Here is a 141,237-nt window from a genome sequence, read left to right as displayed (position 1 = left end):
AGTCCCTACCCTTAACCTCAATCTGTTCTTCCATGGGGGAAACGGATGTATCTATGACTTTCTAGTTCACAAAGTATTTTTGTATCCAGTATCTCATTTGTTCCTTTCAATGACCTCAAGAAGTACTTAGATCCTATCATCCCCTTTCTGCTCATTAAAAACTTAGGACTCAGAAAGGTCATGGTTAAGTAACTGGTGCTCGGTTCACAGGGTGCTATCATGGATGATAACACCTCTAGTTGCCATCATGAAGCAGAATTCTGGGCTCTTTACACCATTACCTCGAATCCTCTCAACAACAGCCCAGAGAGGAATTTATAATCCCCATTCTATAGCCGAAGAAACTGAGGATAAGAGGCCTCAGTTTCAATCACTACAAAAAAAAAAAAAAAAAAAAAAAACACACACACACACAACAAAATCTAATTAATTAATAAGCCAAAAACCAGAGCTAGGACTGGAACCCCATGCTGTCTTCTAACTTCAAATCTGTCGCCTGAACTCACCCTCCATGTTCCTCAAACTCCCACTAATACCTTAGGAGGAAAGCTAAAGGGGCTACGATATGACAAAGAAGTCAATCAACCCTCCTACAAATTTCATCTCTTTCAAAGTCCAAATGAGAACAGTGAAGCAAAAAGAGCTGAAATCAAAAGACAGGAAAGACCTCCCAACTGTCAAGTAGCTGGGTGACACTGGCGTAACAAGCTCATAATTCTTTGTTTTCAGGACCAAAGATGGGAGGTCAAGCAGAGTGGAGACAGGGGATTGGCCAGCATGACTCTAATAATAATACTTATATTATTAATTATATAATATTGATAGCTAATACGTGATGAGGTACATTACACCAGACCCTTTACTAAATGCTAAGTATTTACATTAGGTTAAATCTTCACAATATCCATGCGATGGGCGTTTTACAGAGAAGAAAAGTCAGGCCGGAGAGACTGTCACATGATTAGTAAGCAGTAGCTGGGATTTAAACAGGCAGGTTGACTCCTGAGCGCTCCTGTCCCCATTAGGGTCAGGTTCCTGCACCCACCTTGGGAGAGGTGATCTTGATGTAAACAATGATGGGGGCCAGTGAGGTCTTGGAAAGCTGGGCAGGGTGGTTGATGGTGTCAGCGTCCAAAGCAACCAACTGAAGGGTCCGTGCCAGCTCGAAGATTCGCTCGATCTCACTCTGAACCTCAGCTAGGGGACATGGAGTCATAGGGAAGGGGGAATGTAAGGGAGTCCCTCCAGGACCCAGTGGGTAGAGAGAATACTTCTGGAGATGCCCTCCCCACCCTCTCTCCCCTCCCACATCTGGCCCCAGAGAGGGGGTGTGAGGGGTGAGCTCACCCAGGCTGGAGCGTGTGTTGGAGCGCTCGATGATGATGTGTTTGCTGGGGTTGTTGAGGACTGAACGCTTAGCCAGGGAAATGTCTGCTGTAACACGAGTGATGGAGATCCTGGGGACGGGGCAAAGGGATTCAGGGGTCAGGGTGGGTGAGGATGTCCTGCCCACTCCCCAGGCTCCAAGACTGCCTCCTATCCCTCAGTCCCAAGTGTCCCAAGATCCTGCCCATCCCAGCAGCAGAGGACCACAGTGGGAGTGGGAAGCTAGCTCCCAGGGTCTTACCTGCCATCAAACCGATGCTTCAAGAAGTCAAATAAAGCTTTCTGCATCATGTCTGTAACCTGAGGGTGGTGGTTGGCGTGGAGGAGGAAAAGTCAGACATTTAAAGCCACTCAGAAAGAGTGGGCTGATGGGTATTTGCACCCTCACGTTCCATTTTTTTCTTAAATTCCTGAGATAAATGGGCCCCTGGCCAGGAAGGGGAGGTGCTTCTGAGTCTGAGGGACCTCCAATGGGCTCTCTGATTCCAAAGGTCCTTCTTTCTAGGTGGTATCTCTGGGAGGACTCTTATAGGGGGTAGGGTTGGGAGGGACTAGACCCTTCTGAGTAGGTCTCCCTGTGGGTTGGACCCTTTGGGGAATTTCTCTGAAGGTCTGTAGCCTTCCAAGGAAGACACCCTGGGAACCTGGGTCCTTCTAGGGGACCACTCTGGCATCTGAACCCCTTTTTGGAGCCTCCCTGGAGACCTGGGTCCCTCTGGGTCCTCTCCCTTCTAGGGGCACCTACCTCATAGCCCTTGAGCGATGGTCCCACCAGGATGATGGGCCTCATGGAAGGCACCACGTCATAGGGGGGCACATGCTCTGTCTGGAGGGGAAGCAGGGAGGGGAAACCCCAAAGTGGAGATGGCATTAGCCCCTCTCTCCCAGCCTCCAGGCTCCCCCATGCATCCTTTCCTCCCCCTGGTCCCAGAGCCCAGATGTGGGGATCAGGGTGGGGGTGGGGAGGGATGGCCAGGGAGAACCAGGAAAGGTGGGGGGGGAAATAAGGGCAGATATGGAATGATAGGTGTTAGAGGAGTCCCCTTAAGCTGTCCCAGAGGGGTGGAGAGGAGACACAGAAAAGCTGTGATACTCACGACTTTGCTTCTGTTTGGCTGGAGTCCAGAGGGTTGCCAGAGGGGAGGGAGGGGAGAAGGAGGAAGGAAGCACCCAGGCAGGGGCAGAAGGCAAGGAAAGAGCCAGGACAAGAGAGGGAGGGAAAGCGGGCAGACGAGGAGAGATAACAGGGCATGCGTGTTAGTGACAGACAGAGCCAGAGAGGGGGTGGGACCCCATGCCAAGGGGGAGTCAGAGATGGCCCCGGATCAGGGCTGGGAGCAGGACTGATAGTCTAGTGAACTTGGGAATATTCGGACATACTAAGACCCCCTTTCTTTGTCTTGAAAAAGAGCTGAGAAGGGTGACAGCCCCTAATTTGGTGCCTATCTCCTGCCCCCAGTACAGGCCAACCAGTCCATTTTAAGGGTTCCCTTAACTATCCTGCTCTGCAGCCAGTAGATCCCCACATGCCCACCCTAGTCCCATGGAATCCGAAAAGGGCAAAGAAAGGTCACCATTTCACTCTCCCCTTCACATGCAGGGGTAGAGGACAAATGTGGAATATTCTACCGGGTAGCAAGGGGAAAGGTCAGTTTTCATTATCACCAGACCCCGCTTCCAGTGTGTGTGTGTGACGGGGGAGGCAGCCTTCCAAGGGAAGGGGTGCTTCGACTGCAAGCACCATTCCTTCCTGCAGAGTGGGCCAGGGTGGGGTTATGTGTAGAAATGGATGTGCCTGTCCTCTGTGCCATCCTACCCCTCCCTCCTCCTCAGCAGGAAGCCTTAATCTCCACGGAATCAGGCTGGTACCACATCTGAACCCATTCCAGCCCTCTCCCCTACCAAAAAGCTGGGCCCTGACCCCCTCCCCTCTTTTAAGAACCCAGTAAGAATTACCTTCTTAAAGAAGGGGATGCGTTTGCCATGGGGTGGCGGGGTGGTGACACTGCTAACACTAGTCTTGGCAGAGCCGCAGTGCTCCCCAAGCTCTGCCTCCTCATCCTCTAACTCTAGGGGGTCTAGTTCAAATGCTAAGTTAGTCATTTCATTACCTGGACCGGAGAGTCAGAAGAGAGGGAGGAGAGAGGCGAGGTGGGGAGGAGTGAGATGGACGTGGAGACACAAATACAAAACGCAGGGATGGGATGGGGAAAAAAGAAAGAAGAGGTGAATGGAACAGGGCTGGGAGAAATGAATGGGGGGTACGGGTAGGGGAGTCAGGCAGAGAGATGGAGCTACTGAAGAAATGGGAGAGGAGAGACATGAGAGGATGGGCGCTCACAGGCCCAGTTGTGGGGTGTCCTACTCTTCATGGAGAGAGGACCACAGGATGTGTTGGGAAGACTCAAGATTGGGGTGCTCCCTACTTCAGGGAAAGGAGAGGAAAGGCAGTGGGGAGACTACCCCACCCAGGAGCTCCCCCCCACTCTCTGGGGAGGTGGCAGCTCTTACCACTGGCAGGGGGCGTGGGGCGGCGGGTGCCAGTCACCACGTCTCCCAGACTGGAACTGGAGTTATCACCTGATTTGCTGTGTGGGAAGAGAGGCAAATGGAGCTGTGAGCAAAGGGGTGGGTGTGAAGGTGGGGGAATCTTGTTCTCTCACATGCTGCCCTGCCCCAAGATTCTCCAGCCCCAACTGGTGATGCCACAGGCAAATCTGTGCCCTCTAGGTAATAGGTCAACCCCTGAGGCCTAGTCCTGGCTAGGATGGCCTTTCCCAGGGTTGGCAGTGCCCCGCCCCCAGCCAGACACCTGGAGCTGAGGCGGTTCTGGCGCAGCTTCTGTTCCTGCAGCAGACGCAGGCTGTCCAGTTTGACAGGGCTAGGGATGAAGCCAACCTCACAGCCCTCCTTCACCAGTCGCCCGATCCACCAGTCATTATTGTATTTCTGCAAACAACAACGGCAGGTGGGTGGGAGAGACCAAGAGGGAAATCGGAGGTGCAAGCCAGCAGCCACTTTCCAGGGGAAACCACTCCCAGACTTGCCTATCCTGCCCAGGGGATGGCACCCTCAAAGAGCCCAGTCCCTGGCTCCAGCCTCTGAGTACAGCCCCCAATTCTCAGGACAACTCCAGGACCAGCATTCTCTTGGGCCACGGAGCCCCACGCCCAGCACATCCCTGTTCCAAGTCCTTCCTCTCTACACGTGTCCACCCTGCCCTGGAATGGCAGGGAGAGAAGTAAATGCTGGTACCTACATGAGCCTGGAAAACTGTCACTCCACTTAAGAGGCCTCATCAGCATGTATAGCTTCCTGGAGAAGTCAAATTCACCAAATCATACTAATTTTTTAATGTCGTTTTACAAATAAATGTATATATATACTTAACATAAAAAAAAAAAGAGGCCTCATCATAACCCTGCCCAACTACCTTGTGACCTAGACATTACCACCCCATTTTTACCAATGAAAAATTAGAGGCTCGGAGAGGTGGAGAGATTTGTCTAAGGTCGCACAGCAGACTCAGCCCAGATTGGCTCAAAAGTCTTTTTCCCACTACAGCTTGGCTGCCCCTCTGCTGGCACCCATTACCCTGCCCTCCCTCCAGATGCCAAGCACTCTCTCCACCTCTTTGATGTGCAGGAAGTCCTTGGGCTCGAAGGTGATGGCCACTCCCTGCACAGGCACCTCATCCCCTGGAGACGGGTTGTAGCCGACATTTGTCCGCACAGCAAATGCCACCGGCTTGGTCTAGAGGAGGCACACAGGGAGGATGACAATCAGAGGATTAAATGATAGTGTAATGCACAACTTCCTGATTGGGGTGGTGATTACGTGGAGGTTTGTTTTGTAAATTATTCATTAAAAGTTACATCGAATGGTTTATGCAGTTTTTTGCTATGTATGCTAAATTACACAATAAAAAATAAAAAATTTAGCCCTCTCGGGGTGGAGAGTACACTGGGGAATGATTAGTATTAGTGGTGGGGTACCCAGAATGACACCCAGAGGAATAATAATAACAACAACAACATTAATAATAATAATGATGATGATGATGATGATAGAAGCCACTGTTTAGTGTGCCAAATACTGTGTACATGTTTCACATGCATTATCTCATTTACTTATCAGAAAAACTCTATGAAATATTCTTCTCTTCATTTTAATGAATGAAGAGATTAAATTCAGAAAGGTTAAGTGACTTGCCTAGGATCACACAGCTAGTAAGAGTCAGCCTAGGAAGCTTGACTCCAGTAAGAAACGTAAATTTTTAGCATTTCTCAAGCTCCTATTATGTGTGAAAACAGTATTAGACACTGATTATACTGTATAAGGAGGCAGGTGCTATAGCCCACATTTTACAGGTGAAAGACAGGCATATTGAGGCCCAGGGGTACACCAGCTAGGAACTGGCTGGGCCAGGACTTGACCCTGGGTCTGTCCAGGCTGTCTCTAAGGCCTGGGGTGGGGAAAATAGGCCAGCACAGCCCCCTCTTTTTTCTCACCTTGGCTTTCTCGAGCTGGGCTAATGCCTGGCGCTCTGCCTCCTTCCTTAAGGCTTCCCGGTCCTCTTCCAGAGACACATCAGAGTCCGATGGACGGCTAGTGTAGGACTCCGCTGAGCCCTGAAAACAGACAGGGCCAGCTCAGGGCCAATGCTGCTTCCTCAGCTCCTGGGCCTCAGAAGGCATGTAGGTGCCACCCATCATGGATGCCTCAAGCCCAGCCAGGCCAGCATGATGCCACAGGGCTAGGAGAAGGTGATATTAAATGAGAAGAAGTATAGACGGAGGTTTGTAGGCCCCCAGGAAGAGTGTGGCCCTATGAAGGGTGATAGCAGCAAGCCAGGGGTTAAGGCAGGTCCAAGGACAGCTGCTTGGGGCCCAGGGAGGGGTGGGAACCTGATAGGGGCAAAGCTCAGGAGAGAAGTGCCAGGGACAAGTCTCCACTTCCTGCTCCTCCTTCCCTCTCCTGCCCCCGACACCGGCTGAGATAGACTCAGCAGAAGCCCAGTGGGTCCCTCCAGGGACCGTAGCCACCAGCATAGCCCTGAGCTTTCTGCACTGTTGGCAGTGGGCAGCCCGCTCGGTATGATGGGATCATCAAAAATTATGCTATCTTCTGCTCAAGGGTAAGGAAAGAGAGAATCCTACCTCCTCTGCCAGAATCAGGGGAGTACCAACCTTCGGACTCTCATAAGGCACAAAAGAGAGTCCAAGATTCCTGGGGCGGTACAGGCAGAAGAGGCAAGTTAAGAGCAGAACATGGGGCAGGCCCTTCCCCAGTTCTAGGGCTACCGGTGCCAGGGTTAAGGCCAGCTCAGAAGTCTGAGTGTACCAGGAAGCTAGCCTTGACCACACTGACCATCTCAGAGCACAATTCCTTCAGGGATGCAGGCACATGTGCGAGACACACAGCCTGTCTAGACCCGAAGTGTGAATGAACATGCTTACTCATGGGTGTGCTTGGATGTGCAACTTCAAGTGTGTTTAGGAGGGTGCGTTTCATGGTATGTGCTGGATATGCATAATTGAATACAGACAGATACACATGAGAGCACACAAGGGGCACCCTGGGTGTCAGTGTCCCTGAGGGTGTGCAACACTTGAGGGCACGAGCCAGTAAATGTGGATTTGTGTCACTGTGCAGCAGTGCTGTTGCTATGAGGGGAGGGTGGTGACGTATGAAAGAACAGGACTGCAGAGATGGGGGGGTTCTTTTCTGAGGGCATGAAATGGTCATTTAGCCAGAAATGCCCATTAACTTGGTATGGAGGGGACCTGAGATAGAAAACAATGTCCCACCTTCCCTGGAGGGCCCTGGTCATTAACTAGGGCAGTTGCCCATCCTTTTTCCAGCCAAATCATGAAAATAGGAGACTCTTAAGAGAAAAGACTGGAGGTGGGGGTGAGGTCAATTGAAGCTGGAGGAGAGACAAAGAGACATAAAGGAAGGAGAGTGAAAACCAGCTAACCTATCACTTTTTTACCCCTCCTGATAGGAGCACCCAGCATCAGGGAAACAGACGTGTAGAGAGCCAACGAAACAGGCCCAGAGATAGTGTGGCAGAGATGCACTTACTAACCCAACATACACATGCACACATACGCACACGCACACGCATACACACGCATGCATGCACACAGACATATCAGGAATGGTGAGAGGCAGGGAAACAGTGAGAAGGCAAGGAGACAAGCTGGAATGAAGGTCCCCCCCACCAGCTTTCCTGAGGGGTTGTTCCCACCCACCCCTCCCCATCCCCAGCTCACCACCACGAGGGTCCGGCTGAGCGCCTCCATCCCAGCGCCCTCAGTGCCTGGTCCTGCTGGCCTAGGAGGTGGCCCAAACTGCCTGTTCCCCGAGGGGGCTCAGGTTACAAGCAGAGTTGCTACATGTGCAAACTGCTGGGTATATTTAGCTCAGAGATGTGGCAAGGACTGCACCCCCCTCACTCCCCACCGCCTACTGGGGGTAGTCAGAGCTAGGGAGTTGAGATGAGGAAGGATTGGAGGCTGGGGTCTGACACTTGCACTGCCAAACACTAAGGGAACCAAGGCCCTTTTCTGTCAAGAGGGGTTACCCTAAGTACAGCATCATTCTTCCTAACGCCGGCCCTGGCCCAGTCCTGCAACAGGAGGGATGAGGGATAGATTGAAAAGAGGACTTCCTGTTTGTACACTTAGGAGACACTGGGATAAAAGGTTCCTTTCCTGACCCTCTTAAGTCAGGCCTGTGGTTTGTCAAGTGCTTTGGATATAGAGGAATCAAAAAGAAGGGCCTCACTCCAATCTGTGGTGGATCTGCCTGGCACCACTCTCTCTCTCCTGGCCCAAGGGGGGCTTAACCTCCATGGGGCTCCTCCTCGCTACTGTCTCTGCCCTCATGTGCCCTGCCCATTTTTCTCTTCAACATACTTCTTTTCCTTGTCTGATCCCAAGCCCTTCATGCCTTTTTTGGGTACCAGGCTTTGTTGAGATGCTCTGTAGTCATAGCAACCACATGCCTCTCTCACTGCCTCTCCCTGAGCCTGAGATGGCCTGGGGTTGAGAATTAGAATAGAGATGAGAATGGCATCTTCCTGACTGAGCACAGAAGACCCCAGAAAGCTATTCAGTAACACCCCCCACCCCCGCCTTCAGTCAGGGCTTCTGGGCTAAAGTTCTCTTTAAAGTCAACTCCCTCCTGTCTCTACCCTGCCTCCCTCAACTCGCTTGCTCTGTGCATACTAAAGAACAGTCATATCTGGATGTGAGGAGGACATTTCCCTGACCCATGCCTAACTAGGGCTCCAGGGACTCAAATGTCCTGGCTCCTCATTTCTTAGGACCTGCCTTTACCCCATGCTGTCACAGATTCTGGGGGAGGACATGGAAGCAGACAGCCGGCAGGGGGAGTGGGTGACAGCCTGAAGCAAGCTAGAAGGAGGCAGGCCAGGCTGTCCCTGAATGAGATGACGCAGGCAGGCAGCAGGGGCTGGTGCCTGGTGCTGGGGGAGGGGCTGGGCAAGGGCTGAGGGAGTGGGTGCAGCTGGCATGATATGTAGGACAGGTCATGGGGTGTCAAGGTGATGTGTGGTTTCGGGCAAATGACAAATGACATGGAGGAAGGTGTCTGGAGAAAGCCTCAGACCCAGCTTCCCAGTGCTGGGGTCCATCAACCAGCCACCTCCCTCCTCTCAGCCTCCCCATTACCTGGCGGACAAAGCTGTTGGATGTTGTATCTGAGGATGTGCTCCCATCCGACCTTTTGAACCGCCCTTTCCTCTTGCTGTATTTGCCCTGGAGAAGCCAGGAAGGAACAAGAGTGAAATCAGAAAGGCCCTTTCCCAACCTTCATCCATCCCATCAAGCCCAGAACTATAGCCAAGCCTTGGCAATATCATTCCCTGATCCTGATCTGAACAGACCCCCCATCTTCTTCCTGATATGGTACAGCCTCAAGAGGAGGGAAGGCCCGGACCACAGCCATGGAGTGGGGGACAGTGCAAGAGAGCCCTAGAAAGTACACACAGAAACCCCCAAACCAAGCCAGAGAAGCTGGTAAGGGGTGAGGGGAAGGCGCTTAGTAGCTGGAGGCTCATTAGACAGCAAAGCTAATTAAGATGCTGGGCAGGCTGCAGAGGCCTGGGGGAAGGGAGAGGCTGCCTGCAGTGCTGGGTGGGGGGGCAGACGGAGAGAGCTGGGGAAAGTTCCCCCTTCCCCCACAGCTGGAGCAGAGGGGGCGCTGAATGTGCCCGTGGCCCCCAGGGAGAAGAGGAATCACCAACTGCCAAGGGGGCCCAGTTTGGCTTTTCTCATGCCCAACTCTTGCTTTCCTTTTTCTCAGAGTGGGGAGGGTAGTGGCAGCTCTCAGCACTTGGAGACCCAAAACTAGATTTCCAGGGAGGGGGTGTGGAAAGGTATTTGGAAAGTAAACATCTAACCCCAATCCCGGCGCACTGCCATGGGGCAGATTTAGCTACTGGAGAGGGGGGTGAGAAAAAGCAGGACTTTTTCTCGGCCCCCTCCTCACAGTCACTGTGATCATACTCCTCCCCAAGGGGGCAAGAGAGATCAAGAACCTACCCTCTAACCCGCAGCTGCCACTGCCTACATCCTGTTCCCATGGTACCTTCCAGGCTGCATCAATCTAAATGCCCCTTGGCTGTGCCCCAAGACATGGCCTAGAACACAGCCCCCAGAGATCCCTGGGGTAGGCTGGCTCAGTCTCACTGGCTAGGCTCCTGATTTGGCTGGAATGGACACTGCCTGACCACTCAAGCAGCCACACATTCAGGTATTTCCAGGACGTCTATAAAGGGGGCTGTTTCTTTGCCCTCCCCAACTCACATACACACATTGGCCCAGGACAGTCCAGAGAAGCGGGTGATGAGTGAGGCTTCAGGCTCTCCAAGCCCCTGCCCTAGCCTGCATCCTAGAGTTTCTTTACCAAAGAAGGTAGATAAGCAACCACCAGACTAGGGGCTCTGGTTCCTTGAACCTGAGTGCAAGAAGGATGGGTAGATGGGAGAGAAGGGCACCCGGGAACCCCAGAATCCTCCTTCTCATTCCCCTCTTCAAACTAGACATATACCCAAACTCTAGGATTAAGGATCCCCATGAACTTGAGGATTCTCCACTGAGTTCCAGACTCTCACACCACCACCACCACAACCACCACCCCAGGCTGAGAAAAGGGAGTGGCAACCAGAGGGACAAGGAACAGCTGAAAGAAAGGCCCCAGTCAGCTGCCTCCCAGGCTCCAAGGGGCCTGGGGTGGAGAAGGAAGGTATTTTTAGGTCTGACCTGACCTCCCCCAAGCCATGCACACACATTCCCTTGAACCACATTATCATGGTGGTTACAGTTGCTCCAGGCTGGCCACGGCAAGAAAATAGTTAATGTTATCCCAGCCCTGGGGTGTTGCCAGATGAGAGAACATATCCCACAGAAATCCCCTGGCAGGACCACCCTAGATCCTGCTGATCAATCTAAGGGCACCCACGACACCCAAGAAAAACCCTTTCTGGGGGTAATCCATGGGCACAGGAAAAGTGTGAGGAGGGGTGAGGCGGCAGACCTCCTCTCCCAGGTAACACAGCTTCTTCCCCTCCAGAACCGTGAGTTGGCATCCATCCAACTTTCCAAACTTTGGAGGCGTTTTTCCGAGGCTGGGGGTAAGGGGTGGGGAGAGATAACATGGGTGTTGGGGCAGAGGAGTTGGTCCAATATAGGGGTGTAGCCGAGGTGGCTGGAATGGAGGCCTGGCCCCTTCCCCACTCCAGGACCAGAATCTGCGGCTCTGAAGGCCTGCTGGCGCCGCCCTCTGACTATCGCTTCGGCCATCTCCCAGTGCCACCCCCGCCCCACCCACCCCCGCCCTGCGCCCCTGAGCGTGCTCTGCGTCGCCCCCTTAGCCTGAGCTCGCTCTCTAGCCTCCCTCAACCCCGGGATACCCCCACTCTCAACCCAAAGGAGCCGGTATCTAAGCATCAGGAACCCTGAACGCGGGGGAAACGAGGAGCCGAGGGTGACAAGCGGCCCGAGCTCCCCCTCCCCACTCCGCAAAACCGCAGCCTAACTCCAGGCCAAGCGCCCATCAATCATGAACCTGCAGGGACGGGGGTGCACAGACGCCCTCTTCCCTCCGTACCGGGCGCATAACCCCTTCCTCCCCAGCGCCCACAAAGCCAACCCCACAAGGTCCGCAGGAGGAGCCCCCTTCCCTTGGCCCGGCCACCACACCTCACCTGTGGGCTGGGGTCGAAGACCTCCATAGGAATCTCTTGGGAGGGTGGGTAAGGGCCCCGGGACATGCTGGTCTTCTGGACCATGGAGAGGAGCCTCCCCTCCGGCCGCTGGCCCGGCCCAGCCGGGCGCCCTTAGCGCCTAAGAGGCCGTCGGAACTGAGAGCAGAGCGGCGCAGCCAACACCGGATCCAGCCACCTGGCCCGGCCTGCGGTTGCCCTCTTCCTGCCTTCCCTCCCTTCTCCAGCTCTCTCTTCTGCTGCCGCCGCCTCCTCCTCCGCCCCTGAAGGCTCAGCATCTCCCCCCGCCTGCTCCGCTCCCCTCCAACCCCTCCTTCCTCCCTCCCTCCGCCCGCCCCGGCCCCGCCCCCCGCAGCCCCTCCGCTGGCTCCGCACAGACAATGGGAGGGTGGCCGAAGGAAGTCACGCCCCTCCTGGCTCTGGAGCCCGGCACGCGCTAGCCTCCGACTGTCCTGCGGTGAGGGCGGCCCACTCTGCCAGGGCGGGGGTGGGAAGTAGAAACTCTCCTTGGGACTGGGGGCGGTTGACCAGGGTATGCCAAGCGCTAATGGAGGTGTATCTCAGACTAGCATGACTGGCACCGCGCCCCCTTTCCGTCCCAAAGCGTTCTTCCTAACGGGTCTCCGTTCCATTCCAGCTTGGCCCATCAGAACTTCCCGGACCTGGTGATCTTGGGACCCAGTTTTAACTCCTTTCTCCCCTGTGTGATCCCAGGCCTTCTTGAACCAAACAGAAAGGCCCCTTCCCCTTTAACTTCGTGTCGAAGGGCAGGAGGCCGAGGCTGGGATGGGAAGTGTGTCCAAAGGAATTCCCAGCCAGAGACTGCAACAAGAAATCCCAGGGACTCAAGAATCCTTTTGCCTTAGTCACTAGTATCCCTCAGGCCTTTCCAAAAGGCCAGGAGTGAAGCTGGGTGAGGTCCTTGTACCTTGGAAGAGAGAAAAAAGAGGAGGAAGAAATGCGGAGCTGAGATAGGCGAGACTGACTAAAATCAAATCTAATGACCTTTGACCTAGAATTGCTCCTTCATCCTTGATTTGGGGACAGATATCCAAGACCTGGACCTAAAGTGATCTGTGGAGAGAAAAGAAGTAGGGGATTATGCCAATTTGGGGTGGATGAGAGAGAAGGGCTCTCTCTGGTCAGGTGACCCTGGACAAATCACTAAATCTTTTGTATAAAATAGGGTGTAGCGTGTCTTTGTCACTGGGATTATTGGGAGGATGAGGGAGAATGAAATTAAATAATGGACTGCTGGGGCTTTTGGTGATGTTGTAAGGTGCTGTGCAAGGGTCAGTCATGACAGGAGGTCCTGTTACCTCCCTCCTCTAGCCCTTCCCTTGCTTCACAAAGAGGAGAGGTAAGGAGTAGAATGAATATTTGCCCAGGTTCATTGATCCTAATATAAGGCCAGCCTGTTGTGTTGTGCTAGAAGGGAGACTAGAATAGACTTAGTCTTCTTCCTCACCTTAGGTTCTTCAAAAAATGGATAGCCAGCCTGTTTCTCTGATCACATCACTGTGAGAGAAAGTGTGGATGAAGCCCAATAGTGCTGCTCCATGAACAGATCCAACCTTGAACAGTGGTCCCATCTGCCTCTTGGGCACAAGGGAGCCTGGATGAGAGAGAGAGCATGAATTTTGCAGTCAGAAAAATCTGGGTTTTCAGTTTCTGCTACCTCACTTAGCTGCAAATTGAGGATGACACTAATTGTGTTGTGAGGAAGTGGCATAAATTGTGTTCTTCTTTTTCTCTTTTTGATCTTTTGAGCTCTCTTTAGCAGCCAAGAAAATTCAGACAGAGATGGGGTGATCAGCTGGAGCCAACCAAGCAAGGAGTTGGAGGCAGAACTCAGAATATTCTCCTTGGGTTTTTGCATTGGGTACTCCAGACCGGGAAGAAAGAACAAGGGGTTGTCCCATCATTAGAACTTTTTAACTTTCACAACTATGCATTCACCCAACCAATGTACTATTTCTCAAGTGCTTACTATGTGTAAAGCTCAGAGTATGCAGTAGTGTGAGCAAAAGACTGGTTCCCGCCATCAACGAACTTGTTGTCTTAATGCTGTCCTTAGCAAGTTGCAAACATTAATTCATGTGATTTTCACAACTGGATGATGGCATTATTAGGATTAGGTACACTTTACAGAGGACATACTAAGATTAAGGATAGCACTGGTGCAAAAACAAACTAATATCTTTGGTGATCTATTCTGCACTCCAGAGGCTGCCAATCTACTGAGAGCGTGAATATAAGATTGTTTTTGTCTGATATCTGCCTCATTATTTTCACTCTAATTTTTTGTTGGCCAATAAAACACCCTTCCAGAAAATACCCGACGCCTGCAAGGAGTAGGCCACTCTAGCAAAATCCACTCATCCCGCCTGCGCAATACAGCGTGCTTCCGGCTTCCACTACCCACGTGATCAGGCACCCTCGCTGCGCGTGCCTAGTAGGAAGTAGGACTATACCACTTTGCCTTACCAAAGGGGTATAGTTCCTATGTTTTTAAGTTTAAAAACTATTCCCGCTATTAGGCTTTCTATTATCTCGAGTCTTTACACGGGATAAGTAAGTTTAAGGGTGGCAAAAGATGAAAGGACCAGAGGGAATACGGGCGAAAGCAGAGCGAGGGTTGGCCTCTCCCCTTCACAAATAATGGGAGGAGCCTGGCAAGAGGGAGTTCTTTCCTTTCGCCGCTGCGGTCGCAGCCATGAGGTGAGTTACGGCGGGTCTCCGAGCTGGTTTAATACCGGCCACCGCGAGACGGCGGGGCTCGGTACCGTGGCCCCTGGTGGGGGAGATGAGGTGGAGGCAATCCTGAAGCGGCCGGTCCCAGAGCTTGTGGTAGGCCGGAGCACACTAGGCCCCAGCCTTGGGAGAATGGGGGTGGGGGAGCGTCTCGGGAACTCTTAAGTCAGGGGCCGGACAGGCCCCGCGCCGCACACATGGCGGGGGCTACCCACGCGGGCAGAGGAAAGGCAGCAGTGGGGACTGGGCCGTCGCCCCCTTACTTGGATGGCGGCCCTGGATCTAAGCTAATCTCTGCTTCCATATGACGTAGGCCCCAGGCTTCTGACTGACGAAAGTGAGGCGATCCCGGGCACCCCCGTAGACCGCTCATAAGAAAACTAATGCTAGCTGATAGTAGTTTATTACTGTGATATGACGAAGAAAACGAGCCCAGGAAGCAAAGGACTAAACTAGCAAATCAGACCTACTAGCCTCCGATTCCTCACGCTAAACACTTGTGTTTAGAGCTGAATATCAGAATGGGCAAGTCTACGGCCATGCTACCCTAAACAAGCCCTATCCCCTCTGATCTCAGAAGCTAAGCAGGGTCGGGCTTGGTTAGTACGTGGATGGGAGACCACCTAGGAAGACCAAGTGATGTAGGCGTAAAAAATAAAAAAAAACCATAAGGGATTGTAAGCTGACAAGGTCCTTGCAATCTGTGAGGTGAACCAAGGGTTACCTCGCCTAAAAAAAAATACATCAGAATGGGCATAAGCTCCTCGCTTTATCCTAATTTTGTCCATTATCTTCATTTTCCACAGGAGAAAGATCTTGTTACAGGAAAGATTAATCTGGGAGTTGAACAACATTAGAAGACTTTGAAAGGGGAGATCTGGCTAAGGATGTTCATTCTTGCCCAGGAATAGCTTCCAGGGCCTGACAATGTTTTCTGTTTGTTACAGTATGCTCAGGCTTCAGAAGAGGCTTGCCTCCAGTGTTCTGCGCTGTGGCAAAAAGAAGGTCTGGTTGGACCCCAATGAGACCAATGAAATTGCCAATGCCAACTCTCGTGAGTTTTATGCCCCTTCTTCACCCTACCTCTTCATCCTCTTTAATGAGATGAAAGGTCACAATTGTGTTGATTTTAACAAACCTAGGAAAGTTCATTGGCCAGGTGTGTGTGGTGGGGGTGGGGGGCGGTGTCTTATAAAATGGTGGAGCCACAGATACATGGAGATGCCAGAGGTTCTTTTCCTGACATTTGCCAGAATGACAGGATAGAAGTTAATGGAACTACCCAGTGTTACATTAATGACTTACTAAAGTAAATATTTTGTTTTTTTGTGAAGTATTGATGAAGGGACGGTACAGGGACTAGGCAGTAGAGATGGCCAAGAAAATGGTGAAGTGGGAAGACCTGGCCTCAGACTTAAGTGGAGCCTGTTGGTATATTCATTCTGTTCAGGACCATTGCAGTAGATCTAGGGACCACTGCAATGGGATTTTACAGTGGAGGAGAGAGATTATGAAGGGTTCTTATTAAAACTAGAATTTGTAAGGAAATGCATAGATAGGCCTAGAAGAAGGTTCAAGAGTGACAAAAGTTTGGTTAAGCAAAAGAATCTTTGTCAATATCAGGGAAGTTTTTAACCTTTGTGGTGGTAAAATACGTGCTCAAAAAATCCTAATCTTGTTTTAGAACAGTAGCTAATAAGTGAGACAGGTGGGACCTAAAGGACTAAGCTACATCTATACACTATTTTGATTATCTGTCCTCAAATATATATAGAGAGACAGTATGTTATAAAACATTCAAAAGGGTAGGAAAAAATTTTAATGAGAAATAAAGTTTGAGTATTGCCACCATTTTTGAGACAACTAGGCCAGGGATGTGAGCAATGTCTCCAGCTGTCTTATTTGGATTCTGGGTTGTGGCTGGTGTTCTTGGGGCTGGGCCCCAGCTGACCGACCAGGTGCATTATGTTTTTCCAGGTCAGCAGATTCGGAAGCTGATCAAAGATGGGCTGATCATCCGGAAGCCTGTGACTGTCCATTCCCGAGCACGATGCCGGAAAAACACCTTGGCCCGCAGAAAGGGCAGGCATATGGGCATAGGTAAGTGCAGTCTTCTTTCTCTAAGACTTAAGAAATAATAGATGCTTAAGTTAAGACAGATATATTCCAGATCTTTTTCTTCCTATTCTGTCTCATATTGAACCCTTTGCTTACTCCGTGATTTTTGATGTGTTTTCTCTGCAAATTGGAAAATTGGTACTACTACTGAAGTTGAAAGTATTGGTAGAAAGGGGTCACATTTATTGAGCACCTCCACTATGCCAAGGATTCTACTAGGTACTTAAAAATGTTATCCAATAAATCCTAAAATCACTTTCTAAAGTCAGGATGACTTAGGGAGGTGAAAGTCGCACCACCTTTAAAGCTCCTTCCAGCTTATTGTACTGCCTTGGTGCATGCCCAGTCATATCCACATTGTGTATGAAGTGAATGGAGAAGAATTGCCTTGTTTGTTGTATTTCTTTAAAATTTGAGTAAATGAAAGAACTATATGGGATCATCACCTGCTAAAAACTGACTTGAGACCTAAATACGCTACAGTGGACCTAACTCATCTTCCCTGCAGGTAAGCGAAAGGGTACTGCCAATGCTCGAATGCCTGAGAAGGTAACCTGGATGAGGAGGATGAGAATCCTTCGCCGACTGCTCAGAAGATACCGTGAATCTAAGAAGATTGACCGCCACATGTAAGCACACCCTCCTCTTGGGCCCACCAAGACCCATGTGCTGTGTTGATGGATTGTTTTTTGCATAGATACAAGCTCTCTCATTGGTCTAGTAGTATATCAATAGTCTTTGGAGACAAATGACAACTTTCTATTCTTAACATTCTGTTTCTTGTATTTCCATTTACAAAATATAGTCTCGATGGCTGAAAATGTCAAATTCTAGAAAATATAGCATTCCTACACTTGATGTTAAATTAATATTGTTCTTGAACAGTTAGCCAAAAATTCAATTGATGAATCCAATTTATACTTTTTTGTTACATTAGTATTAGAGACAAGTTCTGTTTAGAAATAATTCTAAGAAGAGTTTTTATAATATTTTCACATTGAAAACGAGTCGGATTTGCTTCAGTCTCAGAACATGTTTATATAAAATTGTCTATTCAGTCCTGTTTTTTTCCCCCCATACATCATCAGGATAATGTAAGAATTTATCTGCCAGACAAGCTCTTCTGTCTAGAAATTGCACAGAAAGTCTGGGGGAAAGTAGTTCCTGCAGCAGTAGAAGAGAGAAAGGAACCCTATACATTAAGGGACCATGTGTGGAAGGGCCAACCTCTGATCCCATCACTGACCAGAACCTCTGCTTCTTATACCCTACAGGTATCACAGCCTGTACCTGAAAGTGAAGGGTAATGTGTTCAAAAACAAGCGGATTCTCATGGAACATATCCACAAGCTGAAGGCAGACAAGGCTCGCAAGAAACTTTTGGCGTGAGTTTCTTCAAGAATGGGTCTCTGTCATGGGGGCAGATTCTTTGACTTTTGTTACAGGGGTTCTTCTGAGACATTTCAAATGTGCCTAATACCTAATTTTCATTAGCATGCAGTCTGTTAGAGGTGTATGCTCTTCTCTCCTGTATATACCACCACACAATCTACTGTCATTGGCAGGGTAGGGACTGTAGGTTAGTTGAAACAAGAGCTCTTGGTGGCCACTCCAACTCATTCCTCAAGCTGACTAGGCTCAAAGGGAAAGGTCTGTGTGTGTGCTTTCATATCATTTCATAGCAGTTCATCTCTTTTCAGAAAACTGACCCATCTTTTCTGTTTCTCAGTGACCAAGCTGAGGCCCGTAGATCTAAGACCAAGGAAGCACGCAAGCGCCGTGAAGAGCGGCTCCAGGCCAAGAAAGAGGAGATCATCAAGACTCTGTCCAAGGAAGAAGAGACCAAGAAATAAAGCACCACCTCTCTTACCTGTACATAGTGGCCTTGGCAATTATATAGATCAATCCTTCAATAAAATAGCTTTCATCTGCCTACCTCTCTGTTCTTCCAAAGTTTCTGGCTGTTTGATGAGTCTTCACTATTTAGAGGGCCAGAACTGAGCACACTGAGTTCTGAGATGCAGACCCTCTCCGGAGTGCCAGTTTTCATTCTTTCCTTGGCTCCTGGCCTCTGATAAGGCTCATGACCCCTCTGTCCATGGAAGAGACGGTTTTTTTACCTTGTTTTAGTGGGACGTGGGGCTTACTTTGAAGGGAGGGAAGGAATGACTTCTACTCAACTTCCGAAGTGCTGTGCTTTAAACTGCCTTTTACAGTAGAGCGTGAGTGGCATTTCAGAAGTGGTCTCAGATATTGGGTGGGAACCAATAGTTGTGACATCAGTTGTCATTGTTTTAAAAACAAAAAACAGAATGCTTACACTTTTCAACTGGGCACTGGGGTCCAAGGTTGAAATCTGCCGTAGAACTCAAAGACAGTGAGAGTTCCAACCACCTCCAGTCAAGAAGCTAATGACACCTGGACTTCACTGACTGCTACCTATGCTTTCTCTAAACAACTTTATTGAAGCTGTCATTTTGAACATTCCAGTTTCTAAACCTTTATGTCCTATCAGGGTTTTGTTCTTTGTTTTCTGTTTTACACTGGTAGATTACAAAGAGAAAGGCTTTTCTCAGAAATTGGAATAAAGGCATGCAACAAAAACTGGTCAGCCATTGTGAGTTGCTTAATGAATTCATATTCTTTTACCAGATAGGAAGGTTTTATTTTGCCACTTAGCAATAATAAGTGCCAATAAATTTTACAATAATGTATCTGCTCTGAGCCAAGTACTTCACATTGATACACTGATTCTAGTCTTAATAACTGTAAAGTAAGGTTTTACCATCTCCATTTTGCAGAAGAGAAAAGTGGTGTGTTGGATTTACACAATTTGAGCTAATGTTGCACTGTTAGGGTGGGAAAAATGGATTCAAGTTATTTAGGAAGTAAGATAAGACTTGGTAGACATTGATTGTAGGGACTGAGGAAGAAGTCTGGCTTGGTCCCCAGGCCTTGAGCTTTGGAGGACTGGGTAGGAGATGCCTTTAGTGATGAGAACCAGTTGTGGGGAGAATGGCTATGTTGAGTGGGTAGCAGTTTGAAGGACGTCCAGGTGGAAGGGGTTGTTTAAATACAGGAGTGTCAACTCGGGTGAGAGGTCTGGGTTGAGAGGAAAGTTGGATAAGAGGGGTCACCTCTATATTAGGCACAGCTAGGACTGGTGTGCCCATCTTGGTTTCCTCCTTGCCCTCTACCCTTCTGAGGAATTTTTGTTTTAGAAACAATGCAAAGGCCAGTTGTGGGCCTTCAGGGGATGTACTGGGCAGATGTTCCCATCTACACTTGCATGGGAAAGGCAGGGCTCAGGTCTTGGGGGCAGCAGACCCATCTCTAGCTCTGCCTCAGTTGTCATCAAGTATGGACAGGGTTGGGGTGGTATGTGTGGTTCAAGGCCGGGAAGCCCAGACTCAGAAATCTCTAGAGGACCTCCACCACCCATGTGAATCAGAGCCTGGGATGAAAGGACACTGGTGAGTTTCCTGTTGCCACTGTAGCAGCCTGTGTGCACTTAATCCTTTAGTTCTTGTTCTAATCATCCTTTGCCATCCCAAGTGGGGGAGCTGTGGCCTAGAATGGGGAAGGGCTTTGGCCAGGCTCCCAGCTTAGAGCATGGGACAGACACCTTCCCAGGCCTGACCAGAGGAGAAAGGGCATTGAAGGCTGCTCCACCTCCAGGGAGCAGAATTAGGTAAGTAAGAAGAATGGGACCTGCAGTGGAGCTCCTGAGCGTGCAGCACGGAAACCAGTTTCCACCCTGGGCCAGAAGATGGTGCTGTTCTCTTCACAGGTTTGCTGCAGGTGTAGGAAACTGCCCACTTTTTTTTTTGTTGGGGGTCGGGGGAGCAGCTTATGGATTGTAGGAGCCTATCTCTTGGGAAGCTTTGGGTTTAGTCATTTCTTTAGTCATTCACCTCAGGCCTGGAAGTTACCTCTTTCCACCACAGGGCTTCAACCCCTTCCCAGAACAATGCCTGGGAAGGCCCCTCACAAGCAGATAATCAAAAGTAACTGCTGCTAGATCTCTTCCAGGTCTTGGAAACTTACAAAATTTTAATGAAAAGATATGTCCATTCTCTCAAAAGCATACAACTGCTCCCATTACATAATTTTGCATACCCTTTAAAGTAGGTCATAGTGCCCGGGTAAAGTCACCCTGAGCAAGTCCAACTCCATTTTCAGAGGAGGAAACTAAGGCCTGGAGGGGCCAAGGACTCCCCAGAATTGCAGCGTTGCATGAACACTAGCACCCACCTTTGACCTCCCCAGACGTGGGAGGGTGTGATTCAGAGTGGGCTGCAGCACAGGCACTGCATATAGTGGCTGCTGCAGGGCCATGAGCTGGAGAAGAGGTATAGGGTCCCCTACCTCCTTCCCCGTGCTCTCGCTGAGGCTAAGAGAGGGCCCACCTAGGCTGGCTCCCTGCAAGCACAGGGAGGGCTGTGGCTGGAAGTACATGGCTGCTTTCCTTGCATTCCTCAGCAGATGTCCCCAGCCTGTCCCACGCATGAGAGAGGGCCATGAATGGGGGTGAAGAAGGTTGAAAGGGCCAAAGGGAGTAACTGGCACTAGTAGGATGGGTGGGATTGCACAGAGCTCACTCTGAGTCCCCCGCCCCACCTCTGGTATCCATCTCTACCCTTTTAGGCCTCCTGTCGCTGGTTCCCAGACTACCCCTATTCTTGCATTTCCCCTAAGCCTAGGTAACCTTTATCCCCACACAGTTAAACTCAGGCTCAGGTGGGGGATGGAGGGCACATGTGAGTCAGACAACAGAGCCAAATGGTGGGTTGGCATCAACCACCAGTAGGTTCCTGGGCATCCTCTGCCCCAGGCCAATGATATTGCTGGTCCAGCCCCACCCCCCGAGAGTGAACACAGAGGAGGGCAGAGGCTACAGTGGGAGCACCAGCTGTTCCCAGCCCCCAGGCTGTGAGCATGCTGTCAGTGGTTCAGCCACCCGAAAAAGCTGCTGTGCTCAGCAGTGCGGCAAATGGGCTAGGGAGGAGGGCGGGGGTCCAGGCCAGCTGCCGGCTGGTGGCAGACACAAGCAGGGTGTGCAGAAGGTTTAACTGAAAGTCTCTGACTATCTCAAATGAGGTGGGATCTTGATCCCTGGAGCCCCTGGCTCAGCATCTCAGGGTGTCTTTTTCTATCTTGTTGGTTTAAGGTACTAAGGGACCCAAGGTCTAGTGGGGGAAGAGCTGGACTGGGAGGCAAGAGACATGATTTCTGAGACTGGCTTGACCACTATTTTGCCGGGTGAACTTGGGCAAGTTACTAGTCCATCTGGGCCTCGGTTACTTCATGTATAAAAGGGGTAAGGTTGTGCTGGATAACTTGTATGACCTTGGATAAGCCATCTAATATCCCTGGGCCTCAGTTTCTTCATCTGTGAAAAGGGATACCACTACTTTCTTCACTGGATTATTGAGAGGATTAAATAAAATTAAGTTCCTGGCTTGGTTCCCAGGGCACAGTAGGTACCTATTTACACATTTCCCTCTCTGCCTTTGGATTGGGTTTGTGACCTCTTTTTTCACCTCCACCACCAGGGGGTTTTGGAGGGAATCCTCCTTTTCCCTCACCAGTTCTAGGGCCTTCTCTGGTAAAGTGGCCCAAAGAAAGCTCAGGGTCTGGTCCCACCTGGCTTACCTTGCTTTGGTGCTGGCGGACTGGAAGACAGAACCGGAGAGTGCCTATCAGGTGGGGCGGGTCTCCCACCCCCACGCCGCATTTCGCAGCACCGCTTTGCCCTGGCACCCCCGCAGCCTGCCTCTCGCTCCCTCCTGGCTCCCCTCTGCCTATAAATAGCACAGGACGTGCTCACAGTGCCGCTGACGTGGCGGGGTGGCTGAGGGGAAGGAGGCAGCGCTGCCGGAGCAGGTGGGCGGCGGGCACAGCTGCGGGAGGGGTGCTGCCGCCGGCTTGCTTTGTGCCATGCTACCGATGACGGCTGTGATTGAGTCATCTAGGGGCCCCACTGTCCGCGACTGTCCTTGCTGCCAGCATTTCTGCCTCGGGCTTTGGGAGCTGAGGGGACTAGGCTGATCCTCGGATGGGTAGGAGCCCCTGAGTCCCAAGGCACAGCCGGTCTCAGAGGGCACTGCTGGGTGCGCAGGAACCGTCTTGACGCTGGAGGTGTGTGCCCGCCTCCTCACGACTGAGGTGTGCTTGGAACGTGAAAGTGACCAAAGCCCCTCCCTCTCTCCAGCCCCTTCTCTGAAACACTTCCCCAGATCCCCAAGTCTCAGGCTGCTCAGTGGAAGGGAGTGAGGAGGTTAAGGGTCCCAGCAATGTCAGCCCCAACACCTCTCCTCTGAGATGAACGACACTCTTCCGCCTTGAGGCTTGTCCCCTCTCAGTGCCCCCAGCCCTCACCCCACTCCTTACCACTTTTCTTCATCTATCCCAAGCAGATACACAGAACAGACAGGTTGGGACAAGAAACATTTAATTAAGAGTCTGGGGCCTCAGCAATGCTCCATCAGACCCATCATGCAGCCTCATGTACAGTGGGCATTTGGCCCGCCCCTGGGATATTGCTGAGGGGGCCTCATGGCAGCAAACAGGGCAGTGTGGCTTGAGCCCCCCCTTTTGGGAGGAGAATTGGGGCACAGGCCAATGGATAGGAGGATGTGTCCCTCGCATTGCATGGGAGGGCATGACTGTGCCCAGAATGGGGGGTCACATCGGCTGGCACAATCAAGGGCACAAGAGGAGACTCTGAGCTGGGGGGGCTGGGGAGGGAGGAGGATGGCACCAGAATAAAGCAACCTACAAGGGAGGGATCCTCTTTGCGTGTGCCCACTCTACCTACAGGGCACCTACTCCCTTTCCTGGTGGCCAAACAGAATGATCCACCCTCTTCCTCCCAAGACTCTGTGTCCAAGACCAGGGGGCAAATACAGCCGTAAAAGGGAGCCCTGCACCGGCAGCCTGGCAGCCCTGTTGCCTGCAGAGCCAGGAGAGGGGGATGAGGAAGGGCCATTTGGAGGTCAACGCTGAGGGTAGAGGCAGGCCTGGTGAGGATCCCCTGGCTGGTTGGTCCTGCTGCTGGGTGCTTTTAGAGTTCTGATAGTGAAATGGGGGTTGTTTTGACCAAGCATGGGGCAGTTTTTTGTTCTCATTTGGACTTCTGTGTTCTGGTTGCTCTTGGGTGTCCTTTTCCAGTGGACAAGGGTAGGATGAGGCTGCTCTCTGGTGACTGTTCAACTTGACGGTATAGTCTCTGATTTTCCACACCCTTCCCAGACCTCAGCCCTCCCCTCCTCTGTCCGCCCAGGTTTCAAGTAATGGGAGAGATTCCCGCAGAACTTTCCTGAGAATTGATGGAGTGACAGAGGTGGTGAGATCAGGAGGTGGACTCAGGATCTTCTGTAGCCAGGTCCCCTCCCAACCCAGGGCAGAGGGCTGAGGGACAAGGAAGGCACCTTCCCAAGGCCCCACTTCCAAAGCAGCAGCTGCATGGTCACACACACATAGACCCAAGCAGAAGCTCTGTGGGGAGACAGAGGTGTCAGTCATGCAAAGCTGGTGTGGGTACCAGAAGGCTCTCTGGGAGAAGCAGCAGGGAAGTTCCCCAAGAATGCTCCCCAGGGCTGGACTCAGCACAGCAACTGGACTGGGGGTGACTGGGCACTGGGTGGACCTACCTGGAGCTTCCCCATCCCCTCCCACTTTATCCTCCTCCCTCACCCCCAAGTTCCAGAGGAGCAGTCCCCTCAGGGCACCCTGGGATCCAAGAAATAAAATCTTCCTCAGTGCAGAAGGCTCCCAAGGCATGGTGAGTGGCTCCTAGGAGAGAGGCAAAGGGAGGAAATGTGGGCAGATGCCCACTCCCCCACTGGGGCCAGAAGCAAAGGCCAGGCATGGGCAGGGATGGCATCTGGGTTCTCTTGGCTCCACTCAGATCTCGGTCAGCACGTCGGCTGGCACCAGGCCCCGCTTCTTGCCACTGCTGACGCGGATGAATCCGTCAGTGTCCTTGCTCCTGCCCACGCCCACACAGATCTGAGACAGAGAGACATGGAGCTGAGGCCTGGCGCTGCCTACAGCCCTGGCCCCAAGTCCTGCTGATGGCTCCCAGTGGGCTCACTCTAGGGAATGATGAAACCAGCATCAGATGTAGTTTGAGCCCTCAGTTGAGGTGAGAGGAGCAGATCCCATGAAGGTACAGGGTGCAGCAGCGAGATCAGGACATCAGCAGACATTGAGCAGCACTTCGGGGCTGACTTTTGAGAACGGCTGGTCTAATGCAGCCCCCACTCCCATTTCATAAGGCAGGTAACAGAGGGAAAAGGACTTGCCAAGGTACAACAAGCCAAAGGCAGAGCCAGCATTCAAACCCTTCCTAATCCAATGCTCCTCCTCTCCCCCAAACTGCCTGTAATGTAATACAGTCCCCTGCCTGTGTTGGCCACCAGCCTCAAAACCCAACAGAGGAGGACAGGAGGGCACTGAGGTCCCACTGTTTCTAACCTGCCTTCCCCACCACTGCCAGGCTGCGAGCATCCTCCTCCAGGGCACTCGACCACTCCTGCTGCCCGTCTCCCATGCCCATCTCTCCAGCCACTCCAGGGCCCAGGCACTCACCTGGTTCTCCTTGAGACTCATGTAGCCTTGTTCCTTGTTCCCGGAGAAAGGTTGGCAGCAGCGCCAAACATTCTCGCCTGGCCTCACCCGCTGCACAAAATTAGCTGGGAAGAAGCCAACCCGGTCGCCAATCTTGCCCTGGGGATGAGGCTGGCATGAACATCAGTGAAACCCCCACCCCCCACTGTTTCTCTAGAGCCAATGCCAGATCCTGGGCTCTCTGTATTCGAGGCCCTAGTTGGGTGGCTTCTGGGTTGGGAGGGGCATGAGGTGGACAGAGAGACCAGGCTGAGCAGAGGGACAAGGGGTGGGGGTGAGGGTGGTGTCAAAGCGAGAGAGCGAGGCCTGAGGGTTGGTCCTAGGCTTGGCTAGGACCAGTGGCTGGAGGCGGGTAAGTCTTTGGGGCCTGGAGAGAAGATGGGGCAGCGCCCATTGAGAGCAGGGGCTGGATGAGGTGCTTACCAGGGGCCCTCCGCACCCCACCCTGCCAAGTCACCTTCCACCAGTCCTCATTAGAGTCATCCACCAGCATGATCCGATCTCCAGGCCTGGGAGAAGAAAGCTGGGCAGCATATGGGGCAGAAGGGACCTGCCCTCTCCACATCCCAACAGTCCTGGGCCCCCAGATCCTCTGCATCCCCCTCAGCTGGGGGAGAATTCTTGATGCCCTTGGAAGGAGGATACCACGTGACCACAGGTATAGCAGATACTCTCCAGGACAGAGCTGGGGCAGGAGCAGGAGCCATGCCATCAGCACCAATCTCTCTTGGATTCTGGGAAGCTCCACTCCTCTCAGGGCTCAGCAGCCTCAAGCATACCAGGAAAAGGTTCCTGAAGGCCCTTCTCATGTCCCAAGGTCTGGGAGCGCAGAGCCCTGAGGCTGGAGCCAGGCGGCCGCCCAGTATGGCTGACACAGACAAAACTTACTGCAGAGCCAGGTCGTTGTTCTCCTGGGGCAGAAACTTGTAGAGCGCGACGTAAGAGTACATGGGCCCCAAGTCCTTCCGCAGGGGCAGCCTGGGGGGCTGTGGAAGAGCTCTGGGTCAGCGATGGGAGTGCAACACCTTCCTCACTCCAGCCACTATCCCCTTGCCCAGACCTTGCTACCCGAGGGCTAGGAGGTGGGGCACAGTGCTCCTGGATCGAGGATAGGGTGAGGTCTGCCTCTCCTATCTGCTGTGCTCACACACCCCTGGAGGGACTGGGCCAGGGATGGCGAAGGCGGATATTCTGCTGCCTGCTGAACCCTGGAACTGCCCACCCTTAGGGTCAGTGGTGGGAGGGTAAGACCTGCCTCCCTTGCTCACTCACCCTGGCATTGCCCATCCCTGTAGACTGAGGATAAATGATGGAGTGGTGGTGGTCCCACTCAGCCTGCTCTCATCCACCTATGGATCAGTGGCAAGGAGAAGCTACATCCCCTTCCCACCTGGCCTGCCGGGGGCTCAGTGTCAGCATCACCTCACCTGCTGTCCGGGGCTTTTCTCCTCTGGTCCTGACCCTTCACTCTCAGCAGGGGCTGTGAATACTGGAGATGCCAGGGTGGGACGAGGGTGTGAGGCAGCAGGAAGTACCCGCACGGAGTTCCCTTCCTGCCCCTGGTCCCTACCCCCACTCACCACTGTCACCAGGACCCTCTTCTGAGCTGCGGATGCTGCTTTCCCCATCCTCAGTCAGCTCATCCCGCTCACTCTGGGGACAGAGACAGGGGAAGGTTCATCCCCTGGACCCTCATCCTCGAAGACCTCTGTCCCCAAGATTCCCCTTTGGTGCCCACATACCAGGCTCCGTGTGGGGGATTCAGACGTGCTGCTGAAGCTGGAGCGGTTCATCAGTGCCAAGGAGGTGCCATAGCGAAGGGTCTCGTAGATGGGGTCCACCTTCCCGCTGGCCCCTGCCAAGCATCCACCCTCAAGGCCAGGCATCCAGCTGCCAGCCTCACTCTGCCCTGAAGCCCTGTATCTCCACCCTGACTCCCCCACTAGCTCAGGCAGCGCATGCCTGAGGCCGAACTCCCTGTCTCCCCTCACCCACCCCGCCCAAGTCTCCCTCATTGCAGGGAGAGCTGCCCGTCCTCCCACGGAGCCCATGCAGGAACCCAGGGCGTCCTTGATCCCTCACTCTCTTCACTGCCCATATCACTTCATGACCTAGCCCGACCTCCCAAAGGTTTCTAGAATCTGCCCACTTCTCTCCATCTCTACTGCTACCAGCCTGCTCCAAGTTGCCAAACTCTGTTGTGGTCCTCCCAGCTACTCTCCCTGCTTCCCCTCCAGTGCCTCCAGTCCACACAGCAGCCAGAAGGCTCTTGTAAAAACATAAAAATTGCCCTTAAAATAAAGTCCAAAGAACAATCTTAAAATAGACCCCAAGGCCCTGCACCCACGATCCCGTCACACCCTCTCTCTCACTCCCTCAATCATAGTCGTGTTGTCTTTTCTTTAACTGCCTTTTCCTGCCTCAGGTCACTCTCTGCCCACACCAGATCCTCAGCACTAACTCCCCATCTTCAGGTATCCAGGCCGCCTTCCTGGTCTCTGTGGATGAGGACAGTGTCTGCTTTATCTTCTCTTTATTCCCTGTCCTCCTTTCAGGAATTCATTTGAATGATGATTAATTGATGACTGGTATGATTATCCATTTCATGTCTAGCTCCCTTACAGACCATGAACTTCACCTTCTTTAGTGCTATGTTCCTGTGTCCGGTACACTGCCTGGCACCAAGCAGGTGCTCAATAAAGTGTCTGTTGAAGGAGGAATGAATGAATGAATGAGTGAACCCTTCATTCAGTACAGGAGCATCCAGAGAAGGGAACTGGTAGCAGTGCCAAGAACTGGCAGTGCCAATGTGACTCAGGTGCCCGTCTATGGGATGCATGAGTTTCTCATTGCACCACAGAGGCAATGGGGGAGGGGGACACTTACCGGTGGGTGGGGACTCTCTGCTTGTGGCACAGGCTGGTGGCGGCTCATGCACCAGGAGGGGGGAGCTGAAGTTGCGGCGGAAGGAGGAGCACTGTGGCAAGAGGGGCCAGAGAGAGGGCACGGGGATGTCACAGCCCACCGAGCACTTGGCTTCTTCAAGCCCAAGAACCACCTTATGTAAGGAACCAGCCTGGAGGGGTACTCACTCCCCCACATGCCAGTCTGTGTGGTCCCCACTCACTGTCTTGATTGGGCATTGCTGGTGGGAGATCTCCTCGGAGCACCAGAGGTGGACGCTGACTTTGCATGTTTTACACCGCAAGCCCTGCTTGGAGTTTCCTGGGAAGAATTTGGGGTCAGCAAGAGGGGTTAGTACATCCATGGGCAAGGAGCAAAGGAGGCAGGTTAGGGAGTAAGAAGAGAGCAGGCGGTTGGGCAGCCTCACGCCAGCCTCAGGGCCTAACGCCTACCCCTCATATAGTCAGGGTGTGAACTGGCACTGAAGCCTGAGTTGTTAGTAAACAGAGCAACACTGGGCAACTGCCCATCCCCGAAAGTGCTCATTTGTCCATCCAGGATGAGGGGCACAGTTAGGACCGGGAGCCTGAATGGCAAGAGCCCAATATCGGGCACTTTCATGGGCCTACTCCCCACACCAGCACTGGCCCGTCCCCTTGCCCACCTACCCACAATAAGCTGATGGCACAGCTCACAAGAGCTGGCTCTCTTGAAGACATGTTCCTGGAAGCTGTGCAGCCTCACTGGTTTGAGTGGCGCCAGGGGGCGTGGAACTGGGCAGGGTGAGGGTGCTGGGGTGGTCAGGCCGCTATCTGTGGATGCTGGTGGTGGGGACGGAGGGGGCAGCGGAGTTGGGGGTGTCAGCAGCACCTCAGTGGGGCACTTGAGCTCAGAGCCTGAGCGAAGGAAGAAGTTCTCCACACTCTTACTTCGGAGGATGGTCTTGAGGGAAAGTGAGCGCTTGAACCGCTGGAGCTGAAAAAGAAAGAGGGTCTGTGAGTGGAAGCCCAAGAGGGCGCTGGCTCCTCTCCAGGATATTTCCTTGGGATGCCTAGAGGAGCCAGGCAGACAAAGTCCACGAGCGAAGGAGTTTTGGCTGGGGAGGCATATAATTAGGAGTAGTGGGGACTGTGGCCAACTGCACAGCCAGGGAGCAGCTGCTGGTCTCCTCTAGCCAACTGAGGTTAGTCCTTATGTCCAGCCCAGGGTTGACAGGTTTTCCAATTTTTCAAAAGAAATCTAGATTTTTTTTATGTGAAATTGGTAGAAACAAATTCAAGAGGTTTTATTTACCTTTTTCTTTGCAGAAATGGTAGCATACTATTTTTCTTGCACTTTGCTTTTCTCAGTTAACAGTAAAACTTGAAAATTATTTCATACCAATACATAGAGTTTCATCCTTCTTTTTTATGACTACACAGGATTTCATTGTATGGTTATACTTCGGGGGCCAAACAAAACACAACAGGTCCTGTTTTTTTACCTGTGTTCTTGAACAGGGTCAGAGTGGGAGAGTGGTCATCCTGGACCCGCATCCTCAAGGCTGATTTTTCCTCCAAAACGCTCTCCATCCAGCTCATCCTCTACAATCACCTCATCACCTGCACAGCCCTTCCTTAGTTCAGGTCCCAGCACCCACAGTCTGGTTCAGGGCCACAGCCCCTTGCCTCCACCTTGCTCATCCCCACCTGCTCTCCACACAGCAGCCAGGGAGGTGATCCCTGACTCTGCTGAAAACTTGTCATGGCTCCTCAGGACCCAGCCAAGGCCCTTGCCCCAGTAATGAGACTTCTCAACTCATCCAAACAGGCCTCTCCAACTCTTGCCTTCCACTTGCAGCCCAAACATGAGGACTTGAACTTAACCATGTTTCATGCCATGCCTCTGAGCTTTTGACTTACTTGTCCTCTTCTCTGCCATATTCAATTAATACTCTCTTTATTCTTCAGGGCTTCCAGTGGCTCTTCCTCTTCCCTGGGAAACTAACTGTCTTTTCTACAGGAATTCTATTTAGTGGAGCTACTCCCTCCTCCTCTGCACCCCCAGGGCTGACTTCCATTGTAGCTCCAATCAGGTTTATGTTTTCATTCAGTTCTCCCTCTCCCAGGAGCCTCTTGAGGGCAGAGATAGTTGCTTAAAATCCCCACACAAGGCCTCAACATGTAGTTGGTGTTCAGTCAGTGTTCGTTGAATAAATGTGAACAAGTGGCTGGAATCCTAAATGGAGTCCATGTTTTGCATTCTGCAGTGAGGCCAGAGTTATTCCCACTGCTCATGCAAACACACCCTTCTTGAGTCTGCCCAGAATGAGGCCTGGAAAACTCTCCACCCAGATACCTGCTCCACTCCTCTCCTCTTGAGATCCTCCTTACCCCCGCCCCCTCCTTTCCATCGGTGATAGAAAAAAGGGGGCAGAGGCCCAGCTTTAGGCTGTGAGCTTTGGCCAGGGTTCCAAGATGGCACAACAGGCAGCCTGGCAACTGTGCCGAGGGGATGGAACCGGTGGCCCCTCTAGTCCCAGGGGAGACCAGAGGCAGCAAAATGGAGGAGGATGCAGGTAGGGAGATGTTTGGGCACAAGGAAGGCCCCAGTGTGCCAGCTGGGAAGCCAGAGCCCTGGGGTGTCTGACACACTGAGTTGTCCAACTCCTTCCAAATGCAGCTTCCTGGACAGTACTGTGGGCTTCTTTGTGTGTCTATGAGAAGCAGGGCCCCAGGCTCCAGATGCCTGCCTGTTGGGGCAGAGACGGAGGGCCAGAGGGACAGTGAAAACACGAATGTGTTCTACGGGCTGAATGTGGCTCTGGGGGCTCTGACAGGCCCAGAGAGGCAGGTGAACCATCCAATGTTCTGCCCAGGGGCCATGGACATAGAGAACTTGAGGTCTGTGGAAGGATGTGTTGGAGGTGGGGGCAAACTAAACCCTATATCTGAAGGCGAGTCATTTCACTTCCTCTTTCTGAGTCTCAGTTTCCCCACATCCAAGTGGAAGGAGGCAGGACTACATGCTCTCTAGGCAATGCAAGGCTCAGGGTCCAAAAAGCAAAAACAAAACATAAATTTGTAGATGTAATGAGGGGCTGCCATTGTCAGAAGACTGAAAGTGAGCTAGCACTTCAGATGCAGCATCTCATTAATCCAGGCACTCCCCTCTGAGTGGTGACAATTATCGTCCCACTTTTCGGATGAGGAACTGAGGCTCATAGAAGTTGAGTCACTTACTCTTCACGAGTCCTCATTTGATAAGTAGCCAGGCCAGGACTTGAACCAGTGTTTTTGGCTGTTGAGCCCAAGTGACCAGGAGCATCCAGCTGCTCTGGGCCTTCCCTTGGCCCTCACCTCTGCCCCTCAGTTGCACCATGGGTTTGTCCACCAGGTCAATCATGAAATATAAGGTTAGAAGGGACTTGAAAGACTGGCCACCTAGAGCAGTTCCCACCTTATCACCCTGTGCAGCCCTCTGAATGGTTATCTGACTCTTTTGGTCACCTCTGTGACGGGACGCACACCCTCTTTTGGGACAATCATTCCATCTTTGGGCAGCTGCAATTGCTGGAAAGTGCTTCCCTATATAGAGCGGAAACCTGCCTCCCTGCGATTTTTGCCTGTCGGCCCTTGTTCCTCCCTTGGCTACAGGAAGAGCTACTCCCTCTTACACACATCAGTCTTTCAAATATTTGAAGACATCGATCATGTTCCCCCTCCCAAAGCCATTATTTCCATAGTAATCCTCACGGGATGAGATTTCATGTCTCCCTTACTCTCCAGCTTGTGCCCTTTCCTGGTGGTGCCCTGGCCTCAGCACCAAAAGCCACTTCTGCAGGGTTTCAGAGGCCTCTGGAACAGAATGTTCCCCAGCACCAGGGCAGCCCTGGCTCTGCCTGAGATTCCCTGGCCCCAGATGTGGTGGCTGGCGGATGTCAAGGGCTGTGGCTGGAGGGCAGGAAGGGGGCATCTCTGTCAAATGGCTTGATGCTTGCCTACTGCAGAGTATATCTGGCTTAGCTACCCAAACCTCATTTTGGCTCAGCCTGGCCAGGTATTCCCACTCATGGGACTCCTAATTCTCAGAGAGGACCTTTCCCCATCTCCCCACCAGCTATCTTTTCAGGTCCCCCACTGTCCCTGGACCCACTCTCTGGCATGGGGAGAAGTTGCCATGTACCCTGGCAGCTGGCCCACCTGGATCCTATACCCTCCCAATGCACCAGTAGCTTGTTTGGCTTGGAGCCTGAACCATTGGGCCTATTCTTCTGAATCTCCTCCTAGAGGCAAGGCCTAGCCTGCCCATCTCCTTCCCGCCTCCCCCCCACCTCCCCATTCCCTAGATGGTCTCTTCTTTCCTCAATTCCTCACGGCACCTTCTCACTTCCTGCCAGCTCCTGAAAAGGCACTAAGCAGCTGGTGGTGGGTGGTGGTGGACTTGGCACAAGCTGACTCAGATGGCAGAGCTGGCATGGCAGGGTCCAAAGAGGGTAATGGCAGGCCCTATGTGGTACTATGGGGACTTAGAAAAAGCGATACCAACACTAGGAAGGTTGCTGAGTAGCTTGGGTACAGGGGTGAGACTCAACTGTAAAATGAGTAGGAGGCTGGACTTGGGCTGGCAGAAAAGACAAGAGGGCCCCAAACATTGATATTATAGGCCTGGAATGTTGAATTCACTGCCTGATGGGCACCAGCCTCCTCTGTTGTACCTGCCTCAAACTGAGCTGGGTGGGCGCAGCCAACCCTCTCCCTTTCCTCTCCCCAACTCCTACAGTCTGGAGACAGAAGTTTCTTTGAGACAGGTTGAATCGAAGGAGGGGGAGTGGAAGGAGGCTGGCAAGATCCCTGAAATATTCTCTCTCTGCCCACCTCTACCCTCCTGACCCTGTGGCCAAGCCTGTGTGGTTATTACTGAGTCCTTCCCAAGGGGAAGGTACAGTGGAGAGGAGCAAAGGCACAGGGCTCCGATTGGTCTAGCACAGAAGGGACAGGTCAGATGTCCATTTCCCCTCTTCTCCTACTCCTGGGATCTCCATGGCTCAGACGCGGAGGTGATAGCATAGGAGGGTCTTGGGGCTGGGAAGAGGGAAGTAGAAACCTGCCAGGCCCAGACCTCCCTCTCCCTACACAGCTCAGCTTGCAGCCTGCTGATTGCTGAGGCAGCACTACTGCCTGCTTTCACTCATGCCTGCTTTCTGAGAGTTCTTAAGGAAGGGGTAGAGCTGCCAGGCCTTGGTGTGGGAAGCGGGGCAGGGCCTGGGAGGACCCCAAGCCCCTAAGCTCCTGGGAAGCCAGCATGGGGATAGCGTGTCTGTCCAGGGTGAGTAGGAGGTAACTGAAAAGATCAGGAGTCTCGGAACGCAGGATAGAGCTCAGGTTCTGGGACTTCCTGCCTAAAAGAAGCTATTACAGATATTCCAAGCAATATCGTTCCACCCCAACACAGCATTCCTTTCCCAGTAGACACTTGACTCTCTGAGAGGAAGTTAATGCTGTGGTCTGAAAGCTCAGGGTCTCATTATCAAAAGGAGGCAGGAGAAGGTCCAGTGCATATCTGAAGACTTGGACCTGGAGACCTACTGTGTTCCTCTGGTTTAGGTATGGGGAGCTTCCTAAGGTGCCTCAGCCAGACTCCACCATGGCCCTACTCATCTTCCTTCCCCTGGTCATTCCCTTGATGACCTTGACCTTGAATTAACCTCATGTCCTGGGGGGTGGTCAATACAGAATGAAGAGGAAGATGAGCATTGGAGAGAGCCATAGATAAACCAGTGATAGTAGGGGGAACCAAAGACCGCATCTATTTTTGGTCCTCACTGCTCTACCTCCTCATCTGGATGACAGAAGCAGGGTGGGAACAAAATACACCCCCCTCCCCAAGGGACATGGAAGAGGGTCTTGGCCTGAAAGCTGGGGGCGGGTGGGGTGAAAAGCCCCTTGACACAGCCGCTTCTTTTCCCATTCCCAAGCCCGCTCCGGTCGCTTCCCACAGAACTTCTTGCGGGGCAGTCTGGAACACCTAGAACTTGGGGAGGGAGCAGAAAGATTAGAGGTGGGTGGGGGCGTGTAACGTGAGCAGCACTCTCTCTTACCCCCTTCAGCATCAGGAGTATGGGCTCCTCCTGACTTCACAGGGGAATAATTTATTCATTGTGACTCCCGCAGGAGTAACAGTCATACATAATTAGGGTTAATTATGACATTCATTAATTACGATGACTTCTCTTTTTGCTTTTACCTGCCCCACCCCCGTTCTGCTCCCGGGAGGGGAGTTAGACTGCCTGTTTTTCTGCTTTGGAGCTGCAGCGACAGTACCCCGGTCCCCGCCCGCGATGCCCCGCGCTGCCGCAGCCCCCAGCGCGGACTCAGAAGCTGCGCACCCCCGGGCCGCGGCCTCAAGTCCCCGAGCCTAACCCGGTTGACGCGGGAGGGTGCAGAATGCAGGACTGCGGCGGATGAGAGAGAGACATCAAGAGACTCAGAGATAAACACATAGAGACGCCGAGATAACCCGAGAGAGACGCACGTAGAGAGAGACCAAGACAGAGACAAACAGGTTGTAGAGACATTTTCAGAGACACAGGCAGAGAGAATGAGACAGGTTAAGCTACACGCAGAGACCTGGCGGACACGGGAAGGGAGCGCCTCGCACGCACACCGGCGCGTACACCGGCCCACACCCGCTACACACAGCCACACACTCCCTCCGCCTTCTTTGCGCTGATTCCCTCCAACAAAGCCGAGTTACAACCTCCCTGGAGGGTCGCGGTAGCGCGTCCGCTCATCACGCGCGCAAGGGCGTGTCATGCTCGTGCGATGGGGCTCCTCGGCGGGCCCTTGTCGCGAACCCACTCCACCGCGCGGAGCCTTAGGGATCACACTGGCCCTGCTACTGTGACTCCAAGGCACCCGAGCCCACAGTGGCGACCGCGTCCAGAGGAGGGCGCCGGGCCGGGGGCTCACCGGTCAGGGGTCCAGGCCCCGCGCCTCCCGAGTTACCTTGGTTTCCTGGAGGGCAGAGACGGTCCCCGGGGGTGTGTGGGTGGCCGCGTCATCCGGTTCATTCTCCTTCTCGCTCATTTCGGTCATGGTTGGGGGATAGGGGAGGAGAGGGTGCCGAGACCCGACGGCAGGCCCGCTGGGGGCAGGCTGCGTCTGGCGGGCGTCTCTCTGGGACCCTGAAGCCCTCTCCGAAGACTGCCCCCCAATGAGCCCCAGGAGAAACCCCAGCCCAGGCAAAGCAACCTCTCACTCCCAGGAGCTGGCGGATAAAGTTCCCGGGTTGGCCAGAGAAGCAAGGTAATTACACGGAGCGGCGAGAGAGGGACGACCCAGGGAATGAGGATCGAGGGTCTGCTGAGGATGCTGCTCGGAGCCAGGGGAGGAGGGAAGTGGGGACGCGGAGATGAGCCGAGGGAGGGAGCGACGGAGCTGTCCGTTCCCGGCCGGCTCCGCTGTCCTCTGGGCCCGCCCCCCATTCCCCCTTACCTCCCCTCCCCCGAGGGCCCCAGCCCCGCACCCTGAGGCCCCCTCCGCCCAGTCCTCGCCTCCCAACTTTGATTTAGGAGGTGGTCTGGTCCCTCCCCCTCCCCTCCCCCCGCTCCCCCGCGCTGCTATGCAAATCTGATTCTCAGCTATTGGCTGCCGCGGTGGCCGGGGTGGCGGGGGGAGCTGGGCGGAGCCTGGGGTACTGGACAAGATGGGGAGGGGTTTGGAGGGTAAAGAAGTAGAGGGGGCAGTTTTACAGTGAAAAACTTGGAATGGGGCGTGACAAGGTTGAGGGAAAGCTAGAGAGATCATATTAGAGTCTGGATGGCTTTGGGAGAATGGATCTTCAAGATAGCCGAGAATGAGATCGAAGTCAGGACTTCTTGATAGCAAAGTGGAGAGAAGAATGGAGACCCTTCTGCCCCATTTACCTGGATGCCTCTCTGCTCTGGTGATACTCTCTCCAAATATACACACCCCTGGTCTATGAGGTAGGGGTTTTCTCAAGCAGAGAAGGGACAACTTAACATCATGTGTCAAAGGCCAGACGTGGCAATGCTCCTTTGTGGATGAAAAGCAGGACAACGGTGTCAGTTTCCAGTCTTGTTATCTGGACTTCAGCAGAGAAGGGGCCTCAGTCCTCACATCTAAGGTCCCCTAAGCTTCTCCAAGATACACCCCATCCTATAGATTTTATCACAAATGGAGTTAGATAAGGGGATAGGTAAGGGTGGAGGGAAGCGGGTTCTTACCCTCCAAGGTGTCCTCTGTCCACTTGGCCTGAAGACACCTCTTCTAATGCTTGCTGCTTACCTGCCATTTCCCTTTCCTCGCCTCTGTCCCCTCTGGGTCTTATATCTTGGAGGGTAAGAACCCACTTCCTTCCACCTTTACCTACCCTCCTATCTAACTCCTTTTGTGGTAATATCTATAGGAGGGGGGTGTGTCTTGGAGAGGTTTAGGGGACCTGAGGTGTGGGGACTGAGGCCCCTTCTCTGCTGAAGTCCAAACAACAAGACTGGAAAGTGACACAGTTGTCCTGCTTTCCATCCACAAAGGTCTGGCTTCATCTCTTAGCCTGTCCAAGGAAAGGAAGATGGAGGTTGAGAGAATCTTCCTTAGCTGTAGGTGTAGAGATTTTTGGGTCTGTCTCCCTCCTCTTCTGCTGTGGGTGATGCAATAGGGGGGTACTCAGGAAAGTCTTGCCTTTATGCCAGCCCTGGAGGAGGGGCTGAACCCTGTGTCCCCCCTCTCACATGCCCAAAGATGAGCTCACCACTGAAGCATCACTGCTCAGGTTACTGTGTCCAGGAATAGAGATTTATTTGTCAGTGGCAGAAGTAGGACAAGGGCAGACATGAGGGTTTGTGGTTGTGGGGGCTTAATTCTCTCCCCCTCCAGATCCATCCACTGCAGCCACAGACTGTCTGAGTGCTAGCTTTCCTGAAAGGAACTTCAATAGAACCTGGCTTCAGCCCTCAAACCAGTCTCCACAAAGGTCCATTCATAACTAGCTTTCTCTCAATCCCCTTTGAGGGCTGCCCTCTTCCCTCTTGTCCAGCCCAGGTCACCCCAGGGTCCCCTCCCTAGGCAACTGAGATGTAAAGATGCTTTGGAGCATCCTGAGATCGGGTCATCAGGTCCTCCATCTATCCTGGGCTGGAGCAAACAGGGGCTTCTGCATTTGGAGACATCCTGGGGGAGGTACTCCTGTTTTCTCCCAAAAGCAGAAGCTCTGGGCTCCTTAGAGTTCAGTACCTGCATAGTCACTAATTAACTGTGTGACTTTGTGTAGGTAAGTAAACATTTTAGAGTCTTAATTTCTTCATCAGCAAAGTGGACATAGTGCTACCTCATTGTTAGGAGAATAGTAGGCCACTTAGCTGAGGGAAAACAGGCAGGGAAAATTAATTTTCTTCTTTCCCTCCTTTCTTCTGGGAGATTTGTCCCCTCTTAGTGCATTTTTGTGAGGCAGAAAGAAGAAACAGCTTTCTTCCTTCACTTTCCTGGGCAATTTGGAGCCTGTTATTTCATGAGGGAGCCAACCCAGAAAGATTCTGATGAGACATGGGGAAGAATTCCCAGGAGAATCAATGGTGCCAGTGAGCAAGAAAAGCCAAGGAAGTTGATGGCCCTAGGCCATAGGGTCTCTACACCAGAAGCTCGAGGTGGAGCAAATATGGAGGAGGCAGGGGGCTGGATGCTATGACCTCTGGATGTCCTTTCTGGCTATGTTTCAGAACGGTCTTTCATGAACTAAGTCTGAGTCATTGTCTCCGTGCCAACAACTCCTACTGCAGTGGCTCAGGGACAAGGCAGAGCAGCCAGGCTAGCGTCTCCTGGAAAAGATGGAACATTGACCCATCTCAGATTCAGAGGGCAGAAATGAAGGGTGGGCAGAGCAAGGGGCAAGGTGCTACGAGAGGAAAACTGGCAGTCAGTCACATTCTCAGAAGGTCTCCCTAGACTGGAAGTCAAAATAGAACTGCCGGGGTGCCTCTTGTTAGGAGAGCTAAGTGAACAAGAGTGGGCACTTGGCTCTCGGGAGCCCAGGGACAGTGGGATGCACCAGATGACTTCAAATCTACACTCAGCACAATGTCCAGCACATTAAGAGAGCCTGGTCCTCATCTCAGTCTGTCCTTTTCTTCCTGTTCTGCAACCTTGGGTAGAGAACTTCCATCTCTGGAGGGACTTTGGTTTCCTTCTTTTTAGATTGGCATAATTAGACTGGATTAGGTTGAAATGAGAAGTTGGATTAAAATGGGGTAATAATTGTGTATTGTTTAGTATTCTTTTGAAGATTAAATAAGTTATTAAATGTAGAGAACTGAACAGAATAAATAAACAATAGATGATGATGATGATGATGATGATGGATGATGATGATGAATTCTTAATCTTGGACTCGGATAACATTTTCTGGAAGAGAGTCTAGACCTTTTATTGGCTCCTCAGAGAATCTAAGATCCCCCCAAATTAAAAACCTCTGGCCTAGATGACTCCTAGGGTGCCTCCACTGTGTTGCTGAGATTCTCTGATGTGAGGGATTGCATCTCTTTCCATAAGGACTGATCTATTTTCTCCCATAAACATCTACAGCTCAAGCCCCTCCCACCGTGGCCTCTGCTCCCATGGGTTGCCAAGGATAGCCCAAGTGGAAAACATGGGTGGCTGGCCTTTTCCTACAGCTTTAGAATTGGCATTCTTAGGGTGGGGGAGTCAGTCATGGTTGAGGCCAAGTCTGGGTTTTCATCTCCCAGCTGGGGAGAGAAAGACAGCCCAGGCTCAGTGGGGCTGAGGATGCAGAGAACAATGTGAGTGGCTTGGCCTTGCCCAGGCTCCCCTACCTCCCCCTGCCAGACCACTCCTGGGTCCCAGAGGCAGATACCGCTGTAATGAGCTAAGGCCCGTGGCAGGCATCGGTAATTATGACTTTATGGAAATATAGAAGGCTCTTACGCAAGTGCCTGACACACTTCCCGTCTGTGGCATCTGGGACAGCCAGGTCCCCAGGGGCTGGAGGAGGGCTCCTCCACCCGCTGCTGCCACCAACCCCTGGAGCACAGGACATTGGCATAGAGCCTCCCTCACACTACCTGTGGCATTGTCCCTAACACACCCTGAATAAACTGTTCCCTCCCTCTGCGCCCCAGGCTCCCCGGAGGGGAATGACATGGGCTCTAGTGCACGAAATTCCTCCCCATCCCCTGACAAGTCCAGGCTGTCCAAGGAGACCTGCTCTCATGTGAGGGGTACGGTGGGGTTGGAGATGTTTCCCTCTCCTCTATTCTGTTTATTTTCTCCTTGAGGCTTGGCATATAGAGATGACAGCATTCATAGGGGGTGGGCATAGCCCCTCGCTGCCCCTCCACAGGCCTTGTGCCCCTTTGCCCACCTCCTACCTCCGATGCCTCTGACTGTGTCCCAAAGCCACTGCTTTCTTTCTCTAGGCCATTTGCCCTATACACCCACTGAGCATCTATTACCAAGGTAGCAGCAATAGCATCACTTTGGGGTGAGCAAAGGGGTGGAGCCCAGTCAACTGGGGGAGCTGTTAGGGGTTAGCATTTCAGAGAGATGAGCACTGAAGGGCCTAAAACTATTAAAGGAGAATCCTTTTGCTGGAAAAGGGCCCTGGGCACAGACTGGGGTGGAGGTTGCTGCTGAGAGCTGCGGGGAAAGAGGAAGGATGAAGTCTAGAAGCAACTGGATCAGGAATTAGAGGCGAGGGTGACTCTGCCCTACCACACGGATAACGTGTGAGGGTGATGATATCAAGGAGACATTGAGGCAGGGAGCATGGGGTCTGCCTGTAACTCCTCCTGGGAAGAGGTTTTCTGGCTGGGAGAGTCTAGAGCCAGCTGAAGCAGCATCGGGAACGGGGGGCCATTCTTGGCCCACACTGCCCCCTGCAGGCTGCACAGAAAGCAGCACTGGATGTCCCGCACTGAGGCGCGTCTAGGCCAGGACCTTTGAGGGTCTACATTTGAGGCATCTAATCCATGAGGTCCTACTTAGAGCCTAGAGTGGCTCTGGACACCTGGGGTGCCTGATTCTTCCACTTGAAGCCTTCCTGTAAATAGCACCCACAGAGTGCAATAATAATACAGAGGTTCTATCTGAGCCTATTTGGGGGTAGGGAGCAGTGGGGACAAAGGTACGCTTCCAGCTGAGTTGACAAAGGCCATTAAGTGGACTGAAAGGCAGAAGGGCCAGAGTATTCTAGACCGAAGGAACAACCTGGACAAAGGTACAGAAGTGTGAAACTGAACAACCTGTTCTGGAAGCTGTGGGCAAACATAAGGGAAGAGTTGTGGTGAGAGGGAAAGGCAGAAAAAGGTGGACAAATGGCCTTGAATGCTGGGCCAGGTGATGGGATTTTCCTGCACAATGTGGCTTCTCAAGCTCACTCACTGCAGCCCGGATGAGCAATCCAGTAGTGCCGTGGAGGAAGCGTTGGGGAGGAGTAGCCAAAGTGGTTCACTCAGAACTTGAATTTAAAGACATGACTCTATACTAAATGGTTGTCCATGTCGGTTTTCTTACCAAAAAGTGATTTGAAGCACTAACCGTTGTGTGCCACTGATGCCCTTGAAGACATGGTTACCCAGGGGTTTCCACAGCCCAGCTTGGGAATGGCGCCAAGTGACAGGAGGCTGTGGGGGTCCTCCACAGAGGAGCGTAGGTACAGTCATTCCTGTGTCATAGGGGAATCCCTCTGACTCTCAAGGACAGCAAAATGGAAAGAGAGCTGGAGTGGTGGGTTCTTGGGGTTCTCTGGGCAAAGGTTTCATTGTGGGGAAGGACAGGATAGTCCTATATCTTGGCCTGGGTGGATGACAGGTGTGCAGAGCCGTGAGGTAACTCGGGTCCCAGCCCACTTCTCACTAGCTATAACCCGAGACGAGGTGCATCCCTCTGCTTCTGACTCTGTAAATGAGGACCATCTTACCTCACAGGGTAGTTGTAACGTGCAGTGGGACTGGGCCTCCTCCACCCAGATTGTACAACTCTAAATCCTCTGGTCAAGCTGCTTCCGGTGCGCGTAATGCCTTTCCCTCCCTCCTGCAGCCTCCATGTGCTGCTCATCCCAAGGGAATTCCCAGGTCAAGTAGAACCCCTCTCATGATGAGACTACATCTGTTTTCTGCCCCTGCCACCCCATCATTAGCCCCCCTCCCAACTATCAAAACTGCAGCATTCATATTACTCATATCATTCATATTACTCATTCTTAGGGCTCACAGCCCAGGAGTGGGACAAAAAGCATTTTGTCCCCACTTTGCAGCTGGAAAGGCCAAAGCTCAGAAAGTCCCAAGGTCACTGCCATCATTGGAATCAGATTCCTGGGTCTGATACTTCTTTGGGAGTTGTCGAATGAATAAATGAATGAATGCATGAATGAGGAAAGCTTCCCCCATCAGCCCTTCTTTCTTTGGGGGAGAGGTAGACCTCATTCTCCAAGTCTCCAGGTTGGAATATTGCCTGGAAATTCATTTTTAAATTCCACACTAAATTTATCAGTCAGAGCGGGACATAATACAGTGATTTAAGAACAGGGACGGTGACCCAGATTGTCTAATTTCAAACCCTGGCTCTGTCTCATCTTAGCTGTGTGACTTTGAGATAGCTACTTAACCAATTTGAGCCTCAGTGTCCCCGTCTGTATAATGGGGGTGATGGTAATAGAATAATAGAAAAAAATAGCATCTTTCTCAGAAGGTAGACTGTTTGAAAGCACTTTGAAGTCTTACTGAGCACTGAAGAACTGTTTATTTGATAAACAGACCCTCTATACTTATAAGTGGTATAGAAATAAACCTATACTTTTAAGTGTTAAATAAACAAACCTATGATGTACTAGGCACTGGGGATACATAGTAAAAAGACACCAATATTTACTGAGAGCTCAATTATTATCTCATTCAATTTTCACACTAGCCTTATGGAGTAGAGGCTCTTGTTATCTATTTTCTTATAGTTGCAGCATGAAAGGTTAAGTGACTTGCCCAAAGACACACAGCTAAGCTTGAACTCAGTCTATCTGAGCAAACATACTCTTAAGCCCACCACTAGCGCACCTCTCTTAGTCCCTACCCTCAAGGGGCTTCCCCTCTGATGGGAAAAAAACATTAGACAAAGTACATAAAGAATAAACTGCATATCGGATGACTGCTCTGAAGGTATTTGATGAAGGGCAGAGACAGGACATGAGAACATAAGCATTAACTCGCTAGGTTGCAGGAAGTGTTAAGAAGCGGGCGGTAAACTCGAAGAGTGAACAGAGGGTACCTTTCCAAGGTGATACTTACTGGTGGTTGAGAGGGACTCTCAGGAATAAAAGACTGGGAGCTTAGAGCCAGGCCTATGCGTTGACTGACTCTAGCGGGCACTGTTTAGTGTGGTGCCCTGTGGAGCTGGGCACCCGGTGTCCTCAGAGACATTTTGCTGGGAGGAGGGTCCACCTCCTGGGGTGAGGGAATTTGTGTGCACAGACGCACAGACCACACAGGGACTGCCATGTAGTACTGTCAGCTTCTGGTGTGTGTGCTTGCGTTTGTGAACACAATGTCTCAAAAATCGTGCTCTCATCCGTTCCTTTTTAAAATCATTTTACCTGCAACTCAGGGCCCAGGCCTTCGGACCACTAATGTGACAGTAGCAGGGAGTGCCTGAATCCTGGATAGGCGGGATTCCACCCACCCAGGGGCACCGCCCCAGGTCCCACACACTAGTGTGAGGAAGAGAGAGACAGAGAGAGAGAGAGAGAGAGAAGGAAAGAGGGAGAGTGGAAGAGCAAGTGTGCGATTGCGCACAAGCAAGCCTGGTAATAGTAGGCACTCAATAACATTTTGTCAAATGAATGAATGAGTGAGTGAATGAATGAATGAGGAACCCCTCCTTTCGGCCTCTCTTTCTCTGAGGGAGGGGTTGGCCCCTCAGTCTCAAACTCCCCAGGTTGGAATGTTGCCTTGGGATAGAAAACAAAACAGAACGTTTGGTTAGAGGAGGTTGCTGAATTGTTTCTCAGAAAATTTTACAGATAAAAAGTTACTTCCTTGGCTTAGGGAACCTGAAAGGATATTATTAAGATGAGTTATGCCATGGCTTTCAAAATGATAGAGCATTTTGGGTGGGAAAAAATTCATTTAAAAAAATTGCACCCCAAAAATTGTCCCTGAAATGATCTGTGTATGGGCAAGTTTCTGGAACAGTCATATCTGTACCCCCTAGGACTGGGCTCTGGTGGAGACACTGGTGTCCTTGGTGGTGTCCCCTGCTACCCCAGGGAGGAGCTCTTGGGCATTAAACCCTGGAAAAAAGATGACAGCATCACAGATTTTCCTTTAATCCTCGCTGCCATACTGGGTGAAAAGGAAGACTTGCTCTCATTTTGCTGATAAGGTGAGCAGATTCAGAAAGGTAAAGTCTGGCCCATGCCCCTACCTTGTGGGGGCCTCACACCCTCCAGGGCCTGAGACTCAGCTCTGAGAGTGAGGGTCCTGGACTAAAGTTTCCTAAGGCCTCTCTGGGTCAATTACTTGTTTGCTATCTCACGGCTTGCCAGATACCAAGTCAATGCCCAACAAAAGTGTCTTGAGCGGGTGATGGTCAGTGTGTTTTGAGGTGTCCCAGGACCCACTAAGCTCCAGGTACCTTTGACCTCTTCCCCACCCTTAAAGAAACTCAAGAGCAGGAAGCCCATCTCCCTTAGCTTGAAACAGATCTGGGGGACTCAGCGAAAGGGTGGGGCGGTGGGGCTATGAGTGGCCAGCCTCCTTCTGCTTCAAGCCAGGCTTTTTTGCTTAGACAGAGAGCCATGGAAAACCAGGAACAGGCCCAGGAACACATGGATGGGGACAGAAGGGTAGATACTCTGAGATGGGTGGAAGGTGGGAGTAGCAGCCAGTAGGACAGAGACGGAATTCAGGGGAGAAAAGGGGGAGGATACAGACAGCTTTGGAGGTGGAGGGTGGGAGACTGGGTGCTGGAGTGGGAGTCCCACTCCCAGGACCAGCTCCTGGGGATGTCCTTGAAGGGGCCCCATAACAGCCTTCACTTCTCTCCCTCTACCTGCCTGCTTATCTTCTCTGCCCCACCACCACTCCCATACCCTGCTCCCCATTGTAGATAGAGAACCCACTGGGTTCTATAGAAAGTAACCTCGCAGGGTGATCTGATTATAAATCCTGGGCATATGTAACTGGGCAGGTAGGTCAGGGTGGGTAGTCACGCCCCAGGCCTATACCTTCTTTACAAAAAGCTTTTGTTTTTGCCCTAAGCAAATCCTGTTCATTGTTTCTGTACATCTAGGTTAATACACCTTCGAAAAGCCCCTTTGACACCCCTCCTTCTAATACCTGACCACCCTTTCAGACCCTCCTTCTAAAGCATGCAAAAGTAATCCTAGACCCCTTCCCCTGCTCTTTCCAACCTTGGACGGCTCCATGGGCCTTGAATCCAGCTTTGGGCAATGGGTGGTTCTCAAAATCTTGGGTATCTTATCGTGGGATCTTTGGCCACTGCGAGCAGGAATGTTCCCATCCCCCTTTTCTCCTTTTTCCATTTTGTTTGGTTTGATGGGACAAGAAAGCAGATACAGGGCCAAGGGCCAGGTACCTGGAGATGGAGGTGCCCTGCCTGGTGTTAGGGGGTACTCTTTGGTTTTCCCTCTCCCCTAGGCAGGCCCCTCAGAATCACGAGCCTAGATAGCTAGGGTCACATGAGGTCGGCCCATGTTCAGAGCCCTGTCTCTCTGCTCTCTGCAAGGCCCCCATCTGTTTATACCGAACACAGTAGTTCGCTGGACCGAGGTGGGCTGGGGCTGTCTGTGTACAGTGACAACGGGAGCTGAGCCTGAGGAAGGAAGCCTTCCCCCAGGCAGACTGTATTCGTCCATAAACACATTCTATCCTGTACCCTAGGGCAGAGGAGGGACAAAGAAACCAGCCCTACTGGAGCTTCTCTCCTTCTACTGCCCTGGGAGGGGTCACCCCCAAGCACGCCCCCCTCCTCCCCACAGGCAGGCTCTTCCTCCCAGCACCATCCCCAGAGTTGTTTCCACAGCAAGCTGGACTATGTTCTGTAAACTCCAGTCCCCTAGCAAGGCAGCCCCCAGTGAAAGGACTGGTGTCCTGTCATAGTGCACCTGTGTGTAGGGGTGGGGGGAGGAGGGATGGGAGACCATCAGGGAGCAAAGACCCTTTGTAGGTCCATGTAATGTTGTGTATCTGCTTGTCCTGTTCCCAGGAGTGGCTACGCTCCTCCCATGGGGTCATGTGAGGGTCCAGACACAGGGGTCTCCAGGATTCTGCATGACTTACAGATCTGGAGTCAAGCGTGAAGCCTGAGGGTGCCCCTCGTTGTCCTGGGCCTCTCGGAGAATGGTGGGTGAGTGGATTTGTTTTGCCACACCACCATCTCCCCTTCAAGTTGATGATGCTGGGGAGCTCTGGGGACTCTGTTTCTGGATTTCCCCCAGCTTGGTCTGCCAAATAGGCCTTAAGTTTCCCAGAGCCCTGAATGCTCAGCCAATCAGAGTCTCCAGGCCTCACACCACCCTTTAGTGGGTTTGTGTCTGTGTATAAAGGCTGAGGCCCTAGGCGGTTGGCCCAATGGGTTCAGCCCAACTCAGTGCTGAACTCTCTGTCACAGAGCTGGCCCTGGTCCCTTCCAAGATGCTGTTTTGGCACAACCAGCCAGAGCACCTATGGCCTAGTCCAGGGGAACTGTACCCTGGGCCTACAAGCAGCTTGCTCAGGTAAGGGCCAGATGCCCTTCCCTTGGCCCCCGAGGAAGGCCCTGGTCTGACTTGTGGTGGATGTGATAGGACCATCTGTTTCAAGCCGAAGGGGATGGGCTTCCTGCTCTTGGGTTCCTTTGGAGGTGGGGAAAAGGTCAAATGTACCTGGAGCTTAGTGGGTCCTGGGACATCTCAAAATACCCTGACCATCACCCACTCAGGACGCTTTTGTTGGACATTGACTTGGTATTAGGCAAGCCCTGAGGTTACAAACAGGTAATCTATGGCAGATATTTGTAAGTATTTGGTAGTATCTGGGATGTGCACTTTAAGGGAAGTGTCCCAGAGGCCAGAGGAGCTGGATGAGAGCCCCTTAGGTCCTGGTTGCTGCTGGGGTGCCTGCTATAGGAAACTGGAGGCTCCCTGGAGGGAGGACCTGACAGGGAGAGTCAAAGTCCCATAGAGCAGCAAGCTGGCAGTGCTCTCCTCTCCCTGGCAGGGAGTCCCTGCCCTTGCCCTACCTGAAGCAGGAGGAGTTGCCCAGCATCCCCAGAGAGGAGCCTCCCTGTCTCGCATTCCAGTATGTGCTCTGTGCAGCCACTTCGCCAGCTGTGAAGCAGCAGGAGGAAGCCCTCACCTACCTGAACCAGGGTATGCTGGGCCTGGGAAGAGAGGGGTTAGTGGGGTGGCAAGCTCTGGATACCGGACCCAGGGTGGGCTGGTGTGGTAGGTCCCATCTCTGCTCTAAGAGTGGGGCTCACACATCCACTTAATCTCTCCCAGGCCAGTCCTATGAGGTGCAAATGCTCTGCAGCTCCAAGCTGGGTGATGCCACCCAGTGGCCCCGGCTTCTGAAGGTAAGTGCATCCCCTCCCAGAACTGGCAAAGGCTGGGTGTGACTGTCCCTCTGGGCAGGAAGCCAGTGTCATCGCTGTGATGTCATTGTCAAGTAGAACCCTCACAAGTCTACCTTTTCGTTTGACCTTCAAAGGTGTGGGTAGGAATCATTGAGGAAACAGGCACAGAGAGGTTAAGTATTTTTCTCAAGGACAAAGAGCCAGTAAGTAACAGAACCAAGATTTAGAAATTTACATAGTGTTATTCACACACATGATTCCTTTTCTCAGAAAAATCATTCATTGCCAGAAACTGTTCACTGAGCTAGGGATTCAACAGTAAAGAGACAGATGTAGTTCCCTTCTCGGGGCGGGGGGGGGGCTTGCATTCCACTGAGTGAGACAAACATGTAATTTCGCAAATCATGTGCAATTACAAATTGATTTACAAATTGCAAATTGATAAGTGCTGCAAAGAGAAGAAACAGGTAGAATGACTAAGAGTAGGGAAAGTATTAACTCCCCTATTTTACAGATGAGGAAACTGAGGCTCAAGGTCTCTAAGTTACTTCCCTAGTTTCACAGCTTGTGAATGGCAAGTGGGCATCTGGACACAAATCTAGTGATTCTAAATCCTATACCCCCAGGGGGTGGGAGGCAAGGTGGGGGAGGGGATGGAAAGGTTGGCCTACCCCAGGTGTGGGAACTGGTTCCCAAAGGCCCAGGCACCCTCTGACCTATGTGCCGTACCCTCCTGTGCCCACAGAGTGTGGTGCGTGTGGTGTTCCATGACCAGCACCTGCAGTACACGGAGCGGCAGCAGCTGGATGGGTAGAGGTGGAGTTGGCCTGGGGACCGAATCCTGGACATTGGTGAATGGGGAGGAACCAAGGACCCTTTAGGGCTACTGTCTGGCTTGGAAGCCCTTATGGATGGGGAGGGCTGAGACTTACTACCTGTTTGGAAGCTATGCCTGCAGATGTGCCACTGTCCGTGGGGGTAATAGAACCCCAAATGCTGCCCTCACAACTCAACATGGTGGAGTTTCTTTGGGACCCAACCAAGAGGATCTCCCTCTTCCTACAGGTGAGTCTGAAGGTGGGACTGGGACGAGGCCAGAGGTCAGATAAGGGCGGCAGCACCCTAGGTGGGAAAGAAATGTGAGTTTGGGTAAGGGTGAGGGGACAGTAAGAATGAATCACTTCCAGAAAGTACTTTGAGGAAGAAATATGTATAAGATCTACAGCCATGCCATCCTGAACATGCCTGATCTCGTCTGATCTCGTGATCTCGGAAGCTAAGCAAGGTGGTGGGGCCTGGTTAGCACTTGGATGGGAGACCACTTAGGAAGACCAGGTGCTGTAGGTGTTAAAAAAAAAAAAGAAATATGGATAGGTGTTTATTGAATCTCACCATAGGGAAGACTCGTTAAACATTATAGCAATGGAAGAAACTACAAAACCCAGGACACAACTTAGCTTCCTAAAAAGTAATGGTATGCAATACATAGGCAAAATCAAAATTAAAAGGAGACCAAATGGGAAAAATAGTTGCTACATATAATGTGTTATATCCTTAATATATAAAAAGTTCTTATAAATCAATAAGAAAACAAAACAAATGAAAGCCCAATAGAAAAATAGGCAAAGGATATAAGCAGACAATTTATATAAGAAGGATATAAATTGTCAATAAATGTAGACAGTTTAACCTCATAAAATACTAATTAAAATTTCATGTACGTAACTGGCAAAGACTTTAAAAAACTATTATTGGTAAGGTTTGGGGAAACAGACACCCTCAAATCCTGAGAATGCAGATTGGTGCACCTATTCTGTAGGTAGGGTGGCACTTGGGCAAAATTTATTAAATTTAATGTTCATACTTTTTAACCAAGTAGTTCTACTTCAAGGAATTTATCCTATAAAAGATTTTAAACAATTAAAATGCCCATCAGAAGGGGATCAACTTTTAAATAAGTATTAGTACAGGCTCACAATGGTGGTTATGTAGCCATCGAAATTATGTCTCAGTTCATGACAAGAGAAACTGCTTTCCTATAAGTAAGAAAAGGCAGAATACAAACTTGTATTTAAAGTTTGATTTCTAGTTTGTAAAAATAAAAATGTGTGTATACACAAGTCTTTTTTCCTTTTTCTTGCCCAGAGAAAAGATAGGAAGAGACAATAATTGAATGTTAATAGTGCTATATATCTGAGGGATGGAGTGATGGGAGAGTCCTGTGCTTATATTTTTATAAATATCTTTATTTTTTCAGTGTTCTCCACATTTTCTACATTGAATAGATTTCCCTTTATAATCAACCACCTTGTTCTTTTTTTGAGTGCCCACCATTGTCTAAGCACCTGGGTTAGGAGTCAAACAGATGGCACAATTTCAGTTCTACCACTTCCTTGCATGGACCTTGCTCAGGTCAAATAATCTCTGTGAGCCTTAGTTTCTCCACCTGTAAAGTTAGATCCTTTAACTGTTCTTCAGAGGATTGTGGGAGGGCTGTATTGGGCGGTGGATGTGAACAGAGAGGAAGACCTCGCTTGCCCTTGGAATTCTGGTGCCAGGCAGAACACAGAGCCTGCAGGCCATGTGGGACGCAGGCCAAGAAAGCTTCTTGGAATAGATTGCTAGATTTTGCAAATGAAATACAGAACACTTAGTTAAATTTGAATTTAAAATAATTTTTTTTTAGTATATCTCATGTAATACTTGGGACACACTTATACTAAAAAAGTATTTGTTGCTTACCTGAAATGCAAATTTAACTAGTCATCTTGTATTTTAACTGGCAACCCTACCCTAGAATGGGATGTCTTGGCTCAGATGTGAGCAGAGAGAACTTTCCAGGTAGAAGATTCTAGGGAGAACTCTGCAGGTGTGTTGGGGTCATAGGCTGGCTCATTGGGACAGTGGGGTTCAGTGGTGGGGGAGAAGCAGCCATGCAGAAAAGCTTGGCTTGACTCTTTAAAATGTTCGAATGTCAGGGTCAGGAACTTTGCTTATCATCCCATAACCTTGTGGAGCCACTGAAGGATTTCGAACAAGCGAAAGAAGTTACACTTTAAGAATAGACACTGCTTGGGGATGGAAAGTGACTGACAGGTGACAGGCAGGTAAGGGGTTTTAGTTGGAATCCCTAAAATGTGAGTGGGACCTGGAGTCACCCTGCTTTCTCTTTACTTCTCCACCTCAGGTTCACTGCATCAGCACTGAGTTCACTCCTCGGAAAAAAGGTGGAGAGAAAGGTGTCCCCTTTCACCTCCAAGTTGACACTTTCAAACCCGGTGACAAGGAGCTTCCGCCTGAACACCTGCATTCAGCGGGCTGCCTCATCAAGGTGTTTAAGGTACAGGCAGCACCGGAGCCCTTCTCCCCTCCCTCTCAGGGCTGTCACCCTGCCTTACCGGCTGTGCGGATGCTTTGCTGTAGACCCTCAGCCTGTGGTCCTGTCTCTGGGACTCTTTCCTTCTCTGTACACAGAGGGATGGGGCTTGATCTCTTTCTTAGAGCCCTTTCTGTAATGAGAAGTGAGCAGGTAAAGAGGGTGCCTCTGAGATTTCCTTCTCTCCCTTCTGTAGCCCAAAGGGGCTGACCGGAAACTGAAAACTGACCAGGAGATTGAGAAAAAGCCCTTGCATGAGAGAGACAAGTATCAGACTGCCTGTGAGAGCACCGTCTTCAGGGAGATGTATGTGTTAGGGTGGTGGGGGCAGGAGGGGAGATTTGGAGAAAAGATCTTCATTGTACACCTGGGGAAATTGAGGCCTCAAGGGCTGTGACTGCTCCAGGATCATCATAGCCCCCAGTGATTCCACCTGTTTCTTTGAAAGGACAAACCGCACTATTGTTCAAGACTTCTAGGAGCTGACGCCTTCCAGGCTGCCTCTGCTGTGTCCTGCCATCACTCCCACCTCATTTCTGCTCCCTCTGCCTGGAGACCCTCCCTTCCTGGTGCTGCTTCTGGCTAGGTCCTCCAGGAAGCCTGTCCCAACTCCCCAGGCAGACCAGCAGGTTAGTTCACTCTCCTGTTGTGTGGAACCTTGGTCTGCTTGTCAGACACTCTAGGGCAGGGACCAAGTCTAGCCCAAGGCAGGCCCCTTGTCAGCTCTTAATAGACAGATGGAGGAAGGTGAGGGAACAGCCACCGCCACCCTTGGACTGTCCAGGCCCGCCTTACTGTTTGTTTGCCCACAGTGCTCACCGTGGCCAGAACCTAGCGCAGGGTCCTACCAACCCCTCAGCCCTCTGACTTCCCCCGACTCTTGCAAGTTCCTGTCCCCAGAGAGGTGAGTGGGGATGAGCAACTTCTCAGTCCTAAAGGGTGAGAATGAAGAGCTCCTCAGCTCATGCACTGGGGGAGAAGCAAAGCTGAGGGGTGCAGCTGAGGCAGGGAAAGAGGCTCAGCCCTGTGCCTCTGGGGAACGTGTGAGTGACTTTGGCAAGCTCTGCCTCCCAGGGCAGGCCTGGGGGAGGGTGCGTGGGGCGGGAGACTGGCTGCACTGCTCCGCAGAGCCCCTGACTCTCTGCTTCCCCATAGGCTCTGCTGCTCACCATCATTCGTGTTGGACACCTTGGTGGGCACCGCAGCTGAGGTGAGTTTCCTTTCCAACCCCACCACCCACTACTATCCCAGAGCCTTCTCAACATCTTCATCTTACTCTCCAGAGTAGTGGCCCTGCTCCCTGGTGGACAGATGTGGTATGGCCACAGGTTGCAAAACTTCTCTGTTAGGACCAGGCACTTCCCACCAGCAAAATGAGTCTCCCCTCTCAGACTTGGGGCTCCTAAGGGCAGAGGCTGTGTTTCCCCTCCTCCTCGTTCTCAGTCCGTGGGTCTGGGGTGTTATCCCAGCCTCCCTCTTATGCCTCAGGATCTGAACTCAGGAGCCTCCATCCTAGAGACGCGGCAGTGGTTGCATCGGCACCGGTTCTCCAGCTACTGCTGGATGCTAGCCAATTTCACTGGTGAGTTTGGGGTCTGGCAGGAACCAGACTTGTAGGGGACTGAGGGTGGGATACTTAGGCAGGAGGCCTGTTTCTGTCCTGGCTTGTTGTGCGCCCTTCAAATAACTTTTTATTTAAGACTAAGAGTTGCTAGGCACCATGCTTGCTAAACTCTCTTCTCTTATATTATTATCCCATATACTACCCCCGTGAGGACAGAGCTCCAAGAGGTTAAATAATGATGGTCAGATTTGAATCCAAATCTGACTCTCAGGTTTGGACATACTAGGGTTACTAATGTTGGACTGTGTCCCTGGCCACCTTTGATCCCAGGCCTCTTCCTCCCAAATCTGACCTTGTCTGATTCTGCAGGCACTGATTTGCTGAAGCTTACCTGCCGGGACCTTTACCAGATCTGTGGGGCTGCCGACGGGATCCACCTTTTCGACACTCTTAGAGCCAGGTGCTGGACACTGCCAACCAGATCCCCTTTCCCACTATAGTGGCACCTACCAACTCAGCTAGCAGTAATGTTTCATAGAATGTTCAAGCCAGAAGTCACCTTCAAGACCTCTTATTCTACTCCCTCATTTTACAGAGGAAGAAACTCAGGCCCAAGAAGGACACTGACTTGCCTGAGGTCACAGAACAAGGCTGGCAGGGCTGGATTAAAAACTTAGGCTCCTGTGACCTTTTTTTCTGTGGCCATCCCCTCTACAGCACTCAACTTCGGGGGACAGAGATGGATTTTTGTCATCTTCTCTCTCTCAGCATTCATTAAATGCCTAAGAAAGAGGCGGGGTCTCTCCCAGGGATGGGGGCTCTAAGTGGGAGCTGTTAGTTCAGGTGTGAAGGGCTGATACGTTGACTGTTTCCCTGGCCCAGGCCCATACGTCACTGGCTTTCTATGTGGCTCAGGCAGCATCTAGGCAAGAGAACGAGGTTCCTAAGAACCTTGACTCAGGTGAGGTTCTGGCCTCTCTCCCCGGAAGACAAGAAATTCAGGTGTGACTGCGTGAAACCTCTTCTGGCCTGGAAAGTGATGCTCCACCATTTCTGGGACCCATGATGTCCTCCCTGGCATTCCCCTGTCTTCCATGACCAGATGAGTCCTTTCCTTCCAGGACGTCTCCCTGGGTTTATTCTCCTATGTTCTACAACCTAACCCCATCTGATTTTGTCATTCTATTAGTAGTGGGATTAGAACATTGTAACCTTATCATACTTGGGTTTCAGTCTTTTATATGTAGATGTCCCATCCCCTCTTTTCAACTTGGGGCTCCCCTCAGTCTGAGAACTCCCCAAAGGTGAGGAATAAGAAGTGAAAACTAAGTGGATTTGTCTTTTTCCTTCTCTCTCTCCCCTCACCCCACTCCCTATGAGGCTGTCACCATGCCCTCTCGTCCTCCTGGTATCAGAGGCTCCCTCTGGACGCCCCCCACCCCACCGACCCCTGCCCCTGTGCTACCTGCACCCTAGGCTTTTATCAAGAGATTTCTCTGGGTGAACTCAGTGCAGTAGGGCTAATGGGGAAACTGGCAGAGCTCTTGGCCCTCCCAGCTAATCAGATCCACTGCCTCTTCCACCAGGGCCCTGGGGGCATCCTCATTTTCAAAGACCACGTAAAGGGAAAGTAGTTCCCTGTAAGGCCCCACAAAGGCCTGAACACTTGTTTCCCTCTCCCTGCCCTGGTTCTCTTTGGCTCTAAGAACTGAACTGTCTTAGTGACACCTTCCTTGCAGGTGGTTCAGAATCTTAAGGATGAATTGTACTCTGTGGCTGTGGTGAAGAAAGGTAGGGGTTTTAGAGGGAGATGCCAGCTTTGTGTCAAAAGGACAGAGATTCATATAGCTGAAAGACAGCTATTTATTGCTCAGGAAAAACGTGACTGAATAAATGTATTCTCGTGAAGGAAAAAAATGCCCGCTTCTCTTCAGGAATTTATTAAGGCTCCCTCTCTCTCCCACCTCACCTAACCTGCAATATACACTGCAGAAGGGCAGGTGCTTGCTGACCAGTCACTTTGTTCTGGTTATTTGGAGGGCCCGCTACACTGCAGGCGGCTTCCCAAACAGGTGGATTCGAGGTGGGGGTTGAAAGAACACGGGTGTGGCAGATGCAATGCAGGCCTTTTGGAGGTTCTGGAGCAGCACAGTAGTGGTGGTTGGGGGCCAGTCTCATCCTAGTGGTACCCTTTTTACTTCTTTCATTGCAGAATCCAGATGGCTACTACCTGGTTCTGACCTAGGCCCAGGAGTACCCTGCTGCAAGAGGAAACTGATGCCAGCCTGGTTCTCTGGGGCCATATTCACCAGAAGCCTTGGTGAAGCACTCGCTGCTTCACCAGGTTCTAGGTAAAGAGCCAAAATGTCATGTGCCCTTCCCCTGGGAGGGAAACAGCCCTCAGGCTCTTCTTTTCTCTGCTCAGCAACAGTTGTTGGAACCAAGGACACTGCCTCCCAAGCTGAGCTGAGCTGGCCAGGCCTGGGAGGCAAAAAATCTGGCAATAAGGATAAGGAGCTTTGGCCCCAAGAAATGTTGCTGAACTGAGTGCATTAACTCGTGTTTAAAATTTTACTCACCCCTTCCTTTTTGTAAATTAAATTTAAAAAGGTATATATATTTAATGCTTGTTCAGTTTTCTTGGCATTATGGTCCTCTTGGAGAAATGTCCTTTGGTTAAACTACAGACTAGAGCAAGGGACAGAATCTGGGAGAGAGGAATAAATAAATCTGGCTGGATATTTTTTCAATTACTTTAGGCAAAAACTATTCACTAAAACCTCTAAGAGACCATTCAACTATCAAATCACTGTGCTTATTTAAAACTGCAGTTCTAGACGTTTGGAAAATACTGTAGCTATTCTTGAACACTGAGGCTACGGAGTGTTATTTAATTAAAAATGTAGTTGAATTTATTAATGTTTTAATTTTTAGGTCTTAAGAAATCTTTCCCTATATTAAGATCATAAATATTTTTCAAAGTTTAATGTTTTCATTTCACTTTTAATCCACCTAAAACTCATTTTTTTGTGTGTATCTCTTCTTCCTTGTAGAAAACCATTTTTATACTAAGTGCTTTTGAAACAGATATGTGACAATGGGACATATCTTATTCTGCTTATTTTTCATTCCCTCCCATTATCATAAAAAATTTCAAACATATTGAAGAGGGTAAACCCATATGCATGGGGTAGAAAACAAGCCAAGGCACACTGTTAAAGATATCTGCTTAATTCCTTATTGATCATTTACTGATCACCTTTGGTGAGTCTTAAACCAGGTGGCCTCCGGCTAGGGAAGGTAGGAAGGAAGAAGGCTCTGAACACTGGTTGAACTGATTAACAATGGATGAGGAAGGGCAAGTCTGCTTATCTTGGAAGACCTAGACGGTGCCTCCCCTCAATGTCCAGGGCTGACTCTCAACATTGAGCAGAGTCATGGACAACTGAGCAGGCACCCACTTGCACCCGTAGAAGAAACCATGTTGGCCCCAGACGAGACCAATCCAGACCAAGCCTTTACCTCCTGCAGGATGACTGGATTTCATGTGGGGCCTGTGATTACACAGGGCTCCCCGAGAGTGTCTCACTGCACAGTAGATACTCTGAGATTTTAATTTAGGTTGTAGATGTGCCTCCACTGCTCATCTCCACTAAAAGGATAACGGACCTCATTGTATTAATCTTTGTGTTACCTCTCAACCTAGGAGCCTCTGGCACACACTAGACACTGAAATATTTGCTGAAATGAAAGGAATAAAAGCAGGTAACATGTGTTTATGATGTTCCATTATTACCTCTTTCAATTATCACAACTCTAAAGTGAGTACTGTTACCTCCACTTTAACAACGAGAACTGAGACAGAGGGTCCTAAGGGTGAAAGCCAGGTAATCTGACTTGGGAGCTTGTGTGTTTAACCATTACTCTACTCTGTCTTCACTCTTTCCTAGTAGAGGGAAGGGTGATGCTCTGCACAGATAAGGGACTCAGGTTGAATTGTTATTTTCGAATTAAGATAAAAAGTTTTAGAAACTCTGATTATGTTGTCTTCTGTTTTTCTTAGAGAAGTAGAGTTTGGGGTATTAAATGAAGGCTACTAAAAAGGTATTAAATAAAGGCTATTAAATAATAAACAAATAAAGGTTATTAAAGGATATTAAAAAAATATAAGGATGTCAAAAAGAAGCCCCTTCATTCGGCCTCAGAAGCCTTTGCAGTTCTAGGTTTCAGGGAAGTTAAATCACAGCTCCAAGTCAGGCTATTTCTGCAGCAAAATGAAAAGTCTTCACAGCTTATTTCTTTTAATTACATCATAAACAAAATTAGAACATACAGGAAACAATAATAGTTACATAACAATTTACTTTATATATTTATATATAAAAACATTTTTTTTTTTAAGTCCAAAGATTTTAAAGCAAAAGGAATCCTCTACTGCCACCTTGGATTTTATGTTAAATAACCCTCCCTCCCCCACAATCTCAAGCGCCAAAAGTATTGGGTGGAAACACAGTCACATGGACAGGTAGTGGAACCTGGTGTTAAGTCACCATGTAGGGACTGTGTTGGCCCCAGGGACTGGCTAAGCTTTGGACAGGCCTGGTGGAGAAACAGTAAGCAGCAGCTCCCACACACTGAAGCACTCCAGGATAGGCCAAAAGGCTAGGGAAGGCTTAGGCCAGACAGCAGATGTTTGGGATCAGACCCTGCCAGTCAACCATCCACTGCATATTACCCCCTCAGGGCCTGGGATGGGGGTGTGGTGATATAGGGATGAAAGAGACTGGTTTGAAGACAAAAATTTCTCCCACAGCACCATTCACCCATTCATCTCTGTCCCCGAGCAGAGTTTGATGGGCAGGGTGTCCTCACAGTTCTCTGAGCTCTGCACAAGCCATGTTTCTCAGGTCTGTGCTCTCAGGGTCACTGGAAGGTGGGCAAAGGTGAGGAGCTGAGCAGTTAGGAAATGCCCAAGGCAGGTTACTTGGGAAGAAAAAGGAGGTGGCCAGAGTAGGAGGCATCTGAAGATTGAGTCATAAAACAGAAATGGAGAAAGGCAAAATTAAGAAGTAACCCTCAGTACTGGGCAGCCACAGAGCCTCAGGGGTCAGCTCTGAGAGATGCAGCATGGTGAGAAAATACACAGGTGGCTTCTGATGAGCCCCACCCCACAGATCTTAGAGGTTAGTCTGTAATTTTGGGGTAGGATGAGAAGGGAAGTAAGATTAGAAATCTTAGGCTTGCTTCTTTCTGCATGTGTTAGAAATTAACAGTCATTAGAGAAGTATAGATAAGAAATTATTCTTAAGGGAAGGAGAAAACTGTTGTAAACCCAAGAAAGTAGCAGCAAAGGTTTCACTTATTATAGATCTATTATATAGCACTAGGAAAGAAAAATCATTCTTTTTTGGTGGTGGTGGTGGTGAGATAAATTAATCAAACCACACCAGTTAGAGCCTCCTTTTCAAGTTAGGATTTTCTAAGACTTTAAGGTCTCATTCACTAGTGTCGTTAAAAAAAAAAAAAAAGAAAAAGAAAAAGAAAAGAAACAAAATAGAATGATGATTTCAGGCGCTGAGGAAGGTTAAGCTAAGGTAAGAAACATACGTGTGAGAGCAGCAGTATGGTACAGATTCAAATTAAAAAGAAATAGTAGTTAGTAGTAAGAGACAACAACAAGTGAAACTTAGTGGCACAAAGTTTTCTCCTTCCACTTTAATAAAAGACATTGCTCCAAAGATTTCCCTATGTTCTTGGGGTCTGGCAGAAGAGAAAAAGTATGCGTCTGGGCCTTTCTTCTCCCATCTCTTGAGCTGGGAATTTGCATTTACTGCCTACTTTCCCTCACCCTGGTGAAAACCATGCCCAGAAGAGGCTTGGAAGCATTGGTGCTTCTTTCAGTGGTGCCGGTCCCCATCAAGATGACTCTGTGGAAAGAAGAAGCCCTCCTTGCCAGTAAGAAGGGCATGGAGTTCAACAGATGGAGAGGAAAGTAAATTTACTCACTTGTGAAGCAGCTGTTTCTATATGTTCAGGACAGATGCTTATACCTGAAGCAAAGCACCCCAGTTCCAGAACTGATTTCTCTTTCATTTTGAATCTCACCTACCATTTCCCCACCCCAATTCTTCAAAACAAGACACTGAAAAACATAGAAAATAGACAGGGTCAGTTGATACAGTTTTGGGTGCTCACAGTTCTTCTTCCTGAAGGGCGGTGAACCACCCTGGCTGAGGAAGCGCTGAGACTCAACAGCTGGGAACCAAACTCTACCAATGGCTTACTCAAAACACACATGAAGCAGAGATGGAAGAAGTGCACTATGGAATTTCTCTCAACATCCCAGATGTGAGCTCATCCAACAAATTTTTTTTTTTTTCTGCCGAAAATTAAGTGTAACTCTCTTGGGCTCCAAAGATTTACTAAGACTGAGAGGTTGTTATTAACTTTCCTAAGGATCAAAGGCTTCAGAAATGCACAACTGATGTTCCCAAGAATAAAAATGGACAAAACAGGTAGACTTGCCTTGAGTGGGGAGCTGCAGAAGCCCTTTGTGAAGAAAACTCATTTGTCTCAAATGGTAGTTTCTGGTAGGTAGAAAGTTTGTCCCAAGTGAGAAGGCAAGGTTAGAGCAGCATGTTCTTTGCTAGAGAACCAAGATGTTATGTTAGGGCATCTAGATGTAGCAAATACAGCCACATTTTATTCTCAAATTACCTGGATTAATTATATACTATTGACATGGTCTTTAACAGCTTTCTGTATCTTCCAATCTTACAATTAAAATTTATGATCGAAATAAAGGTGAAGAAAGGCTGAGGACTCCATATTTCCCCTCACCCTCCTGCTGCCTTAGGGCTCTTTGGTCTTAGATCATTATAAGGGGGAGGGTTCTGCCTCAAGACCTCCAACCAAACATGCTACACCTTTTCTCAAACAAAACTTAGCTAATTCACATAACCTGGGTCTGAGATGGTTAAAGATCCCAGAAATGGTGGGTAGATAGAGAAGGCAATTTTATTATAAAATGTTCTGGAAGCTCAAAGCATACTACTGAGTCTGTGAGCCAGGCTGCACAATGGGGATAGAAACCTATCCTTAAATCATGCACACAAGCAGGGAAAAGAAAGAACAGATCAATTTCCTCTCACTGGTAGAGACTGTCATGAGCAGTCTGTGACTTTCAGCACGATAAATAGTAAATAGCCAAGGGCCTGCAACCATGATCAGCAAGTATTCCTCTTCTCCCCAAAACAACACTGTCACCTAAGGGAATGCTGCCCACACAGGCAGGCAGGAAACCACCCTCCTCTTTCCAGTGGCACTATCACACTTCCTAACAACCTCAAACCAAGGCAGGTTCCATTGCATACTTTGTTTAGCCCTCCACGGCATTAGTGAGCTTTCAAACCAGTAACAATGCATTTTACAAGGCAATTAGAAGAAATATAAGAACTTGACTGCTGCAGCAGTATATCCATATTGAACTGTTCAGTTTGGAAAGCCTAAAATCAAGCATCATAAAAATATTTACCAGGTTTCTTTCCAAAATGTGTGATATCAGGAATATGTAAAATTTCTGACTTATATGTCTGCTAAGTCAACTTAATGTGGAAATTCACAAAAACCATTTAAGAAATACTTTTACATCCACTAAACAGCAGAAAACTCTTTTTACATAAAGTACAATGTGCTTTTATATTCCAAATATTGGAAAATAGGATGAAGCCAGATCCCCTTACTGCTCGTACCCAAGTTTGATTTCAACTTCAGTAAGCAAAAGTCAAAGACCACCCAGTAAAAAATGGCTTGAGCCACCTGACAGTCACTGGATTCAAGGCTGCCCAGGACAGTTTGCCTAGATCAGGCAAGGACCCAAAGAGGAAGCTAACCTGGAGACATATGAAAAAGAATCAGCAGCATCAATGGGAATGAGATGGAAGCTTTAAACAGATGGGTACAGAAGGGAAATGGGAGAAGTCAATTAAAAAAAAAAAAGCTGGAATCACCTTGATGGGACCAATGAAGAGGATGTAAAAGATGTCTACGTAGTAAACGATGCTGAAAAATATAAGGGGAAAAGGCTGCTTGGAGAAGAGATGATCTGGAAGTTTAATAACTTTCTCCAGAGACACTGAAGTAATTCCTCATGGCTATCTGCAGGTTTACAGCAATAGCCTTGAGGGTACATTCTTACTTCTCCCAAACCTCTTCTCTCTGTTCGTGCTGCATTTTTTCATAAGGCATACTGTGGAGGGGATCTGGACTCAGACAAATCGAACAATAAGCTTTTCCTAAGGAAAAGTTTTCCTACACCTGTGAAGCCTTACTGAATTTTCAAAAAATTTCCCTGATGTTGAAATAGAAAGCATGATGTTCAGATGACAGGACCCTTTCCACCTGACCAAAACTTACCATGTTCTGGGTTCTCAAAGTCCTGGTACATTTCATCAGCTGGCGTAGGCTGCAGATTGGCATAAAAAACTATATTTCATTCCAAGTTTGATGGGCCTGAAGTTTTCCTGAGAAAGGAACAAAGCTCCTGCCTGACCATACACAAGCCAGTGCTACACACTCCAGGGACTTTATGCTCTCACTCCACTCTGTTCTCAGCCCAGAGAGACAGGGATCACCTGGGCCAAGTCCATGAGGACCTGCACATGGGTACGCTCTTTGAGTAGAGAAACAGCATTTCCAGGATTTTAAAGTACTAATGAGTAGGTTCTTTTAAATTTACATATTTTTTCAAGTGAAGAAATGCCTTAATAGCCTCGACTATTGGGCAATTCAAATCAACAGTCACTAATCAATCAATCGGGGTTTTATGGTCAATTTGTTCAAACACAATGTATATAAAAAAAACCTATCTGTTAGAGTGGATGACCCCTAAATGTTTCTATTTTTAGTTTTATTTGAACGAGTGACCTGGGAATCTGAATACTATGCACTGTATCTGGGAAGTGTATATACTTATATGTGTGGGGTACAGTCAGGAAAGTGAGTCTCACTTTAAAAAGTATATTCCTTACATTGTAATTTGGAAAGAGAATAAAGGGAAAGGGAATTAAAAAATAAGTAATTTGAGCTTTTAAAAGGGCATAATGAAATAGGATTTAAAATAAATGTAACATGCTCAATACTAGTAGATCATACACATTTCTAGGATGCTTTCATGTGACTGCTCGTGAAGAAATAAATCACACTTAACTCTTACACATGTTGGTTGAATCAGTACTTGAAACATAAAACAAGCCTTTCAACAGCCTGAGTCATAAAGAAGGTGATCTAATGTGGACTGCACATTAATGTTCTAAAAGACAAAAAAAAAAGTCATCCTATTAAAAAAATCACAAAAGGTTTCTAACCTCAGGGTTTAGAAACTTGTTTCACTCACCTTACATGATTTTTTTTGTGAGGAAGGGGAAGCTGCTTCTTCAACTCAAGAGTCATGGGCACTGAATACCCTGCCTTCGGCTCTGGTGACCAGGCTAGACAGAGACACTTAACTCCCTATGTCCTCTCAATGTTCTCTTTCTGCTGCCCTAATTTCTTCACCTGGCTACATTTATATTTTATTCATGAGAAGTCTGAAGCACAACAGAGACACGGTTGACAGGTTCTGAAAAGGTTCTGTCTTTTGAGGCAACAATATTAGATATACCGTCAACACTAACATACAGTTGACCAGCTGTTACAGAGTCATTTTGTATCCCTGACAGACTGAAATTGGGAGGGTGCAGGAGGGAGAAACTGATTGGCAAGATGGCGCAGGCCCTTGCAGCATTCCTGCTAAAACAAAACCACCTCACAGACACAAATCAAGGATGCCACTAACCACATCTAGATTTCAGTGAACATATATGTCTGAGCTTTGGGTGGTGGGGGCTTTCAGGCTCAGTTCTGGTTTGTCATTCCACTCTTTACTAATAATGCATTTCTCTCTCCTTATTAAGTTAGTGGAGTTTTGACGGTAGGGAAAATGTGCATGGGACATACTGGGCACATCATGCGTAATATCACATATCACAAGATACAACAGAAACCAAAAGGCAAAGTTTACTTTCTTCAAAATAGTTTTAGCTATATTTCTTCTCATAACTTTTCTTGGTTTTGTAAGTTTCCCTTCAGATTGGCAAAGATTCAGGCAGGGCCCCCTAATGGTAAAATTTAGAATTAAAAAAATATTTATTGATAATGTCTCTTTTAAAAATGTTTGGTAACCCCAACTAATCATCCAAAATGCAAACTGTAAACACAATAACAGCAAAAGAGTAACACTTGAGTGTGAGTAAGCAGACTATGAACAGGTGACAGACTGAGCAAGAATGTAGGAGGGAGCAACAGAGAACGAAAGACAGGTGTACAAGTGTGCTAAAGAGAGTGACAATTTGAGTGAATAAGTAATCATATTTGCACCACAGCGATTTCAACAAAACTATTTAGGAAACCTCTGGGCCAAACACTAAAAAAGGAGGAAGAATGAACGAGCCTTCTTTGTGAGCATGCTCGGCATGTTGGCATGGGAACGAGGAAGCACAGAAGCTCTGTAGTCATCTCACAATGGATGGCTACCATTTATAGAATGCAAAGAAATTCTCTTTCTGGTCCCTGGATACAACACATATTGTTTTTCTATGCTTTCCTTGACCCTGGAGAACTGCAGTTGCTGTTCTAAAATCGCCAAAGAAACCCCTTAACAAAATAAAGAAACCACAGTAGCAGTAACACTGGGTTTGCTGGAATGCCCTCTTCCCTCTACCTTGTCTATGATTTTCTTCCAGGCACGTCCAACAGGAATGGTTAAGTTTTACCAATCCACTTGATAAAGCCAGCATGAACTTCAGTCCTGTGGTCACAGAGCTAGAGTGGGTGGGGGTGAGGGTGGGTACATGTATGTATGTGTGGCTCTGGGGATTTGGATGCTGCCCTCACTTTGTAACTCTTGCCCAGAACACTGGGGTTGCTTCCACTGGAGACTCCACGGTAACTCTAGAAGTGTCATTAAATACTCAGTTCGCCAAGGTTGAACACTTCCAATGTCATAGGATGATGCAGCATCTGCAGAAGCGCTGTCTGCTGCCCCCTACTGATGGGGGTGGAGTGACAGGTGCGAAGTAGGCGTGGACTTTAATATTGGGTAAATGGGTCTGAAACAAGACAGAAACATTACTGAGAGAGGGCTAAAACAGAAAGAGCAACATTGCTTTTCAGAGAAAACACTGAGGGGCTAAGCGGCCATTAAAGCAGGGCAGAGGCTGAGCACTAGCAGCCAGGATGTTGAGGCCTGGGTTCTACTCTGTACCATCCCACTTTACTCTAAATGACCAAATCAGCTCACATAATTTTGGTACCTGCTTCCATAATAAAACTGGGGAAAAACTTCATACCAATCTCTTAACCTGTCCCAAAGGAGATTCCTGATTTGATTCTCATGGTTGGATGAAACTGTATAAGCTCAAAATAATAATTTTTTCCAAGTCATTGGTGGACAATGTTTCTTCTGATATTTAAAAACCTTATTATGCCTCTAGTTTTTACTATGTAAACAGTTTCTGAATTCCTACTGTGTCGTGGCACTGTGCTAGTTATATAAGAGCAGTACAAAGATGGTCAAGATGGAGAGCCTGCTCTTTGGAAACTTACAGTCTAGACATGTACATAAACAGCTAAATTAAAGTGGAAAAGTGTGAAGTGACTTGAAGAACAGATAAAGACTCCTGAAGAGATGGAAGAGATTCCTTACAGCCAGAAATCCTAGTAGAAGTAGGCCACAGAAGACTGGTTGATCTGTCTCTCTCTTTAGGTTCAGAAGAAATATGGCTGCAAGGACATTCCATTGCAGTTATGCTCTGAGTCCTCTAGGTCTCATGGGAGAGGAGGAACTGAGGCCAACTGAAAATAAAGATGAGGTTTGGTGCTCCTTTAAGTGTTCCGATGCCATATGGCCAACATGGATTTTTCAGAGGTTGGTTGTAAGGGCCTAACTAAGCACAGTGCCTTTCCCACAGCAAGTGTGATACCGATGTTCCAATAAATGTCTATTGACTGAATAGTTTAACACAGATTTAGCCAGCCTTTTATAACCTGTATTCTAGTTGTTTGGCTACGCACAGGTCTCTCTATTATGGAGGGTGGGGCGAAAAGAAAAGGGAAAAACTACTTGATCCATTTGTTGTCTTAAAAAATAAGGACCTTCTTGATGTGAAAGGAAATACAAATTCAATTCTTAAATCCTATTTAATGAAATATGTTCTTTATGTTATTCCTTTCTTTCCTCTAGAACCAAAATCTGGCATATGCTTTTGACTCTGGGCACGTTAAGAAGCTCTGGACATTACTGGAGAAACTGCTGGGAGGAGACTTATTTTTCTTCCCTTTGGTGTATATTTTCCTACTAAATTTTCCATCTGGAACAAGAGATTAAAAACTTTCTACCTTTAGGTTTGCTCTCCATTTTTTTTCCTCTTTGCTAAACGTCCAAGTAAATATAAAAATCACAGGAATCTAAATCTAAAAAAAAAAAAAAAAAAAGGGAAGGAGAAAAGGGTGCAGAGAACACTAGAGCTGGAGAGTGGTGTGGCCCTCTTTACCCTGAGTCTCTTGATTCCAGCCCGTGTGATTTGCTGGCAGTCATAGAGTTCTATCCGCTCGAGGCTGTGACAACTCTTCAAGTGCTCCAGGGAAGCATCTGTGATTAGTGGGCAGTTGTCCAGTTCAATCACCTCCAGCTGGTCATGAGCACAGGCCCCATTTCCCAAGTGACGAATTCCATCATCTGTGATCAGCTCACAGTGAGACAGACTCTGCAACCAAATAGAACGAGGAGACTGAAACATCTTATGGCATTCTTCTAGCCAGAGGCCTGTGTACTACCAGAAAGGAGACTTTTCTGGTTTGATTGTGATGTATATGGAACCATTTCTAGATCCATGTGGTAAAATGATGAAAGCAAACTAGTTTCTGGGGTTCTGCTTTTGACAATCAATGACTGACATTTCTGTGTGATTCTGAATATACCCTGTGAATTCATATAATTATTGTGAAATAATTCATAAACAAAATAATATTACCCCCAAGACGTAAATTAATACTTTTCTTCTTTATAGGGACAGTGGGGTTCAAGCTTTTCATGCATAAAAACTTCTAGAATTTGTATTAAATAATGAATACTTGGTACAGGGGTATACCCAGTTAATTAACTAAAGTTGATTCTTACAATTGTCAGGTGTGGTTATCTCTGCACATAAATCTTTTCACTTTATCAATTTTCCTTAAATCCCTGGTTCCTACATGGGAAACTCAGAAGTCTTGACCCAATTTTGGATAGTAATGTGTCACCCAACACACCAAAAATGAACCTAGATACAGAATAGTCAAGCAGAATGCTTTCTCATAGTGTTACTGGAAGCAGTAGCAGAGAACTCCCCTAGTAAAGCCTTGATTGGTTCTGTTTTACAGGAACATTTAATCCCAGGTGAAACTGTATTTTGGGTCATCTTGTCTCCTGGACCTCTGGAAATTTAAGCAACGCTCAGGTTGGAGTGTAATTCATGTGGAAGATAGAACTCATACTTTCCATGTCAGTTTTCAGTCTCCAAATATTGATACAAAAAATATTTAATTTTTCCAGTTCCTATCTGTTTCTCCCTACACGCATGTCTTCCCTTGGTCCTCTGTAAGTTGGCAATTTGGAGAACTATGCTTTCCCAAAATGGTAGCCAAACACCATGAGGAAAGTAAGAGCTGAATTTTTATTAAATCTAATAAACACAAAACTTTCAGAGTCAAACTCACCAATACTTGAAGTCGAGGACAGTGTATAGAAAGTTGGATTAATGTGCTATCTGTTATCTGAAAGAAATACAAAAGTTATTTTACATATAATTCCAAAAACATTCATGGGCCATACCTCATTCTTATATTCCTTATATACCTTATATTCTAGACTGATATTCTAATATCAATGATCAAATAACAGAATCTTGAGGTTGAAATCCCATTGGCTACCTGAATCTATCCTTGAGAACCTATCCTTGAGAACCTATCCAGTCTAGGCTTGAACACATATATTCATCTCCTTTAAACAAGTCTATTGAAGACTGTTTTGTTTTTGAAATGAATGAAAATATGTCTCCTAATAGCGTCTACCCACTGGACTTTGTTCTACCTCCTCAGAACCATCATAGAAAAGATCAGAAGAAGACTTCCATGAAAAAAATTAATGTAGGAACATCCTCAAATTTTTAGATATTTGGCCTGATAACTTGGGTGTCAGTTATCTTCCCAAGGGTGGCAGGAAGAAGCTGCTGGAATGTGGGTTACCTATGAACATTCAGGAAGGAGGAACCCCTGAAGAAAGAACAGTCTCTTACAGTTATCTTAGGACAAAAAGTAAATCAGTACTTCCTCCAAATTCTTCTCAACTCTGGGGTTATTACTATATATTATTTTAATATACATAGCTTCACAGGGGCTAAAAAACAGCAAGGGGGTAGGGAGTGGGGGCAGGCAGGTGTGTGTATATCACTCGGAAGGACTAACAATGGAAAGGACAGTACACTCAATCATGTGCAAGAGATAAATGATGTGAACAAGTTTTAGTTAATAAGAACTAATAGCTGCTAAGCAGTGTTCAGATCAGATAACAATTTAGAAAAAACTGACCTCAATAGTTACCCAAGTATCTTCTTTACTTTTACTATTATAAAAATTCATTGCTCTATCTTCTTTTTAGGAGTCCGTCAAAGCTACTCCCCAATCAACCAATAATCTCGAAGTTCTTAAGACTGGTAACAAAATTATTGATAAGGAGATATCTGGTTAGTTTGCCTGCCTGAAGGGAAGGGTTCCACGAGCTGGGTTTCCAGGGCTAATGATGTCAGGGGTCCAGCAATCAGTTAAGCTACAAAAGAAAAGGTCAGTGCTATATACCAGTGTGAAAGGGCTTTAATTATTTACTAGCGTCCTGTAGGTCTAAGTAAATAGCTTAACATCTTTATGGCCTGTCTGGATCTTCTTTCCTTCCAATGGCAACCATATCAATGGCATGTATTTTCCTAGTTTCTTAACACATATACCAAGAGCACTTCTGTCTGGTATGCCTGGAGGACACCTCAATAAACAGAGAGTCAGCAGTGCTGCCAGGCACTACACTACACTACACTACACTACACTACACTACAGGGAAAGGAAGTGAATGTTCTCATGTGCAAGCTAAGTAAGTTTCTATTGTACTGTATTTCTGAGTAAAAACTACAATCTTACCTGAACACACTCTTCCAAGTCCATCTTTTCAAGCTCATGGCAATTCTATACAAAATATAAAACCAAACATTACAATATAAACATTTTAAAACATGGGAAAAATTTAAGGCCAGAAAACTAAGCAGTAGTATTAAAATAATGAACTCTTAAAAGAGTTTCAGAGTTGGTGTCATTCTAATGTCATTGTCTTATTCCATTAATCACATATTTAAAAAGGCCTCGATGACAGTGAAATTTCTCAATTATGTCACATTTAAAGTATCTAACATCTTACAGGTCCAAGGGACAGTATAATTTTAAATACTATTATTATGTAATGATTTATAAACCACTCCAAGTGTTTCTTCCACAAACTAGGAAGTTCCTGCTTAGTTTATCATATGAAAGTGTGGAAAATAAAGTCTCAGCAGGAGCATCATGCTATCCAATGCATGTCTGCATTTCTAGAGCAGTTTGTATTATATAGGCCTGTGGCTGTGGCATGAGAATGGTCAGGAACAGAGAAGTTCCCCCACATCCCGCATCCTCAATTCTCCTGTCATTCCACATTTTCCTCCTTGGTCACTCTTCTGAAATAAAAATCCTAAACAAAACCTATAGAACCTGAAGAAAATGCTTACCCTGGCCAGAGTGGTAAAGCCTACATCTGTTAGTTGAGAACATCTTGCCACTTCTAATATTCTGTTAAAAAACAAAGTGAAAGTCAAGTCCTTGGTCCCTGAAAACTGTGTTTATTAAAACATCAAGAATTTTAAAAAACCTCCTATTCCCTAAGGACTACATAATAAAGAGTGACATTACTAGCTAAGCAAGTCTGTATACAGATCTTGCCATTCATTTTCATGGAGTCATCATAAGTGGTCCTGTAAATACCACATTTCAGGCTGATACAATCAGAAGAATATAACAGAAGCTTGTAGTTAATGCCAAAATGCATGAGAAATGCATTTAAAAGGCTTCTTGATGGCATACTGCTTACCCCCAGAGGGCAGCCTGCTCCTAGAAAACAAAGGAAATGGAGATAAAATACTCTGTTTCAGTTAATCTGTTGCTAAAGTAAATTATTCTCTTTTCCTATTTTAGGTGTAGGTTCACTCAGATTTAAATAGCTTTTAAAAATGCTATGAAGGGACTAGTTAATTACAGGCCTATCCCAAATATGAAATTCCATACTTATGAAAAAAATACCCTTAAGCTTCCTGCCTCCTCCCACAGCCTTCCAGGGAGGCCCAGTGGAGAGGGGAGCTGAACTTTGGCAGCCACTCTTCTATTTAGAACTGCTAAACACCAACCTAAATACCGACCACAGGACCCAGGAATCAAAAGTAGCTCTTTTCTGTGAAAAGTCTGGTGGCATCTGCATGATGGTATCAAAGAATACTTATACATGTGCTTACAAATTACTTACAGAAGTTGAAAAAAGTAATGCTAAAGTAAAAGAAATCATTATCAACTGACAATTAGAAATGAATGCAGCATCTAACGGAAAAGCATGATCTGACTGAAGCCACCTTGGGTATCACGTTTGAGAGCCTTTCTGTTTTAGCAGTTAAGATAAACTATAAAGGGGGGTGGAGCTGAACATCTTTCTCTTTAAAATGAAAAAAGAACAGGTAATATTTTTAGAGGAATTTGGCTACCTCCTTCGCTCCTGAATAGAACTCTACTCTAAGATTCTGATATTACTAATTTGACCAAAAGTCTATGATCTACTAAGGCATTTTGATACTGTAGGCAAATTTTCTTTCACTAATTATGGCCTATGGCTAGATGATTACAAAAAAAGTTTTAATGAAGTTTTACTGGTTTAAATGATTATTATATGTAAGATGAATGGTTTCATGAGTTCTGGAGCCAGACTGCCTAGGTTTGAATCCTGCATTTACTAGCTGTGAGACCTTGAACAGGTTACTTGACCTCTCTGTGCTTCAGTCTTCTCATCTATAATATGGAGGTAATAACAATGTTCATGTAGTGTCATGATGATTAAATTAACATTTGTGAATCACTTTGAACAATGGCTAACACATCTAACATGTAAGTACAAAACAAGTTTTAAGAAATAAAACAGGTATACAGGGATCAAAATAGTGTGTTGTGTGCTCTTATAGAATATGGGTTTGAGGCTACAGGCACACTAACACAGCATTCTTAATCTATATTTAGGCAGAGAGGAACCACAGAGAAATAAGGCTTGCTTTAAAAGATCATCAATCAGCACAAAGGAGGTTCCCTTGTATGGCTGTTTTTTGTTTTTTTGTTTTTTTTTTCCCCCTAACGATTCCTTGCTATGTACCTGGCATCATTATTATAAGTGACTATAGGATGGATCTTGAAAAACTTTCTTCAGAAAAGAATTACAGATGCTCCCTTGTGATGGATGGGGTTATGCTCTGATAAATCCATCGTACATTGAAAATATCACTAAGTTGAAATGCTTTTAATCACGTAATCTACCAAACATCATAGCTTAGCCAAGCCTACCTAAAACGTACTCGGAACACTTACAATAGTCTACAAGTGGGCAAAATTATTTAACACAAGTCTATTTTATAATCAAATGTTGAATATATCATGTAATTTATTATGCATATTGCTTTTATACTATGGTAAAGTCAAAGAATCATAAGTTGAACCATTGTAAGCCAGGGACCATTTGTATATGAAAGTATTAATAAAAGAAAATGCCTTTATTTCTTTTCTCAAGTAATATATTAAAATGTTGATTTTTTTTTTTCAAGTACGGATAGTAAGAAGTAGCAAATGGGGGCTATTATCCCTTGACTCAGGCCAATTACATGTAACCAAATGAAGTACAAAATAAGGAGGTGGGTATCTAAAAGGGTAGTGGCCTTGTAGTGTTTACCTTAAAAATTTAAAGATTCTATAGAATAAATATGGGTGAAGAAGGTCTCTGTCCCTCTCCCAAAATTTTGAGCTAAATAAGAAATGTTTACCTAAGCCGTGGGCAGTTCTGACCTAGAGCATTCAGGATGGCATCTGTGATGTTGGAGCAGCCGGAGGCACAGAGGGACTGTAACTTATGGCACCCTCTGCATATAGTAATGAGACCTTCATCTGTGATTTGCTAAAAAAAAAAAATAAAATAAAAAAAACAAGAGCAAAAAAAAACCCCATAGATATTAGTAACTTAGCAGAAGAAAATGAAGGAAAAATGTTACTTCTGTGAAAATAAGTACCAAAAAGAAACATAAGCAGATTTAATATTAATCAGGTAGCAGACCTAAAAGAAAATGAACACATTTTGTTTCTTCCTTCCAGATCCTTCTGATTTAATTTGCAAGAGAATCTGTGCTCATTTTTGGGGTAAAGGAAAGAAGCTATAATGGGTTTCTTTTAACTTAATGGAATTGGGAATAGCACTGCATCATGGTGTAGATTCAATTAAATGATTTTAAAACCTAGCAAACAGATAAAGGCAATATTTTAATAGTATAAACATATTTACAAGTTCAAAATTGATACTAAGCAACTGAAAAAAATGAAACAACCTGTGGATGATGGTTGCAATCTCATACCAATCACAGATCTATTTATTCCTATATTTTTGTATTCTAATAAACAATTTTCTAATTTATGGAAATAGTTGTGTCCAACTCAAATATAATTTTGTATGTTTTAAATTACTATAAAATGAAAAACAACAAAGATGTTACATTAAAAAAAGTCAAGTAAAAACATCTTAACATGTTGAATTCGTTCAGATTTGATCAGCACTTCAAGTTGTCCTGCTAGATTAACTAATTTTGTGTTAGCCTCAGAAAAGCTCCCCTTTTACCTCTGTCTAATCAAACAGAGTCTTTAGGTTGCAAAGACAACTGAAAAAAAAAATCAAACTTTAAATATTCACTGCTTAAATCATTATGTTCTCAATACTATATAATGGAAAAAAACGATAAAAAAATGGATGCTAAGGCATATATATATACAAGATTTGTTATGAGGATAAATTAGTGAGGTATATACACATGTGGAAGAACCTAAAAAAGTGCCAAGCAAGTGTGATGTATCATTATTATTAAACAATAACTGAAATGTAAAGTGGGAAGCAGCAATCGATAAATATGCATATTTAGCAGGCCAATGGAATTTATGTCACACAATATTCAGGAAGTATTTGTAGGGTTGTGCTATCGTTTCCTTTTTAATGGTTTAAAGTCTATAAGGGATTTCTGAGAAAGATAAGAAAAGTCGTATTACTTTAAATTTTAAAAGAGTCAAATTTACTGAACTTTTATGTTTTCAAACTAGTCAAGAAAAAGAGAATAGATCAAGAATGTACTTCAGTCACTTCAATAGTTTTGGGAAAGAACACGAAGACTCATGAATGTTGAGAATCATTTCATTACACTGTATGGAAGGAATGATGGAGGACTGACTTGTGGCCTAATATCTGGGTGAAGGGAAACAGTAAAATAAACATATGATAGAACTGGTTCTTTATGCTTTACCAACTGTAATTTCTGCCTGTTAGAAGAGTAAAGGAAATGAAACTAAAATGGCAAATGGCCGGTACGGTATATACATATTTATGCGTATGTGTGAGTCTGTATGTAACATATATATACGTATATACACAGGATGTGTGTGTAGTTGTATATAAATAAAATGTGAAGATGTCCAAGAACAGATTCTTCCTATCTCTGTAAGATAATGGCTTCATGTTTACAATAGTTGTAAGCTCTTTCTCTCAAGCCAAATATTTCAGTTTCATAAATGAAATTAGGCAAATTCTGGTAGTTAGCAACTGTGGCAACTAGAATTAAAAGAAAGGAGTGGTCAGAATTTTTTTTAAATGTCATTCCTTTAACTCAGTCTCCAGAAAACCCTAAGCAGATCATTATCAGCAAGTACCATCCCTTGAGGGCTGGAAGGGCCAGTTGCTTAAATTGCACATAATGTGGCCCTTTAAGTATCACCTTTAAACTAAACTACTATGCTCTCAAGTTTCAGGTGATTAAATAAGAGGAGGAGGGTATAATAAGCAGAAGAAGGCTTATTTAGTAAAAACAAGAAAAACCCTGACCAATCTTTTTTTATTGCTAAGAGAGGATCTCACTCCAAAGCAACACACATATGCAATTTACAAAGCAAGAAAGAAAAGCCAGAGGTGTATTGTTAATATTCTAGGATCTTGAACAGTTTCAGCAAATTCTCAAAGTAAAATTCAGGGGTTTGGGATAGACACAAAAACTCTGATAGTCTAAACAAATCAAATGTAAACTACAAATATTACTTAAAAATAATTTAAAGGACATATCTGCTCATCATCTGTTTGGATCAGTGGTTCCTAATAGTTATGACCAACTAATAGATTTTAATCAATGTGATTGCAATTAACTTACCAAAAATATTTTAAATACTGAAGTTTGTGAATAATTTAATTCTAAAAAGTAGAGTTTTCTTATGTAGAAAAGAAAGGGGTGGACTTATAGTTAGCCTACTTGTAATACTGAATAAGCTACCCCCTTAACTATGTCAAAGCCCCTGGGAATGGGTATTGTTAAGCCTGTAAAGAAATCATCTGCGTCTACTGTGTCCCCAGGGTAGAAGTGAAAAAACCACTGGTCTTGATGACTGAAATTCTTACTGTAATAATATGGAAATAAATTACTAATGCAGAAGAGTTGGGGAGGGATTGCTTACTAAGCAAGTCTGCAAGTTCAAAGTCACCAGTTCAGGACAGTGTGCACCTATGTACTTGAGAGCTTCATCTTCTAGCTAGAAAGATTAAAAAAGAGAAAAAAAAGATTACTGACACTGTTTCACAGCACAGAGCTTTAAGAGAGTACACATTCATCAATACAGTCTAAATATAGACAACCAAGTTTAAAAGGAACAATGAAATAGAACAATGAACTATGATCACATAAAGGTGTAATTCATATCATCAGTATTTTTTCAGTTCTTAGCACATTCAGTTCTTATCACCAAATCATGGAAAAGATAAAATAAACATTGCCTAATGTTTACGGATTTTTCTTCTGATAAATATGCCTCACAGCATTCTGCTAAGCGTTTATGAAACTGAAAGAATTTTCACATTTCTACACTCCCTATATTTTTGGGAGCGGGAGCTGAGAAAGGAATCCACAGTGTATCTGCTGCTATAAGATCAGTGCCATGAGTACAGTGCTGAGAACAGATGGCAAGTAATTGATTATAATGATGCATTCCAATCAATATTTTTCAGAATTCCATAAATAACCAGAAGCTCAAGCTGTTGTTCTTAAGGCAGTCATACTTTCAAAGCTCTGTTTCAAACAATGGAAAATCTCCCATCATAGTTAAAGAATGAGGGCATTTTTAATGGAATCCAAGGCATGGTTTTAGTAACCATTAAAAAAGTAAGCCAGTAAGAGCCTAGCCCTACTTTGTTAGTAGTCATTTCTAAACCCACTCTTGATCATTTCCTTCCAGATGCTACCATGCCAATTTCATTTTTTTTCACTGTAAAATTAATATTTTTAATGACAAAATATGTTGGATTTATAATGTGACTGGCAGGAAATAAGCATCAACATTATAAAATGTAGGTTGCTACATACTTGGCATATTTAAGAAAAGCTTCTGGTGGTTTAAAAACTAGTGAAAATTGCCAAGACTGCCTTCCTTAACCTATCCAGTTCAAGGTCTCAGGCAGTAACAAAATGGCAAGTTTTCTTTTCAGATTAAAAGGCACAAAACCCTTCTTGCCTATGGTGCATGCAATGATTTTATCTCCCCAGCTTGCTTCCCCTTAAAAATTTATCTTTGGTCAGATGTTAATTCTTCTTATTTTTTTTCCTACTCTAAGGAAAACACTTTAATATTTGGTAAGCATGTGTCTTTGGTCAATAATACAAAACAACATATCCCTTAAGCCAACATCTTGGGGCTACCTACAAAGTTCAGGGTTCGTCTATCACTCACAAGCACTACATGGAGTATTACCTGTGTGCAGCCTTTTAGGAATAAAGCCTTGAGACCTCCACAGCCTCTCACTAGAGCTTGGATGCCATCCTTGGTTACTTGGTCACACCAGGAAATGTTCAATTGCTCCAACAGTGGACATCCCTCACTTAGGATAAAATAAAATGAAACAAACATATGACTAAACCCAATTCTAAAAGCATCAAAGTCTCATTTAATTGGCTATTTAGTTAAGAAGTGGATACAGCCCCATGGGCTCCCACAAGAATATACATTCTTACTTAATGCATATTTAGAACACAGCCAATCCCATAACAACAAAAAAGTGGATTTATCAACGTTTGTGGTGTTTGTGTGGTACTACATTACTAGGAAGGCTAGCTCAAATCCAGCTTAACTAACAAAGCACAAAGCACAATATTGTTTTTCAGATATATTAGATTTTTATGGAAGTTTATACTTTTCAAAGTATATTCTTTTTGCACTTATCACATATTTAAAAGTTCTCTAGATAGGAAACAGAAATTAAGTGATTCATTCAAGTTGACCAAATAATTAAGAGTTTAGAGTCAAACCCAGATTCTCTATCAAATAATTCTATTATCAAAGTACTAATGAAGACATTTAAACAAGTATTTAACAAATTATAGAGGACCTATAAATTTTCCTTATCTGGGAAGCATCTAGAGCAGGGGTCCCCAATCCCCGGGGCATGGACCAGTACCAGTCCATGGCCTGCTAGGAACAGGGCTGCACAGCAGGAGGTGAGCAGCTGGCAAGCAAGCGAAGCTTCATCTGTATTTTCAGCCACTCCCTAGCACGAGCATCATCGTCTCAGCTCCACCTCAGATCATTAGGCATTAGATTCTCATAGGAGCACCACTCCCTGGTGCCAAAAAGGTTGGGGACCGCTGACATACAGTACTATTTCTGTAGGCTGAATTTAATATATAGTATATTTGATATCTGGCTTCTATCAAATACCAGCTTCATCTTTGATCTTTGATTTCACATTTAACTATGGAAGAATCCAAACTCTATGACATTCTTTGGAGAATACTGACATAACTGTTTTATAAAATAAAGCCAGGGGATCTTTGCTGAAGTTCATTCTTCAACACTAAGTGTGACTTCAGGCAAGTCACTTTAAGAAGCCTGCCTGAACCTCTCTTAACCCAAGACCAGCCATAGCCTCTTCTATGTTCTCCCCAAACTGATATACTTCTATTATAGCACTTATCACATTGTAGTATGATGACATGTTTAGTGTTATTTTTCTCCCACTAGACTCTGAGCAACTTAAGGGCAGCAACAATATCTTATTCATTACATCCCATGGTTGAATCACATTACCTGACATTCAAAATGTTTTAGATTTCCTTATCTGTAAAGTGTCCTATCTACCTCACAAGGTTTTCAAATAAATGAGATCATTAATGTGAATATTTTATAAACTATAAATGTTATATATCCTATTTATCATCCTATACAGCAAACAGCCTTAGATGCATATGTGCTCAATATTCATAAGGAAGGTCCAGAAGGAGCTGCATTTTTAGATTACTTATACTCTACTTAACCAAATTTACAATTGCTTCTTTTAACAGCTTAAATCTTACTATTCTTAAATGTAACCAATACACGGGACCATAATCATTTATAAAAGGCTGATAAAAAAAAGTAAAGTTACAAAGAGAATGGGCATTTCAAAAATCTTCCTTTTAAGATACATCTTCTGTAATGTACTTTAAAAAATATATTAACATTAAAATTAAAATGTATTGTTTACTACATGCCAGGAACCTTAAGCAATTTATATATACTATGCTGAAACACATGAAGCTGTCATTTTTATAAGACAGAAACTGTTGGAATATTGGAACTTTATATGGTTCAGCCTAATATTATCAAATAATAATAGTGTTTAATCCTAGTAACAACCCTATGAGATGGAAAGGAAAAATTTACAAGGGTTATACTTGTTCAAGGTACCTGGTTAATAATCTGACTCCAGAGTGCTGCTTTAATCACTAAACTATAATAATGTTTTTTTTTTTTTTTTTTTTATGTGTGGGGGATTGGGGGAAGGGAAGAAACAAGCCTTCGAAAACATCTAATCATTCATTTATAAATTGTACTAGCATGTTCAGATATTTTAGTTACCTCTAGTCATTTCATCTGAATATGTCCTATAATCTGGGGAAATGGTAACACAAAAGATTTGTTCTGAACTACAGTACATATCCATAAAACAGTTTCCTTTAATTCTAACTTTATTTCAGTTATTTAAAAAAAAATAAGTATTTGTTCTGATTACTGGACAACCTTATTATAAAAAATTTACCTCAGAGCTTTAAGAGACATGTTTGTTATTGATGTACAGGAAGCCAAGTCAAGGTGCCTGAGTTTGGAACAGAACTTGCTAAGGCTAGTACATGTACTGAAAAATGGAAAAAGGAGAAAATAAATAAACAAACAAGTAAGAACACATCCTTAGTATATCATACACGATTCTCATTAAACATATGTGTATATATAAGAACTATAAAATTTACTCCAAATAAAGGCAGTTATAAATCCCAGGACCTTTCACACTGAGGAAGAGGCCAGTGCCATTTACAAAGGATAAAAAAGGCTGTGCTGCATATGAGACTTTCCATGAGGGGAAGACGGGGTTATTCACCTGGAAATGTTAGTAACTATTAGCAGCAAACTGCGTATGTGCCGATAAGAGATCTACATGCATCCTGCAAATCAGGAATATCAGAAGGCTACCTAGCACCTGCTAGCAAGTAGTAAAACATGAAGACTGAAAGCTCCGTCTCTGCTCTTTCACGTAAATCTCTGCTCAAGACAACTTTCTGCATGGCAGTAATATAATAATTGGATTTTTGCAAGGTATACAGAGGATGGATCAGTATTGGGCTGAAACACACTAAGTTATATAACATTACTACCTATTTTCCTTTATGAATTTCTTAAAGGTTCTTTTCTCGCAGTGGTTAAGTTCTCAGTTTAATTTTTTTAACTTATTATGAGAAATTTAAAATATACGTAAGAGTGAATAATAGAGAATACACATGTACCACCATTAAGCTTCGGCATTTATCAACATTCTACTATTTCTATTTCATCCTTTCCCTTTTTTCATTTATTTTAAAGCAAATCCCAGGCATACTCTTTCACCTATAAATATTTGAGGACGTATTTCTAATAGATAAGAACTTTAATTCCTTAATATCAGATACCCAGTCTGTATTCAAGTTTCCCCAATTCTCTCATACATCTTTGGCAAGCTGATTTGATCAAATTAGGACCCAAATAAGAATTATACATTCTATTTGGTGGATATGTTTCTTAGGTCTTTGTATGGATCTATGTTTCCATTTCTTCTGGGTAAATGCCTAGGAGTAGAACTGCTATGTCCTAAACTAAGTTTATGTTTATCTTTTTAAGAAACTGCCAAAACTACTTTCCAAAGTGGCTCTATCATTTTTCATTTCTACAAAGCACCTATAAAGGTCTCAGTTTCTCCACATCCTTGCCAACACTTGGCATTGGTGTCTCTTTTTGCTAACAGCCACTTTAGTGGGTTTGGAATGTAATTTATTGCGGTTTTATTTTGTCATTCTGTAATAAAGGTACTGCATTGGCTAGAATCTTCAACAGAATGTTCAATAGAAATGGTGAGAGTTAACATCCTTGCCTTGCTCCTGACATTAAGGTAAAGCACTCGGTCTTTCACCATTACACATGATGGTTAGCAGTAGGTTTTTCATAGAGGCCTCTGAACAGATTGAGAAAACTCCCTTTTATTCTTAGTTTGTTGGGAATTTTTTTATGAATGGGTGCTGGAGTTTGGCATGTGCTTCTTCCATCTAATGATGTATTAGTTATCTATTGTTGCATAACAAATTATCCCAAAACTGAGCAGCTTAAAACAACAAATATTTATTATCTCACAATTTTTGTGGATCAGGAATACAGGTACAGGCAGTTTAGCAGGTGCCTTTGACTCAGGGTCTCTTGTAAGGCTGCAATCAGAGTATTGGCCACAGCTGCAATCATCTCAAAGGTTAACTGGGTACAGATTCTCTTCCAAGCTCATTTAAGTGGCTTCTGGCAGACCTTAGAAGATCCAATTCCAAGTTCACTCATTTGGTTTTTGGTAGGTTTCAGGTCCTCTCTGGCTATTGGCCAGAGACCTCAGTTTCTTGCCACATGGGCCTCTCCAGAGAGCTACTCAAAACAGGACAGCTTGCTCTCCCCACCACCCTTGCCCTGGAGTCAGAGCCCTGAGAAAAGGTAAAGCAAGATAGAAGTCAGAGACTTTTTGTAACCTTATCTCCAAAGTGACATCCAATCTCTTTTACAGTATTCTATTGTTAGAAATGAGTCCTTTAGTCCAGTCCATGCTCAAGAGGAAAAGATTACACAAGGGTGTGAATTGTAGGAGGTAAGGATTATTTGGGGCCATTTCAGAGGCTCCTATCACGTTGTGATGATCATGTGGTTTTTGTCCTTTAGTCCAGAGGCAGTAAATCTCACCACTTTATTTAGCCCACGAGTTAAGAATGGTTTTGACATTTTTAAATGGTTAAAAGAAAATCAAAAGAAGATACTATTTTGTGACATGTGAAAATTCTATGAAATTCAAATCTCAGTAGCACCTAGAAATAAAGTTTAACTGGAGCATAGCCATGCTCATTTGTTTATGCATTTTCTATGGCTGCTTTTGTAAAACACTGACAGGGTTGAATAGTTGTGACAGAGACTGCATGGCCAACAAAGCCTGAATATTTTACCTATATGGCCCCATACGAAGTTTGTTGACCCCTGCTTTATTCTACTATTATGAGATATTACACTAATTGATTTTCAGATGTTAAACCATACTTGTATCTTGGGATAAATTCCACTTGGTTCTATCCTTTTATACGTTGCTGGATTTAGTTTGCTAAAATTTTGTTTAGTATTTTTGCATCTCTGTTCCTGAGGAATATTGATCACATTTCCTTTTGTGGTGATGTCTTTGGCAGCTTTGGTTTCAGAAAAATACTGGCTTCATGGAATGAGTTATGAAGTACTTCCTCATTTATTTTATGAATTTGAAGACTGGTATTATTTATTCTTTAAATATTTGATGGAATTCAGTGAAGTCATCTGGGCCTGTGCTTTTTTCTCTGTGGGAAGTACTCACTGAATTTACTTGGTATATATTTATTCAGATTGCTTGTTTTTTTCTTGAGTTAAATTTGGTAATTTGTGCCTTCCCAGGAATTTGTCCATTTCATCTGGGATGTCTAAATTGCTAGTATAGTTATTTATGACATTTCCTAATTCTTTTAGTCTGTCTTTTGGGTATTTTGTCCTCACCTTCATTCCTTCTTTTGATAATTTGTGCCTCCTCTCTTATTTCTTAGTCTACATTTGTCGATTTTGATATTTTTCCCCCCAAAGAATCAGCTTTTGGTTTCACTGATTTTTGCTGTTTTTCTGTTTCTTATTCACTGATATCCAATCTGTATTATTTCCTTCTTCTGTTTGCTTTGGGCTTAGTTTGCTCTGCTTTACCTTATTTCTTAATGCTGAAGGTTGTTATTGACTTGAGCTCTTCTATCTTCTCTGATACAGGAATTCAGAGCTATGTCACCACTTTAGCTGTAAACCATAAATTTTGATAGTTTTTTATTTTCATTCAAAATATTTTTTAAATTTCTCTTGTGATTTTTTTTGTCTTTAACTGTGGGTTACTTAGAAGCGTGTTGCTTAATTTCCAAATACTTGAGGTCTTCCCAGATTTTGTTTTGTTGTGCATTTCTCATTTAATTCTCTAGTTCTGGTCAGAGAATATATTTTGTATAGTTTTAATTTTCTTGTTTATTAAGGCTTACGTTGTGGCCCAATGTACGCTCTACCCTTCATGATATTCCAAAGTCTGTTTGTAAAGAACGTTTATTCTGTAATTACTGGGTGGAGGTCCTATTTGCACAGTATGCATTTTTCCACCTGTTTACTTTCAACCTATTCCTGTCTTTGAATCTAAAGCATGTCTCTTGTAGACAGCAGAGAGCTGGATACCACTTTTTAATCCATACTGACAATTTGTCTTTTGGGTGAAATGTTTATCCTGTCCACATTTAACAGAATTATTGATATGGTTGGATTTTGTCTCCCTTTTGCTATCTTTTTCTATTTGTTTCACACTATTTTCTATTTTTCCTTTACTGTTTTCTTGTGTTGAGTGTACTATTTCAACTCCTCTGCTGATTTTTTGCTATTTTTGAGTTATTTTCTTAGTTTGCTCACGGATCACAATATGTACCTTAATTTACCACAATTTATTTCAGAACAATAGATTCTCAGAAAATATGGGCATTTTGCTCCAATAACACCATTCCCTCCTTCCTTTGTGCTATTATTTTCATATGTTCAAAAATATTTCATATTTCTATGTATTGTTACAAACCTAACAATAGTGTTATAATTATTTCTTCATATAATCTTATATCTTCTAAAAAAGAGATATGAGAAAAATATAGAATCTTAGATTTATTCAAATATTTAACATTTCTGGTGCTCTTCATTTAACAATTTCTATGGATCTGAGTTACTTACCACTTAATATTTATCTCTTTTCATCCTGAAGGACTTCCTTTAGAATTTCTTGCAAGGCACATTTGCTAGCAACAAATTCCATTTCTGTTAATCTGGCAATGTCATTATTTGCCTTCATTTTAAAAGGACAGTTTTGCTAGGTACAGAATTTTTTTTTTTCCTTTCAGCACACTAAATGTATCACATGACCCTGGCTTCCATGGTTTCTGATTAGGCTACTCATTAATTGCTTAGTCCTTTTTTATCCAAGAGTTATTTTCCTCTTGGTGTTTTCAGAATTTTCTCTTTTAGTTTTTAACAGTTTGGCTCTAATGTGCCTGCATGTAATATCTGTTTTTATCCTTTGGGGGGTTCATTAAATTTCTTATATTTGTAGATTATTGTTTTGCATCAAATCTGGGAAGTTTTCTGCCATTAATTCCTCACATTTTTTCCTGCCCCTCTTTCTCTCGATTGGGATTTCCATTTTATCTTTATTGTTACTCTTGATGTTGTCCCACAAGTCTCTGAGGCTCTGCCATTCTTCTTTAATCTTGTATTTCTCTGTTCTTCAGAATGGACAATTTCTACAGAGCTACCTTTAAGTTTATTAGTGAGAAGACGTATCCTTAAGGTAATTGCTGCTTTGCTTTATGCCATTTTGGCTTATGGTTGCAGAGGAACACTCTTTTGGACAGCAAGGGAAACCGGTACAAGCATTTAAAGCTATACATTTTGCTCTAAGCACTGCCTTTATTACATTTCACATTTCAAATGTTGTGTTTTCATTACCACACAGTAAAACATGTTTTCTAGTTTCCTTTGTAATTTATTCCTTGACCCATGGGTTATTCAGAAGGGTGATATTTAATTTTCAAATTATTCAGATATGTTATTGATTTCTACTTTAATATAGTTGAGGCTGTAGAATACACTCGATATGATTTCGATCCTTCTAGATTCACTGAAATTTGTTTCATGGTCCATTACTTGGTGTCTTACTGAATGAATATTCTAAGTGTACTTGAAAAGAATGCTGATTCTGGTGTTTAGTATAGCATTCTATAAATGTCAATTAGGACAAGTTTATTGATAGTGCTGCTCAAAGTGTTCTATAACTTTACTGTTTTTGTCTACTTGTTTTTATCATTTACTGAAAGAGGAGGGCGGTATTAAATATCTTTTGCATTTACTTTTTCCTGAAGTTTTTATAATCTGATATTAATAACCACTTCAACGTTACTATGTCTATTGTTTGTAAGGGTATATCTTTTCCCATCTCTTTAATCTCCACGTTATCTTCCTCGAAGTTTTCTTTAAAATTCTTGCATATTTGTAATTGCAATTTTTAAACTCCACTAATCAATTTTTTAAATAATCTCCATCCTTTCTGGGTCTGTTTATATTTACTGGTTTTTCCTTCTGGTTCTTCTTCTGACATCATTTCCTGCTTCTTTGCATGTCTTATAATTTTTGATCGAATGCTGGAAATTCTGTATGCTAAATTGCTGAATGTCTAGATTTTGTTGTCTTCCTTTAAAGAATGTTGAGTCTGCATTTGACAGGCAGTTAAGTTAGTTGTGAATCAATTTTATCCTAATTTTTTTCTTTTAACCTTTATTAGAGCAAGTCAAGTGTAGCTCTACTATCAAGGTGTGACTTTTTTGAAGTCTCTATTAAATGTCCCAAGGTATTCACTGAGCTTTCTTCCTTTTGGGTGGTTACAACAAAACCTTATTTAAATTCCGACAGTTCTTTAGACTTATCAGATGTTCTTTGCCCAACTTTGGGGTGTCCATACACATACATATAGCTTACTATTTAGCCAAATCTATGTACATTTCCGTAGCCCGCGTAATCATAGGGCTCATACATGTTTCATTCCTGTGCTGCATGTTATCCAACACCTCAAGCTGATTGTTTTCTATATTTTGTATAGTTTTACAGTTGTTTACAGCAGGAGGGCAGTTACCGTCATGGTCAGAGGCAAGTCTTCATCTTTGATTATTAAAGTATCTTTTCTTTTACACTGTATTTAAAATATTGCTTTTCTGAAATCATTAGAACAAGTAAAAATCTGAACACTGACTAGGAGTTATCTGATGATTTTAAGATATTAAGTTTTTTTATAGGAGTGATAAAATTAATGTGCTTAAGTTAGCAGCTTTTAACTTTTAGAAGTCCATATTTTAAAAAAGCATATTTATAAATCAAATAATAGAATGTCTAGGTCTTTTTCAAAATAAGATAAAAAAGGGGGTAAGCCGACACAAGACTAGCCATAAAGTTATAGTTTCTCAACCATCAATCTGAAGCTGGGTGAAAGGTTCACTAGACAATTTTGTCTACTTTGGCACATGCTTAAAATTTTTCCTAAGATGTCAAAAGTCAGTAGAAGTAATTTCTCTCTGTATGATTATAGCTGCAACTTGATTTAGCTGGGTTCGTGTGTTTTATTTTGTTTTCACTTGTTAGGTACTGCTTTGATTTTTTTTGAGTTAATTCATGGTTTAATTATGTAAAACATTTACATAGCTATTAAAATAAAACTATAAAACAGGTTTAGAGGTCTCCCTTTCATCTTCATCTCTTCATGTTTTCTCTCTTCCCCATAAGTAATCATTTTTATTAGTTTTTTATTATTTTTCCATTGTTCCCTTTTGAAAATTAAATAAATATGGATATACAGTTATATTATATCCTCTGGCCCTACGGAAGTATCTTTGTATATGCAAACTTCTCTGCAATTTCCTTTCTTAACTTTGATCACTCCAGAGTATGATATACCTTTTATCTCACCAGTACTCTACTGACAGACATTTCGGCTGTTTCATGTCTTTCGCTATTAAAAATAATGCAGTATCTGTTACTACAGGTAGTAAAAATGAATAGCCTTGTACATAAATATTTTGCCACTGTATCTTTGGTATGTAGATTCTTAGAAAAAAGTATAAATTGTGTGACTTTTCTAGACATCAAGTGATCAAATTAATCTGACATACTAAGTAATCAAAGGAAAAAATAAACAGGTAATTTATCTAAAGTAAATGGTATAAAGTCATGGTTGTGGTGGGCTTACTAAGTTGTTTCTCATATTAATGACTTCCAAATCAATCCATAGGAATAATACTTATTAGTGGAATCAATTACTAACCACAGTCATTGTCTTTCAAACACTTTTGTATATTAAAAGTTAACAATGTTGTGACCTCAAAGGAAGGAATCAAATAAACAATGTTTACTCTATGCTTAGACTGCTTTCCACTTTCCTTCAAGCAATTGTAAACATATCATCTCTTTTATGAGGACTTTATGAACAGGAAGATTCAGTGAATAATGTTAAGAAGCAAGCTTATTTGGTGGCTTCACTTCACCTAATAATAGGCAACACTTTCCCTACATAATATTTAATTGCAATTTGATAGATATTATTACCAATAATATCCTTGGGCTGAATGGGATTTTTACCTTTGATGTCTACTGTTTCTGATGGTAAACTCTCACGGATCAAGGACTATATTTTATTTCTTTTATATTGTGACTGACACAGACAGGGCATTCAAAGAGTCACTTAATAAATGCTCTCAATATTGATTATCACAAGCTGTTTAGTCCCATGTTTAGGATTTTACATCTTTTCATAGAATTATTTGTTTACTGTGCCTTCTGAATAATAGCAACTAGTATCTTCTTGAAATATAAGTAGTTCTAGTAATTTATATCATTAGTATCCCTACAGCATATTCGCTGACTACAATTTTTAAGTTTCATTTGAAATATCAAGATAAGATTTGGGCCAGATTCCAAAATAAATTTTTTTTATTCCATTTCTACTATCACTTTCTCCTTTTAAACTATCTTTACCCTGTAAAACAAAAATGAAATTTGCTAAATATATTTAGAAGCATGGACTTAAAGCTAGTATAGGCAGGATACAAGGTGCTATGACTTACCCTTCCAAAACATAAAATACTTACGCGTCTGTAGTCTTTGTACACCCATTTAGATTTAATACTTCAATGTTTCTACAGTTTTGTGCAAAGGTTCTTTATAGGAAAGAAACAGAGTAAAAGGTGTGAAATGAAATGGGCACAATTCTAAGCATTAGAAAAAGTTATTACTGGTAATACTGGTTGTTTGTACAAAAGTAGTTCATGATTACAAATAATTTTCAACTATAAACTTTTAAATGTTGGTCTTTTTTGTCAACCAAGGTTTAAATTACCTTAACTTTCAGTAAACAAACAAAATTTACTCAAGGTTCTAAAGAACCATTTATGATGTGGAAAATCTGGCTTTTTTAGAGTGGACACTTGTTCTTGTTTTATTCTCAAAAGCATATACTCTACTACTGAATATTTTTGTGTTCTAAGCAATCTATGTGTGTTTGAGTTCAGAATAGCTTAAGGAAAGCTATAACTGCCTTTATAAATAGCTTAAAACCATTTTAATCATTTCTGGGTGAGATAATGTTTTCTTTACTTCAGTCAAGAATATCAGTTAAAAAAAAATCAGTTGATCAATAGTTAAGTTCTTACCTTAATGCATTGTCTCCTACCCCAAGACACCCACGAAGACTTAATTTTCGTAAAAAGCCTCCACATCTTTTTGAAATATTCTCCACTACCCTGCCCTGTAAAAAAAGACATGTGAACAAAAAGATAAGACACCACACTGTTTTTGAAAAGAATCCATCCTTATTTTCAATAATTTATTAAAAAAAAAGAAATTTCTACTCATTTTAAAGACTTAATAGGAAAACTTCGACTTACTGTGAGAGAGCTTTCCTAATTAACCCATCTACCTGAAACATGCCTAAACTCTACATTGTTATTTATTTCATTCAATTGGTAAGATATTCTATATTTGAGGAAGAGGTGCTCTGTAGTTCTCTTGGGCCACTGTCTTAAGGTAAGATGCCCTCCTGGTTAAATTGCAGCTACTGAAGGATATTAACTCTATTATTTCTGTATCCTTTCCAAAGTGTTTACTACAGTACTCTAAATATAGCAAAGACTCAATGAACACTAAATGAAAGCTTACTGAATGATTTTGTGGGCCATGTTGCTTTAAACATTTACATCCATGAAGATGAAAGAATTATGAAAAACAAAATTCTAGCTTAATGTTAGTAGGTATTATTTTAAAAGTACTTTTTGAAAATAACGAAAAGTTCATGAGAGGCTTTTAAAAAACTTCTTACATGGATCCTTAAGACAATTAAGTTCCACTGGAACTTAAAAAAAAAATTTTTTTTAATCTAAATGTAAATCTTATTTAATCCTTATAACACAATGAGAAATATATTATCTCTACTCTCCTGGTGAGAAAACCAAGGATCACAGAGCTTGAATTCAGGTTAAAATAATTTACACTTAAGCCGTTATGCTTCTCCATTTTAGAAATAATAGGCAATACTAAGATAAAATATGGGGAAGAAGTGAGAAGGGGAAAAAATCTCTCCCCAGCAAACATAATTCAATAAATGACTTTGACTATTCTTTTTTTGTTCTCCACAAGAACTATGATCTGTAAGCTTCCCAAGAATCAAAATGCTCATCTCAAGAAAAATTTATGCAAATGTCATATATCAACAAGTTAACCTGACTTATTCTTTAAGAAGCAAGTGCAAAAAGACTTCTTTAAAATTAACAAACACAGGTTCACATATCCACCAGAAAAATAAAAACAAAAATTTTTTAGTCCTATTAATACAAATAATTTAGTATTATTTCAATAAAATAATTCTTCTCATTCTCAAAAACTGAATAAGCTCTTGAGAACACTGCAGGCTTCAACGAAGTTCATATGCACAAAAATTAATAGTTTCTCTCTCCTGGGAAAGGAGGTTTATATGGTTGGGGCTAATCTGTTCTATGCTGTAATTACATTCTAACGAGAGAAATGGGGCCACACACCACATAATTATACCTCAATATCCCTCTGGAAATCAAACAGGTCAATTCGCTGCCAGTTACTGCCATCCAGAGCCAGAACATTCCAGGCCTATTTTGAAGAAAAAGAGACAGAATGAGCAGAAGCTGGGGAAAAGCCAGCAATATCCAAGTTCACAATTCAATCTACTAATGATTGAAATTTATCAAAACACTGCTTAGCACCCCCCCCAACTCCCAAAAAGTCTGCCTTATTTCTTATTCATACTTTATTCTCCAATTAGATTATCTCATAAATGAGCAGGTACAGAAACTAGCAGCTACAAAAGATTTTAATTTAGGGAGCTGGGGAAAGGACAGGTTGTGATAAGTATCATAGCCAGAAATTTTTCTAAATGGAAGATTCTAGTTTCTAATCTCAAAATGAGATAGTCCAGCTGATGAGAAGCAAGTCTGTTACTCTATCCCTCAACTAGGATCAAGATAAGGTGAAACTAAAGAAAGAGGACAGTACTCCGAATATTGCTATGTTCAATATATATTTGAAATCCACAGCATCACTTGGTTGAACTTGAAACTGTGATATAATGACCTGGGACTTAGAAAAGACAGCATAATTTCTCCACATACATGATAGAGCCTTAACGCTTTCCTCATTACCAATCTGTTCACTCAGAGATGTTTTTCAATTGGTCATCTTTCCCTCTAATTTGATTTGGTGGTAATTTTAAAACAGTGAAAGTTTAAGAGTTCTCATACATTCTTCAGTAAGCTACAGAGAGGCAAGAAAGTTTTTAAGCTTTTCAATTTTTCAGGATTAGGTGAAAAACGACACCAGTAAGAATTAATTTGTTGTGAATCATTCCGTATTTTAATCAAAAAGCCTTTTAAAGTATTCCCTATTAAAGTGTAAACAAAAGTCAATATTGTTGAGTTATAAACTCAGAATATCATTTCTTACTATAACAACTAAAACACAGATTTGATACTAAAATTTTAAAAAGGAAACTGTGTGACAGATACCCTGGGACCAATAAGTGTATCCACAATCAGCAAGAAATATGTCAGTGTATGAAAGTAAACAAAGTTATTCTGGAAATCTTTCAGGTTTTCTTTGGAGTTCAATGTTACTTTTCCTTTTTGTGGCTTCATATTTTTCCAATGGTATCTTAAACGGTTAGCCATGGAGACAACAGATAAAACTTTTAAAGATCATGTTTATTAGATCCTTGGGTTGAATATACCTCTGCTATGATCTGATATTTCTCATTTCCTTATACTACTTTTTCCAGCAAGCAGGAAACATGCCAAACAGAAAAAAATTAGGAATAACAGGTTCTTCTCCAGAGTCTCTTTTTTTAAACAGATTAAATACTTCAAGTTTAGTAAACAATAACTACTGATATACTAACTATCCAGATTCAATGAAATTGGTATTGTGCTTCCTTTTCTTTTAAATTAAAACATATTGAGAAGAAAAATCTGCAAATGAAAACAATTAAAACTCATTCAAATCAACATCCCCGAGACTCTGCAACTGAACAGATTTAGACTCAGGTCTGGGTATTCTGTTTCTCAATGATGACCTCGGTTTCATGTGGAGAAATAAAGGAGACCCCACTCATTTGTACCAGCCATGTCTGGATCAACCACTCAGGTACCAGGGACATAATTAGAAATCATGAAAATACTATTGATTGTTTCCAGAATAGCTGATAGAGTATGGTTTTGGGCATGTAGAAATTACATTAAAGCTGGCAAGACAAAGTGAATTTTTTATGGCAAGTGAGTTTTTTGTCTTTTTTTGAGGAGAGCAGTGTTGGTAATTTGAAGGAAAACCTAGGTCTACCTCCAAACACAATACTCTATGATATAATCAAAGTACATATCCAGCACCTAGGATTGTACCTGGTATATAGTAGATTCTCAATAAATAGCTGTTAAATGAACAAGCAAAAAGCCACTGTCCAGTTTATAAAAAGATAACTGTAGGTGCTCACTCATTTTATTAATTATTATATATCTGTATAACAGAAGAGACGATGAATGGTTCATAAAGCAATTTTCCCACAACAGAGATCCTATTCTTTGTATTAGTGACAGCCAATAAGATTGTTTCACTGTTTTGTCACAGCAATGTCAAATAACAAAAATGGATAATTAAGTGTTTGTAGAAGCTAACTTTTGAGTTTGAGCTATACTTTTTTAAAAATTAAATTCTATTATCTTTTGAGGAAAGAATATGGGGAGGTAATATGAAAATTAGACCCTCGAAAGCTGTCTGTGAGTATGTGTCCATAAAGTGAACTAGGAAAACATCATAAAACACTGTTTTATTACAATTCTGAGTAGAGCTTAACCTTTTAATTTGCATCCCAACCTTTTCCTTGAAAATGTTTCCTCTGTTTGTATTATACAGTCAAAAGTTCCAAAAGTTAAAGACAATATATGTCGTAGAACTGTAGAATTACATGGATTTAGGTAATGCCGTGGGTGAAACACCATCCTTTGAAACATAACATACAACTAACACCTCAAGTAAATGGTCTGCGTACTACAGAACCTGGAATCATCAGTGTCAGGAAGGGGTGCCCCTCCAATCATGTCAACCATTCTTACCCTGGAGACCTGAGCACAGCGACACAAGGTAACAACATCGAGAAAAGAAAATATCCTAAAAAGAGATAGAGACAAACTTTATTATATGATAAAGTCGAGAAATTTACAAAGAAAATATTGACCATAAAAATATAGGGTGAGAAAATAATCTTTTACTTGATAATGTATGTATAAGTACCATACAAGGTCAATTACTTTCATTGAGGGATGAAAAATGTTTCTGATACAATTTTTTAAAGTAAAAAATGATTCACACTTCTGGTTGTCAAAATAAAATAGGCTATGGGAGGAATACCTTTATAAAGAATTTTACAGTTATAAAGGAAAAAGATATAATAATAACACCTAAAAAATAGCAACTATAAAATGTTAAGTCTCTATTTAATTCTAATTGAGGAAATGATATAACTCGTTTAACATATTAATGTTAGAAAATACTGCTTAGAATTTTTCTCAGTCTTATAGAGGTTAAATATTTATTTTGAACTACTGTTATTTGAAATAACTTATTTGAATAAAGCCTGATAATTCCCTACACCATAAACTTACACTGTAAAAATAGGTCAGAGCATCCTGGGAGTAAAGTGAATGGGTCGCTTTTGCTTAAAGCCCTCCTTATTCATGAATACCCTTAAAGATCACTTTGATCTAAATAACAAGCTAAGCTCTTCTGCAAATGGCAAAAAGTACAATATAGCATGTATTTTAAAGATTTAAGTAAAAGCTTGAGTTAGCTTAAAATAACAAAATTTTACTGTTTAGTGATTAGAGGTTATCAATTACATTTTGGAACTTGGAATAAACTGAGTTAAAAATTACATCAGACAGTAAGTTATGTACATTTAGTAAATATTGTTTTTTTAAAAACATTTATGTAAAATATATATAACATAACATTTGCCATTTTAACCATTTTTAAGTGTACAGTTCAATGGCATTAAATATTCATATTGTGAAACCATCTCCAAAACTTTTTCATCTTCCCAAACTGAAACTCTGTACCCATTAAACAATAATGCCTCATTCTCCTTCTTCTAACTCCTGGCAACCACCACTCTGACTTTTTTTTCTCTATGAATTTGACTGTTTTAGGTACTTTGTGAGTGAAATCATATAGCATTTGCCCTTTTGTGACTGGCTTATTTCACACAGCATAATGTCTTGGAGGCTCGTTTGTGTTGTATCATGTGTCAGAAATCTCTTCCTTTTGAATGCTGAATAATATTCTATCGTATGTGTATGACACATTTTGTATATCTTGAGACTAAATCTCTCATCTTCTTTAATACTCCCAAATAAACATACCTCAATTCCTAAAACAATAAATTTATCTAGTGCAACAAACCATTCTTGCATTGCTGAAATGTAGCTGCTTTTCCTCTTATCCACTATAGAGTACTTTATGTGGAGTTTCATAATAGAAAGATCCTGTTTCTGCCAAGTCATCACTAATCCCTGAGCAATTTGCATAAATATAATATTACACATAAGGGGAGGGGCACAGGTGAGAAACTTAATGATCCTAGTTTGATTTCAGTAACCTTTTACTATAAAAGACATTAATGAGATAATTGGTAAAACAGGGATACAGTCTGTATATTAGATAAGAGTATATCAATGTTCAGTTCCTCATTTTGATTACTGTACTATGGTTATGTATGAGAACATCTTTGTTTTTAGAAAACACATGCTAAAGTCTTAAGGGGTAAAAAGCATCACATCTCCAACTTACCTCAAATGGTTCAGAAAAAAAGAAAATGATAATGCAAATGAAGTAAAGGTTAACATTTTGGGGAACTCAAGGAGTGAAGTAAAAATACAAACAACTGGCTTAGTATCAGCCACATACATCTAATTGGGTCATCCTGTACTTTGCAAGCTAATTCCTATATCCAAGCCTTGAACCATAATACAATTAACATGCAGAAACACAAAAGCTTCAGGAAACAAAGTGATTGTTAAAAAATAATTTTAGATAGTTTTCATAAAATTTAACCTGATTTCTTAAGATTATTTTCTAATGTTTTCTTCTAGGATAAAGTTACTACCCCTATTTCCCTCAAGACAGCCCTGATCTAGATAGACATAGAGATGACTTTAGAGCTATTAATCAACTTCATAATATCAAGCTGAGCCTAGAGGGAGCTCATATACACAATATATATAGAAAATACACACAGGCAGTGTGTCTAACATGTATCTTATTAATAGTCTTATCACTACCATGATATTGAGGCAACAGAGGGGCTGCTACTGTCTCAGAAAATTTGGGGCCAAACAAGGGCTGAAGTCTCCCTCTGGCAGAACTAAAATAAAACATCTAATTTCTCCTCAGAATATTTTTCCTTTTTGTTTCTCCAGGCAATGGGATATTAAGCTCGGCAGTATTAAAATAGCAAATGGCAATTATGGAGAGACAAGCAAATCACAGAAGAGATGAAGTCTATAGATGGGCAACATCCAATTTACTAATGGACTGTATGTTCAAAGCTTATAAATTCTCAGAAATAAACAATATTACAAATGATGGTTAGCTTGCGAGGCAAGCCTTAGCTGGGGAAAAAAATCCTAAACTACAATACCATATACTAGGCAAAAAAAATGTGAGCCTCAAATCTTGTAGTATACCCGAATCAAAGACTCTTTGTCTCTGTCCACAAAGGGGAAACACTCTCTCAGATCTGCCCAGTTAATCACTGCTTACTCCTTAAGTGTGTCTCACTTCCTTGGAAGCATCTTCTAAACTCTCCAAAGTTGGCTGTAAAGTCCTGCATGTGAGCTTGCTGTAATGCCGTAGGCAAACTGCCATTATATCTCTATACTTATTATTTTCATGCCTGTTTTTTCTATTACTTAGCGAGCTTATTGAGGATAGCGACTCTTGTTTATTTCTATATCCAACATAATGCCTGGTACACTGCAAGCACTCAGTAAATGTTTGCTCCTATATTGAGGTTTAAGGAAATTCCAACTGCAATATTCTGGAAAAGGCAAAACTATTTTGACAAAAAGATTAGTGGTAGCCAGGGTTGAGAGGGAAGAGAAATGAACAGGAAGAGCACAGAGGATTTTTTAGGGTAGTAAAAATACTCTGTATGATTTTGTAATGATGAATATATGTCACTATCCATTTGTCTAAAGCCCACAGAATCTGAAATAATAAGAATGAACCCTAACATAAACTACAGATTTTGGATGATTATTTGTCAATTAATGTAGGTTCATCTTTGGTTTAAAAAAAAAAAGCACCATTCTAGTGAGTGATATTGATAATGGTAGAGCATATGCATGTATGAGGGCAGGAGGAATATTTCTGTACCTTCCTCTCAACTTCACTGTAAACCTAAAATTGTCCTACAAAAATAAAGTCTTTTTAAAAAATAAGGAAAGTTGAAGAAATACAAAGTTGAACAATAAGGCCTGTGCTATTAAAGCTTGGCATTTTAGCATCTGGCTAATACAAAATAAAATACATTTTTTAAATTCTCTCACCAAAGAAAATATATAAATTGTAATAGCAAACACAAATGGAAATGAATCATGCATATGTTATACAGAAAAAATAGCTTTAAAATGTCTATAAAAGTTATATATATATTGTTAAAAATTAACATAAAGCAAATTGCACTGACTTACTTTTCTTGGTATTTAATAAACACTTTACATTTATCAACTCTTCTGATCCTTATGATAACCCAAAGAGGCAGGTACTGAAATCCTCAATTTACTGCTAGTAAATGACAGAATCCAGATAGTCAGATTTCAGGGTCCATGTTCTTAACCATCATGCTTTTAAAAGGACGACACACACACACATCTACTCACCTATATCCTTCTAGAATTCCTGGTAATTAAACTGAATGAAAAGCTACTAGAAATCATCAACATTATAAGCTTCTCAAATGAAACATGAGATCACATGTGTGCAGAGAAGTTAACAGAGCAGGAGTACCTTTAGAAAGCCTTGCTTGCCATGTTGGCCCTTAGATGGCATCTGAGAACCTGGATTTTGAAAGAGTTCCCACTACTCCCTCAATGAACTTCCCTGGTAGACATTTTACTTATGTCGTCACAACCTGTTGCTGGAGGAATTAAGTGCATTCTGTGTGACTCCACTGAGAAAGGATCAGTGCCTGGTTTCTATATTGCCCCACGCACCTTTTCCCTTTGCTAACTTTGCTTTGTATCCTTTCCCTGTAATGTATCACAGCCGTGAGTATGACTACATGCTGAGTCCTGTGAGTTCTCCTAGTGAATAAATTACCAAACCTAGAGGTGGTCTTTGGGACCTCCAACACAGGATGATTATCTATTAAAAAAATTAAAAAAAAATTAAAAACCCCAGCCAATTCATTCTTTCCATATAGGTTCAGAAAGTTCATCTCTTACCAGCTCACATATATATTATATATGACATATCAATTATGTCCCAACATGTCCAATAGCAGAATAATGAAAAAAATTTTAATTCTTATAATAATAATCCTCATTCTGAAACTGCAATTTATTTTATAGCTAAAAGGCCATGTGTGGGCTCAAGCAGTCTTATCCTTCATGTCATTTTTATAGTTATCAATATCATCCTCAGAAGAAATCTCTGAGGAACAAGTCACTTTATAGTAGCTCTTGGAAAAACACACAAGACTCTTTGTCTTTCAAACACTGACGTTCATTTTTCAAGGGGTACTCCTAAATAAATGCATACGGCTCTGCTCTGAAAGAGAGTACTGTTAATCCTGCTAGCTGAATTTCACATTATGCAAACAGTGAATTCCAGCTTGCTACAGCATTAATAATAAACTTTGTTTCAAAAGGGAAGGAAGAGAATCAGTAAGTAAGTTAAAGTTAAGAGGAAACAAGAACACTTGCTTAATTCATTGGTCATTTGGCTGTGGCCTTGCGTTTACAAGGAAACAGTATGGTCCTAACAACATAATTGTTCTCCTTGCACATTAATATGTGTTGAATTGAAAGATGTAATATATAACTTAAAATTTAACCAAACCAATTGTTGTATATTAAACTGTATTTTAACAGAACACCTACACAGTCTCAACATCTCTTCCAAGATATTTATCAACAACAAAGAAAAATAATTTCACAGTAGAGAAACAGAAGAAAGACACTATCTTAACTAGGTGATCAAAGTTAACATCAGCAATAATAAGCATATCGACATTATGTGCCTCTTGTTATGACACATGGAGAAGGGCACACCACCAATTTTGTCAAAATGCATAATCTAAATTTAATCACACACACACACACACAAAACCAGACAAAGCCAGATTGAGGGAGATTCTATAAAATAACTGACCAGTACTCTTCAAAAATATCAGGATTTTGAAGGACATAAAAATACTAAGGAACTGTCCTAGATTAAAGGAAACTAAGAAGGCATGACAATTTAATGAAACATGTTAATCCTGGATTGGATCGTAGGCCAAAAAAAGATATTACCAGGACAAGTTAGGAATTTGAATAGGTCTGTTCATTAGTTAATGCTACTGTATCAATGTTAATTTCCTGATTTTGAAAACTGTACTGTTTAAGTATATAAAACATTAATTCTGGGGTAAGGGTATTCTCAAAATTCTTTGTATCATTGTTGTAACTTTTGTAAATGAGACATTATTTCCAAATGAAGAGTTAAAATAAGAACATCTAAAAGATACAGAAAAGTTTAATGAAAAGTAACCTTTCCTTCTTTTCCTATCTTCCAATTACCCAGTTTCCCTTTCCTGAGGCACCTGTTGTTTCTAGTTATGTTATTTACTTCAAACAAAATTTAAACTTTTTAAAGAAAATTGCACATTCGATAAATTCACAATTATTTACAAATTATGAATTTACATAATACCCCAGACTGAATTTATTTATTTAAAAATTTTTTCTTTAAAAAAAAAAAAAAAATTTTTTTTTTTTTTGGTGACATTGGTTAATGAAATCCAGTGTTTCAAGGTGTACAATTTAACAGTGGGCGCATATATATTGCATTGTGTGTTCCCCTCCCACAGTTACATTTCTTTCTGTCACATGTTTGACCTCTTTTACCCCTACCTACCTCCTCACTGAATTTCTTATTATTTCTACTCATCTATTGTTCTCTGTTTAGTGTAATGTTAAAGATATCAAGAAAGTCTCTTTTCTATTTGTCTTCAATGGTTTAAATAAAATCTATGTTTTATATACTTAAATGCATTCATAAGTAGTATGTTTTATGGTGTCAAATCATTTCCGTCTTTTCCGGGATATTGATTTCACTCTGTCTCCAGTTTAGGAAGGGACTTGTTCCCACTGGTAAGTTCAGAATCAACTGTTCAGAACTCAAGCTCATTTCCTCACAGAAATCATATGTATGGTAGTTAGGTTCCCTGCTGAGCTTAGAAAGCAGTCAAATTAGGCTATAATGTACACAAGGGTCAGTTCCAATATTACACATATAAATGAGAACCAAATTCTCATCTATAAAAATGTTGCTGTGGAGAAAATACCTCTAGTATTCCAACTTGAGAAGTCAGGCACATATAATCCTTTTTCAATCTCCACCTTTTCCAACCTCTCAATTCATGGCTATTCTTTTCCACAACCTAGAAAAAGAGCCAGATACTCCTAATTTTTCTTCCCACTCGCAAACCCTTACATGATAGTGTGCTAAGCTAAGTGGCAAAGGTAGTGCAAGCATAGAGTTATATAACTCTTCACTGTAACCAATGCCGAAGAGTGAGGAAGACGGGCAGAACTGAGAACGGATTTGTACCTGGGTGTGTGTATATATGGTAAATTGTAGTAGTGTTCACATATATTCACATATGCTGTCTCATATAATTCCCACTCCATTGATGTTAGGCTTGGACATGGTATTTGCTTTAGGCAATGAAATTTAAGTGAACGTGATGAATGCCACATCTGAGCAGGAGCTTTAAAATCACTTAGGTAATCTGACTTGGTCTCCTGTGCACCTGCCCTTAGCCTCACACTTTTAGTCTTCCAGGAATAAGAAGCTAAGTGCAACAAACCCAAAATTGACCCACTGCCTATAAGAGAGGCACAGCCAACCCAAAGCCTCATGTAATGGTAAGACAAAAAGCCAGATTTAGAAGCTGTTTGTGGTAGCAAAATCTGGTTGATAAAAGAATTCTTCTTCATCCAATATCCCCCCAATACTATCTGTCTGGCAACTACAGACCTTATGGCTCATCGACAGCTACTAGAGTGACATCGAAAACAGAGTCTAAATCAAAACCATAATGAGATATCACCTCACACCTGTTAGAATGGTTATGATCAAAAAGACGAGAAACAAGTGTTGGCGAGGATGTACAGAAAAGAGATCACTTGTGCACTGTTGGTGGGAATATAAATTGGTGCAGCCGCAATGGAAAACAGTACGAAGGCTCCTCAAAAATTAAAAATAGAACTACCATATTATCCAGCAATTCTACTTCCAAGTGTGTACCTGAAGGAAACAAAAACACTAACTTGAAAGATATCTGCATCCCCATGATCACTGCAGCATTATTTATAATAGTTAAGACATGGAAGTAACTTAAGTATTCATCAATGGATAAATGGATTAAAAAAAATAATAATGAGGTACAATGTACTATAATGAAATATTATTTAGCCATAAAAAGATGAAACTCTTGCTTTTTGTGACAATATGGATGGACCTTGAGGGTATTATGCTATGTGAGATAAGTCAGACAAAGACAAATACTGTATGACCTCACCTATATGTGGAACCTAAAAAACAACAACAAACAAAACAAAAAAACAAATTCATAGATACAGAGAACAGATTGGTGGTTGCTAGTGGTAGAGGGTGGGAGTGTGCAAAACGGGTGAAGGAGATCAAAAGGAGCAAACTTCCAGTTATAAAATTAGTAAGTCATGGAGATGTAATGTATGGCATGGTGACTACAGTTAATAATACTGTATTATATATTTGAAAGTTGCTGAAAGAGTAATCTTAAAAGTTCTCATCACAAGAAAAATTTTTTTTATCTATATGGTGATGGATAATTAGATTTGTTGTGATCATTTCAATATACACAAATATTGAATCAGTATGCTGTATACTTGAAACTAATTTGTTATATGTCGATTATATTTCAAAAAAGAAAAAAGAAAAAGAAACAATGACTAAAACTAGAAAGGGCATAGGTAGGCAATGTTGTAGTCTAAAGAATTACAAAAAATGTTTTCTGTTACCCTCATCTCTTGCCTGGATTTCTTTAATAGCCTTATTGCTCTCTACTCCTATCTCCCAATCTGGTTGGCACACAGTACTGAGACTAATCCTTTAAAAATATAAACTGGATAATGTTACTCTGCTGTCAGATCATGAGGGGTCTTGTAAGCCATCGTAAGGAATTTGAGTTTCACGGCAAAAACAGAAAAACATAAACCATAACATGGTGTGATCAGTTACCAAAGAGCCATTAATTTCCCTAAATCTCAGTGAGTCTTAAGGTAAAACTACATTAGTACAAAATAATGCTTAAAATTCAAAATAATGGCATTATTAAAAAAAACACTAAAGTATGTCTTACTATGCTCAGTTTATAATACTAGTGAAGAACATAAACTATTTTAAAAAATGCTTCCCTGTAATGCTAAAATTTCGCTAAAATTTGACGGATACTCAAGATATTACTCAATACATCCAGGACACACTTGTTAATAGCTCTTGGTAGTCTAAGGTGTATTGCTATTATTTCAAATATACTCAACTAGCATGTACATGTGCATTACTTCCATGGGAAAATCCATTCCAAGTTGATTTCAGTTACGTTTTTTCTTGTATCTCCAATGTGTAAGGTACTATATAAAGATTTACAGGATATAGTCCCTGCTTACGATCCTGCAATATAGTGGAGGACAGAGACATATAAATACTTAGGAATGCCAGGAATATTCTTCTTTACCAGCAATAGGGCAGAGATTATTTTCCACCCTGAAGAGAGAGTGGGCTGGTTATGGGCTAGACTACAGTAGCAGCTAAGAGCAAGAAGTAGATGCCTCTGAGCACAATTACTTGTTAACCTCTAACATTTACAAAAGAGAATGTAACTTTCTTTCTGGGTCATGATATGCCACACAAGAGAACAAAGAGTGGTGTGATTAAGTGATTACAAATAATGGACACTGAAAATAACCCCTCTGATGCCTGTTACTTCCTCAGTGATTCCTAAGTCAGATGTATGTAAACCGGGAGCTGTATCTTTTATGTCACGGGTGATCTCAAATATAGTTTCTACATATGAAATAGAAGAATAGTAAAATCATATGTGTAATATAGGAAAAGAGTTTCAAATAACTTTTGCTTTTTTATCTTTAAAATAAAGGTCTGTAACTCTTTTATACAGCACCTCAGTATTCGTAATATTTTGTTGGAAATATAAGCAGGGGAAGTGATAGATTCAAATCACTCTTCAAAAAAATCATAACTATAATAAAATACAATATACTACCTCTTCATATTACATACAGGAACAGGGCGAAGGGAAAATGAGTAAACAAAATCATATATAGGTACAAAGTGGGTAAGAAAATTTTTACTAAGGAAAACATTCAACATATTGATTCCTATCTAGAAAATATGAAGATTGTTTAACAAAAGAATCGATAAATTTACAAATTCAGATAATCCAGATCCTATATATGAAAATTAGCAATAAGTCTACACAATTTTGAATAGACAAATATGATATATACACACACACAAAAACATAAAACTAGCATTCAGGCTTACCGTAATAAGAGTTCTTTGGGAAGTTTTTTATTAATTACGGCTTCATCGCTATTTGAGAACATCTGCAAAAACAAAATCAGTGTGTTAAGTATTACTTAAAATTTTATTATGTTCAACTCAACAGTTTAGAGTAATACTCTTAGGAGAGAGGTGAATAAGTACAGTGGGTATTATAAGCCAAAGTCATATTTTCAGAGACTCTGAAAAACATTTTTGAGACATTAATTTGCTCCCTATCTTTAGAGAAAACAAATAGCATTCAGAAGGATAATACTATGTGCCATGTAACTCTTTTTAAGTGTTTTTCATGTATTTATGTACCGAGCCCTAATCTTCACTTTGCATATAAGGAAAGTGAATTACAAAAGATTTACTTGCTTAAAATCACGCCACTACAGTGACCATTTAAAAATGCCATTAAGGTAAAGTGCTTCCCCAAATCTAACTCACGTTTACTTGTTCAAGGACGTTCTCAGAAACCTGGAATAGGGACATTCTCTTCCAAGTTTTATATATCATGCAGAAAACCAATAATGCTTCATAACCACCATATGCATTCTTGATATGATCATTTAACAAATTAATCAAAATTAAATGGAGCCACCATTTCTTCCACAAAGGATATGACTCTAAGCTTCTCTAGTAAGCTACATTAAAAAAAAAAACAAAACCAAAAACCTACATCCAATAAAAAGCACAGTAAAAATGGCAAATACACATGTCACTGATGCTGAGAGAAATATGTTCAGTCCTACTATTAAGTACAGAGATGCTTCTTGACTTCATCCAATAAACATTTACTGAATACCTTGTCAATATTGGGCACTCTTCTAGGCAACGACATACAAAGAAAAAAAGATGCTACCTTCGTACTTAAGGATCTCTTGCTTTACAATGAAGAACACACAAATAGCAAAGACTTTACTAATTATTAGAGAAAAAAAAACAAGAGGTATATGACAGCAAAAGATGAAACAATTACCTCTGCCCACAGGTGATATCTAAACTGGGTCTTAAAGGAAACAATGGGGAGATAAGATGTATAAAGCCATGAAGTCATACAGAAGGTCCTGGCATTTCACGATTCAAAGTACATGAGTAATGGAGGGGAACATGAAGGGATAGGGACGTAGTGGACATAATGTACTTTCCCTTTAATCTCAGACATCTAAAGAATAATTATAATAAATAATTATATTTATTATATTTCCATTTACCTTTCAGCTAAATGGAAAGCCCTGTGAGGGCAGGGACCATGCCTTTCATGTTTGCCATCATATTACCAGGACTGAATATAGGGCCTGATACATGGTAGAAACTCAGTAAATCTAATGAGTGAACTGTTAAATGGATGCTGGGGTTAGGTCATGAAGGAAACTTGTATTCCGAGCTAGAAATCTGAAAAAATTCCTGTAGAGAAGAGAAACCTAAAGAAAGTAAGGTCTGGACTGGAGCAAGAAGATATGCTTAAGAATATGCTGAAATTGTAGTTCAAGTAAAAGATGATGCAGGTCTCTGTAAGACAACAGGGGTTAGTTGAAATGAAAAAATAGAAACTGGAGAAAAGGATTTTTAAAGAAGCAAAAAAACTTGGTGATAGAAGTTGATTCAACTACCAAGTTTCAGTGCAGCAAACAGACTTTTATAATAGAAGTAGTGCTATTCCCTGACAATTACATGTTTTAGGAAATTATATGACACCGAAGAATAATCTGCTTCCCTATAATATCTACCCATTGGTGACAAATTATTAAAAAATAATATTCCTCTTCTATAAGATAGTCTTTTAAAATGAAGCCATCACATTTTTTCCTAAACAAACTTAAGTTCTTCTCAAATGACCATTATAATTATTATTTGCTAGGTACACTTATAGGAAAGAATGCATCAACAATCAAGGATGGATAATGATATAAATAATGTCCTGCAAAGGTAGCTAAACTATCAAAAATTGAGACCTGGCAGACTTTTCTAAGTTAGATAGCACAGAACATATATCTTAAGCTTGAGATCTTTGGTAACAGAAAAAAAAAGAAGCTTATAAGTACAAAATAATATCACTATGTTCAACTCAAATCCACAAAAAGTAAAAAAATCATTTTTATATTCGAACTGCTAAGCTCTTTATCTTGTAAACCCAAAGTATTTCATTAAATGATATATTATCTCAGCTAGTAATGCATTTTGCTCACTTGAATACACAGTAATAAAATATAAATATAAACCTGCTATATATTATTCACATGGCTTCTACAACTCTAGATATAAAAAGGAACCAAACTCACACCCAGCAGCTGACTTTTTTCCTTGCTTTAGTCTACATAAACTGAATGCTGTTGTCTCTGTGGGAACATGAAAGTATATAAAGGGAAAAAGGAATACAAAGTATCCTGGGAGGATTTGGGAAACATCCGGCATACAGGAAATCTGTCCAGGTTTACATTTCCCTCATCCTCCTTCTGCACATATGTATCTTACTCCAAGTTTGCAAAGCAGGATCAGTGGTTCAAACTGTGTTCACCTGACTAGCAGCATCAGCAGAATCTTGTTAGAAATGCAAACTCTTGAGTTATACCCCAGATCTACAGAATCAGCAACTGGGAATGGGGAGGAGGTAGAGGGAAAGAAGGGAAATCTGTATTTTAACAAGCCCTCTAAGTGTTACTGATGCTTCTGAAAGTTTGAGAACCAATGGAACAGATAAAATAGATGGAGGCTCTCAGGACCCAAGAAATTACAGTTATAACAGATAATCAGAATATTTTATTATTTGAAGTGACACAGTAATGTAGTTTAGAAAATAATCCTAGAGGTAGACACAAAATAATTTTAGATGTTTTCTAGGAAACCCAAATGGCTTCTGCTCCAGTTTATGGTATTTGTAAAATAAATGTTTCACAAAAGCAACAGAATACACGTTTTAGATACTTTACTATTTCAGATGAATCCAAACTCTAGGTTTCTCATGCAAAATACAAAGAGTGCCAAAACCAATTAGATCAAGACTATAATGAATTAGAACAAATTTGTGAAGGATTTAAGCCATAATCATTGTAGAGGAAGTGACTATTCAAACATTTGACATTCTTAGGTAATCTGGTTTTATATTAACAAGGGGATATATTATTATGTATTTTTATAATCTAGCGACAAACAATTACAAGGATGTGGTCAGGGGAAAAAACATAAGAGCAACTAGATTTTTCACTATTATTTGTTTCAAGGTAGGACCTTATTCCCTAAAAAAGCAAACAGACATGGCAACAGTCCTGTCTTCTAAGAATAAGACATTCTTAAATTTAAAAAATCACTTAAATAAGTGATTTGGTTTGTTACACATTAGCATTTATTGTTGCTTTTTATAACATTGTAATGTTTTCTTCTATAATTGCATAGCTGAAAAATACAACTTTGAAACCACTTGTTACAAACTGTAATCATATCATCTAATAGAGTTCCTGAATTGTAATCAGTTTTGGCTATTAATTTAACCATCTGATTACTTTTTTAATCTTACTTTGGCACATGTTGGGGATTAGTTTACTAACATAATGAATTTAAATGTTTAGTACACAAATAAGACCCAGGAAACCTATTCAAGAAGCTTCAAGTCCAGGATCTGGATAGGAAATGACATATGTTGAACAAAGGAAATAGGAAAATACTTGCTCAACAGTGACTTCTGCTGATAATTTAATTAAGACTATAGTTACCAACTCCAAAAAAAAAAAAAGATGAAATGAAATTAAAAGATCTGACCTGTATTCTTTAAGCTCTATAGAAGAAACAGAAAATTTAATAGGTATTTTGGCAGAGAATACTAGCTATCCTCCAATATCCTTTCTCCTTTTCTAGAGTAACAGAATTCCCAATTTTTAACTAGTACATGGCTGTGTGAAAAGACAATCTTTTTTTAATGGATCATGCTTTTGATGTTGTGTATATGAACTCTGCCTAACCAAAGGTCTTAAAGATTGTTTACTGTTTTATTATAGAAGTTTTATAGTTCTAGTTCCTATATTTAGGTCTATGATCCATTTTAAGTTAATATTTGTAGATGGTGTGACATGAGGACCCAAGTTTATCTTTTTCCATATAGATATCCAATCGTTTTAACACCACTTATTTAAAAGACTACTCTTTCCCCCATTGAATTGCCTTTATTAAAACCTTTATTGAAAATTAGCTGACCACAAATGTAAACTTTATTTCTGGATTCTCAATACTGTTCTCTTAACCTATATATCTACCTTTATGCCAGAAACTCTGTCTTGATCACTATAGCTTTATAGTAAGTTTTGAAATCAGGAAGTATAAGTCTTCTTATTTTGTTCTCCTTCTTATGTGGTTCCAAAGTCATTGTGAAAAATCTGAGACTTCGCATTTCCATATAAATTTTAGAACCACTTTGCCAGTTTCTGCAAAAGAGCCTGCTGGGATTGTGATAGAGATTACACTAATTCTATAGGTTGATTTGGAGAGAACTGTCATTTTAATAATATTGAATCTTCTAACCCATAAACTTGGAATGTCTGTTCATTTATTTAGGTCTTCTATAATTTTCTCAGCAATGTTTTATAATTTGCAGTGTATAAGTATTTTCTTACATTTATTCCCAAGTATTTTATTCTTTTTGATGCTACTGTGAATCAAACTGTATTCTTAATTTCATTCTAGGACTGTTTGATGCTAGTATGTAGTACATCTTGTATTTGTCACTTCACGTATTTGTGGCTTTGAATCTAAAGTGTCTTTTATTACAGCATAAAGTTGAATCTTGTTTGTTTAAAAATCCAGTTTGATAATATATGACTTTTGATTTAAGTATATTACAAATTCACATTTAATATAATTGTTGATTTAGTTGCATATGTCTCTCATTTTGTTACTTCTCTTTTATAAGACTCATGTCTTTTCTCTGTTCCTCTTTTACTGTCTTCTTGTGTTTTAGATAGATATTTTCTGGTGTACCATTGTAATCCCTTTGTTTTTCTAAAAAGTGTAAAATTTCTTTCTTAGTGGTAGCTCTACTAATTATAATATGTACCTTAACTTATCACAATCTATCTTAGATTACTATTAATTCAATTCTGGTACAATACAGAAACATTGCTCCAACAGAAATCCATTTCCCCCTCCTCTTTTCTACTATTATGTTATGTATTTATCTTAAAAGCCCAATAATTATTGTTATGCAATTGTCTTTTAATTCAGTTAAACTAATAAGAGAAAAAATTATTTATAGGCTTCTATATTTACCTCTATAACTTTTACAGTGCTTTTTCTTCAAGTTATATTCTAGAACCATTACTATTTCATGCAAGGCAAGTCTGCTAACAACAAATTCTCTATGTCTAGGAATGTCTTTATGTTGTCTAAATTTTTCAATAATAGCTCTGCTGGACATAGAATTTACTTAAATTTTTAAAAAATTATTTTTGAAAGAAAACTCAAACAAAATATACCATTTGAAAGTGTACACTTCAGTGGCATTTAGTGTGTTCACAATGTTGTGCAACTACCACCTCTTTCTTGTTTCAAAATTTCTCATCCCCCCAGAACACCCCACAGTAAGTAATCACTTCTGAGACATACCACCCCTAATCTCCCATACTCAGGGCCTACCCAACAACTAATCTTTATAACACTATGGATTTCTCTATTTTGGATATTTCACATAAAACAGAATCATTCACTATGTCACCTTTTATGTCTGGCTTATTTTACTGTTTACAACATTTTTCAGGTTCATCCATATAGTACCATGTCTCAGTGATCCATTCTGTTTTATTGCTGAATAAAACTCCATTGTATGGATATAACGAATTTTGTTCATACATTCATCCATCAATGGACACCTGGATTGTTTTAGCCACTGTGCATATTACTACTATGAACAATATTTATGCACAAGTATTTTTATAAATATTTGTTTTCAATTCTTTTAATATCTATCTAGAAGTGGACTTTCTGGGTCATATGGTATTTCTATGCCTAACTTTTTTTTTTTAAGCTGTTTTCGACAGTGGCTGCACCATTTTACATTTCCACCAGCAATGTACAAGGGTTCAAATTTCTCCACATTATCACCAATACTTCTTAGTTTCCTTTTACCCTCTATTTTTAATTATATCCGTCCTAGTGGGTGTGAAGTGCTATTTCACTGTGGATTTTATTTGCATTTCCATAACGACTAATGATGTTGAGCATATTTTCATAGATACTTTGAGGAAGTATCTATTCAAGTCCTTTGCCATTTTTAAAACTGAGTTGTTTGTTTTGTTATAGCTGACTTGTAATAGTTCTTTATATATTTTGGATATTAGACCCTTATATAGTCTGGATATAAGTTGCATATAATTTATTCTATTCTTTAGGCTGCTTTTTCATTTTCTTGAGGGTTTCCTTTCATGTGTAAATTTGACAATTTTTTCTTTCCACACTTTCAATGTCAGCCACCTGGCTTTCTGACTTCCACTGTTTCTGATGAAAAGTCAGCTGTTAACTGCATTGCTGTCTCCTTGTACATCATGAGTTATTTTGTCCTGCTTTCCAGATTTCTTCTTTGTACTGGATTTAAACAGTTCAACAAAATGTGTCCAGGTGTAGATCTCTCTGTGTTAATCCTACTTGGAAATCACTGAGATTTATGGATGTGTAGATAAATGTTTTCATCAAAATATGGGGAAATTTCACCTATTATTCCTTCAAGTATTTTTTTTCTGACTCTCCTACCTCCTTCTGAGACTCCTATTTCATGTATGTTGGTAAAGTTATGTCCCACAGATTTTTGAGGTTCCCTTCTTGTTTCATTCTTTTCTTTGAACTGGATAATTTCTATTACTCTATCTTCAAGCTCAAAAATTCTCTCTGTATGATTTCCAATTTGATACTGAGTCTCTCTAGTGACTTTTTCAGTTATTCTATTTTTCAATTCCATAATTTCCATTTGGTTCTTTTTTATAATTTCTCTTTCTTTATTGACATTCTTTATTTAATGAGTCATTGTCATACTTTCCTTTAATTATTTAAACCTGATTTCCTGTAGTCTTTGAACATGTTTATATTAGCTGCTTTTAAAGTGGTAATTGGCCTCCTTTAGTTGCACATGATAAAGTGTGGTAAGAAATACACTAAAAAGAGAACTATATTAGAGAAAACTATAAAAAGAGAACTAAATATCAGTTCAAGAGTATAGCTGGAAGGCCCTTTTAAGACCTCAGAAATTTTAAAAGCCATGCCTCGTTAACTCTATTAACTATATAAAAAGGCCTCTAAGAAAATTTAGGGAATTATGCCATAGTAACCTGTCACAACCAAAGTAGAGAAAGGTCTGTCTTAAAATGAGTTATAATAAATGTAGCTTTTGGGGACATCGAATACACAAATCAAATTATAGAAAATCCCAGAAATTTTAAAGGAAGTTGTACCAGCAGGATCAAAAGGGACAGAGACTATTCAAAATGAAAAGAGGCCTCCAGGCTCCCAACTTTCTATAGGAAGGAATATGCTGAGAAAGCTACTCAGTTTCATAAGACATTTCTTATGTAAAAGCAGAGACCTCTCAGAAAGCAGCATTAAAAGTCCAAAATGTGGTACCAAGAATCACAAGAACAATGGATATGGGAACCATTCCCAAGAAGCAGAACTGAGCCCCAATTAAGGCGCATTTCCTGCTCCTGGAGTAGGTGACCCTGACAACCTGTGCCCAGCTAGATTTCAGAATTAATATGGACCAACAACTGCTATGTGCCTCCCATTACTCTCCCCTTTTAGGAAAAACATCCATTGCCATTACTCTATCCCTGTGACAATGATATATGTTGGTGTGTGCAGCAGATAACTTTCTTTGGTCACTGGTCTCTGAATCAAGAGGCCCCTCCCTCATCCATCTCAGAATGTGATGCAGGTAACAAGCTACAGGTCTTCACTTTTACTTGTTTTGGATAAGACTTTGGAGGTCTTGGGAGGGGATATTTTACATGTGATAAGAATGTAAATCATTGGAACCAGAGGAAAGACCACAGCAGAACCTCAGAACAATGTCTCCAGATGAACCTTATCTCCTTGAGGCAATGCCCTTCTACAATGAGATTTTACTGTGCCTCCCTTCAAAAGATAAACTCCATCCATCCTCTGCATCTCAGTTAACATGGTGACTTCATCTAACCAATACACTATGGAGAAAGTAACACTGTATGACCCAAGGCTAAGTCTTAAGAGACAGTGAAGCTTTATCCTCTTGAATACTCCTGCCACCATATAAGAAAGCCTTGGCTGCAACTTCTGAATGATGGGGCCATGTGGAAAAAGAGTAACAGCTGACAGTGAAACTAAGGTCTCAGACTGTAAATAAGACCATCTGAAACACTCAAGCCCCAGTCAAGCCACTAGATAACTACAGCCTCATGAGTGATCTTTTCCAGTGACCAGCAGAAATGACAGACTAAATAATTGTTTTAATTGTTTTAAGTTTTAGATTGTTAACAGCAAAAGCTACGAAAACAGGTTCTATGTTTTAAAAATTTATGACTCATGATCTAAATTTCATAGATTTGAATAAAACTGAAGACATATAAAGGTAGCTCAACATAGGTCAAATCTTTCAATGGGAGGAAATTTTAAGGAGAGATTAAGGATGAATTTTCATAAAGAAATCCAGATTTGAAGCTGCAAACAATTTTTTTTAAACTACTTTTTCCTATAAGTAATTTTTACTGCTTCTGCCATTCCCTCACTCAGCCAACACCGGATGTTTTTCTGATTGGCTGGTTTTCTTGCCAGAATCTAAGAGGAAAAACATTTTTGTATGGCTAAATAAATATAAAACGAGTAATTCCTCCACCCAACATCTTGTCCTTAGTAGAACTGTAACTGCTTTTTGGAAGAAAACTACTGCCAGTGCATTACCATCTCATGACTAAATTTGTTGTAGGAAAGAAATCTCCAGATAAAAACACCAAGGAAGGGATACATTCAGAAAACAAACATTACTTAATAGACCAAACTTTCTGCTTTGGACACCCTCTAATATCTGACCCAATATTTCGAGCTTTCTTTTATCCTGACTTCTGATTTCTTAACCAAAATCTATATCCACTACCAATTCATTGCTCTCAGTCTAAAATAAGTATACACTTTTATTCTGTTCTCTGTTGAGTATCTCTTTCACTTACTAAGTTTTAACTATATCCAGCAACATTCTAGGGCCCTGAGCACTTCATGAACTTTGATGAATCACTGGATATGACTGGAATTCATTTTGGGTGCTGGTCAGTATCGGAAATTGTGAACGAAAAAGGAGTTATGTAATAACTCTGACAAGCTCAGTTACCGAAAGTAACCTCACAGGGTGACCTGATCATAAATCCCTAACTGAGGAGGTCGTGGTGGGCAGTCACAACCCAAACCTATACTTCTTTAGTAAAAGGTTTATCTTTGCCTTAAGCAAGCCTTGTCCATTGTTCTTGTGCATCCAGGTTAACACATCTGTGAAATTCCAGAATAATCTTCTTTTTCAGACCCCTCAGCATAACCACCCTCAAGGGAACACAAGATCTTGTTGTTTGTATACCATCCCTATTCACTATAAATGTTAACTGCTAACAATCTTGTACCTGCCAATGTAAAAGAAGTATGTCTCTCCATTTTACTTTTTATCCAATCACGGGGATTTCTCTACCTTGCTTTCTCCACCCCCTTAATCTACTACCAATGGACTCCACATAAAAGAAATGCAAAAGAGAAATTCCCCAGAGCATTTTGAGACCTTGCTTCCAAAGCATGTCCTCAGTTTTGGTCAAATAAACTTATAAAATTTTCTATAAGTCTAGACATTCCTGCACTGACAAAATCTCCCACGTCTTACTGAAAACTTCTTTTGAAGTTATGAAGTGAAAGAAAAGAACTGAAAAATTCAAAGTAGCAATATCATTACATGTCTGTCTCTCTTCTCCTCCACTTCTCCAGTCCCACTCCATCTATAAACACAAAAGAACTAAGAGGTAGATACTGCAAGCCGATAATGGAATTTGACTCAGGAGTAGCAAGCATTTAAACTGAATCTCTTATTCCAAAATGCCATAGGGATTGGCTAATGAAGGGAAAATAGGCTTTGATTTCCTCGTCTACAAATTCTAGTCAATGTGCCAAAAACTGAAAACTGGCAGAATCTGTGGAATTTTCCAAGACATATATCAAATAGTAATTTTGCAGTTCACTAACAAATACACATTTTAAATCATCTTACTGCTATAGAAATAGTTCTAAAGCAATAGTATTTCTATGTAGCGATATTACTTATTTGCAGAAAAAGCCTTCCCCTGTTTTAGATAATATAAGGAACAAATAAAGTATATAGTACCCTAGACATTCTAACCACATGCCAGAAAATATATTTTAGATTTAAAAGGAACCAAAAGAAACAATATATTAAATTAAAACATAAAGTGGAAGAGAAGAAAAAACTGCAAGAAAGATATTAAGGAAAAGTGATACCAAGTTAATAAACAATGGAAATCTATTAGACTTAGACCATGATATGAATGAGACAATGGTACTATTATAAACAAGCTACTTAAATAAAGTATGCATGATATAGCTAGGTATTTAGCTGGTGTTAATTAGTGATAAATATCTGGAAAGAAGTCTCTATAATATGCCCTATAACAACTGATTTTTTTGTACAAAAAGGCAACCATAACAAAATACCTTGGGAAAAACAGCAGGGTCCTCCCTATCCTTACACTCTATTGAATCTTGCAGGGGCTTCTTCTGATATTTGCCTTTTTCTGAATATGCTTGATTTATCAAATTTAGATATTATTTACTGACATCCTGCCACGGAATTAAGTATTTAGCTTCAACCTCTACCTCCCACCCTCCACACCCTATGAAACTTTATCACAATATTTGTTTAAATCAAGAGTCACTGTGAATATAGGATTGGATAGATACTACTCAGTGTTGAGCCACGTAAAATAGGACCGTGTATTCCGCCCTACAAATTTATGACTACCTTATTTTTTCCTACTTTCTATATATTTTTAACTTTTCCTCAAATGCTCCAACATCTGTCAAAGGTCTATCAATATTTTCCAACTACTCGAACACATCAGATACTGTATTTTCCTGGACTCATACATTCCTAGAACCCTTTGTTCTTTCTTCTGCAGCACTCTGTTAGGAGTTCCTCTAGACTGGCTGCACAGCTATCATCTTGGGCTTTCCCTTATCCACTCTTTGACTAAATTCTGCTTCTTAAAACTGATTTCTTCTCTCTTATTTTAAAAAAGGTTCATGAGAACTGAAATTTTGGAGTCACTTGCATGTCTAAAAATACCTTTATTCTAGACTCACATTTGACTGATAATTTGGCTGGAAATAAAATTATAGGTTGGATATCCTTCCCACTGAAGACATCTGAAGACTCGGCTTGATACACTTCTATCTTCCTATGTTACTACTCTGATATATAATGCCATTCTGATTGGTCCTTTGAATGTAACCTCTAGTTACCTTTTCTGAGAGTTTTTACCATAGTCTCTGTATCCTAGTTAACTGCAATTTCATGACCAAGCCTCTTGGTCTGTGTCTTTACTTTCTTTCATCTCTTTTAATTTGCAAATCTATGAATCAATTTGGAAATTTGGGGGGTATAATTTGTTTTCTCTGTCCTCTCATTTTTTATTCCTATTAGTCAAATACTGGACCTCCTGATCTACCTTTAATTTTTACCCTATTTCCCATTCGCCCCAAGAATACTCACCAGCAGTGCTTACAGCTGCAGCATTACCCCGAGATAACTCATGGATTATAGTCTTAACCTTACCCCCAAAGTTTGCCATGAAATAACTCACTTTTATTACCATTTTCGCATTGCTCTAGTATATCGATAGTCTTTGGAAAGAAATAACATTTTATTTATAGCATTCTGTTTTTAGTAGTGGTATTTCCATTTACAAATATAGTAATTCCCGATTGCTGAAAATGTCAAATCCTAGAAAATGTAGCATTATTTTTCTCCTATTTCTCTCATTTAATCTTTTTGTTTTGATTGCTAGGAAATTGCTTCAACTTCACTTTCAGTATTTTCACTAATTTGGGGGGGTATCATATTTTTTATTTCTAAGAGATTTCTTATTTGTTGAAAGATTTTCAAAATAGCATCTTGTTTTTTTGAAGATGCGACATTGCATTTCTTAGAGATTAATACCCCTTCTTCCCCTCCACTCCACCCCTAGTTTTTTTTCCTTTGATCTCTGCCTTGCCTCTTTTTATTTCTTTGTTTGTTTGGTCTCTCATTTTGGAGGCTTTCCTCAACTATCAGGTTATCCTTGGCTGTCCATTCCTACTCATGGTATTAAGAAGCTAAATGGAAGCTAATTATGATTTCAAAGACCCAGCAGTCTGTATGCAGATTTCCATTTCATTCCTTGGCTCCATACCCCTATTCTCTCCATGCATGTAATGCTCGTGGATACAGAACCCTCAGCTTCTACTTTCTTGAAGGAAAAAAATTCCATTTCCTACACAGGGAAGAAGTAGTGTGCACAGGATTCAACCACTTCATATAAGACTTTCAACCATTACCAACTTTAAATCTCAAGCCTCATCCTTGTCTTTTCAGAGACTTTTTGCTACCAAGTATTAAGTCTTTGGGGAGGTTTTGTTGGGTAAACTTGTCCCTGCATCCAACCCAGGGTATACCTTCCTCCACTTGGCTAAATCACTTAACATTCATCAACTCATTTTTTATCTTCTAAAAAACAGTTGAAATTTCTCATTTAAGGTGGTTTCTTCTTCCATTCATTTTTGTCCCTGTGGTCTCATGCCTCTTTTTATTCATTTATTATAATTTTACTGCTATTTGAAAAGGAAAAGAAATAGAAATACAGAGTCAAACCCCCATGTTTAACCACAATTCTCATGCACTAGTTTTAGATGTCTTGGATAAAATCATAAGTATATTTACTAAACATGTGGAGACCGTAAAACTCATTAGGAAAAATAATACCTTGGATAACAGAATAAGTATTCAACATGATTTTGAAAGGACAGTATCAAGAGGAAACAAAACAAGAATAAATTTAAAAATCTCATTTAGATTAAGCAATTACCAGTTACATAAATACGAAACAGGAAATTTGGTTTCATAGAACACCTTAGGTAGTTTTAGTTTATTATAAGTCAGTTATTTGGCCTGCTGTAACATTTTAAAAGAAAATAAAAACTATAATCTTAGAATAAATCAATGAGAAGCCAAATAAGGAAGAAAACTACCCTACTGTATATTCTCAGTGGTTGTCATCAACTCTAACATCACATTTGAGAAAGGAAATTGACTAAATATTAAGTAGAAGATGGATCCTAGAATATTGAGAAGTTCTAAAACTAAGCCTTTGGAAAATGGTAAAGAGAAACAGTTCTCCTTTAGAATCAAGGAGTTCTATATTATTTCAGATAACCAACCTAGAAGAATAGAGACAATTTGTATTAAGATAGATCTGGCTTAAATATGTAAAGCTGTGAGCTCTCCCCATTACTGGTCAGCCAGCCTTCCTAGTATCAAGGTTGTCACAGAGTAGATACTTCCATTGAGAAAGAGCTTGAACTACATGACATTAAGTTTGGCACCACTAAAAAACTCAAGAGAAACAATCCAAGAGACAAAGAAGGTCATCATATAATGATAAAGAAGACATACCAATCGTAAATATTTATGCACCCAACATGGGAGCATCTAAATCCATAAAGCAAATACTAACAGAGCCAAAAGCAGAAATAAAACAGCTATATACTAACAGCATGGGATTTTCATACCCTACTCCCAACAATGGATAGGATTTCCAAACAGAGATTCAATAAGGAACCAAAAGGTTTGAACAACACTACAGAGCAAATGTACCTAACAGATATATATGGAACATTCTGTCCGATAACAGCAGAATACATATTCTCCAGGACTGAATATGTTAGGCAACAAAACAAATCTCAAAAAGAAGTTATATCAAGTATCCTTCCTGATCACAATGGTATTCCAATGAGTGCTTTCCAACACCATCAAGCAATTCTCCAATCCTTAGCAAACACCAACTGGGTGTCCTACCAATTTAACTCAATTCTGACACCAACTACCAGGAGATAGTGTCAGATCCCACAGGTTAAGGATTCAGTCCCATAAGACTGCCCCCACTTCAGATGCCAGCAATAAGCACAGGTTGTTACCTGTGCTTCCAACCAACTGGCTATGAACTGGCAGTTCCCATGACCCACTCCTCAGGGTCAATTTCCTAAAGCAGATCACAAAACTCAAATATTAATTTACATTTGTCAGTTTATTATAGAAAAGAGCCAGATGAAGAGCCACATAGGGTGAGGTCCAGAAGGGTTGTGAGCACAAGAGCTTCTGTCCTCATGAGAACTGGGATGTGCCACCCTCCTGGCATGTGGACGTCACTAACACAAAGTATCTCCTAAACCTTGTCTTTATGGAGGCTCCATTACATAGGTAGGAGTGATTAAATCATTGGCCACTGGTGGCTGTTCAACCTCCAGCCTTTCTCTTCTCCAGAGGTAAGGGGGTGGGGAGTATGGGGAACAAGACTGAAAGTTCCAACCCTCTAGTCACAGTTGGTTGCCCTGGCAATCAGACTGCATCCTTAGGTTACCTAGGGGCTTTCCAAAAGTCACCTTATTAACATAAGCTCAGGTGTGGTTGAAAGGGTCATATTATGAATAACAAGATGCCATTTCATCTTTACGGCTCTGAAATAAGGACAGGGTCTGGGGGAAATGAGAGAAGATAATCAAAGGGTACAAACAACTTTCAGTTACAAGATGGGTAAGTTGTGCAGCTCTAAAGTACAGCGTATTTTAAAAGCATAGTGACTACTGTATACTTGAAAGTTATTGAGAGTAGATCTTAAATGCTCTAACACACACACACACACACACACACACACACACACACACACAAAAACATTAACAATGTAAGGTGATGAATGTGTCCACTAACCTTATTGTGGTAATCATTTTGTAAAACATACATATATCAAAATCATCACATTGTACACCTTAAACTTAATGGCTATTATATTATCTCAATAAAGCTGAAAACAAACAAACAAAAAGAAACAGAAAAGGGAACCAACAGAGGAAATAAATGTAATTAACAAGGATTACAGAATGTGTTAGACAGGTTTTCCTAAATACATTCAAAATTGAAATCAGTGCAGACTGAGGAAAAATCAGGCTAGCATTGTTACCAGGTGTTATAAACAAATTAAAACTTAACCTAGAACACAGGTTTGATAACTGTTTTTTGGCACTACGCTTGATCTTATCTCCCCAAACCAGTGGTGATCCAAAATGAAAAACATCAAGACAATGAGATTTTTCATAAATCTACATGTATTCCATTTTTAAATGATGGGATTATATCCTTTAGATTTGGTGTAAATTAATCTGGAGTTTATTTTAAAGATCAATGACTATCAGATCGTTTTGAAAAATAACATTGGCAATGTCTTTATTTAGGCCCTTCCCTCTCCCCACCCCCACCCCCGCCACCAATTTTACTAATCGAAAGGTTTTGTAGATTTCCTAGAATATATGTTTCATGGAACAGTTCTATAAAGAATTTGGTCATGAATGACTTTATAAGGTTGTCTGCCATCAGCCATAAAAAAATGAACAAAAACATGTTTATATATGTTTTTAAAAATCGACACTGATAGGCATAGCCTCTTGATACATAAGCAGAATTTTAAAATTCAGCTATCTTTTCTCTGGGGCCATTCTCTTACTAGAAGACAATTTTCTAATCTCTTACCTGGCTGATGGAATTCTGGAAGTAGGTAAGGGAAGGAGACTGGATGATTCCAATATTCAGGGGGCATCTTATCCCCATCCTCCTCTAGGCTTGGGGTCCTAGGTCCTGAATTTCTCAAATTCAATTCCTCCAAAGAAAAATTTCCTGATTTCTATGAGACTGATGGCAGCAGCCCAACGGCTCAAGGTGAAGAGGGAGAGTACTGGAAGTAAGAAAGAGGCAGAGAGGGGTCTAGCTCTCATTAAAGACTTTCAAACAACCCCTTTGTCCTCAGCCTTCATCTGTGGTATATGGTACCTCCATGCTCTGAGCTTTTCCCGCAGGAGTCCTGCAGACAAATTATGATCTGTTTCTTTCGTGCCACTATTCTCTTCTAATAGGCACTTGGGTTTGACCTTCTCCTCTGCTAGGTCACTTACTATTTCTGCTTTCTCTCTTCCCATAAAAGTACTATTACAGATGTCTCATATTTTCAAAGATGGAGTTTATATTTGCTTTTATGTGATTTTCAAAAGTCTGAAAATAATTTTATTTTTCTGTCTTAAAACCAGAAAGTGGTGATTTTTGTAATCTTTTAAGTCAAATAACCTTGAAAATGAGCCAACTGCTATTAAGGGGCTAAATGTTTATGTTTGATAATAAATTCCCAAATGATAACACAATTGAAATCAAGAACTCAAATTCTGGGTTAAATTAGACTATTTTATTTTCAGACAGAGCCTATACTTTCTCATCTCTATGAATTTATTATTCTTAGAAGAATTTATTATTCTTCTACCTAGAAATCTACCTAGAAACCATTTTTAATGCTCTGCTCCAATTTGATATCTCTATAAAAGCTCCTCTGATTCTCTCTGTTGGGAGGGAATGCCTCCTTCCCACTTTAGGTTTTCATTATGATGAATTTTCTCTAAACATACTCTTGGCATCTCTATACTACTTCACTGATAGAGATGAGTGCCTTATCTGAACTTAGCTGACCAGTTAATTTTAGATGAAGAGCAAACTTGGCCCATCTCTGTGTACCTTTTCCAGGTGTGGAACAAGCATTTTCCATTTCTTTAGGGCCACTCTTCCCTACAGAGATGCTTGATCCAGTATAGCACTACTTATAACTAAGTGGGTCTACCTAAAGGATTTCAGTTAAAAGATACAATTTGGTTCACATACTGAAAGTTGTATCCTCCAACCTGATCTGTTAGTAATAAAATTGATGTGTTGGTCCCTGTCACTCCTGTTTTCTGCATTTGTTTGGAACTTCGGCAAGGATAAGGAATGCTTTACTTGAGACTTCTTCAGAAATCCCAATTTTCTTTAGATAGATATGTTCACTGCTTTTCTATCATTCATAGCACAATGCTTATAGTTCTATTACAGAGTTTAAATTTTGCTTACTGTGTTGTCTTCTAACCTACCAGGCTGTAAATATTAAGAAGGTAGATTAACCACAGTACCTTACACACAAGTCACAATATAAATATTTGTTAAACTGACTGAAGGGCTAAATGCTTCTTTAAACTAAAAGATGATTTTTGTGGTTTCAGGTTACACTCATTCTAAAGTCACAGCAACCACATATTAATATTGCTACAATATAACTAAGATTTTGTTTTTCCTTGCCAAATTTCCTCTAAAATATGTCAGGCCATTATCACCATTTCTGTTTTTTGTCTATATTCTTCAAGATTTTTAGAAACTAATTATACATCATGTAAATCTAAAACTGAAAATAATTCTGTTTACGCAAATGAAGTGGATAAATCTAAGCTGATATCTTAAGTTGCTTTTCTATGATACAGAAAAAAGACAATAACCACTCAAATTCACTGTATTAATATATCATCATCATGTGACTTCAGTGGTTAAAAATAAGTAGTACATTAAAATGATCAGGAGAAGATATAGCCAAACTAGTGGTTGTGGTCACTCTTCTATAGAACAAAAATTAGAAATTGAGAAAGTACATTTTTAGCATAATTGGAGTATTTCAAAATTAGGGAGCCAGAACTGGATGTTTTCAAAAACCTCAGATCAAAAGTGTACTGAGAGGCAACATCAGTGAAAATGGCAGAATAAAGAATTTCGAAATCCTACCTCTCCGTAAAAGTAACCAAAAGCTAGCAAAACATTTTTTTTTTTAACTCTGGAACTTAATCAAAGGCTTGCAACAACCCAAGGAGTGTATATTCAAACAACAACAATAACAACTACAACAAGGCCGACTCTCCTGTGGCATTTTAATTTACCCCAATCCCTGGATAAGCAATAGCTCTGAAAGTCAAATCTTGCATTGTTAGTGACTGAGGAACCAGAATAGATCTCATTTTCCAAGTGTGGTTATTATTTGTCTTCACTTGTTTCGTTGTTCCCTGGAAGACCAGCTCAAAAAGCTTGTCTTTATTTTGCCCAACTCAAAAGGGGCCTAGTGCTAAAGAAACTACCCGACTTTGTCCAAAACATTTACAGGCAAATGTTTTAGTCACGGCTGTCTGAGGGACAGGCATTTAAGGGAATCCCTGTACAATCATTAGCTGACTACTAAGCTAATGGAACAGAGATTTCAGAGACCACACATGACAAAGAATACAGACTTTACAGAATTACTTCAGGAAAGACACTGAACAAATGATACAGTAGGCAGCATTAACAAACCCAGGAGGGAAGAGAATTTCTAGAGTTGCCGCATTTTAATATTTAAAATGTTCAGTTTTCAACAATAAAATTTCAACACATGTAAAGAAATAATTTCCAAGTAATATATAAGGGTCTAGTATTGAAAATAAAAAAAAAAACTCTGACTCAACAATAGAATACAAATAACCTATTTTAAAAATGGCGAAGAATTTGAATAGACATTTCTCCAAAGAAGATACAGAAATGGTCAAAAAGCACATGATAAGATGCTCAATATCATTAGTCATTAAGGAAAAATAAAGCAAAACCACAATGAGAAACCACCTCACACCCACTAGGATGCTATCATTTAACAAAAAGAAAACAACTGTTGGCAAGGATATGGAGAAATCTGAACCACTGGACATTGCTGGTGGGAATGTAAAATGGTGCAGCTGCTGTGGAAAACAATTTGGCAGTTCCTCAAAATGTTAAACATAGAATTGCCACGTGATCCAGCAATTCCACTCCTAAGTATATACCCAAAAGAATTGAAAACGGGTTTTAAACACATATTTGCTCATAAGAATATTCACAGAGGCACTCTTTATAATAGCCAAAAGGTAGAAACCACCCAAACATGTTAATAAAAGGATAAACAAAATATGGTATATCCAGACAATGGACTATTCAGCCATAAAAAAGAATGAAGTATGGATACATGCTCCAACATGTTGAACCTTGAACACATGCTAAGAAGCCAGTCATAAAGACCACATACTATATGAAATTCAACTAAAGTCCAGAAAAGAGAAATCTACAGAGACAGAAAGTAGATCAGTTTTTGCTTAGAACAAAGGTGTGGTTAAGGATTGAGGGCAACAGATAAAGGGTACAAGTTTCTTTCTAAAGTTTAGAAAATGTTCCGGAATTGACAATGGTGATGATTTAGACCTATCTGTGCATATACTAGAAGTCACTAAATTGTACACCATAAAAAGGGAATAATGTGAATTATAACTCAATAAAAAGTAATTCAAAAATGTGTAGTCAAAGAGCTCTTTGAAGAAAGATAAAAATAAATTTACTCTTAGCAATAGAGTTCAGAAAACAACAGAGGAATATCTTTAGAATACCGAGGGAAAGTAACTGCAATGGAGAACTTTGTTCCCAGCTAACCCCAGATGACCTGAGCAATGAGAAAAAAAAGACATTTCCAGACATAATTAGGTGAGTGCACCACCCATACGTACACAGTAAAAGAACTTTTTAAAAGGATCCACTACTTTCAGAAGAAGAGGAGTGAACCAGGTACTTCTGCTTCTGCTTACAGCAGTGACTGGCCAGATTATTCTCATGAACCTTCTAAGAGCCACTAAAAAGTTGGGTGAAATATTAAAAGCAATGACAATAATAGGTGACTTCTTTAAAGCATGAAAGAGCAAAAAAACAGTATAAAGAACTACCAGTCCAAAATCTAGAATGTGAGGACCCAAAGAAGCCAGCTCAGTACTCAAGAATGAAACAACTTTTATATCAATAATATTAGGTAAAATTTAATTCAAGGACAAAAATCATTGAGTCAAAGAGGTATTTCTATAGATATAGAAACAATTCACCAATAAAAGCAAATTTAACATTCTTTAAAGTTTATATATCTTAACAATAGAGCTTCGAAATATATGAAGCAAAAACTGTACTACAAAAAAAAGTTTCGAGATGGCTGGAGAACTTTAATATTCTTCTCAAATAGTACAAAAGACAAAATGGGCAAAAAGCTAATAAAGACGTAAAGAATTTGAATAATACATATAACAAGCTTGATCTAACAGTTATGTGTAATGAACTAAGCCAAATTATGACAATAACTTGAACTTAGTGAATGCACATTGTACACCCAGCACCCTTGTAAGCACTTTATACACATATCATTTAATTTGCAACAACCCTAGATAGAAGGATTCTATTGTTATATCCATTTCATAATTTAAAAAACTGAGGTGCAAAGACTACATAAATATTCCAAGGTCACACAGCTTTAAATATTCATTGCATCCAAAATATGAACTGATTGAAATTAGCTTTGCCATAATTAGCCAGTGCACTGCATGTCAGTAATTAGAAAACAGTAAGATCTTTAAAAATAATGGATCTTTAATGTTTTATTGGATAAATGCTATGATCTCTTTCAAAAGTACTATGAGACTTTTTGAAGTTTTCTAAGTTTAAATAAATAGACTTAAAAATTTTTTTAAGGCCTTTTGAGCCACGCTTCTCTTGCTCAGGCCTGCTTCCATGTCTGGAGTAATAAGGCTTTCATCTTTCTATAAAAAAAAAAAAAATTCAGTCCACAAATACAAGGTCCACCTTCCTCTCCCTTGTAAAATCACTAGGTTTTCTTCTTCCGCCACTTTTTTTTTTTTGTTTCCTCTTCTTAAGGATCCTGAGGCTTTCACCCTCTGTTGAGCTATCAAATTTCATATTCAAATACAAAAAGAGCACAATTTTTACATGTTAAGAAAATAAGGTAGTCTGGTCTCCAGCCTCTGACTGGTAAGCACCCTCTTCTTCCTTCTTGCAACACAGCATCATTTTTAAAATTTTGTATCTGTGATCATTTTTTCTGTATCAAACTCACACATTCAACAAATAAAAACTACTACTTTGTTCTAACACATAGAATATTTACAAAAACTGATGATGTGCTTGGACACAAAGAAAATTTAAAAACCTGTTATCATATAAGCCACTGATACACATATATTATACATAACACAATAAAATCAGAAATGAACAAAATAGCTCAATATCAACATATCTGAAAAATTTAAATACAGACAGGAAATAGCAGAGCTAAGATTTGAACTCAGGCAGTCTGGTTCCAAAGTTGTGCTTCAAACACTAAACACTAAAGTCCTTCTATTTATCATGCTCTAAGTCAGCGTTACCCAAAGTGTGGTGCTCACTGAAGCATCACTCTTGTATTTCTTAGATGTAAATTCATGGATCCAGGTGATTTACCAGTTTTCCAGGTGATCATGCAAACTGAAGTTTGAAAAGCACCTCTTTTAAAGCATAGTTCTTAATCCTAGAAAAAGCTTTACTTTGGACTCCTTATAATGTGAGATAATGAACATCTTATTGCTTAAGTCACAAAAAAAAGTTTCTATTACTTCTACCTAAGAGCATCCAAACTGGATACAAATGAATATACAAAGATCAACACAAACTTTATAGCTCTCTAATGACAGTAAACTCTAAGAGCTCTACTTTCAAAATATCCAGAATCCAGTTACTTCTCACACTTCCACTACAATCAATTTCATACAAGATACCACTATTATTTTTCTGGATTATTGCAAGAGCCTTGAATAGCAGTTACATATTAAGTCTCAATAAAGCAAGAGTGAATCTTTCAAAATATGAATTATATCATGTTCCTCTTCTGCTCAAAATTTCCTATGGTTTCCCTTGCTCAGAATAAAATTCAGAGCTTAAAATGGCCAATAACACCATTCATGATCTACTCTGCTCTCCAACTCTCCCCTATTCCCCTTTTTCATTCTTATTCATAACTCTCTGACCTCCCTACTAAGTTACTCAACCAACCTCAACATGATCCAGCCACAGTGACCTACCTGTGCTAGAACACACCAAACACACTGCCACCTTCAATTTTTGCATTCCTTTGCCTGTAATGGTCTTTCTTTGCTCCATGATTTCTTTACCTCTGTTCAAATGTTAACCTTAATCATAAAGTCTTCCTTAATCGTTCTATGTAAAACGTAAATCATGTCCAGTTCCCTTCCTTTTCCTCCTGTCCTTCATTTTTGTCTACAGCACTTACTAGCATCAGACATTATGTATTTTTTATTTTTTTATGTTTCATGTCAATATCCCTTCACTAAATTTTAAACTCCATTAGGGCAAGATTTTGTGTTTTGTCGACTTTTATACCCTCAGTATCTTTAACAGCATCAGGCACTTATAAAGTGCTCAACAAATATTTGCTGACTGAGTTAATGATTAGAAAATGTAACCAAAAAAAGTCCATTTGTACCAACACTATAAATTATAAAGTATGTAGATATAAAAACTAACAGAAACTTTGTAAGATCTTAAAGAACTCTATAAAGAACTTCTGATAAAAGCTACAACTATATATCATGTATATTATGTTCATGAATGGAAAGGAAAATATTATAAAGGTGTCAATTCTCCCAATTAATGTATAAAGCCAATTAATTAAAACTGTGGTAACAGCAATAAAAAAAATGGATGGAAGAAACAACATAGTTCAAACACAGATCTCTGAATTCAATTAGTTTTATGACAGAAATGACATTTCAAAACCAGTGGGGAGAAGATGAACTAAATTTTGTCAGGACAACTCGTTATCAATACAGAGAGAAAGTTCGGTTAGAATTCCATTTTATAAAATAAACTCCAGTAAAAACTTAGATGTACAAGAATTTAATGCGAAAAACAACTATAAAAAATACCATAACAAAATATGGAAGAATATTTATAATCTTGGGATTAAGAGACACTTTTTTTTATAAACACCAAAAAAGCCAATATAAACAAAGTTAAAAGACAAGCCCACTCAATGGGTTACTATCCAATATAAATAATGCCTAAAGGGGGAGAATATTTGCGATCTTGCTCCCCGGCATATATATCAATTTGGCTCCAATAAACTCTTATTACAAAAATGCCTATAGGGATTAAAAAAAAAAGACTGCCAATTTTTAAAACTTGTCAAGAAGTAAAACAGAGAATTTATGGGAGAAATACAAGTGATCAATAAAACATGAAGACTAAAACAGGAAGATACCCAACTTCAATCGTAAATAGAAAAATACAGAAGAAAACAATAAAACACAATTTTCCATCTATCACTGAAAAAAATTCTAAATTGGAAAACATTGTGTTTGGTGAAGATGTGGAGAAACAAGTTCATTCATATACTACTAGCCAAAACATAAATTAGGAAGGCAATTTGACAGTATCTAATAAACCTAAAAAACACATATTCCCTGTGACCCAGAAATCCCTTCTTGATATTTACCAGAAGGCATATACAAAAACATTTGTTCCATTTTTGTTTGTAATGCCAAGAAGAAAGTCTAAAGGCCTATTAATAGCCAGCTATACAGACTAGAATATTTATATAATGAAATGAGATATAGTTGTTAAATACATCTAACAGATCTCTAAGACATACTGTAGTTAAAGTTTCAGAATAACATGCACAGCATGAAGCTAATTATGTAAATACACACATATAAAAGTAATGCTATATAAAAAGTATGGAAAAAGACTTTTAAGGATAGTCACCAAGTTTAAAACTGGTCCTTATCTCTTTAGGTGGAGATGGGTGGAGTGGAGAGGATCAGGATTAGGGAGAATATAAGGAGGTATTTTTATCATACTTAAAATGTTTTAGTTTTTTAAATAAAATTATTCATATATTTCTTATATAATTTAAAACACAATTTTTAAAATGAGAAAAAAAGCAAGGTGCTAAACCATATGTCAAACATAATCTTGTTTGCTTATAAAATATGAACATAACCATACATAATACTAATGAATACATAATTTATAAAACAATATATAATAAACAGTTAATAATGGTTACCTCTGGAGCATGGGAGGATAGGGGAATTACTTTTCACTTGAAACTCACTTTACTGTAAATAGATTATACTTTAACTTCTCTCCAAGAACAAATACTAAAGCAACAATTTAACCTCCATTTCCAGTCACAATTTAGACCACAGGCCTATTGTTATAACTGTCTTATTTTTATAAAAACAGAAATAGACAGAAGAAAGGCATGTCACTGAAACACATTAAACTGAGGAACCTGAGGCTACATGAGGATGGCCAAAGAAGCTGATACTAAAGTCTCCTTTGGCTAAAAGAGTGATAACATTCACAGAGATTGCACACCATTTAATAAGCCATAGTCTGCCACAGTAAAGAAAAGCTAAAAGAAAGTTTACTAAACTAGTTTTTGGATAAGTTTTACTTAGACCTCAACCTCATCATTTCCTTTTTTAAGAGTACCAATGGCATTAAGCCTAACAACTACTATTTGGCTGCCTATGGACCTTTCAACCTGAATGTGTATTTGGGTCTAATTCCACAGAAGAAAAACATTGTTTCCAATGAAGTTAAGGTGGAACACATACACTCTCCCCTGGTTCACAGCCTGATGCTGCATTGAATTCTGTGGTTTATCATTCTCATGTTAATTCATGTCTGAAATAATACTATACTGGGAATACTGACAAAACCCCAGTCACTGGACAACAGCCATAACATGTATAGAAGAATAAAACTGGATCCTAGGTAGGTAGGTAGTATTATTAAGACTAAAAAGGCAATGTAATGAGTTAATTACACATTTCATTTGAATATTTTTTTTTTCTCCACTTTAATTCTCCACCCCTTCCACCCCTAACCTATGGATGTTGCTTAAGAACCATCAGTCTCTGAAGGCTGGGCGTCTCCTCCCACATGCTCACAGTGTGCACCTGGGGCCTGGCATACCCGGGGGGCTGACGTACCTGGGGCCTGGTGCACCCAGGGTATGGTCTGTGGCTCCACCTGGGGCGCGAATCCAGGACCTTCTGCGCATAAAGCAGACGTGCTAACCACTACACTATAGAGCCACCACCATCTGAATATATTTTTGATAGTGGTTAGTAGGGTCAGATAGATCTTGGCTATAACTCCAGAACATCTTGTATTTTATGAATGAGATCACCTTTAATGCAAATTTCACATTATTGAAATAAATTATTTAAATACTCTAGAAGATAATATTGTTTCTTGGTATTCTTTGATATTAAAACCTATTTTAACTCTACTAAATCTACTTGATCTTTTATATCTAGGAATATCTATGCTTATTCATAAAATACCATATCCTAAATTTTTATTATTTTAAGTCAGTAGTAGTATATTGCTACTTTTCATCTTTGATAATATACTATGTGAAATTGAGTAAAATGTTGCCCAGGCTTTATAAGTCAAGCCTGACTAAAACTTGCAAAAAATTTTATAAACTTATAAAGTTTATAAAGGTTTCACAAATACTTATAAAACTGTTTTAATATCTCAACGCTAGTCTTCACAAGGAAGAATTACGGTTAAAAATATAATCAGATCAGTTTTACTCAACATATGGATGATATACTAAGCTTTTGGTCCAACTGTGATTTACTGCATAGGTATCTGAAAGGAAATTACTACCTGGGTATGGTTTATACAGAATATTTGTTCATGGTTGTTTAGGAGAGTTACTTAAGTTAGTTAGTAAGTATGGCTAATAAGCCAAAGTACAGATTCAACTCCCATACTTTTCAGTCTCCAAACAGTTAACTTTGCTTACTTCTATGGCCATAAATTCAAGTGTTACTCAATCCCAACCAAACATCTTATAAATAAATGCCTGCTATGAGGGAAAGAAATGGCATAGATTATGATAGAGGCTTTGTTCATCCCTCTTGTAACCAAATCAAAGTTGCAACAGAAACACGAACAAACAGCAAGGAAAGTCACGTGGGATCTAGATGAACAAGCCCTACAACTAGGGAGAGAAATAAGAAATCAACCTGCAACAGGAAGAGGTAGGACAGGGCGAGGACGTGAGGCTGCCCGGTACCTAGCAGCTGAGTGGGACAGAGGCTACAGCAGCTGTAGACACCTCTTAAAGGAGCTGTGTCCATGAGAAGACTTTCGAAGTGACGGACTTGCTCACTTCTGAGCATCATCGCCAGGTCAGATGCACGGGGAGCAACAGGGACTTACAAGGGGGAACACTAAGTTGCTAGAGGGCCAGAGGCTAAGATCTCTCTGGGACAAAAGTGCTGGGGGTATCCACTATTCCTCTGTTGAGCCCTCCCGCTTCCAGTGTGCAGATGCAGCGCCGCCATAGCTGAGAGGTCATCAAATTGGATAACAGAGGTCACTTGCCCAGGGGATTCCCTGATACTCCGCCTCTCCCAACTCACAACCCCACCCAAGCCACATCCAGCTGTGTCCTCAGGGAGTCAGGTGCTCCTTACTGAGCAGAGCCAAGACTCACACTGATGGCAGCTGGCATCGGTTTCTGATGTGGTTTCTTGAGGGAACTATAAGCACAGCATCTGTGGACTGCTTGCTGAATCTTAACAGGGGGTCCTGTTGGGAGCACAGGCTGGGGCTAAACTTGACTTGCAGCTGAACCCTTCTCAGGACGGTGCTACTGTACACCAACTACACAAAGCCACATACTAATAAGACCGGGAGACATACAAGCTTTGCTTAGTACACAGAAATAGACACAGAAAGGCAGTCAAAACGGGAAGACAGAGAGGCAGAAACCATACTAGAGAACAGAACAGACCCAGGAATAATGGAGTCAAGCAATCCAACAGATGCAGAGTTCAAAACACTGGTTATAAAGATGCTCGATGAACTTAGGGAAAGTGTAGATGAATTCAGTGAGAACTTTAACAAAGAGATAAAAAACATAAAAATGGAAATGGAAATTATAAAAGGGAACCATTAAGAAGTGAAGAACACATTATCTGAGATGAAGAGTATATCAGATAGAATACACAGAGTGGATAAAGAAGAGGATTGAACCACCAATAGAGAGGATGGGGAAGCCAAGGACACTCAATCAGAATAGCAAAAAAAAGCCAAGACTATAATAATAATTTAAAGAGCCTATGTGACACTATTAAATGTAAAAACATCCATGTCATAAGGGTACCTGAAGGAAAACAAGACTTGCTCACTTCTGAGCATCATCAATGAAGAGTTATTTGAAAAAATAATGATGGAAAACTTCCTTCAGCTGGTGAAGGAAATAGATACACAACTCCAGGAAGCTGAGAGAGTCCCAAGAAAGAGGAACCAAGAGAGGCCCACACCAAGACACATCATAATTAAAATGCCAAAGCTTAAAGACAAAGAGAGAATCTTAAAAGCAGCAAGAGAAAAGCAATTACCTACAAGGAAGCACCCATAAGACCGGCAGCTGATTTCTCAAAAGAATCCATGCAGGACAAAAGGGCTTGGCACAAAATATTTGACATGATGAAAATCCAGTATCTACAACCAAGAATACTTTATCCAGCAAAGCTATCAAGCTATCATTTAGAGTTGAAGGACAGATTAAGAGCTTCTCAGACAAAAATAAGTTACAGGAATTTATCGACACCAAGCCACTATTACAGGAAATGTTGGAGCGACTTCTTTAAAAAGAAAAAACATGTATAAAAAACAGAAATAAAGAATGGGAATAACTACATCCCTATCAACAAGTACATCAAAAGGAAAAGAATTAAATGCTCCAACCAAAAGATAGAGTGACTGAATGGATAAGAAAACAAGACCCCTTCATATTTTGCCTACAAGAGACTCACTTCAGATTAAAAGACACACACAGACTAAAAGAAATAGGATAAAAAAAGATATTGCCTTGATAGACCTAGAGGGTACTGTGTTGAATGAAAGGAGTTATATAGAGAAAGACAAATATTGCATGATTTCACATATATGTGGAATCTAAAGAACAAAATAACAAAAGCAGTAATAAACTCATACAGAGAATATTTTGAGGGCTTAACTAGATGGGAGGGGGGTTGGGGGATGGAAAAAAGACAAAGGGATTAAGAAGTACAAATGGATAGTTGCAGAATAAACATGGAAATATAGAGTGTAGCATGGGGAACATGGCTAATAATGTAATAAATATGCAAGGGGAAGAGAGGTACTAGATTTAGTAGGGTGATCGCTTTGCAAATTATGTAGATCTCTGATCACTAGGCTGTATAACTGAAACTGGTATATTACTGTATGCCCACTATAATTGGAAAAAAACTCACTGAATTGTATAATGTAAATACAAGCAACTAATTGTTTATTATATTTCAATAAAGTCAGAAAAAAGAAAAAAGAAAAAAAAAAAAGCCTGCTATGGACCAAAAGAAGGATAATGAGGAAACTGTTCAAAATAACCTACTCTCAGTCAGCGTACTCTAGAGGCAAGTATAACAGACTTCAAGTCAACTGGATTAAAGTTCTGGTTTTTATACTTAGCTATTTTATGTTGGGAAAATAACAGCCTTTCAGAGCATCTGCTTTCTTATCTATAAATAGCAGGGAAGTATCCTGTACCTAACATGTAAGATGTTTTAAATTCAAATGAAATAATATATGGGAACATGCTCTTTAATGTGTAAAACACATAAATTTATTACTTGAGATAGTTCAAAATATCTGTCCTACTAAAGGGAGGTTAGCAGAACATATATAAAGGTCATATATGAAGGTCAAATATGAGAGATCATACATACAAATATATACACACACACACATATATATGAGGGTCAGCATGATGCAAAATCATTCATAAATTCCTTAACAAGACTTACTTTTTATCTTAAAAACAAAGGGAACCCTACTAGCCTAACTACAAACTATATAATGAATTCCTGGAACTACTGGTGAAAGAGTTACTTTTCCTGTTAGTCCTTTTCCAACCTTGATTAATTTCTGCTTAAGTCTGAGGAATGTCAGGCTTTAGTAGTGCTATTATTTCGTTTTCCTAAAGATGTATCAGTAGAATCAAAGAAATTACTAATACCTGCCGATCTTTTCCCTTGGCCCTTTCTTGTAAACCTGAAGAGAATATCACAGAAGAGGATAACTGGTATTCATATTTAAAAAAATAAATCCTAACTGGACTTTGGGTGGTAATCACACAATAGAATATATAGATGTCAAATTATAATGTACACCTGAAAATTATGTAATTGTATTAACCAATGTTATCCCAATAAACATAATTTAAAAATATAAATAATACATAAGTCCTTACAGCAACAGTAAAGTGCTAATATTTTTTGAAAGCGGTGTCGAAGGATTTTGTTTTCCTTTAAAAGCATTAAAGTATAATGCACATTTAATAAGCAGTATGAGGATCACAGAAAGTATGAACGCTTTTCATGAAATTGGTTCTTATCACTTTCCCATACACCTATCACTGCATTTACCAGAATCCACTAAATTACTTTTTGTATGTGTCTTTCTTCTGAACTAGACTACAAACTCCCTGAGGCCAAGCAATTTTTTGGAGCAGCTCTGTACCTCTAACACCTATCGACATCTGACACATAGTTGGTGCTAAACAAATTTTGAACAGAATTGAACCCCTCAGATTTTCTGAGCCCTGGACAAGGTCAGATAAGCTTTGCTGAACTCCGAGACATATTTTTGTTCTCCGGAGCCTGAGAAGCCGTATAGTGTAGTATGGTGGTTTCATTAGTGAAACTGAATGTATTTAATCATGTAAAATGTACAAACTGTAAAATAACTATTTTCAGTGCTGTACATTAGATTCTGCACCTTGTTTCCAGGGCCAAAACATCTCAGAAAGAATAGGAACCGAGAGAAGGGGTGCTGATTTTATGTCAAATTCATGTAAATTATTTCCCCATGGAATTCAGGTTGTAAATATAATTTACCTTAGTATCCCTTATCCCAGTGTTTAACAGAAATTTACATCACTCTCTCTTAAGGAAACTTCTACTAAACTTGAATGCCCAGATCTATTCTCATTCAGCAAATGCACTGTTTTCCAGGGATTCATAAGTACTTCACTAGTGATTCTGATAGGGCACTCAAGATTACTTATTTATCTCTACTATGGAATTAAGTTGTCATAAACAATATTTAGTTTCACTTATTCCTCTTTAATAATGTATACTGAACTCAAGTAGTACTATTAAAAAGTAAGAGTTTGGGTTTTAAATTTTTTTTATTTTTATTGAGGTATAATTGACAGACATTATGTTAAGTTTAATCTTTAACATTAATCCAATTTGTATTAAATAAAGAAATAGGTATTGGAAATATTATTTTAGAGCTGTAAAGATAAAGAGAGGTAAATGGTTTTCCCCAGGGCTCAGTGTGAGTTCACAACAGTGCCAAAAATAGGTCTCTTGAGATCTTAATTCCTATATTTAGGACAAACTTTTCTGTCTGGACCAGACACTGATGAGCTCAGATAAAATTTATGTCACTTAGGGCCTATAATACACTTTTTGAGGCATTTAATCTAAATATAATTATTCTTCCTTAAGGAATGTGTTGCCCTCAGTAAAACTGTATTTGCTGTTGTGTAGATTTAGATTTGGGAAGCTTCTTTTGTATTAACTCCAGTCAGCTGTGACTATGAATACTGAATATTAAGTCCTTTATCTTCCTGAAGTTGGACCATTCATGGTAATGTTAGAAAAGTTCTAGTATTAAATAAATGTTTTAATTTATCCAAGGAGAATTCCAAAATATATGAAGTTTCTTTCCTATAAATGGGTTGCAGAAATAAGTTAGGATGTAATTTTTTTCAATATGAGCTTCTTTACATGAAGAACACATACATAATTTTCAAAAAGCAGATACGGATGCATGTGGGAAAAGAGTATTAGCAATGCAGTGCTCTTATTCAAAAGTAAATGCACCTCTACTTATCCATGTTGTCATGCCATAGCTTAATTTTCTATAAATCAGTGAAGGAAGAATGATCAGTCTCTGGGTAAAAGCTGACTGATCTAGTGTTTTAAATGTCAATTTACAATCTGGTGCCAGATTCTCATCTGAGGAGATATTTAACTACATTTGCCTAACAATAAATACAATGGCTGTAGTATAAACTTCAGATTGAAACACTGCTAAATTATTACTGTTCAACTAGACTGATTAAAATTCATAGGTGTTTCTGTTTAATAAACCCAATATGTAAAACTAAGTCAGATGAGTAAAGAGATAATTGCATTCCTTTATAATAGGATTTTTCCTTCAAATAGTAAATTCTTGTAAAGTATTTTAAATAATGATTTATAAAAAGTTTACTTTAAAAAACTCCTACTCTACAAAGTAATATAATAATAGTCATTATTTATTGAGCACTTATTGTGTGGTGGAACCCCACAAAGTAATATAATAGGCATTATTTATTGAGTCCTTATTGTACGATAGACAATTTGCTAAGTGCTATACAAACATTATAGGATTTAATCCTCATAATCCAGTTCAGTAGGTTTCATACCCATTTTAGATATTGAAAAATTTAAGGGGGTCAAATATATGGTGACAGATGGAGAATGAACTCTGGGTGGTGAACACAAAATGCAATATACAGATAATGTATTCCAGAATTGTACACTTGAGACATATAATCTCATTAACCAATGCCACCCCTAAAAAATTTTTAATTTTTTTAAAAATTTGACTCAGAGATTAAATAACTTGTCCAAAGTCACGCAGTTGTTAAGTGGTAAAGCCAGGGTTCGAACAGACTTCAAAACTAATGTTCTTAAATAGGTTCTATATTTCTACATATATAAATTCCATAAATCCTGAGAAATTGAATCACAACACACTATAAACTCCCGGATATCATACAACCATTATACCATTCCTCATTCCCTTGACAAAGGTGTTCATTTGGACAGATTTACCAGTTGTTTTTATTACCAGTGTCCATCTCCATTTTTAAAAAAGTCAGGGCAAAAATAAGCAGAAATCCAAAGCAGAATACAGGTTAAGTTCACAAAGCCTATTTTTTCTTTATTAACAGTCGTAAGCACAGAAACTGAACACTGGCAATAAACTGAATATCTAATCTCTAACCTGCAGCAAATTAAGGGATTTATTTAAAGAATCACAGAATGCTAGAAGAAACCTTAGTGTTGAGAAAATGGAGGTCCAGAGAGATAACTTAACCAAGGTCACACATATACTAGTACACATATACATATGTGTGAGTAAAAATATATATGTGGGAATACTTATTTCATAGTTTAGAACTGATTTCCCTTTATAAAATCCTTAAGATATCGCCTTAACATTTTCATTCCCTCCTTACTCAAATTGATTCCAAAATTAGATATTAAAATATATAAATGATCTGGTTCAAAGAATAAGACGACAAAAAAATGACATTCTAATGGAGAACTCTGGAAAACTTTGCAGCTAACATTTATAGTTAACATTAAAGTGTTAATTTGCAGGGAACTGCAAATCACTTTTTTCTTTTCCCCATCCACCTACAAAAAGGAAAAAAGAAAACAAACAAAACAAAAAAAACCCTGGCTCTTTGTTGTTAAGTTCAATTAAGGATATAGTGAGTTGGCAATGACCTTCTCTGGATCTAAACTGTCAACCAAGAGTGACATATGGATAAGAACAGGCACTTTACGTTTAAAAACCTACTTTGAACAAGTCTGATCCCCGCTGATCTTGAAAGCTAAGCAGGGTCGGGCCTGGTTAGTTCCTGGATGGGAAACCACCTAGGAAGACCAGGTGCTGTAGGTGTAAAAAAAATAAAAAATAAGGGATTGTAAACTGACGAGGTCCATGCAATCTATGAGGTCAACCAAGGGTTGCCTTACCTAAAAAAGTAAATGAATAATAAATAAAATAAATAAAAACTTGCACCTATCTAGAAATTTTACTGTCTTCTTTTTGCCTGTCCTTCCTGCCACATAAACTCCCTCACTTTGCAAACACTAAAGCAAACTCTCGAAGCACCCAGAATAGCTATACTATCTATGGCATCTTCTTATTATTTCAATTTATGAGGAAAAAGAATGCTTTTCCATTTTTTACTTTTAAATCATTATGAAATTATATCTGCCTGCATCCTGCAGTTAATTAGAAAGTCACAGTCATCAAGAAATATCATAATAGCTGGTACATTTAATAATATAAAATTGGGCAGGCATTTGACATATTGCCAAACTTCACCTCTATGTTGTTAGTTATGATTTGTCTTAGCACCAAAGTAATACATAAGATCAATTTACTTTCTTTCACAGTGTTCTGTTTCTCTTTTCTAGTTTTTACTAGACATTCTTGGGATCAAGGACAAAAATGACGGAAGAAATTGCCAATATTTGTTTCACGGTTAACTAAATCCTCGTCTACCATGATTTAACAGGTGACTTTAACCTTATAGCAATTTAAGAGAGGAAGCAAAACTGGATTAAATTAATTACATTTCCACTTGATTACAATGGTCAGCTATAAGGCTTATTAAAGCCAACAGAATATCATAAATCAAACTGGCAAAAATATGATTGGAGAATAAAGAAGTTACTTACCTACAACTCGTGTGTCTGCTAAACAGTTATTTGATAGGCACTGAAAATAACTACCTAGGTAGGTAAAGCCATTCTTTTAACAGAAAGTCTTCAAAAGCTAATGCGAATTTGTTTTGGGTTTATTACATCTGAATACATATCTTTGTTTTTTAAAGTTATATAATTAAGCAAGATGAAGTGCAAATACTATTGCATAGTTCAATACCACCACCTATTGTTAGTTGCTATTAAGTTAACATTTTTTATATGAATCCAAGTGCATTAAGATATAAAACTGTAAAACTGCAGTTGGACGCTTTCATTTTTCTGAGTCAATTTTTGGGTGGAGGTCTGATCTAAGAATTCACTAAGTCTGGAAGATCATGTAGGAAAACAATGTAAAGACAACTATGCACAAGCAGCTAAATTTGGTCTGTTTAAAGGCATTCTTTCTTCTTCCTCCCTCCCTTGGATTTTCCTGGTGTAACGGAATATTTTACTTTGAACATCTAAAAATACCCTTCCAAAACCGCAGTAGTAGTTAGATTACTGAAATTTAAAATTCAGTTTCCAATCTGTCACCAGTTGGGAAACAGTAATCTAAGAGCTAGGAATGGCATCCTTGGCCTGTAACAAAAGTACTTAATAATTTGCAAGAAAAATGAAATGAAGATTTGAAAAGAGACAACTCTGGCGATAAATACACAAGGATTTTAAAAATTAAGATTAAAAGGCAACACCAACACTAACAGCTTAAAAATGACAAATGACCTAAAACATAAAAGGACTTTAAAAGTGTAAATACATCTAACAGAAATGAAAAAATCTTCAATGTAGAAACAAATTACATGTAAGAATGTAGAACTTAAATATCCAGAATTCTTTGTAGAGTTCTTGCCAAGCTAAAAAATTTTAACAACTTAATGAAAAACATGGTAACTTTCAATCCATAATGGTTTATCTTATGTAGACAGTAGAAAGGTACAAACATATGCTGAAATTTTAAATAATGAATGACTACAATACAAATACATAATATAATGTATCATGCTTCAAAAGATAAAAAACACCTATGATTACAGAGTAAAGAAACATAAATAATATTGTTCAAAAAGGACAGATTGTCTGAATGGGCATAAAAAGCATAGACCTCTAATTTTCTATACTATTAGACTGCTTTCAAGTCACCCTCTAAAGCGTTAAAAACAAAATTCCTTAGTTTTACTAGTACTCTTTCCCATTGCATAGTCTTTCAAATGGAGTGAAACAAATGACTCTCACCCATTAGAAAAATATATAACATTTTCTACATGCATCAATTTGGAAAATATTATTTACTATGCAGAATGTTCTTTAAATTAGAAGACCTTAAGAAAGGAAAAGGTCGTTACTACAGCCTCAACAGTACTGTATGACTCAGCCTACAAACTAATAGAATACTGGAGTGGCTGCTTCAGAAGAAATAGCCAAAGAAATACGGTCTTCTGCTTTTATTCAAAAATTACAGATTCATAGGATTCCGGAACAAAGGGAACCTTAATCATTGATTCTATCACACTTGTTTTGCAATGGAGGAAAATGACCAAAGTTATAGTCGGCAAAAATCAAGACTAATATTCAGTTCTCTTAACTCCCAATGCTGTATGTCCTTTCTACCATACCGCATGTTATAATTTTTTCTTATTTTGGACAAATTAAATTGATAAAATGAAGCAGGCTGTAATATCATATTACATGTAACATTACATGTAATATTAAAATTACATGTACAATTACATATAATACATGTAATATTAAATGACAGACTTAACAGAGCAGCAGTAAGGCATAATGAAAAACTGTAATGAACAATACTTCAAAACACCCAAATTAGAGTATCATTTCCTGTGTGAATCTTAACATCTTCAGGTACTGATTAAACTGTTAAATGGTATCCGAATGTCAGTTAATGTTACCACTGTAACTTTTTTAATGTTATAGACTTTTTAATAAACCCAAATAAGATATAATTTTCCTTCCAATAGTACTATATTCTCATAATGGAGCTACTGAGAGTATGATAAAGTAGAGAGGTGTAACTGAAAAAAAAAATCTAAATTTGGATTCAAGGGCTAGCCTAGATATTTACATGTTATCTGTCACTAATTGGTTACAGTACTTAAAATGAAGGGTAGTTTCACTCTCTTGATGGCAAAGACAAAATAAAATATACTGGATGAAGAACTTTAGGAAAGCTCTTTTCCACACATTTTATGGGCTTTTACGCTATGTTTTGCCAAAAACAGAGCAGAATGATAGAGTGGAGTCAAAAAAATGCAGATTGGAATCTTGGCTCCCCTACTTACTGGCTGTGCAACTGAAACACTTGTTAGGCCCTAGTTTTCCTCAACTGTAAAATGGAATTGTGAGCATCAGAAGTAACAGGTAAAACATCTAGCTCAGTGCCTGGCATATAGGAAGCATTCAATAACTGTTATTAAATTTGAAAGGAAATTATCAAAATTAGCCACAAAATGAAGTTTACTGTAAGTAATATAACAAAAAGTATCTGAATGATGAATTTCAATTGAGACTAAAACAATTCGGCACACATTATGTTAACTTTTAAGCATTATTACTGTATAGATTTAATGCCAAAGTGATATAGCAAAGAACAATAATTTTCACATCTATCTTTTTAACTCTTTTATCCAATAGTCATCACCTATGGCTATTTACAGGATGCTACATATCTGGCTAACAGATATTCTTCTCCCTTGATTTTGACTTGAATTTCTTTTTCTATAGCTCTACCCCTGAGTAAGAGATTTAAAGTATGGTCTCTAGATAAAACATCCTAAAGCATAATATACAGAATATTCTCTATAAAAATATCTTAATGAATCAACTATAAAAAGATAAGCTTTAGTTATCTTCCTCCTAGAAAAAAATGTGGCCAAAAAAACTCCAACCTTTTATTTTTTGTATTAACCACAACTAATTTAAAATTAGTTATTATATTTGCTATAAAAATTTCCTGCACTCAAAAAAATTCTCAGAGATCAGCTATCTGTTTACAATCGTTAAATTATCAGTTCTTTAAAAAAGCATTCTGAATATTTTGATAATTTTTTAAAAACTGATGTTTTAGATATTAAAGTTCTGCTTTACCTTATCTACATCTTCTATCCATTGAAAGTAAATATTTAAATGTTTTCAATGAATTAGCAAAGTTTATTACCACAAGAGGTCAGTTTATTATTTTACTACTTGTAAAATAGGTCAGTAAAGAAGTAAATGATTTTAAGAAATAATCAGATGATGAAACTCATTAACGGTTGGCATTTTCAGCCCTTTTCACTTATATTCTAGAATGAAACATCTCACATCATTAAGAGAGTAGCTTCTGGTTTATAAACACTTTAAACATGAAAAATACACAGAAGGGTTTTTTTTTCTCCTTATTCTTTTTATCTTCTCAGACACATTTGGAAAGCTTTAACTGCCAGTTACATACCAATCGAGGTAAATAAATATGTTTAATAAAGCAATAAATTTCCTTATTATTTTAGTGCCACCACTACAGATAAACTACAAATTAAAATATAAGATAAATTATAAAAAGATATGGCCATGCAATTTTAAAGCATACTACAAAAGAACTCTTTCCATCAATTACACAACCTAAAAAAGTGAATAGCAAAATGATAAAGAGCTGATTGCTGTGGCAAAACGTTACCCCCCACACAAATCTTCAGTATTTCAGTGCTTTTAAGATCCTGTTAACTGCTAAATGTCTGTTCAATAATTTCAATGACAGTCCTGATTTTTATAGTACTGAATATGAAAACACCAAAAATTAAGCTTATTGAGACTCTCTATATTAGAGCAACATAAAGCTCTATTAAACATCAAATCTTATCTATTATAATACTTCCTTCCCATGATTAAGTTAAATATAAAAACTCTAAGGAGACCCATTCCTTAATTTCTCCACCCCTCGCCTGCAACAGTAATATTGCAGCTCTGAATTTAAACTTCTCCCAAACACTCCCTATCTTGACATTTGTGGATAAGTTAAAATATTTTTCCCATAAGCATGAAAAGAAATCAAGGAATAGAATGATGTGAAGACCTTTAGGAAACAATTTCACCCTCTCCACCTAGTTGGCAAGTTTCTGTAACTTTTGTCTCCCTGTCTTACAATTTCATCCTTCAAATGGAAATAAAGAAAAACACCAAGTGAGATGTACACTGAGCTGTGAGTGATCCCAGGTCAGCCTGATTCTTTGCCAGAAAAGGCCAGGTAACATTTTCTCTTCTTGTTGAAGTTTCTTTCTTCTTCTTAATCCCCCTGATAAACCATGTACCTTACTATTCTACTGTAATTCATTTGTAGTTACAATACTTCACTTTCCAAAGGAATCATTTCCCTACGTGGTGACTTCTCTCTAAACACGCTTTCAGGCGTTTCCTTATTTCCTCATCCATTTCTCAATTCCATGATTATAAACCTCTCGCGCCAGAGGAGGAAAAGTTCTTAGAGACAAACTTGAAAGGATTTTCTAAAGTTTCTCGGACCTTCGTCCCAATCTCAAAGTCTGTAACATCTAAGAGTTCCCCAAAACAATGAGCTACAAAAGTACAGACTAAACGGGAAAGAGGAAGTACCAGAACAATACCCCAACCAAACATAGCACCGAAAACTCGTGGTCGCCTCTCTCATCCCAGCATACTGCCCCCACTTCCCTACTTTAACCAAGGTCTCTAAAACTTGACAAATGGCCCCAGACACATAAATTCCCCATCTCGCTTCAAGAGTAAGGTGGCAGAAAGAAAAGCAGCAAGCTTTGGTCGATCAGAGCTGTGATGCTTTTCCTGTCGGGTGGAGGGAGGCAAGCCAAGGGTTGTGTAAAGAATGCAAAGCTGAGTGATACTGGGGGGAGGGGGGAATTAGGGCGCCAGAGCTAATCCCCTGCCGGGGCCCGCGGGTGGAAAAGGAAGGAGGCGACCTGCGGGAAGGCTAGGGTGGCCGGGCTTGCACTGGGCTTTCGGGCCCCGAGGAAGGGGAAAGAAGTCTGGCAGCCTGGCGGTCGGTAGGTGATGGCGCCAGGCAAGGGAGGAGGCTCGGTGCAGTGCTAATTTGGAGGCGAGGGGGTACGAGAGCGGGAATCTCCTACTTCACGCCCAACCATCCTCCTCCCCCAAGCTCACACCTCAAACCTGCTCTTGGTCACTCCGTTCACGTCCCTCCTCATGGGGCCGGCGGGTGCGGCCGGGGCCGGGCGCTGCGGCGAGCGGAGTGCAAAGACGAGGGGCCCCGGGCAGGCCCGGGAGCTCCGGGACCAGGAGGAGGCAGAGGAGCGGCGGGCAGGGACCGTCAACGGGGAGGGGGGACCTCTCGACTCAAACTGGGCCTCCTCCACTTCCCGCGGCGCTGGCAGCGGCGACGACTGCTCGTCGCTAGCTCTTCTCTCTCCTCAGCCTCAACTTCAACCCAAAACAAAAACACTCCCCACCTGCCAGCAACGCCGCTCCTCATTGGGTAGAGCCGCCCGGGCCTCGGAACAGCGTGGGGAGGGGGAGAGGAGGAGCGCGCGGCGGCGCGGCGCGGGACCACCCCTCCCCCACTCCCGGGCGCAGCCGGCGACGGTCGGCCCGAGAGAAGCCGGACCGCGGCAGCGGCGCGAGCCGGCTCTCGGGTCCCAGGCAGGCAAGCCCACCGCGAGCAGGAGAGGCAGGGAAGTGCCCAAGTGTCTGTGTGTATTTGTGTATGGGAGGGGCTGTGGGGCGGGTGCGTGTGCGCGCGTGCTCGCGGACCCCGTAGACAGGAAAGCAGACAACTGCACGCAGCACCGGAGCCCGGTTCTCTCCTCCGCGGGCATGAAGCACGCATCAACCCACTAAGCACTTGAGCTTTCTGTCTAGTCTTCCCAGCTCCCTAAGTCTTGTCGCTCCTTCCCCGATAGCCTGTGCTGCCACACACGTCCTTCCCAGCCACCCAATTCCCTTCCCCTATCACTCACTGTCGCCTTGAACCCAAAGTGCAGCAGGCGGTCCCTGCTCGGAGCCATTTTCCTCCTCTTTCTGCTTGTCTCTAGATTGGGGCAGTGCTGCTGTTGCTGCTGCCGCCGCCGTCGCTGTCGTTGGTGCCGCTGCCGCCGCCGCCCCCGTCCCCGTGGATTGCATTACCGGGTGTTGCAGGGAGGCCTGTGCGGCCGCTGCGGGGCGTGGGTCTCCCTCATGAATCAGGAGGGCAGGGGGATAACTGCGTTGCCCTCTGCTCGGGGGATATGCAGCGAGGCCTCACCTCGCGCCCTGGGGTCAGGGGTGCAGTGCTGGAGCTGGCCGACTAGTCCCTTAGCTGGGGGAGGGGCGCGCTTTGATGGTGGGAGGGGGCCGCGAGGAACACGGGCCTTTGGCTTTCCCCGCCCCTCTGCCGTCCGGCCGCCAGACAGCCACTGACACCCAATGGGTTCTAGTTCCTACCGGTTCTCCAATCAGAGCTCTGGTTGGTGAGAACCTGATCTTTACGCCATTTTGGCGGGAGAAACAAGCGTGTCTGGACGAGTAGGCGGGGGCGCTCGCGGAGAGGAAACGACGACATTCATTTGACTCCGCGGCTCCTTGTATAGAAGTTCCCTTGTGCAATATTATCATACTTTAGCAACTCCCGCTCTCGAGGTCTGGAAATTTATGATCTTATTTCCATGAATTAAGGAGTAAGAGTTTAACCCTTAAACTACAGAATCATATCCCAAAGATAAAATATTAGAAACTATCATAAATTCTAGCAGTCCTAGCAAGGCAACTGCTATGCTCCTAATTATAGTCCGAAGCAGGTATGAGCTTGTTTTCCTACCTCTTTTAATTCGTACTTTTAGTGACTGGCTTGTTATGAATCTGATTAAGAGACGAGCTTATTTAAGAGCAAATAGTGTTGAGGGTCGTCGTTTAATAATAGCATATTTTAGCTGGATTACCCAACTCTTCAAGGTTTTTTAAAAAAACTTCGCTATCCTAGAAAGGGGTTCCTAAGCAAGGAACCTATGCTTCTGAAACTCATTCTCAAACCCGTATCCAAATGTTATAAACCCATGTCTAAATATTATTCTCTTCCTCTTCCAGATGTTTTATATTATATATAGCTTCACTTCAGCCATATAAAAACAGCCTTGTAGTTATGTCTCATGTAAGAGCAGTTTTCTCCCAGCAAGAACTACTGATGATTTTGGTGGCCAAAGCCTGCAAGACAGTAAACCTGGCTTGAGCAGATGACAAACCAAATGAATAAAACTTTCACAGGTCTGTTTCCCTATTTCAATCATCTCCAGTTAACTTATTCCAGTAATACCCAAGGAAGCCTTTTATTTTTTGATTAATTTTTTTGATTGGACTTTTTAAAAACAATGAAAATTATTCAAAGGCTAAAAATTTATTACACATAGGCATATTACTTTTTATCAAAGAAATTTATTTGCATGTAAATAAACAGGTTCTTTTGTAATGTTTTGGGGGGAAAATCCCACATTTTGTCTACTTTCAAAAAAATGAAAAACCCCAAAGTATTTACAGAATGGCCACACGCACAGAAAATCAAATTTGAAAGGTTTTAGAAAAGACCCTCCCCAGCTGCTCCTGATGTACATTTTTAAAACTCAAAACTTAAAGCCCAGCCTTTATAGCTGAGCATGTTTCCAACCTAGTATCTGAGATGGTAAATTATTCCTACCCCTCAAAAAACAACTCAAGGATAGAATAAGGGGGGTAGGAGCATTGAAAAGCCCCCCCACACCCCCCCAAATTTTTTTAATGAGATTGCCCAGGGACTGTGAATGTTTCCTATACTGGCATCTGCTTTAAGTGACTTGACTGGATACTGTATGACTCACTGGTGCCCTGAAAGTGTTTTTTTTTTCTTTATTCTTCTGAGAATTTATTTTTACTGTACTAAGTTTTTAGACCTAGGCCTTAAAGAAAATCATTCCAAGAGTCACCAACCTCAAGTCTGGTTTTGGCAGTTACATCCTGCTTCATTTTTCTCCCTCTAAAACACTTGTTTTAAAATACATTGACTTTTGAACCTGAAATCTTCATGTACATCAGAGCAGGTTTTGACCAAGAACCCCTAACAGGAAGCCAAAAGACAGAAGAGGAATCAGGTCAAACAAAGAATACATAAGACACCAGCAGAAGACAGGTAGTTGACTTCATTTCCTTGCCGTCTTTTGAAACAGGAGAATGAGTACACCTAGACAGGAGGGAGGTGTCCCAGGCTTGGTTAATTCTGCCTCTTCTCCTCCACCCTGTGGAGAAATGCAGTGCTCCCTGGTTCTCAGGCAGGGTGAAGCAGTTTAGCCCCGGCTCCCTGTTAAGCAAGTTCAGTTGCTGGGTCAATGTGTGGGGTGTGCCCATCGACAATTCAGGGGCTTATCCTTCATCCAGATCCTAACTCGGGATCCTTTGATCTGGGATGAAGACAGAAAGAGAGAAAAAGCTTCCCAGTTTACTCATTTTGATATCTGTTGGCTCTACTTGGGGGAGCTGAGCCCCTGATACTATGTAGTACATTCCCCATAAAATTTTCCCAACCCAGAACAAACAAAAACCATGTAACTTTTTTTTTTCCTGCAGAAACCAGTGGGATAGGATTCAAAACTAGGCGAGAAACTTGTGAGAAATCCAACCTGGTTGTATGTCTGAGAGGCTGCTACTGTATCATCATCACAAGATAAAGCACTCTGGTATCACCTTGCCCATGTCCTCCTTAGTGTCACCCAAGACATTTGACTCTGATACGGTAACCGATAACTTTTCTTGCTCCACTTTGCACTGTTTCGTTTCCTACTTCTTATACCTTGGGACACAAAAGTGGCAGAGTTGTTGAGAGCTGATGACCAGAAAAGGGAGAACACTAGAGGAAATCAGAGACAGGAAAGAAAGCCAAAGCTGATTTTCCAACTCTATGCTAAGTCCAACCTGCAGAAAGAGCTGAATATCGAAATCTTTAATATCCAATGAAGTCACTCCA

At 41.7% G+C, this 141,237-nt stretch overlaps 4 protein-coding genes and 2 pseudogenes across 8 annotated transcripts in view; 3 read left to right on the top strand and 3 right to left on the bottom strand.

Moving 5' to 3' along the window:
* CACNB1 (calcium voltage-gated channel auxiliary subunit beta 1) overlaps positions 1-11,923 on the bottom strand; it is a 19,399-nt gene extending 7,476 nt beyond the window's left edge. The window contains exons 1-11 of the mRNA XM_039873634.1: positions 11,624-11,923; positions 9,087-9,173; positions 5,898-6,017; positions 5,017-5,139; positions 4,199-4,335; positions 3,898-3,974; positions 3,343-3,497; positions 2,132-2,212; positions 1,628-1,686; positions 1,348-1,457; positions 1,046-1,197 (exon numbers count right to left, since the gene is read on the bottom strand). Of these exons, the coding sequence (XP_039729568.1) occupies positions 1,046-1,197; positions 1,348-1,457; positions 1,628-1,686; positions 2,132-2,212; positions 3,343-3,497; positions 3,898-3,974; positions 4,199-4,335; positions 5,017-5,139; positions 5,898-6,017; positions 9,087-9,173; positions 11,624-11,707 (1,185 nt within the window). The 5' untranslated portion in view covers positions 11,708-11,923. The remainder of the gene's footprint in view (positions 1-1,045; positions 1,198-1,347; positions 1,458-1,627; positions 1,687-2,131; positions 2,213-3,342; positions 3,498-3,897; positions 3,975-4,198; positions 4,336-5,016; positions 5,140-5,897; positions 6,018-9,086; positions 9,174-11,623) is intronic.
* A 2,286-nt stretch (positions 11,924-14,209) lies between these two features.
* On the top strand, positions 14,210-18,448 carry RPL19 (ribosomal protein L19). Its single transcript, XM_039873633.1, has 6 exons — positions 14,210-14,362; positions 15,343-15,449; positions 16,373-16,495; positions 17,022-17,142; positions 17,788-17,898; positions 18,243-18,448. The coding sequence occupies exons 1-6, from the start codon at positions 14,358-14,360 to the stop codon at positions 18,364-18,366; spliced, it is 591 nt and encodes a 196-aa protein (XP_039729567.1). The 5' UTR covers positions 14,210-14,357; the 3' UTR covers positions 18,367-18,448.
* LOC120611318 (uncharacterized) lies at positions 14,925-15,043 on the top strand (annotated as a pseudogene).
* A 4,502-nt stretch (positions 18,449-22,950) lies between the features above and the next one.
* Positions 22,951-35,499, bottom strand: STAC2 (SH3 and cysteine rich domain 2). Of its 2 annotated transcripts, XR_005655100.1 has the most exons (12): positions 35,038-35,499; positions 28,720-29,026; positions 28,275-28,372; positions 28,034-28,124; positions 26,890-27,002; positions 26,728-26,800; positions 26,575-26,636; positions 26,036-26,133; positions 25,605-25,656; positions 25,109-25,246; positions 24,212-24,526; positions 22,951-24,013 (listed from the first exon to the last, which is right to left on the bottom strand). XR_005655100.1 is itself a non-coding variant. In XM_039873631.1 (11 exons), exons 1-11 carry the CDS (start codon positions 35,125-35,127, stop codon positions 24,422-24,424), a joined length of 1,227 nt encoding a protein of 408 aa, XP_039729565.1. In that variant the 5' UTR covers positions 35,128-35,499; the 3' UTR covers positions 22,951-24,421. The 2 variants fall into 2 exon arrangements, 1 of the variants encoding a protein (XP_039729565.1); XM_039873631.1 differs by having other exon boundaries at positions 22,951-24,526.
* A 10,208-nt stretch (positions 35,500-45,707) lies between these two features.
* LOC120611202 (transcription factor CP2-like protein 1) lies at positions 45,708-54,170 on the top strand (annotated as a pseudogene).
* A 1,683-nt stretch (positions 54,171-55,853) lies between these two features.
* FBXL20 (F-box and leucine rich repeat protein 20) lies at positions 55,854-138,639 on the bottom strand. 4 transcript variants are annotated; one of them, XM_039873628.1, is made up of 15 exons: positions 138,233-138,639; positions 98,634-98,695; positions 88,877-88,931; positions 86,295-86,369; positions 84,902-84,996; positions 84,341-84,409; positions 76,111-76,206; positions 73,788-73,914; positions 72,501-72,575; positions 69,791-69,921; positions 67,454-67,514; positions 66,834-66,878; positions 65,364-65,420; positions 64,160-64,372; positions 55,854-62,716 (listed from the first exon to the last, which is right to left on the bottom strand). In XM_039873628.1, exons 1-15 carry the CDS (start codon positions 138,278-138,280, stop codon positions 62,609-62,611), a joined length of 1,317 nt encoding a protein of 438 aa, XP_039729562.1. In that variant the 5' UTR covers positions 138,281-138,639; the 3' UTR covers positions 55,854-62,608. The 4 variants fall into 4 exon arrangements, with proteins under 4 accessions (XP_039729562.1, XP_039729561.1, XP_039729563.1 ...); XM_039873627.1 differs by lacking the exon at positions 138,233-138,639 and adding an exon at positions 137,726-138,208; XM_039873629.1 differs by lacking the exon at positions 138,233-138,639 and adding an exon at positions 137,423-137,719.
* Positions 138,640-141,237: the final 2,598 nt, after the last annotated feature.

This window comes from Pteropus medius, unplaced genomic scaffold (genome assembly GCF_902729225.1).
Source record: "Pteropus medius unplaced genomic scaffold, Ma_sr-lr_union100, whole genome shotgun sequence".
Classification (NCBI taxonomy): domain Eukaryota; kingdom Metazoa; phylum Chordata; class Mammalia; order Chiroptera; family Pteropodidae; genus Pteropus; species Pteropus medius.
Note: the sequence above shows the minus strand (reverse complement) of the source record. Positions and strands in the feature narration are given on the sequence as shown.

Excerpts from the sequence above, each read along its gene's own strand:
- RPL19 (XM_039873633.1), top strand. Across the intron at positions 15,450-16,372 it reads AATTGCCAATGCCAACTCTC|GTCAGCAGATTCGGAAGCTG; the intron begins GTGAGTTTTATG and ends ATGTTTTTCCAG. Across the intron at positions 17,143-17,787 it reads AAGAAGATTGACCGCCACAT|GTATCACAGCCTGTACCTGA; the intron begins GTAAGCACACCC and ends TATACCCTACAG.
- STAC2 (XM_039873631.1), bottom strand. The coding sequence starts at position 35,127 with ATGACCGAAATGAGCGAGAAGGAGAATGAACCGGATGACGCGGCCACC. Across the intron at positions 28,125-28,274 it reads AGCAATGCCCAATCAAGACA|TGCTCCTCCTTCCGCCGCAA; the intron begins GTGAGTGGGGAC and ends CTCTTGCCACAG. Across the intron at positions 26,637-26,727 it reads AGAGGGTCCTGGTGACAGTG|TATTCACAGCCCCTGCTGAG; the intron begins GTGAGTGGGGGT and ends TGGCATCTCCAG.
- FBXL20 (XM_039873627.1), bottom strand. The coding sequence starts at position 138,091 with ATGCCCGCGGAGGAGAGAACCGGGCTCCGGTGCTGCGTGCAGTTGTCT. Across the intron at positions 84,997-86,294 it reads ATTTCCAGAGGGATATTGAG|GGCAGGGTAGTGGAGAATAT; the intron begins GTATAATTATGT and ends CTTTTTTTACAG. Across the intron at positions 69,922-72,500 it reads TGAACTTGCAGACTTGCTTA|CAAATCACAGATGAAGGTCT; the intron begins GTAAGCAATCCC and ends TTTTTTTTTTAG.